The 144179-nt window shown below is 42.6% G+C and overlaps 1 protein-coding gene across 1 annotated transcript; it reads left to right on the top strand.

Moving 5' to 3' along the window:
- Window positions 1–134591: 134591 nt before the first annotated feature.
- On the top strand, window positions 134592–136263 carry LOC148684981 (endogenous retrovirus group 3 member 1 Env polyprotein-like). The gene has a single exon (XM_088673581.1). The coding sequence runs from the start codon at window positions 134592–134594 to the stop codon at window positions 135372–135374; it is 783 nt and encodes a 260-aa protein (XP_088529707.1). The 3' UTR covers window positions 135375–136263.
- The last annotated feature ends 7916 nt before the right edge of the window (window positions 136264–144179 follow it).

Below are 144179 nucleotides of genomic sequence, written 5' to 3'. Positions count from 1 at the left end.
CAGGTCTTTGAAACAGACCTAAGACAATGCTTTTCCATTATGAAAATGAAAAGCTTGGCTAATATCTGGCATCGGCTTCACTTCAATAAAAGCTGATAGAGTTTCCAATTTAAATATAAAAGGGAATTTAACAAAAAGGGCATGACTCAGATCATGCAGAAATAGATGGAAAGAGGCCCGTTCACTTTGGGAGACATTGGAATGGGCCTCGAGTGCACAGAATGATTTGTGCCTTCCTGGGGCCATATGGTAAAGCACGGCTAAATGACAGCAACAGATTTTTATGTGCACTATTACAGCAAATATTTGTCACTTAGCACCTCTGAGCAGTTCAGCACTTCCACGGCTTCATGTTTCTGTGCAATTAGACAAAATGGCTGTTTTGGAAAACTGACATAATTCATGAAGGGCTGAGTCTGCCAAGAATTTTTGAGTCCCTTAAAACAACAACAACACAACTATCTCTCAGACTCAGAAGACTTCTGATAGAAAAACAACACTGTCACCTATTTGGTTGAATTTTAGCAGGCTTCATACCTACTGGGTCTGCAAATGTAAACTAAGTCTGACAAAACGTAAAAAAAAAACACCATAGCCTTTTGTTGACTGTAGTCAATAGGAAGACACCCCAGATTTTAGATTTTCTAAACCAAGGCTAAGTGTCACACTTGAAACGAAACATGCAATGTGGAATGAAGTGAGTTACCGGTACTATCCAAGGAGTCAAAGTGAGTCCCAAAGTCCCCCTTTGTCTCTGTATTTTCTGTATTTCTGTATTTTCTGTATTTCTGATTACAGCAGAGGACACAAGTATGAACAAATCACTTCCATACTGGTCTTGTGGGTCGTTTCTTTTATGAGATCAAGCCAGTGTGGTGTAGTGGTTAAGAGCGGTAGATTCATAATCTGGGGAACTGGGTTCACATCTCCGCTCCTCCACATGCAGCTGCTGGGTGACCTTGGGCTAGTCACACTTCTTTGAAGTCTCTCAGCCCCACTCACCTCACAGAGTGTTTGTTGTGGGGGAGGAAGGGAAAGGAGAATGTTAGCCGCTCTGAGACTCTTTCGGGTAGTGATAAAGCGGGATATCAAATCCAAACTCTTCTTCTTCCACGCATTCTGCTATTTTTGGAATCTTACCATCGCAGAAGTGAGGTAAGAGCATGGCAAAATTTCTCAGATGTCCCCACAGTTGCCCTACTGTAATGCCCAATCACACCTCTCATGCGAGTCCAAATGATGTTAAGATTAGGGCTGTAAGACGTCAGCAGTTTCTGTTCAGCAGAGTTTCCATTTTGCAGTGGTTAGCTTTCTGTCAAACAGGTCGTTATTAATCTTGCTAGTCACTCTTTAATGTAAGTTTCCGGTTCATTCCTGACTAGACATAGAGGAGACTTGTGGCTATTATATCTCCTCCATATTTAATATTCAAATATTTAATATTCAAATATCTAAAGGGCTGTTGCATGGAAGATGGAGCAAAGCTTGCTTTCACCTTCTCCAGAAGGTAGGAACCGAATCTGTGGCATCGTTACAAGAAAGGAGATTCCGACTAAACATCAGGAAGGATTTTCTGACAGAAAGAGCTATTTGACAGGGGAATGATCTCCCTTGGAAGGTGATGAGCTCTCCTTGATTGGACGTTTTTTAAGCATTCCTGCATTACAGGGGGTTGGACTAGATGACTATAAGGGTTCCTTCCAACTTTACAATTCTATTATTCTACGAACAATGTGAATTGAAACTTCTTTTTCCATTTTTGTTGAAATTCTCTGACCCCTATGTGTGAGCTTGCCACAGGGAAGCCACAACTGTGTCACAAAGTTAAATTTGACTTCTCTCTAACTTTGGTGTTTTCCCCAAGCAAGCCAACAATAACATCCCATTTTGATAAGTAGTGACTAATTGGTCCTTATTTGCTTGGCAAGACTATTTTAGGACAATTAGGATGTTCTTAATTTCACAGGAAACCTGTGTGAGTAGAAAAGGCTCTCCACTGCAGAAGTTACACTAGAACAGGCATGTCAAACCTGTGGCCCTCCAAATGTTTTGGCCTACAACTCCCATGATCCCTAGCTAGCAGGACCAGTGGTTGGGGAAGATGGGGATTGTAGTCCAAAACATCTGGAGGGCCGCATGTTTGACATGCCTGCACTAGAACATGGAGATGCTGCCTTGTTTGGGTCTTGCAGAGGAGCCTATAAGCTATGACCAAGCAGATCACCATAGGGTGAGCAACGTGTTCCAACAAAGGCTAGCAGTAGACTGAGGCGTTCTGAGTCTCTGCCTTCAGCCCACATCTCCTAGGGCAGTAATGATGAACCTATGACACGTGTGTCAGATGTGACATGCAGAGCCCTCACTGCTATCACGCGCCCCACCGGCCCGTTCGCGCTGTTGTTGTTGTTTCCCCCCCCTTTATTCTCCCGCTCCTCCTCACACTACAACTTGTCTCCACTGTTAAAACCCGGATCCTTTTTTGTTGCTGTTGTTGCTGGTAGCCAGAGATTGTTTTTTTAACCCTTTCTGTGCTGTTTTTTTCTGGCACTTTGGCAGAAGATGATTGGGTGTAACAGTGTTCATTTTTTAACCTGTTCTGTGCTGGGTTTTTTGGTGCTTTGGCAGACTATGTCAGTGCTGCGTGTTAGTTCCAGTGAAGGTATTATTCATCATTCATTTCTGTTCTCTCCCCCCCCAAAGCACAGCAGCTTTGGGGCACCCCCCCAAAAAAAGCAAAGCAACTTTTACACCCCCCCCCCAAAAAACCTCTACAACTTTGGCCAGCAGCTCCCCCCAAAAAGCTCAACAACTCTGGGCACTTTGTGATAAATAAGATTTTTTTGGTTGGGTTGGGTTAAATAATTAGTTTTTGGTTTATTAAATACAGTTATATATTACAATTGTACATTTTTGTTATTTAAACTATAAATATCGCAAAATTATGTTTTTTTTTTCTCGAAGTGACACACCACCCGAGTTATGCTCGGTTTTTTGGCGAATTTTGACACACCAAGCTCAAAAGGTTGCCTATCACTGACCTAGGCTTACCCAAAGTGTAATCATTGGTTACAGCACCTTTCCAACTTATAAGTGTACTGCATTATCTCCTGCATACAGGATAAACAGAGTCAGGCCTCTTTTAGCATTCCTGTTGTAGGACCACATCCCAATGCTTCAGCCATTGAGCAATGAATGTAAATGGTGGAGTTTATGGGTGTTAAGTAATCAAGTGACAAGGAATCAAGTAGTATTTATGCAGATATAGATTAGCCCTTACATATTTATTCCTCAACTTTGCGTATCAAGAAAGAAAGGAAAGGCGCACTCCAAGGCAGCTGCAAGCGCCTTCTATTCAAGGGATAGCATTCCTCATTTCCTTTTTCCCACTGTTTGGCATTAAGGAGAATGAGCCACATTTGATTGTTATTAACTTCAGGACGGCCTGCAACACATAAGCATCAACTCCTAAAAATATACCACAACCTATTATTTGGTATTGGCAGTTCACAAATCTCACTATTAAACATAGCTGCCAAGTTATCCCTTTTTTTAAGGGATTTTCTTTTATGCTGAATAGGCTTCCTCGCGAGAAAAGTGAAAACTTGGCAGCTATGCTATTAAATATGCAGAAATGAATTAAATTAACATAGCAAAATATAATTAGCAAAACAGTTTGCCAGCATAATCATTGCCACAGGCCTTAATTAACATGAAAATTAATTTCAGAACCTGGTGTAAGAAACTATAATCATGTACATTACCATTGCATGAAAACTCCCAATGCCCTAGGACACAATTTCTTGAAGGGGATCTCAATGAATCTTTTAAGGTGTGTAGTGTGCTGTGTTTATATCTTATAAATATCAAAAGGCTACTTTAAGGTAAAAGGGACCCAGGTGGCGCTGTGGTTAAACCACTGAGCCTAGGGCTTGCTGATCAGAAGGTCGGCGGTTTGAATCCCTGTGACGGGGTGAGCTCCCGTTGCTTGGTCCCAGCTCCTGCCAACCTAGCAGTTCGAAGGCACGTCAAAATGCAAGTAGATAAATAGGAACCGCTACAGCGGGAAGGTAAACGGCGTTTCCATGTGCTGCTCTGGTTTGCCAGAAGCGGCTTTGTCATGCTGGCCACATGACCTGGAAGCTATACGCCAGCTCCCTCGGCCAATAATGCGAGATGAGCGCGCAACCCCAGAGTCGGTCACGACTGGACCTAATGGTCAGGGGTCCCTTTACCTTTACCTTTACTTTAAGGTGGATGACAAATACTTTGATAAGGAAGGAATGATTAGATTTTGTCCGCTAGCTTTGTAGTTGAAAGGAGAAACCAGAATGGAGGTGGTGATGTTTAGTGTAGATCCATTGTTATGTTCTAAATTCAATTCCATTCTTTATTTGGATTCAGCCATTAACAGTCCACCCATATCTCCGTGCCTTGCATGCCCAAGGTCCCAGGATCAACCCATGACATTTCCAAGTAGCGCTGGATATGTCCCCATTGTGAAACTGTTGAGAGCACTTGAACATAATAGCAATAATGATTAAGATCAATACATTTATAAAAGCAAGTGAATTACAGTCGCTAGAAGCTTTACAAGAATAAAAATACCTATTAAAAACGATATAACAATGTTTTTTTATTTTAAAAAAAGCCAAGAAGAATGGGGAAAGGAAATAATGGAGGAGGATATTGCAAAGCTGGTCATATCTGGTGATTTTATGATAATTTTATGACCAGCTTTTATGATAATTTTATGACCAGCTTTTTGATATCTGATAGGGTAACGCCAGCCTATCAAAAGGAAACTATAGAATGGTACTTTTTTCAATCTGTACACTTATTATGAAGATGTAGCAGCCCCCTGCCTGGAAAACGTCACAAACCAACAAAGGACCAAACTAGATGTGATGTTAAATGTTTTTTTCTAAACTTACACAATAATTTTGAGGTGGGGGGTTAATAGGTATCAAGATCACAGTGGGGGGGGGAGGGTCTTAACTGCTTTCCTCCATGCCCCAGCTCCCCCCCCCATTGCTCTTATTCCCCTGGAACAAATAGCAGATTTGGGTGGAGGAATTTCAGCGGACCCACAGTATGTATGCGGGAGCCTGGGAGAGATGGCATATTACAGCTGCTTGGAGTGGGATCTAAACTGGGACCCTCCCACATCCACTGGTCTAAATTCAGACAAACACACCCATGCAGCTGTTATTTTTATTTTTTCAAGCCTTGTTGAATGCATTCACACATCTTGTTTAGACTGGCGCTCTAAAGGTCCCGTATAAAACAAGAACTACATGATGCCTATTGGAAAGGCCTTGGGGACCCATAATTTTCTGTTGCTTCTCAGTGGCAAAGAGGATGATTACCTGCTGCTCCACTTCACTGACTGCCCCCGACTGGATGAGTTATCCGATATGTGAAGACCATACCTGCCAAGTTGCTGTCAGAGAAATAAGGGACCGGGCCCGAAATAGCAGGCCGGAAGTAATGCTGCCACCATTTTGGAACTGGGCGGAGCATGCTCAGAAGTGACTTTTGATGCTGCTTTGCCCAGTTCCAAAATGGCCGCCGCACCAGAAGTCGCACTGCAGCCATTTTTCCAGCTAGGAACAGCTGGAAAAACAGGGATTTCCCGGGGAAAACGGGAGACTTGGCAGCGATGGTGAAGACACCCTCCTTGTTGAAAAGCAACATCCTGGTGGCTTCAGGGAGAGTCATTTTAACACAGACATAAAAGGAGAGCACTTATTGCCCGATAAGCTAGACCACTTCTGCTCATTTAGAAACGGTTGTGGCAAATCCAAATTGCAAACAGCCATGCCAGCAGGTGGGCTTGCAGTGCCAAAGTAGCATCATTGCTTGTGATGCTACACAGGTGTAGCTGTCAGTACTGCTTAATTTAAAAACGCATGTGTTGCCACAATAAATGTTAAGGGGGGGGGGAACCCATAAACAGTCAAAATCTTATTTGACATGGTAGAGTACCTAGGATGTTTTAAGGCCTTTGCTCTGTGGGGTTAATGTTGGCTCCGTGGCCCTAGAATTCTATGCTTGTTTTTGACTACAGGCAGGGAAACTGCATTCCATCTTGCCATTTGGGTTCTTGGTCCCAGCAACTTTTACACCCCCCCCAAAAAAATCCTCAAAAACTTTGGTCAGCAGCTCCCCCAAAAAAGCTCAACAACTCTGGGCACTTTGTGATAAATAGGTTTTTTTTTGTTTGGTTAGGTTAAATAATTCGTTTTTGGTTTATTAAATACAGTTATATATTACAATTATACATTTTTGTTATTTAAACTATAAATATTGCAAAATTATGGTTTTTTTCTCGAAGTGACACACCACCTGAGTTATGCTCGGTTTTTTTGGCAAATTTTGACACACCAAGCTCAAAAGGTTGCCCATCACTGTCCTAGGGGGTCACTCCTTTTTGGAGAACTGCAGTTCATAAAGGACCAGAACTTTAGCCTACATATTAGGACTTTTTCTACATTCTCTGGCCTCCTGCCTGGGGTGGTCCCTGTGGGGTAAGTTAGGAGGCACTCAGTTCTTTGAGCTCAGGCAAAAGTGCTAGTGATGGTCACAGCTCTGGCTATATGAGGTGGGATTTAGTCCAGGGAACTCCTTCTCACCAGTCTAGGTATTTAGTGGTCTCCTGGTGACCAGCAGCAGGCTCCGAGTCAGGATCCTGGTCTGACTCCGCAGGCAGTGAACTATGGGGTCATGGCAAGAATTGGCATGAGCTCTGCAATGACTGAAGAGGGGCTAAAGGCAGCCCTCACCCCACAGCCCTTTTCTACTTTTGTTGCTCTTTTATGACAGTAATGATTGAAGAGCATTTCTGTTGAAGGTGTGGTGGCGGAAATGCATTCAGAACCCAGAAAGCAAGGGATCCCAGAAACTCACTTTATTTGCTGATCCCTCGTTGAATCCCTTCACTAAATTAGTTCCGTTAAGGAGCACTTTGAAAAACCCACAACAAAACAAGAAACACACCCAATAATTTCACAACGCAAAGCCTCTCTTGTTTGCAACCTTTGTCCTGATTTGCATGACCCTCTCCTCCTGAATAAAATGTTCAGATGTTCTGCCTTTTTTTACAAATGCACTATAAGTGCATCTAGTGAATGACAAACAAGGCCTTTTTCTCTGTGCTCCCTATTAACCTTCATTAATACAACAATCCACATATGTGGAACGTTTCTGAGTGAATGGCGATATTTATTCATGCTTTCTTGACAGAGTTCTTTAGCATCATGCCCCTTCTCTCATCATTTAAACTGACTGATAAAGAATATCTGGCAATGCCTTCCTTTATTTCACAACTAAGGGAGTAACAACATCAAGTTTTACTGCTGACAGCTTAATTACGGTTGCGCTGAATATTCGCCAGATCTGATTTTGTGTTCGTTTGAAACCAACAATGTGTGTGAGGTAGAAATTCCACATGTCCACCTAGTTATTGTGAAAATAGTTAACTTTTTCAATACTGTCTAGAATCATCATTTTATCTGGCTGATTGCATCTGATTGGGAGTCATATATTGAATGGGTGGCAACACTTTTCCTCAGGATATCCCTATTTTCATCAGAGAAATGTTGGATGGTATGGAAAAGTTATATGACATCTGTTGATCCCATGCTGTATGTTAGCCTTCCCTCACCAGATGTTTGGGACTCCCTCCAAACTTCCAGATGATTTGTGAGCTTCCAGATGTTTTGGTCTCCATCCTCATCATTCCTGACCATTCATTGTCCATGCTGGCTGATCAGAGGTGTGGTTCCCAGAGGAGGGAACCAGGTTAGGGAAGACTATTCTATACCATGCACAGAAGATGAGCAAAGGAAAATATCTCTTAAAATTTTATGGGATAGGGCCCATATTAAGTCGGAGTCATTCTCAGAGTTTGTTTTAAATATCTGAGCTTTCCAGCTCTCCATACTATTTTATTTAATTCATTATGGTCAATACAATTGATCAGATGGGTAGAATAAAAACTGCCTAAGAAATGACAAGGAAAAAACAAACAAACAGTAAATCATACACAAAGCTTTCATTAGCTGCTTTTTTTAAAAAAGTAGGTACTGCCATATTGATCGAAAATGTGATTGAAAATATAGCAGAAACCAAGAGAGCCTCTTGGAGCTGATGAAACAAGTTTATGAACCTTAACTGTGGTGACAAAGGAATGAAATATAAAAACATACCCGTGCTTTGAAAATAGCAGACTGTGGGAGATTAAAAAAATGTTTTCTTTTATGTCATGCATTTCAGTGTCTGCTAAAATAAATGCTTATTGATTTTGGCTCCGTAGTGGGACAGAGGAGGGAAAGAGGATTGCGAAGGTTTGAGGCAGGGGAGGAGGAGAAAGAAGCCGGATCATTCCCCAAGGGCTAGAAAGCTAGAGAGCTTTGACACTAAGAGTGCAATCCGCTCAGTGAAATCAATGAGTAACGCATTAGAGTATCACTTCATAAACAACACCAGACTGTATTAATGTAGAGTATGGGGTTTTTTTTAGAATAGCTTGAATAATTTCCAAATATATTATCCAATGTCTTTTTCAGTTTTAAGTAAATTCCCTTCCATGAGGAATGATCCAAGCATGTAGAGCAATCTTATGCAAGTTTGTTCTGAAGTACGTCCCATGTTTGCTTAAGTCCCATTGAATTCAACAGGGCTTATTTCCAGGAAACTGGATATCGGTCTACAGTCTTAATTTTCCAGATAAGTGTTACACATGTATCTGACCTTTGAAAGGTCTGTAAGTAAAAAATAATAATTTTTTTTTAAAAATTTACCAAACTGTGTGGTCTATTCTATGCTAAAGGGGAAGGAAGGGGAAGTTTTGAAAGTGACTTAAAAGGGATATTTTAAAGGTCTAACAGCCTGTATTTCTATGCTTTGCTTTGTTGCATGATTTTAAAGATCTCCTGAGGCTTCCTTACTAGAGAGTGCTTGCCCTACATCTGGATTTAGGCATCCAGGGAGAATTTTTTTCTTTTTTCTTTTTATTAAACCACTGAAGTTACCCACAAATACTTCAGTTTTGGCCCAGTTTAATTGAGTATCTAGGTAACCTGGGAGTTTCTTATATGTGGTCTAAATTTTGGGGACTGAAATTCCAGATTTAATAGGCACAGCAGTTATTTGTTTGCACAGAGAAAGATATAGACTTGTATTATGTATTTCTATTATTTTCTGTTGTGGGACAGTGTGGGGATATGTCAGCCATCCCCAAACTGCGGCCCTCCAGATGTTTTGGCCTACAACTCCCATGATCCCTAGCTAAGGGGAGCAGTGGTCAGGGATGATGGGAATTGTAGTCCAAAACATCTGGAGGGCCAAGTTTGGGGATGCCTGCCCTGGAGTCTTCATCCCAATACTGACGTCATTGACAATATCAGAGGTAAGAACGTTGACCATCAACCTAGTGTTTCATCTCACACGCCTTCAGTTCAGCAAATGGCAACAATCACATAACCTTGGGTTTGTGGACAGGACATTCTGCCCAACCTGGGCAATGTAGAATGTAGAAACCTTATCTGAGGGGTTGTCCAGGACAAAATAACTGTTTGTGAACTGATTGAATATTGCAGTGTGGAAGTGATATTACCCTTGTATCTATCAATATTTATCCCCATGTTTGTCCTCTCAAATCTGTTGTTGTTGTTGTTGTTTGAATCGTACTGTTGTTCCCAGCAATGTCTTCAGTATACCTTATATTTGGGGAAACACAAGACACATGCAACTTGGTAAATACAAAGGTAGAAGAAAATCACAAAATGAGCTAAGAAATTAGCTATATCTAAAATAAACATCTACCCAATCTACAACAGGGGGGGAAAGCCATGCTAAAAAGGAGCAATATTCAGTTCCCAGATGTTGGATTACAACTCCCACCATAGCAAGTCAGCATGGCTAATGGTTAGGGATGATGGGAATTGTCATTCAAGATCGAGCGATCCAAGGATGGGAAAGATTGTCCTAGAGTGTGTTCTTGGTATAATAGTTCTGAAGTGCAGGAAGAACAACTCTGTCAACTAAAATATTATTTCTAAATAGAGGAAACATCTTTAATGACAGTTTCATGACATTATGTTGTTGGGCAGACTTATCTTTGTTCTGCCCTTGATTTTAGTTAGCTTACATCAGTGTTGTCTACCTACCACTGCATAAAAGTAGCTGATATAAACATCCTTTAAATTAAATAATATTGAGAAGGGGGCAAAGAAGAATTAGCAGGCAAAGGTGAGTCTTATAATTTGTCCATTAGCAAAAAGAAAGGAGACCTTTGTACTTTGTTTTCTTTCATATATTCAGATATCAAGGTGATTGTGCGCAAATACAGTTAACCAGACAATCAATAATTTTTTGCCAAAGTTTGCAAAGACTTGTGAAATAAACAGTGATGCACAAATGTAATTTTATTGTGGCCAAAGCAGCTCATGGATTGCTTGAGCAATGTCTCCAAACAAAACTAAAGTTTGGTTTGGAGGGATTGCTCTAACCATGGATTTTTAGTGTTGATGTTATGGCAAATGGTGGTTTGACAAAACCAGAAAATATTCTCTTAACATGAACAAGAGCAGGGAATATGGAAGGTGAAAAGGAAGGAGGGTGATAGACCTCACAGCTCATTCCCAATTCTCAAATTGTGATTTGGAGGATTAGGAATATGGTGTTGGAATATTGATCAATTAGTGATGCAGGTAGAATGATTACCTCAACTACTTTTAACTTGCTGGGGCATTAAGCCACATAATTCAAAGAGAATAAAAACCCTCAGTTGATCATTTGGGACATTTTATCGTTTGTGTAAAACATTTAATTTTCTCAATGGCCCTTTATTTCATAACAAGCCAACACATCTGTTCAAAGAAGACCCAAGATTAGCGCAATATTGGTGATATACAGCATTTTAAAAATTTCCCCCACTATTTGTCTAATGGGCCATTGTGATTTCCTATTAAGGACAATCTAATTTATCAGTTGGCAGAGGAAGACCATTTTCTAAATGTTTTAACATTGTTCATGCCATCATTCATTGTCACCAGACTTCTCTTCAACCTAGCCCTGTCACACACCAATTTGCAATAACCCCAATAAGTAGATCGATAACAAAAAATGAATGACTTAATAAATTGTACAATTTCAGAGAATGCCAATTTTGTAGAGGGTAATAAAAAAGACAGTTATCTAACGAACACTCTTTGGTATCCAATTGCTGTCTTGTTACAATCCCATTTATCACCTGTGTTATTTCCCATTACCTATAATGGGACTTCTGAAAACTAATCAAAAGGAGAGTAGGCGTTGTTATTGTAGACAAGTCTTCACTTGCCTGATGGGTTTTCTGGGGTTCTTAGGGTCCCTTTAGATGTCCAACAAGTTGTGGGAAACAGGAAGAGCAAGAAGTTCCCCAAACAGACCAATGAGGAATGAGCATGTTCAGTGGCTAAAAAAAAGGTAACAAGATGTGTGGAGGGGGGTTGGGAAACTGGGAATGGGAATCAAATGGAGTAGACTGGAAGTGGGAATGGCTGGCTGGAATAATGAATAAGACAGGGGTCAGCAAACTTTTTCAGCAGGGGGCCGGTCCACTGTCTCTCAGACCTTGTGGGGGGCCGGACTATATTTTGAAAAAATTATATGAACGAATTCCTATGCCCCACGAATAACCCAGAGATGCATTTTAAATAAAAGGACACATTCTACTCATGTAAAAACACCAGGCAGGCCCCACAAATAACCCAGAGATGCATTTTAAATAAAAGAACACATTCTACTCATGTAAAAACGTGGTGATTCCCGGATCGTCCCCGGGCCGGATTGAGAAGACGATTGGGCCGCATCCGGCCCTGGGCCTTAGTTTGGGAACCCCTGGAATAAGAGCACTCTACATTGCCAGATTTTTTTTTGCATTGTTCACTCTTTCTCCTTCATGAAGGGTAAAATTTTGGCCTCTGCCCCATTAAAGACTCCTGTCTCCCAGATGTCTACCCACACATTAAGATCTTTGGGGTGGCACCTTACATGTTCCCCCAATATTTTAGGCCCTGTATACCCAGGTCAGAGCTTCTTCAAGAGTAGGATCCCGTTCATGAAATCCCATTGCCTAGATCAGGCACCCCCAAACTGCGGCCCTCCAGATGTTTTGGCCTACAACTCCCATGATCCCTAGCTAACAGGACCAGTGGTCGGGGAAGATGGGAATTGTAGTCCAAAACATCTGGAGGGCCAAAGTTTGGGGATGCCTTGCCTAGATGATTAGATCTGCTGGCTTTGCAGTATTTTATTCAAAAGAGGGAGGCATTTATATTAGTATTTGCTTCCCCTTGACATATCTTGCTCAGTTTCTGCTTCTTCTCCTGGCTATAGTTTGGCCAGTTATTTACTGTGGATTTTTTTTTAAAAAAAATCTGGTAGCTCCTTTATAGATGTTGTTTTCAATCGATAGATGGTATAAAAATATTGTAATATGAATGTTCACTGATCTGTGCCTTAGTGGTGTTCCTGGGTAGCTTTTTTCCATATAAGTGTGCTGTTGCTACCACCTTCACATGGCACACTGTTTCAGTAATGGCAGAAGTTGACTTCCCCACCCTTAACCATCCAGGTTCCATTGATGGGGATTCCCCAGTATACTGCATAATGTATCTCTCACACTCAGGCATTCTTGCACACTCATGCATTTTAAGCAAAAGAAGTATAAACCCAAAGAATGTGAGTCTCTTTGACACTGCTACTGTCCTCACTGACTGTTATGGAGGGGATTGCTGCCTCTCAAATTGCTTTTTTCACTGCACTACCATTCCTTCATTTGATTTTTTGTTTTTGACAACATACTCTAGAGTCACAGCATTAAAATAAAGGAAACCAATCTCTCATGCCCTCTATAGTACCGTTTGAAGACATTTATATCCTCTGGACACGGCAAATCAAATGACTCCTGCTGTCCTTTTGATAACATTTCTGAGCTGAACTTTTCCATCTGCGCCTGCCATCCTGCCTCCCTCTTAGCAAAGAAAACTGTCAGCTGGGGAAAGTCTCTCATCCTCCCAACTTTATCTGTTGTTGACTAAGGCTAAGTAGTAAGATGGTCATATGAAAACTGACACACACTTGACATCTTTGCACCGGCTGTTGAAATAGATTGGAATGATGGCATGAGGACTGAAAGATTAGAAGTTATTTATACATACCTATCTCTAAGTTAAAGACTTATTTGGATAGAACTATAGGAGATGTTCCAATCAATGTTAGGTGCTCCGCAGTCTCAAAAATTTAAATGGGTACAAGCTCAGAAATCACATGCTTGATTCTCTCATGAATTGTAATGGGAGATAAAAAGCTGGGCGCTCTCGCTCTCCTCACTAAATAATTACAGTGATTGCTCCTGCAGAAGAGAAATAGGTCTTGCTCACATGGGTATGCACTAGATCAAGACTTGCCCTTCCACAAACAGAAGGGGTCATTTTGTTCACCAAGGGAACCTTGACCCAATGGAGTAGGCATGGGGAACCTCAGTCCCAGGGATCAATTGTGGCCCTCCAGACCTCTCTCTCTGGCCCCGAAGACTCTCATCAGGTCACACACCTCCACAGTCAAACCCAATTTCCCCAGCCCACACACCCTTCTTGCCGGACTTCTGTTAATGCCTCTTGAATGAAAGATGGAGAGAGATGTGTGAGCATGTATGTATATATGGAAACTTGCCTACTGTATTTTTTGCATCCATTGCTTTGCTCACTTTTACCTCTGTCCCCACAGCCCCTGGAAGGTTGCTGAATGCAACCCCCAGACTGAAAAAAGCTCCACACCACTGCTCTAACTTGATCTGTCCTCCTCGCCTCCTGACACATGAATCAGTCTAGAACAAAATGTGCAAGAACCCTGGAAAATAGAATTTCTCCAACCTGTCCTTGGGTATAATACTTTCCTACTCAGTGTTGCATGTGCCATGGATAAGAGGGACAGCAAAAGCTGCAGACCAAGACCTCGCTCCTCTCCCAGAGTTGGAAGATAATTGGGTGGGTGGTGGAGGAGGAGAATGCAGAGCTCTATCAGGTTTACACTTATATTCTGAACCTGAAATTTACATATGTCATTAGCATTTCTAAAACTGGGCATTTCGCTTCTTGATTTATCAATGGTTTTTCCAAATTCTTACAGGTCTTAAGCACATACTAAGTAGATTTTTTGTTGACACTCTATAGATCATAAAGGTAAAGGTAAAGGGGCCCCTGACCATCAGGTCCAGTCGTGTCCGACTCTGGGGTTGTGGCACTCATTTCGCTCTATAGGCCGAGGGAGACGGCGTTTGTCCGCAGACAGCTTCTGGGTCATGTGACCAGCATGACAAAGCTGCTTCTGGCGAACCAGAGCAGCACACGGAAACGCCGTTTACCTTCCCGCCGGAGCGGTCCCTGTTTATATACTTGCACTTTGATGTGCTTTCGAACTGCTAGGTGGACAGGAGCTGGGACCGAGCAATGGGAGCTCACCCCGTCGCAGGGATTCGAACCGCCGACCTTCTGATCAGCAAGCCCTAGACTTTGTGGTTTAACCCACAGCGCCACCTGAGCCCCTATACAGGAAGCCAAATAGGGAATTATATTGTTGTAGCTGTTGGAATCTCTCTTCAACAGATTGAATAGCCATGCCTAAGACAACATACAGTAGTCGAATCCTACTTTAAATTCCCACTTTGGCTCTTGTGGTGCTTTTTAATTGGTTCTCATACTCATATTGTCTTTTCTTTCTCCTTTTTCTAACTTGTTCTGTCTCAAGGTTTGGTAATATTTCTAGCTCCTTTGAAATCTCAGTAGCATCTATCAAAACTTGTCGAAAACCTAAATCACACCTGCAGCTCACAAGATAATTATTGGTGACTTGCAATTCACTTACAGCTGAATTTAAATCAGCTTCCTTATTTTGTAATAGCTTGCTTGTAAGATTGATTTCAAAATGGATGTTGCACCAGAAACTTAAATCTTAGGGTCTTAGCTTCAATTCATCAAATATCTTTATTTAAGCATCATATAGATACTCCCAAGATGGTATCTCAGTAGTTCAAAAGTAGTTCCGTGTTGTTTTGCTCAACAGCATAACAAGTTATGCCTAAGTCTGATACATGGCTAGTTAGAATTTGCCAACACTGAGTCAATGCAGAGAAATAATTATAGATCTGTGGGACCAAACTAAAGAAAGTTTCATTGACTACCAGGTTTAAAGGGTGTAAATTCAGGTTGAATTCAGGATTATCCTTAATAAAATAATAATAATAATAATAATAATTTATTATTTCTACCCCAACCATCTGGCTGGGGGGGGCGCTTCCAACAGAAGGTTAAAAATAGAGACGTGAAGCTGTTTTTCTAACTTATGTCTTCACTTTGGGAGCATGTGAAACTGTTGTTCCCTCGACTCTTGTCCTGTTTCAGTTAAATGGCTTCAGTCCTTGTCCTTTGATGGCCAGATCTGATGTTTACTTGCACATAGTGCTCTTAGTATGTAATAAATCAGTCTATGCATTTAGTTACATCCTGAAACAAACAGCTCCAAATAGTACTTTCTAAACAGTTGTTATGGTCCGAGTTACAGGCAGTTGGAGTCCCAGCTTGGTACGTCGGGACCACCAGAGTAGAGGTCGGGAAGCAGGAATCAGCAGTCCAGGGGCCAAGAAGCCAAGAATCAGGAAGCCGAAGCACAACTAGGTGGGTAGCGTGCTGCTGTGGCAAAGAGCCAGAGGGAAATGCTGGTCTTATATACCCCACCCGGCCCTTGCTACCAGGTGCTACGAGTCTTCTGTCAAGCCTCACCTGTGCGGCCGCGCCTTGCGCTTCCAGGCCAAACTCAGGAAGGCCCCAGTCCTGCGAGGCCCTACCAGTCACAGGGCCCGGCTTCTGCACGCACTCCTGACAACAGTACTTTCTTAATGTTCTCTCTCCAGCCAGAACCAATTTTTCCCCTTTTTGTGTTTTAATTTTAACCTGTATAGATCTTCCTCCTTAACTCTATCCCCTTTAAGAAACAAACAAATCAGAGTGCAATTCCATAGCACAGTTTTCTAAGCAACTTACGACAATCTTTTGGGACATATCTGCAATGGGTAACATAGGATGTCATTCACCTACTTTACTGTTTGCAGTAGTGGCTAAAGCTGATTCCTTTGAACAGACTTCTGGGGATGTCAGGTTATTAAGAGTTCTGTAGGTCACAGCAGTCACCTTGAATTTTTGCCCAGAAGGTTGCTATGGAACATATTGATTAACCTGCTTTGTGCTTATGCCTGCACGGCTGATAAATTCATGATCCACACTAATATACCTGAACAAATCTCTAATGCTTTTACAAGAAAATTGGGATTTGTTTTCAGTTCTATGATTCCAGCTGGCAATCGTCTTACACCCTGAAGCACGGGATTGACTTAGTCTTATCATTATGTCGCTGGGTGTGTGTAGTACCCAGGAGAGACAGAAAAAATAAAAGCCACTAGAATGTTAAGGACTATGAATCTGTTACAATGGATAAATATAGCCCCTGTATCAGAATTGCCTGCTGGCCCAGATACTGTTTCAGGGAAACGAGGTGCATTTTAGAATCTACAAGAGAAGGGAAGCTGAAAAAGAAGGAAATCGGAATAAGAAAGGGGGGGGAAACTTGGTTAGAGGAAAAGGCAATGGGTAGTTGGGATCAAGATAGAGGTCTTCTCCAACCTTGAGCTGCTGATAAATTTGCCTGGAACCTTCTCTATATAAAGCATGAGTTCTAGCACTGAGCTGGAGCCTCTTCCTTCCCTTGTCACCACCTCACCTAAACCCAGATAGTACTGGCACTTAGAGAAGTGCCTGCCAGGCCATAACTCATTCTATTGTTATTGCTTGATCAGAAATCTTTTTTTCTTTTTTCCCTCTTTTTTATTATTGATTTACAGAATCAGATAAATACAAAGCGATATAATACATTAATAATACAATAAAAATAAAACAACAAACAAACAAACAAACAAAAGAAAAATAAAATACCAAGAATGGTCCCTCAGACCATGTGGTGGACCGGACTATATATTTTTTTGGGGGGTGGGGGTGGGGGTGGGGAATGAACAAATTCCTATGCCCCACAAATAACCCAGAGATGCATTTTAAACAAAAGCAGATATGCTGCTCATGTAAAAACACCAGGCAGGCACCACACAAATAACCCAGAGATGCATTTTAAATAAAAGGACACATTCTACTCATGTGAAAACATACTGATTCCCGGACCGTCCGTGGGCCGGATTGAGAAGGTGATTGAGCCGGCTCCGGCTCCCGGGCCTTAGGTTGCCTACACCTGTCTTAGACAGAGGCTCCTGCTATGGTGTATGTAAAGCAATAAAAATCTGATCATTAGAAAGCATTTAAAGTTCTATTACGCATCACTTACATGCTATTACATTTACTTTACATTTTGCATTTGTTTTGAATTCTGCAGTTAATATAAACGAAGCCACCCTCTCTTTCTGTGGATACAGGAATGGTGCTGGGTTGCACTTGCCTTAGCGAGAAGATGTACCGGTACTTACATGATTTGCAATGATAATTTCTGGCATCATCATAGGGTAAAAAGAATGTTTATGTACAGCATTTGGTTTCTTTGTGGGCCTTCCAACTTTAACTATCATAAATATGCATAATATAGGGAAGGGTGTAGGTAGCTCCTGTAACGAATTGACGTTGTTGTTGTTGTTGTTTAAAAAATTCAGCCTGGCTTTGCAAGGGTCAAACCCACATCCAGCCTGATTGACTGGACATTCAAATGGAGACAGGTCTGCTTGGAGCTTAAAAGGAGGGAGGAGCCGTTTTGTCCGTTGGAGAGCGCAAGGGAGTGGGAGCGTGGGTGGTTGCAGGGTCAGGGTAACGGAGGGTTTCGATGAGGAATAAGCAAGTTCCATATTACGTGTTTGACAGCAATAACTTATGACAGTAGCGAAGCTTGTACACACATGAATCTTTAAAGCAACCATTATGAATTTAAGTTAATAAACTTTCATCGTTTATGTGCCAAGGAGAAATTGTCTTTCTTATTTCCAGCACGGTATTGAAAACAGTATAGGTGGAGGCTCTTTAAAGGACAAAACTTTCCTCAAGAGTGGCGTCGATAGTTTGTGTCCTTGAGTAACACGGTATAGGCTGAAGGTGGACGACCCGGTGTGTCACTAAGTTGCCTAAGTGGATAGGCAAGCTTTTAGAGTGAAGGATTTCAAGCTGTGGGAATCTCTTCACTGGGGACAAAGGGGTTAGTCGCACAAACAGCCTCGGGGTTTCATAAGATACCTGGCCATGTGTGTTGGAAGCAAACTCCACTTATTAGTAAACCCAAGATTGAAGAGGGGTTTATAAATGATCTGTAGGGAAATAGGGAGGTGGATTTTGCCTCAGGATTCTCTAGGAGTTCCTTTAGTAAGTGGGAGAGAAGACAGGTTCCCCGGGTGCTCTTTTAATAATAGATAAATAAATAAAAATAATAAATTTATTATAAATAAATTTATTATAAATTTATTATAAATTTATTATAAATTTATTATAAATAAAAATTATTATTATTATAGAGTAAGAGGGGCAACCGTCACACCTTTTTAGCATTAGCTAGACGGGATCTGTTGCAGCTCCTTTCTTAAAAACAGAGTGGGGTTTTCCCTGGGTTGGGGCTCTTAAAATTGTGGATATCTTGCAGGCATGACCATTTCTGGGACACAAGCACCCTGACAGATCACTGCTTGAGCCTATTTTGAACCTCCCTGCTTACGTTGGTTGACAAGGGAATGTAGGAAGGGATTCAAAAGGTATAAAATGAAATACTGATATAGGTTTGCTTGTTGGTGAATTTCAAAGTCTCCCCACAGGGATTCCTTTCCTTATGCACTTCCACAATACCACCTGCAAGATATTGTTCAGAAATGATTTGAAGAGGGTTAAACGCTCTCCCAGGTTGAGCTCATCAAGCTGACATTTTTTTAAAAAAAATAAAATAAACAAATAATAAAAATGTATAAAAATCCTTGGGTGGCGTTGAGTCACATTATAACTTTTGCTACAATGATCCCTTTGCTGGTTCAGCTCTACCTGATGTGACCTATTGTACTGGCTTGAAAGGCAGAGTGGCATTTTCTAAAAGCCGGGAGAGGTTTATGATTAGGGGACAGAAGAAAGGTTGGGAAATAATAAAAGCAAAGAGAGAAAGAGTATGGCATTTACAGCGCCTGCAAACAATAGGGACAGAGTAACATTTCACTTGTACATTAGGCAACCTATGTTGCATCCCAAATATAACTCCAGGAGACAAGCTTGATTTGTTAAGAATAACTTCAGGCAGGTACCTGGGATCAGTAGGCGTGGAACATGCAGGCAAAGGTACGTGGCAGGCGGTTGTTAGAAGAGTCGCTTTTCATTGTGTTCCCAGCACTCGGCTCACCCCATAAAGTGCTCATTTATTATTAGACCCTGGCTTTTATGGGCCCTGGATTTTATGGGCACTGTGAGGGTGGGAAGCACTGTGCATTTCAGAGGAATGCGTGCAGGATACCAAAGAGCAAAGCAGGGAGGGGACAGACTGCAGAGACAGAAAGCAGGTTTTGCCTGCAGGAGTCTCTGGAGCGCTTCTCTAGCTTCCTGTTTTTGCACTTGTGGACAGGGATAATGTTTCATAGAATTGTAGAGTTCCTCCAAGGAAGGAGAGACCCAAGGGAGTCCATTACACTGTCAAACAGCTCTTCCTGCCAGAAAGTTCTTCCAGATGTTTAGTTGGAACCTCCTTTCTTGTAACTCAAAGCCATTGGTTCAAGTCCTACCCTCCAGAGCAGGAGAAAACAAGCCTGTTCCCTCTTCCATGAGACAGCCCTTGAGATATTGAAGATGGCTACATATGGTCCATGGAGTCATGAGTCGGACACGACTAAATGACTAAACAACAACAACATATCGCCTCTTTTCCAGACTAAACATACCCAGCTCCCTCAACAGCTCCTCATAAGGCTTTGTTTGACCCTTGATCAGGCATCCCCAAACTTTGGCCCTCCAGATGTTTTGGACTACAATTCCCATCAGCCCTGACCACTGGTCCTGTTAGCTAGGGATGATGGGAGTTGTAGGCCAAAACATCTGGAGGGCCAAAGTTTGGGGATGTCTGCCCTTGATCACCTTGGTTGTCCTCCTCTGCACACCTTCCAGCTTGTCAACATCCTTCATATATTGTGATGCCCAGAAACAGTATTCCAGGTGTGGTCTGACCAAGGGAGAGTGGAGTGGTATTATTACTTCCCTTGATTCTGTTGATGAAACCTAGAAAAGAGCATTTCTTAAAGACTGGTTTTCAGGATGTCTCTTAATTTGCACCAGAGATCTAAAAGTTGTGTAGCAATAACCCTCCTTCCCGTGAAATAAGACACAAGAGACAATGAATAGATTTTAAGTGGGCGAAAGGGCCACAACTTTATTGGTTACGGATATTGAGCGGTATTGGATTAGGCATTGGAACCTAACCAACTATATCTGACTGCAACCCATGTGTTACAGTCTGGGAGAAATTAACCACCAGAAAGGAGCCCAGTGATGTACATCTACCGGAACTCCTGGATCCGGTCGGGCTGAGGGGAAGCGGGTAAAGAGGCCGAGTTCCCGCCTCCGGTCTGTTTAAAAAGAGGGAAACCCCGCCTCCAAGGCGACCTTATTGGTCAGCCCGGGCATGACAGAGGCGGGAACTCCCTAATCGCGAGGGGGCTGCGCTCACAGCCCCCATCGCGAGAGTGCAGTTGGGCCCCGCCCACAACACCACCTCCGTGGTGATGCGGAAGTGGTTTTCTTGTATTCTTTGGAGGGTTTTATCTACCCCATGTTTTCCACGGTGGAGGATTATTATTATTATTATTATTATTATTATTATTATTATTATTATACCCCGCCCATCTGGCTGGGTTTCCCCCCGCCACTCTGGGCGGCTTCCAACAAGTACCAAAATACATGTTTTGGAGAAGCTCTCCATACGGCGCATTCTGTAGAGTCTTCTCTCCAACCCACTGCTAACCCTCAGCTGGGTGCATTGCTATCGTGCCTGACATTTTGCAATACAGTACACTCTAAGGCTGACTTTAACAAGCGACTCTTCCACACCGTACAGCTATCCAACAGCTTGCTCCTTGACTGTGCACCTGAGTGCAAATAATTATGCCTTAGGTGGGAGGATCCCGCATTCTGAGGTCCATAAAGCATATGATGGGAAAATGTGTAAAGCCACAGGGGTACACATTGGCATGACTATTGTATGTTTACAGACACATATCTTCATACCTGCCAAGTTGCTGTCGGAGAAATAAGGGACCGGGCGGAAGTAGCAGACCGGAAGTAGCGCTGCCGCCATTTTGGAACTGGGCAGAGCATGCTCAGAAGTGACTTTTGATGCTGCTTTGCCCAGTTCCAAAATGGCCGCCGCGCCAGAAGTCGCACTGCAGCAATTTTGGAACTGGGCAGAGCAGCATCAAAAGTCGCTTCTGAGCATGCTCCGCCCAGTTCCAAAATGGCCGCTGCACCAGAATAAACCGGGGGAAAACAAAAAAATCCATTTTTTCAGTTAGGAACAGCTGGAAAAACGGGGATTTCCTGGGGAATACGGGAGACTTGGCAGCTATGCATACCTTCCTCATATGCAAAATGGAGATATGCCTTCCTAACAAAGCGGGAGTTAGCCAGGATGAAATCAATGTATTGTGGTGTTGTTGTTTTCTTTAAACACCTTTATTGAAAGTTCAAAAAGTACACAACTATATGTGCACCAACATGGTGAGATGCAAACAAAAAAGAGAAAAAGAAAAAGAGACCCTGTGCAAAAAGGAAAACAAAGGGGGGCAGGGGCGTAGGAAGGGGGCGGGGGGTGGTCCACCCCGTGTGTCACCCCTGAGGGGGGTGACAAAATCCTCCCGGATGTGATCACCACAGTGCTGGATCACACTCCCCAGGCGTGATTGCCACCATGCCAATCACACACCCCAGGCAGATCGCCCCACCCCCCAGGCGGATTGCCCCACCCCCAGGTGCACGGCACCCCTCTGGGTGCCCAAGCGGCTAGCTCCGCCTCTGGAGGGGAAAAAAAGCCAAAACTATATATTTTACAAGGTTGTTATTGTACTTCACCAGATCTTAACCTATTACAGTATTTGTAAGAATGGATTCCAAATATCATTGAATTTGTCCATGGCAAGTCTGTGTTTACATGCAAGTTATTTATATGTTGTGAGTTTGTATAAGTCTTCAATCCAATCGTAGAAGGGAGCCATATTTTTATTTTTCCAATTCATCAGTATCAGTCTTCTGGCTGTGGTAAGGGCACAGAGAGTCCACTTTTGTAAGGCTCCATGTGGTGGGTATGTAGTTCAAGAGGATATTTTGCTCTGTAAATGTAAGGTTGTTCCGTACATTCAGTTGATGGTTTCAGTTACCTTCTGCCAAAAACAATGTATTGTAATTGGAGTCAGAAATTTGAATTTTTGGCATGTATAATAAATCATTAAATAGACTAATAATGCTCACATTCTTCTTCTTTTTTAAAGTAAGAGTTACAGTAGTAATAAATGAAGTTCAAAGAAACTGGAGCATTCGTTTCCAATAAGTGCAAACTATTTACTTCTTGCTTAGTCTATATCCTGAACTAACTTCCTATCTAATGTGTGTGTGTGATATACATAGATATGTGTGTACACACAGAGTGTGTTAAAGATTTCTGTCCACCATTTGATATAATGTCGAATTAGTAAGATGTGATTAAATCTATTCTCTCGGGTTCCTTATTTGTCCATATTGTGGCTACAAATTATTAAATAGCAATAAAAAATAACACAAATTTATTAAAGAAAGGCTTTTGCAAGTCTCTCAGTTGGATCCAGAAAATTAAAACAAAACTGTCTGATTTTGAGCATTATAATATTTGCAAAATAGAAATTGGCTGAGGAAAAGAGCAGCCTTGGGAACAACATGACTAACCATATCTGACAATCTTCTATGCATTTGGAATTTTAAGCAGAATGTGATCAGCTTCAGTGTAAATAATATTACAGAGAAAAGGGCGATTTCTGGAGATGGGCTATAGACTGAGATCCTAAAAAAGGAGTGAAAAGGAAAGGCACGAATTTACAAATGTCCCCTCTTCTATTGTACCCAAATGTCATGCTAGATGTAGTTGTCCGGGCAGGGGATCCACCCTGGATCGTGGCAATTACAAAAGAATCTTCTGTAGTGAATAGAGGATTGGCTTAGGATCTAGGCAGTGTAAGCAAGAGTACAGTATAGTAAGGCTCAACTCAGCATCTGGTGTCTGGCTTCTTGCGCAGTTAGAGATATGGCACAGGATATATCAAGCACATAGAAAGTTATGTGCATTTTTTTTCCTACTCTCCAGTCTTTGAAATCTGCTTCTCTTGCTCAATGTCATCTTGCCCACCCAGCGTTGATTTATCCGGATGCATGATCCTAATGAGTTTCCCTTTGAGAAGCTCATTACCAACTCTGAAAATTTACTGCTCTTAAATGATAATTGAGATTTCTGAGCGGACAGAAGAAATTCAAATTTATGCTGTTCAGGAGCAATGCTTTATGTATCCAATAAGGCTGGCAAGCCGCTTGTTAAAGTTTCTCTCAAATGTAGGGAAGGGACAGGTGAGAGGGTTTCAAAGGAAACCAAACAACTAGCGGAGGGGTTGCCATATTGGTCAAGGTATGTTTTAATTTAAAAGGGTGAAGTCAAGAGTGTGCCTTATGCAGGAAAGGAAGGGGACAAGGGGCCCAATGTTATCCTGTGCCCAAGCACCCCTAGAAACTTGGAGCTGGCCCTGGGAAATGACATTGCTGCATTTCAAGCTATTTAATGTATACAGTATCGCCTAAGAAACACAGAAATGGGTTGGCGGATGGTGACTTTTAATCTCTGCAGGTTCCAAGGCCTCTTCTTCTGTTCTTGTTCACAGAAGGTGCCTCTGCCTGATTTGAGAGACGTCCCCCTTCCCCACCACCACAGTTCACCCTACCCCAAGCAGGAGGGACCCTGAACCTTCTGTCAAGGCACAACTACCGTGTTTCTCATATTATAAGACATGTCTTATATTTATTTTTTCCTCAAAAAAACACACTATGGCTTATTTTCAAGGGATGTCTTATTTTTTTCCTCCTCCTCCTGCCGCGGCCGGCATTGCTGCTGCGCCTATCACTATGTCTTATTTTCGGGGTATGGCTTATATTCCTTGAATGGTTAAAAATCCTGCTATGGCTTATTTTATGGGTATGTCTTAAAATATGAGAAACAGGGTACGTCAATGTTATGTCCTGCTCAGGAGGACTTGAACCAATGGATTCAGCTTACAAGAAAGCAGATTCCATCTGAACATCAGGAAGAACTTTCTGACAGTGAGAGCTGTTCAACAGTGGAATGGTCTCCCTCAGGAGGTCGTGGGCGTGGGCTCTCCTTCCTTGGAGGTTTGGATGGCCATCTGTCATGGATGCTTTAGCTGAGATTCTTGCATTGCTGGGGAATAGACTAGATGACTCTTGATTTCCCTTTCAACTCTACGATTCTATGAAGGCTTATTGAGAGGCTTTGGGGTGTAGAAGAGGTTGGAAAGGCTCCTTCTACCAACTCCAATTCCATGAGTGCTTCTCAGGAGCCAAGCCTTTTTGTCCTTACATCCACCTGGACTCTGGCATACAAGGCTGGACCATCCAATATCAGGCTCAGGATTAACCCTTTCAGCATATCTCTCTTTCTCTTTCTCTCTCTCTCTCTCTCTCTCTCTCTCTCTCTCACACACACACACACACACACAGTGACTGGTAGCTGTTTAGTTATGTCAAAGGTGACTCTACTGTGGCTCTCCAGATATTTTTGGAGTCCAGATCCCTTCAGCCTTAGTCATCATGGCCAATCATCAGGGATGATGGGAGTTGTAGTTCTACAACATTTGAAGGGAGACAGGTTAGCCACCACCACCACCACTGACTTATATAGAGGAAAAACAAACTGTTGTTTGCACTCTGAGACACTATTAGGATGAAGGCCAAACTTTCAACCCTCCTCCAGAGTATCCCAGTGTCTGGCAAATGTCTTCTTGGTGCTTTTAAATGTATTCTGTTTAATGCCATCGTTATTTTCACTATACACTTTTGCTACAATTTCTAGCTTAAAAAAAACCAAACCCACAGAGTTAGAAAAGATCTATAATAAGCAGCTGTTGCCAGAATAATAAAATTTGGAAATTAAAGTGTATTGATTGAGAGGGAGCTGCAATTTCCCTGCCCCAATGTGTACTGTAATGCACTTTATTGATTGCCCAAGTGGATAAACATAATTTTCGATTACTTGTATCCCCCCACCCCAATTTAAAGAGAGGATTACTCAACAAAATGTTTGCAAGTAATTTTACACATCTTGACTAATAGTAGTCCAACTTATATGGAAAATTCTTCAAATTGTACTATTGTAACTCAAAGTCTAGAGTCTAAGCAAAGGTGTTTTTTATTAGTATTTTACCATTTCTAAGTGCATTTTCAAATCCCTTTAAAATAAGTGAGCTTTTAAGGAAATACTAGAAAAACTTAATAAGATTTTAGACTATCTTTGCTGTCAGCTCAATAACACTGTGTTTGCAGTGTTAAAGCTATGAAATCCCTCCCTCGTGAATATTTCTATTCGTGGGAATGTCAGGTGCCCAAGAAAGGCAAACCGGAAACTGTCTTATATCGAGTCAGACCATTGGTCCATCTAAGTAAGGATTATCTACTCTGATTGGCAATGACATTCCACAGGGGCCTCTCACAACTGTTGAGGATTAAACCTGGGACCTTCTGCCTGCAATGCAAATATTCTACTATTGAGCCACAGTTGTGATCTCCATCTATCCTGAGTTTTTGGAGTCAAGTCCCCTTGAAAATAGATGGCACATTAGCTTGATCCAAAGCAAGGAAGCAGATACGACAAAACACAACTCACGCAATGTGATGGCATTTGTCTCATTTCTCTTGGTTTCTCTCTTTTTGTTGTTGTTATAATTTTCATTAAATTTCTATTTTACATTTTAGAATATTCACTTAAACAACCTTAAAATATCAATGACTTTCCTTCCTCTCTTTCCCTGGTTCATTTTTTGCACAAGATAAATCCCTGCATATTTTATATAAACTGAACCATTCAGTATTCCATTATAACATCCATCAAAACTTATTTACACTGTTGAATTTATCTTAATGCTGCCCATGTTTTCAAGTGTACACAATTTCCCCCCACATATTCAATAAACATTTTGCAATCTTCTTTAAACGTATGCTCTTCTTGTTCTCTTATTCTATATGTTAGGTCCGCAAGCTGTGTATATTCCATCAGTTTAAGTTGCCATTCTTCTTTGGTTGGGACTTCGCTCACTTTCCATCTGGGGGCTAACAAAACACGGGCTGCAGTAGTGGCATACATAAATAGCCTTTTTCGACACCTATGAATTTCTGTCTACGTTATCCCAAACAAAAAGGACAGTTTTTTTTAAGTACTTTTAAACATTTTCCCCCAGTTCATTATAAATTATTTCCCAATACTCTTTTACCCTTTACAGGTCCACCACACATGATAGAACGTACCCTCAATATCATAACATCTCCGAAACTTATCTGAGTCAGACTTCTACATATTAGCAAGTCTATTCAGCGTTAGATGCCATCTGTAAATCATTTTCATGTAGTTCTCCTTCAAGGAATAACATGCTGTAATTTTCAGATCACTCTTCCAAAGTTTTTATTGTGTCTTTATTGTCTTTATTGTGTCCTATATCTATAGCCCAGCATAATTCTACTGGTTTCTCCACCCATGGCACTACATTCTACACTCAGTTCCAGAGGTTCCCCCAATTATTTAAGTCTTTTGTGCTACCAGTAGTGAGCAGGAAGGAGTAAGTTGCACTATGCCAAAAGCTAGTGATGTTGTTCTAATAGTAATTCATTCCTTTGGAGGTGGATTAAGGGCAGGTACAACCATTCCGCCATACTGGGTGCTGAGTCTAGGAGGCGCTGCAGAGTATGGCAACTATGACATAGTGACTTGTGTGGAATGGAAGGTGAGAGGTGGGAGCGCCAAATTCGGCCCTCACAAAGGGTGCCACTGAGTTTTTTAAAATGAAATTTTATTAAGAACTTTCATAATACAATAAAGAAGAAACTAGAGAAAAAGGAAAAAAAAGGAAAAAAAATGCAAAGTCCTCTCTCACAGGTATATCTTAACTTTTGTCCCAGACAGAAAAAGGTGAGCCCTCCAAGCTCTCAACTAGCAGATTCCATTTCTTCACCCAGTCTCCCACCTTGGGAGATTTCCCCTTCCCTGCCTCTCACACATCCCTTAATCTGTATGCAATTCAATCTTTAAATCAAAATAGAGGGCTACAAGAGCAGCAGCAACAGAAAACAAATCAAAACAGAAGCAAGAGCAGAGAGAGAGAGGGAGAGAGAGAGAGAAATTAGAAAAAAATAAAAATAAAATGGACTTCCACCTATCCATCTTTCAGTTGTAAATACAAGATTTCATCAAAGTATTTGAAATGGTATCCAGCTGTTTCTCCTTCTGCTAGGTAAAATTTTTCTAATCTTCAATTCCCAGCATCTCAGGTTTGTTGTCCTTCCACACAAAAAGTCTAAAAGAGGTAATTTGAATACTGTGATTGATAAAGGTCAACCATAGTTTTCCTCTAGTCCAACATAACAGTTTTGCCTCCAATATTGAGAAACATACATCCTCGATCTTTATTCCCTCAGGGGTCTATTTGCTGTAAACCATAATTATTTACTTATTGTTTACCTAATCAGACATGGAGAAGATTGACTAACTACTGCTAGCATGTCTTCTTCAGTCTAGCCCAGGGGTGGGGAACCTCTGGCCCATATGTCTATTTCAGTCTGCCTGGCCTCCCTATCTGTCAGTGAAGGTTGTTTCATCCAACTATGCCCTGCTCTGTGATGTCATATGTGACATCATATGTAAGGTAGCTAATGAATGAGCTGGCTCAGCTAAGGAGGGGGTTTGAAAGCACTGCCTATCAGCTGATCAGTGGTGCCTGCAAAAGCCCCCCCCCAAGTGCTTAGGAAACCTCCTAGAGGGCCAAATCTGATGCCATTGGTAATGTCATGTGATTGGCAGGTGGGCAGTCCCACCCACCCGTCAATGGGTGGGGTAGAGTCTCTACCGTAGAGACCCATTGGCCAAATTCAGCTCCCCACCCTTGATCGAGCTTGGCATCTTGTCTTGAGAGCCAGTGTGGTGTAGTGGTTAAGAGCGGTGGACTCGTAATCTGGTGAACCGGGTTCGCTTCCCTGCTCCTCCACATGCAGTTGCTGGGTGACCTTGGGCTAGTCACACTTCTCTGAAGTCTCACAGCCTCACTCACCTCACAGAGTGTTTGTTGTGGGGGAGGAAGGGAAAGGAGACTCCTTAGGGTAGCTTTGGGACTCCTTAGGGTAGTGATTAAGCGGGATATCAAATCCAAACTCCTCCTCCTCCTCCTCTTCTTCTTCAATGAAGAATACTGAGTTCTGCAGAAAAAATGGATTAAATGCACAGAAAAGCTATGTGGTTTTTTTCTCACCTGTGAAACGTCTATACTGGGCCCAGGGCTGAGTATTTGACCAACAGTAATGACTCCTTTGCCTTATTCTATACCATTTTCACACTTCCCATTCCTTCTTTGCTGCCTTCTTTCTGTGCTAAGAAGTCTCATGCATCTGTAGTAATCATTTCGGTTACCCTTCTATGCACATTTTCAATTTGTGATATCCTTCTTAAGAAGAGAAAAACAGATCTGCAAATTAGTATTCAAGATGGGCATTCCTCTTTGATTTATACCAGTGGCATTATGATATTTTCTGCATTATTTTTTTCCACTTCATTTGCAATACTTGAATTCAGCTCTCTCGCCTTTTAGATAGATGCAGCACATTGAACTGATGCTTCAAGGAGCTTTTCTCATGGTGACTTACACTGTAAATCTTTAAAATAAAACAAAAGCTGTTCAACAGGTAGGTTGCAATCCTGAAGACAGCTTCTCACTGCCACTGGAAGTCCCAATGATTTCAATGGGATTTAGGCTGCAATCCTATTTGCACTTACCTGGGAGTAACTCCCATTGAATCTAATGAGTCTTACTTCTGAGTAAACAAGTGTAGCGTTGTGGTTCTCTGCATAGGGTTGTTCTGAGTGCAGAATCAGGGTCCAGTTCAGAGCACTAGGCAGGCAGGCTCATATACAGGAATTCCAATTTGACCCAGAGAATAATACTGTAAGCAAATAACATCATTTTCCTGCAGCAATTCTAGAATTTATTGTCCGAATCCCATCCCTAACTGGAAAAGAGTCTGGGGATACCTTCTGCCATCTCCTGTTGCTACATTGGGAGAATGGAGGGAGGGGGTTGTGGTAGAAAATCTGTGAGTGGCTTCGAACCTTTTGAAACTATACGATTTGGGAGCTCACAAAAAGTTTAAGCTTTTGTGGAAGCAGTAAAAGGCAGGGGAAAGGGCGAGAGGATACAGTCCTCAGTTGTTAATTGTCATGGAATATGGATGTTTAAATTCACTCAATGAAGTGCTATTTCTTTCAAAGCTGTACTCGCATGATTACTAAGGGAGATCCTTTCTCTTCAGCCGAGTTGTTCCCCCCTCCCTTTTAAATCGAATCTCTTCCATGGAACTGTATAAATATTAATCTGGTGTTAAAAGAAGAAGCTGTCAGTGCTTATCAGCCCAATTTCTGCTTTCAGCTTGCCTGGTTATTATAATAGCGCTACTCTGTTTGAATTGTTACAATGAGAACATTTTCGCTTTTCATTTCCCAGTGTTGACTGTCTTGAAGTGAGTTTGATAAAGGTTCACATGGTAAAAATGTGAGACGAGAAGAGACTGCTTAGCAAAGCAACTGGCACGTACGTTTCATGTGAATATTCAAAACTGGTAGACCAGGCATCTCCAAACTGCGACGCTCCAGATGTTTTGGCCTACAATTCGCATGATCCCTAGCTAACAGAACTAGTGGTCGGGGAATCGTGGAAGATAATAATAATGATATTAATAATAATAATAATAATAATAATAATATATTTATACCCCGCCCATCTGGCTGGGTTTCCCCAGCCACTCTGGGCGGCTTCCAACAGAAAAACAAAACACAGTGATCTATTAAACATTAAAAGCCTCCCTAAACAGAGCTGCCTACAGATGTCTTCTAAAAGTCTGGTAGTTGTTTTTCTCTTTGAAATCTGATGGGAGGGCGTTCCACAGTGCGGGCGCCACTACTGAGAAGGCCCTCTGCCTAGTTCCCTGCCACTTGGCTTCTCGCAATGAGGGAACCGCCAGAAGGCCCTCGGTGCTGAACCTCAGTGTTCGGGCAGAACGATGGAGGTGGAGAGGCTCCTTCAGGTATACTGGACCGAGGCCATTTAGGGCTTTAAAGGTCAGCACCAACACTTTGAACTGTGCTCGGAAATGTACTGGGAGTCAATGTAGATCTTTCAAGACCGGTGTTATGTGGTCTCGGCGGCCACTCCCAGTCACCAGTCTAGCTGCCGCATTCTGGATTAGTTGTAGTTTCCAAGTCACCTTCAAAGGTAGCCCCACAAAGAGCGCATTGCAGTAGTCCAAGCGAGAGATAACTAGAGCATTCACCACTCTGGCGAGACAGTCTGCAGGCAGGTAGGGTCTCAGCCTGCGTACCAGATGGAGCTGATAGACAGCTGCCCTGGACACAGAATTGACCTGCGCCTCCATGGACAGCTGTGAGTCCAAAATGACTCCCAGGCTGCGCACCTGGTCCTTCAGGGGCACAGTTACCCCATTCAGGACCAGGGCGTCCTCCTCACCTGCCCGCCTCCTGTCCCCCACACACAGTACTTCTGTCTTGTCAGGATTCAACCTCAATCTGTTACAATTTGGGAATTGTAGTCCAAAACATCTGGAGGGCTGAAGTTTGGAGGTGCCTGTGGTAGACAGAATTCACACATAATTCTTTCACATTTTGTGAATGGCCACAAGCCTAAAGACACATCAGCAAATGCTGACCATCAGCTCAATGTGATTGTCAATGCACAGTACTGACCTGTTGGGTGGGGTGGGATGAAGCTCTGGAGCAGGTATCCCCAAACTCAGCCCTCCAGATGTTTTGGGACTACAACTCCCATAATCCCTAGCTAACAGGACCAGTGGTCAGGGATGATGGGAACTGTAGTCCCAAAACTGTTAGGTTTTTCCTTTAAGACTGATGTGGTCAATGGTGCTACACAGAGATGTGTGTTTGTAACCTTGTTCTGAATGATAGCACACCTGTGAGCTTTTGCTAATTTGAATAATTGAAGGTAGAGTTTGCTTACTATAATGTGATTGGGTAATTGACTATTTTGAATTCTGTATTTAAGCAAATGGTTCATGGGTGTGGTGGTGGTTGTGGTGATGTATTGTGGAATGAGAGGAAAGGAGTAGAGGAGTGTGGTGTATATAATTGTAAATAAAAGCAAGCAAAGATACTGAAGACGACTTTGTTATTTCGTCAACCCTGCCGCTGTTGCCACTCGGTTGGTGCATATTTTGCCCAACATCCGGTTATGGGCCCAGGAACTGCGCATGGGTGTTTGAACTGCTTGCTAAGAGGGCTGTGAAGCTGAGCTATCTGCCAGTCGAAAAGGAGCTGGAAGTATATCCAGGATGGATGACGGCGAAAAGATGGCGCTTACCTTTCCTCAACTAACTGATGGTAATTATAGTCTTTGGTCCTTTAGAATGAGAGGATTACCCGAATGTAAGGACCTGTTTAACTACACCGTGGACACCCCTCCTCAGATAATTACCCCTGAATGGATACGGGGGGATAACAAAGCCAAAGCTTTTATAAACTTAGCAGTGTCCAACCAGCAAGTTGTGTATATCAGAGATAAAACGTCGGCTAAAGAAATGTGGGAGAGTTTGGCTGCGGTCCATTTGAGAAAAGAGTCTGCGTCAGCCTTGGCGTTTTACCGCCAGCTTTATCAGGCAAAGCTGCAACCTGGCGGTGACTTGGCAGCTCACCTGAGACATTTACAGGAAATCAGGTTGGAGCTTTTGAGAAGAGACATTGTGGTTCCTGTTAATCAATTTTGTTTTATAATCCTCTGCTCATTAAACAAAGAGTATGATGCAGTCGCAAGCCAGCTCGCTTTGGTCCCTCCTGACCAGCTGAGTATTGAAGGCGTGACTGCAAAACTGATGGCGGAGCTGGACAGGCGAGACGCCTCTGTTATGCCGGTTCCCAAAGAGCAGAGTGTGCATTCAAAAGACAATTGGGATGTTGTAGCTTTAAGAGCCAACAAGAAATGCTCTGCCTGTGGCCTTTTGGGACATTTTGCTTCGGAATGCAGAGCAAAGAGTAAAAAGACTTCCTCTAGGTCGCAAAAGGGACACACAGCCACTCAGGCGTGGAAGCCGTCACAGCGACCGCAGCGAGGTAGTCGACCCGAGCCACAAGCATTCTTTGCAGAACCACAGCCTTGTGAGGTTAAAAGAGGTAACTGGGACTTTTTCATCATCGATAGTGGCGCATCGCAGCACTTGTGCAGCAATCGCAGTCTCTTCATAAATTACACACCAGAGACTGGAAATGTGCATTTAGCGAATGGAATAGTTTTGCCCTCACTTGGAAAGGGGACTATAAAACTGCATAGTTTGAATATTACTATATCAGATGTTGTTTATTGCCCTGAACTGTGTGGGAATTTATTATCGGTTTATCAGTTTGCACGTCAAGGTGTTAGAGCTAAATTTACTGAAAAAATGTGCCGGTTTTATCGGGCCAATAAGCAGGTTCTCTATGCAAAACAGACTCATGGGCTTTACAGGCTCAAGTTTCACTCCTCTTCAGGAGGAAGCGATAGCTGTTGTGGTGTAGCCAATAGGAGCAGGCAGGGGTTAGCAAATTGCCAGCCACATAAAAACTGCTTACATGAAGCTCACCGCAAGCTTTGTCATAAAAACTTTGCAGATGTTTTGAAAACACGGGATATAGTGCATGGTCTAGAAATTAAACCGTGTAAATTTTACATGAACTGCCTGTCATGCTGCAAACATAAAATTAAGGTGGCACGAAAGGGAAAAAGCACTATGAGAGAAGTAGCAGAGCCTTTTGAAAGGGTTCACTGTGATCTAGTAGGACCATTGCCAGAATCACTTGGAGGGTCCCGATTCTGGCTAACACTTGTGGACCAGAAAACCAGATATGTTTGGACATATGCAATTTCTAAGAAGTCTCAAGCACTAGAAATGTATAAAAAGTTTTGCAACTGGGTTAAGACTCATTTTGGCAAAAATATACAAAATCTGTACTCTGATCTTGGAGGTGAATTTATGTCACAGGATTTTGAAGAGTTCCTAAATGCGCAGGGGACAGTACACCAGGTGTCATCACCTAGGAGTCCCTGGCAGAATGGGATTGCTGAGGTTGTTAACAAAAACCTACAATCTGGGATAAAGACAATGCTCCATGACGCTCAACTTCCTGATAGCTTCTGGGCTGAATGTTTGAGCTGTTACACGCATACAAAGAATTGATCCTATCATTCTGCATTAACAGTAACACCTTATGAAATGCTTTTTGGAAAGCGTCCCAATCTAAAGTATTTGTGTGTTTGGGGCAGTGATGTTATGATGCACTACCCAGCTAAAGGGAAGCTGCAGGAAAGAGGTATCCCAGGTAAATTTATGGGATATCAGCAAGGGAATTGTCGCATTTATTTACCAGACACAAAAAAGTTTCACCTTACCCGTAGCATTATACCATCAGTACACTGGGATGGTGTAGCTGAGTTTCAAGATAGTGATGGTCTTAAAGAAATATCCCCAAAGAGTACAGCTGATGCTAACGAGCAGCCAGTTGATACCGATCCTGACAGTAATCAGTCAGAGATTGGAGAATGTGAGTTTAAAGGGGAACAAGAGGCAATGGACAACTCAGACCATACTTTAAGTCCAAAGCCCTCTACTAGCCGTATTTCTGAAGTTTTGGAAGGAAATTTAAAAGCTGACAGTGAAAGTTTACCAGAGCTTAGACGCTCCAGTAGAATAACTAGACAGCCACAGCGTTACATCAATGAACAACAGCTACAGAGGCAGAAACGACAGGAGCAGTTGTTTAAACGTAGAAATATTGCTACTGCTGATGAGGAAATAGAAGAAGTTGCAAACAATGTATATTGTAACCAAGTTAATTTTGAACCAAAAAGTTTTAAAGAGATACAAACCATGCCAAAGTTACAAGCTCAACAATGGAAAAAAGCAATAGACTCTGAGCTTGCATCTCTAAATCAAAATAACACCTGGACTTTTGTGAAGCAAACACCTGATATGCGAGTCATAGATTCAAGATGGGTGTTCAAAGTAAAACTTAATGATAAAAATAAAGTAATGAGATATAAAGCTAGGTTAGTAGCAAGAGGTTATCAACAATTGGAAGGCATTGATTATGAGAATGTGTTTTCTCCGAGTGTGAAGTTTGAAAGTATAAAGTTGATGATGCTAGACGCTGTTAAAAATGGGTGTGAATTGTACCATTGTGACATTTCCACAGCTTATCTTAATGCTGATTTGCATGAAAACATATACATGAAAGTTCCGGATGGTGTAGATGCTGCACCTGGAGTAGTTTGTAAATTAAACAAATCTCTGTATGGCCTACATCAAAGTGGCAGGAATTGGCATGAAACTTTAAAACAAACCTTGATTGAATTTGGGTTTGCGCAGGGGAAAGCTGATAACTGCATTTTTACCAAACAATGTGGTAATTCTGTTGTCAAATTGGCCGTTTATGTTGATGATTTATTATTTTCATGTAAACATTTAAAGGAATACCAGTTGTTTATTTCTCAACTTGGTAAACGTTTTGATGTAAAAGATTTGGGGAAAGTTAAGAATTACCTGTCCATGCAAATAGACAGGGCTGCAGATGGTTCTTTTGCTGTACACCAAACTGCAAAAATAAGAGATTTAATAGAAGTGCTAAATTTGGAGAATGCAAAAGGAAAAGAAACCCCATTAACATGTGGATTTACTTTTACTAAAGAGGATGCACCTTTTCATGACAAAACACTTTACAGGTCGATATTAGGAAAGCTGAACTTTATTCAGCGCGTGTCCAGACCAGACATATCTTTCAGTTTTAATTTTCTTTCCACATTTGTGGAGAATCCAACCAAGCAGTGTTTTCGAGCGCTAAAAAGAGTGGTGCTTTATCTTAAACACACACTGCATTACAGGTTACATTTTAAGACGCATAATGATACGGGGTTCGATATTTTTTGTGACGCATCTCATGCATCTGAACATTTCAAATATAAAGGTGTGTCCGGTTTTGTTTATAGATACAATGAATGTCCATTTGAATGGAGAACGCGCAGACAGCATATAATTTGTATGTCAGCCACAGAAAGTGAACTTTGTGCATGCTCTGAAGCCATCAGAGACATTGAATGGTTTTTGCAGTTGTTTGCAGACCTAAAAATAAAAGTAAAATTACCAATACCCGTGCACATTGATTCCCAAAGTGGAATAGCCATTTTGACATCAGAAGGCAATACCCAACGTACCAGAACGTTACGATTACGCTTGGAGTTTACAAAACAAATGATTAATGAAAAATTATTACTTTTGAATACGTAGCTGGACTAGGGCAAATAGCAGATATTTTCACAAAAGCTTTACCAACAGCTACGCATCTTAAACATACACAGAAAATGCTGAATGTTACTGCTACGCATCATTGACCAGCAGGGGGTTGTTAGGTTTTTCCTTTAAGACTGATGTGGTCAATGGTGCTACACAGAGATGTGTGTTTGTAACCTTGTTCTGAATGATAGCACACCTGTGAGCTTTTGCTAATTTGAATAATTGAAGGTAGAGTTTGCTTACTATAATGTGATTGGGTAATTGACTATTTTGAATTCTGTATTTAAGCAAATGGTTCATGGGTGTGGTGGTGGTTGTGGTGATGTATTGTGGAATGAGAGGAAAGGAGTAGAGGAGTGTGGTGTATATAATTGTAAATAAAAGCAAGCAAAGATACTGAAGACGACTTTGTTATTTCGTCAACCCTGCCGCTGTTGCCACTCGGTTGGTGCATATTTTGCCCAACAAAAACATCTGGAGGGCTGACTTTGGGGGTGCCTACCCTGGAGTCTTCATCCCAATACTGATGTCATTGCAGGTTACCTGGAATGGGCTGGTTAATTGTGAGGCTAGGGATGCACAGTCACACCAGCCAACACTTCCTATACCTGACCATTGCACTGCCACATCCCAGCCCTCTCCTGGAAACCAGGAATTACATCAGTACTGGACGGGTGACTGCTCCACCTTATGGGCCACATTGGGTTCATGTGTGCTGACCATCAGCTCAATGTGATTGTCAATGCACAATACTGACCTGTTGGGTGGGGTGGGATGAAGCTCTGGAGCAGGTATCCCCAAACTCAGCCCTCCAGATGTTTTGGGACTACAACTCCCATCATCCCTAGCTAACAGGACCAGTGGTCAGGGATGATGGGAATTGTAGTCCCAAACATCTGGAGGGGCGAGTTTGGGGATGCCTGCCCTGGAGTCTTCATCCCAATACTGACATCATTGCAGGTTACCTGGGCAGGGCTGGCTAATTGTGAGGCTAGGGATGCACAGGCACCATAGCTGCCAAGTTTTCCCTTTTCTCATGAGGAAGCCTATTCAGCATAATGGAATTTCCCTTAAAAAAAGGGAGAACTTGGCAGCTATGACAGGCACACCAGCCAACACTGCCTATACCTGACCATTGCACTGCCACATCCCAGCCCTCTCCTGGAAACCAGGAATTACATCCGTGCTGGACAGGTGACTCTGCTCCACCTCATGGGCCACATTGGGTTCATGTGTGCATTTTCCTTCCTGGAGCCATCACTTAGAACACAAGGTTGGAACAGGACCATTAGCTGTTGCTGAGTGGGAATGCTTCTGCTTTGCATGGTGAAGGTCCCAGATTTAAACCTTGGGATCTCCAGGTAGGCATGGAGTGATCCTAGTCTGAAATCCTGCAGAGCCGCTGCAAGCTACTGTAGACAATACTGAATTCAATCACCAATGTCTAGTTCAGTTTACAGCAGCTTCCAAGGGACCTTTTCATAGGATCATAGAATTGTAGAGTTGGAAGGGACCCTGAAAATCATCTAATCCAACCCCCTGCAATGCTGTAATATGCAGTTGTCCCATACCAGGCTCGAACCTGCAACCTTGGCATTATCAGCACCGTGCTAACCAGCTGAACTAAGGTAACTCACTTCTTCTTGAATGGAACAGCTCCTTCTCCTGGTATTGCAAGACAAACTGCTTTTGGAACTAAGCAGATTTTCAAAAGTGGTTTGTGAAAAAACAATGGGGACCATTAAAAATAATTATTATTTAGTTAGCACAAATCCCTTGCATGAACCTGCCCAGGCATCCTTTTGTATTTCTAATTGATGGGGTAAAAGGTAAAGGGACCCCTGACCATTAGGTCCAGTCGTGACCGACTCTGGGGTTGAGCGCTCATCTCGCATTATTGGCCAAGGAGCCGGCGTACAGCTTCCAGGTCATGTGGCCAGCATGACAAAGCCGCTTCTGGAAAACCAGAGCCGCACACGGAAACGCCGTTTACCTTCCCACTGTAGCGGTCCCTATTTATCTACTTGCACTTTGACGTGCTTTCGAACTGCTAGGTTGGCAGGAGCTGGGACCGAGCAACGGGAGCTCACCCCGTCGCAGGGATTCAAACCGCCGACCTTCTGATCGGCAAGCCCTAGGCTCTGTGGTTTAACCCACAGCTCTACAAATGGTCTGAACTAGCACCACCGTTGTCTTTTGGATTATTTTTTTTAAACTGATAGAGAAATATGAAATCAAGAGAGGGGATGCGGAGAGGCAGAAGTTGCACAGGTCCCCCCCCCCATCCAACTCCCCCAACAACATTATAATGGTCCCCGAGTTAAAGGTGGGCCTGAGTTTTAAAAGAAACCAGGCACGTAGTTGGGAGAGAGCCCTTTCCCCATTAAAGGTATGCCCCCCCCCCCGGATAGCATGGATGTCTGAGGGAGGGAAACCATCGTGCCTAGATCTCTACAATCTACATGTGGACATGCAAGGCTCCAGGACTTGAGGATGGCTACATGCAGAGATGCCTAGGCAGCAAAGGCTTCCAATCTCAGACATCTACCAGTACACAAAAATGTGGAAAGCAAGTGAGCGGTTGTGAGGTCTCATGAATCACCAGGAGCAGAGGCAAAGGTGTGCCCCCACAGCCTCATCCTAAATCAGGCATCCCCAAACTGCAGCCCTCCAGATGTTTTGGCCTACAACTCCCATGATCCCTAGCTAACAGGACCAGTGGTCAGGGATGATGGGAATTGTAGTCCAAAACATCTGGAGGGCCGAAGTTTGGGGATGCCTGTCCTAAATGCTTCCCCCCTTCATGTTATTAACCAGATGAGTAATTGTGTTTGTGTGTGTACATGCAGCATAATCAAGGGTGAATTTCTGCACAAGGTGTGCCCTAAATATTTTGGGAGGAGGGTGCTTTATCTACCATATTAAATACTGCAAATGTGAACATTTGCAAAATGATCCTCATGCAGAATATAAAGAAAAAGGAGAAGCTATATTACGCAAAGGTATTTTTTAAAGAAATATGAGAAGGAAATCTAAGCTCCTCAAAGGCATTTGTTTAATGAGATGACTCTTCAATTCAGCGAGGGATCTGGATTCAAGTCATTAGAAACGGCTAACTGTGACACATATGGGTTTCCCTGGGCCTATCTGGTTCAGCTCTGCTTGAAACCAAATGAACAGAAAGCATCCCCTGACACACCAAAAGTAATTTAAGCATGTGTTTTTAACTTTGAGCTGCACTCGAGTGAATAAGGCTATTAATGCACTTGCCGGAATTGTCTGAGGGTACATTATGCAGAGAGGGCCACTCTGGGTTTCAGTTATGCAAGCACATAAATAATCAAGCCCCTTGGGATATTTTAGCAGCGAGGATGTAAATTAGATATTACACTGACAGATTTGCCCTTACTCATATTGCATTACTGGTATCCCAGTATTATGCCCTGAGTTGCCCTACCCATCAATGTATTTCATCCGTATTTCATCTTAACAACTCTGCACCTCTTTAAGTCCAGGGATATTGCATGCTTTGTGCTATTATGCAAAATGAAACTTTTATTAAAAGCTTATTAACAAAAGTTGTGTGGTAGTGCAGTCCCTAGCTCTGTCCAAGCATCCACATCAATCTGTTAAAATAAAGATTCAAAATCTCAGTACGCTGCATACTTAAGAGAAAGGATAGGATTTCTGTCTTACTTTCCATGCAAACGCCTATATCTCATTGTCAGGGCATATCAGCTACTAACTTTGAAGAAATCTATCTTATTTATTGCAATCCTAAACTCCCCAGTTCCAAGAGTATAGTCATTTTTTAAAAAAGAAGCAACATCAGGGAAATGACAAGATTGTGCTCCCTTGAAAATGTCCTTTTATAAAACAATAACTTGAAAAAAACAGAAAAAATCTGCTAGCTATTGATAGCATCATTTTATATGATTGTATTTAAGTTTTATCATGTGAGCATGTGGAAGGGACACCTTTATAGGAGTAAATGAAGAAGAACGCTTTTCAGCTCAGGAAAAGTATGGACAGTCAGGACAGGTATGGCTACCCAGGTGAGCATCCTTAGGCACCTTTGGGATGATGGGAAATTCCCGGGGCTTGCTGTCCAGGGCTCTGGTACCCATTGGAAGGATTCATGTCACTTTGTGGGTTAACCTGCTTCACCTGCCTGGAGTTTGTGGGCCAGAGAGGGCCTAGTTTCCAACCTTTAGAACTGAGAACTGCAACTACTTCTCCTTCCCAGGGGTATGTTCACTTGAAGGGAATTAAAGGTAAAGGACCCCTGACAGTTAAGTCCAGTCGCAGAAGACTCTGCGGTTGCGGCGCTCATCTTGCTTTTCAGGTCAAGGGAGCGGGCATTTGTCCACAGACAGTTTTACTGGGTCATGTGGCCAGCATGACTAAGCCGCTTCTGGCGCAACAGGACACCGAAACCAGAGCAGCGCATGGAAACGGCTTTTACCTTCCCACCGGAGCGGTGCCTATTTATCTACTTGTACTTTTTGGCGTGCTTTCGAACTGCTAGTTTGGCTGGAGCTGGGACCAAGCAACGGGAGCTCACCCCGTCGTGGGGATTCGAACCGCTGACCTTCTGATCGGCAGCCCAAGAGGCTCAGTGGTTTAGGCCACAGCGCCACCAGCGTCCCTAAGGGAATTACACATTGGTAAAGTTAAGTGCCAAGTTAAATGTTTCCGCACTGTCTGATTCCCCCCCTGTAAATACATTTGTTTGTTTGTTTTCCTGCCCTTCCTCCCAAAGTAGTCCAGGGTGGCAAATGCACAAATGATGAAAGAATTAAAAGGTATCCTAAACCATCTAGAAACCTCTAAAACCAACTCCAATATAGATGCTGGGGAACATCTTCAAGTAAGCACTAAAAAGACAGCAGAGAGCCTTTCTAATATTTAATGGGAGGGAATTTCATTACGGTAGGTGCCAGTAAACCCAAGGATTGATTTCTATATTGTATAACACAGACTTTGTTTATAAGACAGCATCTGCTAGAGACCCTCACCTGCAGAGAGCAGCGATCAGTTCGGATTATAAGGGGAGAGTTGATCTTTCAGGTATCACAGGTAAATTAAATAAGTGCCCCCCAGTTCAACCCAGACACATTCTCTTTCGTTCTGAGTCCTTCTTTAGGTTACAAATGGTTAAGCAGTCCTAAACCAGTATCTGCTGTAATCAAATTCACATTTGTATTTTCCTAAATGTGGGGAGGGAGCTGGGAGATTGATCATCAATCTTACGATGTCACATGGAGTCTGCCCCTTAGCTGTACTAAGGCATAACCAACTCAGTCTCAGTGAAAAGCATGCTTCAGGAGGGTGAAAAGATTTCCAATGCCCTCTGAACCAAAAGAGCAGCAGACTTTGCTGGATTCTTGCCCCAAAACATAAATGTTTAAGAAGCTGCAATACCAAACCTTGTATTTTATACATTTATGTATTAGAGGCTCCCTTTGAAATTATCTAAGGAGAACATATACTCTTGCTCAACCCTGGATGTAGTGTATCTGTGGCCTTCACTTGAGGTTATGGCAAATGCCAAAGGCAATTGAAAATTATCATGAATTGATATACGTACAATACACAAAAGTTTCTGTGGTTTGTTTCCAACGATTTGTGACACAGCCACTATCATAGTCTAGATCTCAAGCAGAGACAAGAATATCTCCTACACAACAGGAATGATAAAATAGCTGCCCTTTCTATTTAAAAAGAAAAAACTAAAAACAACCTGCATGTTCCTAAGTGGCTTTGCACTGAAAGGAAAGTACTTCAGCTAGTAAACTACTTGTGCTTCTCGAATTGGTGTTATTTTTCTCCACACTTAAAGAAGCCTAAAAAGTCCAGATGTCAGTGGAGTTGATGTTTTCCTAGCTGAGATTTGCTTAATCTTCTTTAACCTTCAATTCGCTCTGTTTCAAAGTTCTCCAGGCAATTCACAACTTAATTGACCATGATCAATAGGGAAAAGTGAATGAGTGCCGTGAAGAAGAGCTAGGATCATGGGTCGGAACAAAAAAATATCGCACAGGAAAACACTTACAGCTATTCTAGTCTATTTTCTTCTAATTTTCTTCTAGCACTAGACATTTGCTCTAAATCAGCAGCATACTTGGATTCCCTGCTAACACTTGCGTCACTTTGAGGAGAGTAACACTGCCATACATCAATGTGCTTGTATCAAAGAGCTACCACAGATTAAGGATCACACATGCAATCATCTCGCTTTAGTGACCGAGGGAGCTGGCGTTTGTCCACAGACAGTTTTTCCAGGTCATGTGTCCAGCATGACTAAGCCACTTCTGGCGAAACCAGAGCAGTGCATGCAGCGGCGAACGGTGCCGCTTGGCTGTCCGGGGCGGCACCCCCTGGAGGCGGGTCGTCGCTCCACAGCGTGCATGCATCCTGCATCCTGACGCATGCATTGTGACGTCACGATGCATGCGCCGGGATGAGCCCGGATGGCACAGTCCGTCTGGGTTGGCGCTGCTGCGCTACAAAGCGGGTAGCAGGGTGGCGCTGGCAAATGGCTTGCTCACGGTTTGCTGGCACCGGCGGCGGCCCGGCAACCCGCTCCGTAGCGCCCTCTGCTCGGGCGGAGGAGGCAAGGGGCAGGCCAGGGGCTGGGGGTGCTGCCCCCCCAGAGTAGAGCTAGGGGCGGCACACCCACTATGCCCCTCCCTTGCTACGTGCCTAAGCACATGGAAACACCGTTTACCTTTCCGCCGGAGCAGTACCTATTTATCTACTTGCACTTTGACGTGCTTTCGAACTGCTGGGTGGGCAGGAGCAGGGACCGAGCAATGGGAGCTTACCTCATCACGAGGATTCGAACCGCTGACCTTCTGATTGGCAAGTCCTAGGCTCTGTGGTTTAGACCACAGTGCCACTTGCGTCCCTGATGCAACAGGTACTGCAGCGTAAAAGGAATTTAGGAATCAGGATGCAAGTCCTATTGATATAACCTGGGAAACAAATGTCATCAACTGCAGGTCTAAATGCAGCCATACACAAATCTCTTGTTGCCTCTGGGAGGAAGAATTATATTGTTCAAATACAGTTTTAAACTTGGCCAAAAACAGACACACCGCAAAACAATGAAAATATATGCTTCATCCACTTCTACACATGCATAGAAAGTGGGCAGTTCTGACACAACAAAATGACACTCCATGGATCCAAAATGTTTCATCTATAGATGGCGTGTAGTACATTCTTTAAAGCCTTTAGCATGTTGTCAATGTTACCTGTCAGATTAACGGTAGTAAAACAGAACTGTAGGCTCACTGGCAGCAAACACTGTGCGGAATCGAAAACGGATTATTAGTTAAGTTGCAATGATTCCCACCCACCCCTTTTCATCAATTTCCAGCTTAGCTTGATATTTCGATTCCCATGTAGATGAACTCATGGTACCTGGGACTTTATGCGGAAGTTGTGGTTCCCTGCAGCCCCTCATTTTTCTTTTGCCTGCCAAATCAGGAAAGGATTTTTCCTCCCCTCAGTACGAGTCTTTTACTTGTAACAAGCCAGCCAAACAACAACCCTGAAGTGATTGATAGCTTTGGACTTTGAGAACTGTTGGGATGCATGTCTAAATGTTATACCTGACTTAGGGGCAATTGTTTTGTTTATGTGTTATATATATAATGTATGTTTATATATTTCTTGGCAGTGGGCAGCAGAAAGAATGATATCCTGTTCCAGGTGCAAAAAAAAAACCTCAGTAGCGTTTCCTTAGTTTTGTGATTTAAAAGGACAGCTGAATTTCACATAGAAACAAATTTCAAAAGGCTAGTTAATTAGTTTATTTAGGATATAATGTTGCATGCATGTCCTTCGTATGAAGCTCTATTGAGCTCAATGGGATTCAGTGGAGTGTAAACATGCATAGGATTCCACTGTAAATACCAATCATGAAAACACATTCCAGCAAGGCATTAGATTGGGATGAGGAAAGCTTTTCACCCTAAGGGCCACCTTCCCTTCTGAGCAACCTTCTAAAAGCAGGCATGCCCAAACTGCAGCCCTCCAGATGTTTTGGCCTACAACTCCCATGATCCCTAGCTAACAGGACCAGTGGTTGGGGAAGATGGGAATTGTAGTGCAAAACATCTGGATGGCCGAAGTTTGAGGATGGCTGTTCTAAAGGGTGCATGAGAACAGTAGGCAGGTCCAGAGGCAGAAGTGGGCAAAGCGATTGATGTAAAACTTACATTTGTAGAATAGGCTAGTTTTTACACACACACACACACACACACACACACACACACACACACACTTCTCTCTCTATCCTCTAACCAGGCAACCAAGAGGCACCATCAGAGTTCAATGACACATTACAGTGAAACCTCGGTTTACGAAGGCAATCCATTCCACGAAGGCGTTCGTAAACGGAGGCATTCGCTCCCCGAAGGCATGCTTTTGCGCACGTGTGAAGCGCTGATAGAGCACTTCTGCGTGCGTGCTGTGCAGATTGCTTCTGCACATGCGTGAGCTGCACAGAAGCGATCTGCGCATCCGATGGCGCGGAACCCAGATGTAAACACTTCCGGGTCAATGGCGTTCATAAACAGAGGTAGTTGTAAACCGAGGTTCCACCGTACAGTCAGGCAAAAATACAATGTGCAAAGCAGGGCCTGTGTTGGGTGTGGGCTGGGAAGAAGGGGCTATTTCTAGGAGCCAGATAGAGAAGCCTAGTGGGTTGAAGTTGGCCCCCAGGCCTTAAGCTCCACAACCCTGTATTAGGTGCATGAGATAGTTTACAATGCAGCTGACTTGAGTCGTATTAAGATCTTACGAATATTAAATCTTGCCAGGGATTTCCTCTTGGTTTTCTGAGGATTGTTGTCTGTTCTAATTCAGCAGTACACAGTGGGTTTCCCCTGGGGAAACCCAGTAGTTCCTTAAGCTTTTTGAAATCAGTCACCTTAAAGTCAAGAGTGCATGCCCGACTATCCTCGACTTTTCCTTGCCTCTGTATCATAAATCCCAATGGGACATGACCACTTCATTCCAAGTTTCCCAGTATTTCTATTTCATCGCTCAGTTCCTCGCTGTTGGTGAGGACCAGATCCAAGATAGATTAGCCCCCCCGGTTGCTTCTTCTACCTTCTGGGAAATGAAATTGTCAGCGAGGCAATTGAGGAATTTGTTGAACCTTACATTTGTGGCCCAGAATCGGTGAGGTCATGAAATGAATTTTGTGGCTCCAGTGACATAGCATGTTTCCTGGAAGTCCTGTTTCTCTGTGTTGTGTTCCTCCAGAGGTGCATCTCCTGCAATGGGATATCTTCCTCCTCCCTTGAGGCACCCTGCCTGCATCACTGTTCCAGGATAGAGCACCCATATATCCAACTAAACCTGTCCGTAGAATGAAGAACGCAAACCTACATCTCCTAGAGCAGGCATCCCCAAACTTCGACCCTCCAGATGTTTGGACTACAATTCCCATCATCCCTGACCACTGGGCCTGTTAGCTAGGGATCATGGGAGTTGTAGGCCAAAACATCTGGAGGGCCACAGTTTGGGGATGCTTGTCCTAGAGCCACGAGAAAGTGGTGACATTAATGCCAAGCCAGGAAGTAAAGGGAAAGAGGAGTCCCAGAAATGCCTTTCAATCAGGGAGAGGGACTTGGATTGACATTGCTAAATTAAGGCTTATTTCCTTTCTGCTATGTTTAGGCATGGAAATACAGAGAAGGAAATTGCCTCGGTTGTATAACAGAATTGCTGGAGACCCTTCTGCAGGCAAAGTTAATCATGTAGGCCCATCATAAGTAGGAAATATATGAGCAGACAATATATACCTGATTCTGGAAATGGCTCTCACATTTTCAGTTAAGCCCGTTCCTTTTGGAAATTACCCAGTTTAAAATGAAAGCTAACATTTAATATACATAGGGGTAGACAAAATAGTTCCCTCCAGATGTTCTGGGCATACAAATTTCACCAGCATGACCCATGGTGAGAGGATGCTGAAAGGCAGAGTCCAACAAAATTCAGGGAGTACAATTTTGTCTGCCCCTGCTTTAACCTATCTGCATTCAATTCTACTATTCTACTCCATATTTCTGGTAAATTGCATCTTACCTTCCAAGTCCTGGACTGCAGAATCTGGGACCGGCAGCCGTGTGACACTGGAAGTTGCGTCGACGTAACTTCCGGTGTTGCTTTTCCCTTCTATGGGCACCAAAAATGGCCACCGCCGGCTTCAAAAGTAGCTTCTACGCATGACCGGAAGTGCGTCGACGCAACTTCCGGTGTTGCCCCGCCCATCTATGGGCACCAAAATGGCCGCCACCGACACCGGAAGTCGCAGCTACGCACTTCTGGTCATGCATAGATGCGACTTTTGAAGCCAGCGGCGGCCATTTTTTTGTATCCATAGAAGGGCAAATCAGAAAGAAAAAAATGGCCGCCAGCAGGAGAAAATAATGGAGAAAAACGGGAGACGAAGTGATACGGGGGACCACTGGGAAAAGGTAAGTAAAAACAGGGGTTTCCCGGGGAAAATGGGAGACTTGGCAGCTATGAAGTTGCATGTGCATAGAAGTGCTCTCCTGACCACATAGCTCATAGCTGCCAAGTTATCCCTTTTTTAAAGGGATTTTCCCTTATGCTGAATAGGCTTCCTTGCGAGAAAAGGAAAAACTTGGCAGCTATGACATAGCTACATGTTGCAGATTGATTGTGCTTCACTTGTCTCATGATTCCTGATACAAGATGGTCAATAGTGACCAGGTCAAAGCATGCTATCAGAAACTGCCCACAGGCTTTTTCAGGCCTCATTTGTGTTGAAGAAAGTGAAAAGGGGGTTAATTCCAGAAGAGCTGGCAGAAATGTTTGACCCCTGTCCAATGCAGCTGCAAGCATTTTGTCTTAGATAGACTTGCTGGGCAAACTAGCACATAGCACTGGGTATGAAAAGAGCTCTGGTTACAACATTTCTTTTTTGGTGAGAGCTGGAAACTTGTGAGGACTGTTGGAGAAATCTGTGGAACTGTGGAAGCATGGAGGACTTTGAGAAAAGCTTGTCTGAGGCAAGTTGGAAATTTTGCAAGATTTCTGGGCATAGAGAACTCTGACAGTTGCAGGACTTTGAAAGCAACTGAAAGTACTTGCCTTGTGGACTTTGGCACAGCAAGGTCTTTGAAAGCAAAGAACCCTCTCTGGGCTCAGAGAGCAAGGACGTCTTGTAGCAATGGTTAACAGTGTAGTATGTAATGTAAGGTTAGCAGATTTTTTTCAATGAATCCTGGGACACAATCAATCAATCAATCAATAGAGTGTGTGTGTCAATTTATTTTAAAAAATTAAGAAGTAATATCTTCTCTTCTGTGGTCTCCTCTGTGTCCTGGCCTGCTTTCTTGGAGCACTAGCCGTGCTTCCACACCCTCCCTCTCCCTCCTTGCACTGCTATCCCCTACAGGCTTACTCAGGAGTAAGCGTTAGCAGAAACCCCTTCCTCTTGCTGCTGCCCTGCCCGCTTGTGGGCGTCTCCTGCACAGGCATCAGCGGAGTTTGAGAATACGACTGTGGGATGATCACAGAATCACAGATTTGGAAAAGACTTCTGAGGGGCATCTTTTCACCTTTTCGCATGTCCACCACATATTAGACTGCAGTCTTAAACACACTTACCTGGGAGTAAGCTTCATTGAATCCAATAGGACTTTCCCCCCCCCCCCGAGAAGTCATAGTTAGGATTGCAGCCTTTTTCATATAAAAGATCAGCAATCCTATACATTTCTACTGAGAAATGAGTCCCATAGAGCTTGATGGATCTCTCTCCCAGGTGTGTATGAGACTGTAGCCTAAGACAGGCCTTCATAGTTGTGACTCAAGCGAAATGCAGACCACCAGCAAGTATATACTGCATAGCACTATACCTTAACTGGTATCCTCTGACCACTGGCTATGCTGCTGGGGCTGCTGGGAGTTGTGCTCCAAAGCTTCTGGAAGGTACCAGATTGAGGGAGGTTGGTGTATAGAATTTCAGCTAAAAGTAGGCCTGTATAGCTAATGACCTATCAAATCAAAGGCAGTCTATCACCCATTCACTGTTTCCCAACAGGTACTTGACCTGATTTTGCAGTCACAGGCTTCATGCACCCTATGGTAGGATTACAGCCCGTGTCTCCAAATTCCAGAGTGTTTATGAGAGCGTGCCTATTTCAGCTAGCCTGAACTTAAGAGAAAACTGTTATAAGAAAAGGCTACATGGTGGCATTTCACTCCCTTGAAGACAGCAAAAATTTATAGAGCAGCAAAGGGTAGCTGCTGGTTTTGTGATGAAAAGAGAGCTGGCTTTTCCCACATGTAGTGGTATTGTAGGAAAAAAACCATAACTTTGAGGAAATGGTAGCGCACACTATTACTGATATGCTAAAAAATTCAGTCCCATTGGATCCATTATTCTGTTTCCTCAGTTCTATACAACATGCAGTAAAACTGGACAAAGTAGAACTAAACTTACTAGTTATGAAGGGATTTGTCGAAGGTAGGCAATGGGAAACATGCACCTTCCTACTCAAAAGCAGAAATAGTTACAAAACGTGTGGAATATGCCTCCTCTCTTCCTGAGTCCATTATGAGTTGTCTCCATTGTCATACTCAGCATAGATACGTTAGCCACAGCCATTGATTTTAATGTACCCTGAGTTTGACTTACTTGGATTCAACTCTATGATTCATTCATTTCCATCTCATACCGGTAAGTTCAAATACTTGAGTCTATGACATCATGTATGTTTTTAGAAGTTTTTTGTAGATGTTTTGCAACTTTCTTCTATGTATGCTGTGGATTTGTATTGCTCCTGGAATTTAAATACGTACTTGTGTATCATAAAAAGTAAACAAATGATGGGAGCATTGTCACGATCAGTTCACCACGCTGCTGGAGGCAGCAAGTAGCAGCCTAATGACTAGAGCTGAAGCCACATACTAACCCAGGCTTCCTCAGCCTCGGCCCTCCAGATGTTTTGAGACTACAATTCCCATCATCCCTGACAGCTAGTGATAGTGGGAGTTGTAGACCAAAAACATCTGGAGGGCTGAGGTTGAGGAAGCCTGTACTAGCCAATCATATATTTCAGTAGTGAGATTAAGGTCTATGTACCCCAACTTCAGGAATTACATTAGAAGCCAGAATTCAGAAGTTAATAGAATTACATCTTCTGAAACCCCCACCCCATTGTGGCATTGGAGGCTCTGTTCACATTATCATGTACCCCAGCTCCAGTGCATTCACATCTTTTAAGATGTACACAGGACACCAGCCACAATTCAATGTAGTTTGTTGAGAAATACTTATGTTTGATGCATTCCCCATCAAATCAGCTTCCATCTGATTTGCAAAAGTAAGCTGCGGTTAAGCTGAGGTGTGTACATTGCAGGCATTCATTGCACATGTGCAGATGGTGGCTTCATTGAATAGATGTTTCGGTGGGGGTTGCAGCATGGGGAAACAAATCAGGTAATGTGCATCAGGTGAAAATATCCCCACCTTCCATCTGGTGTGCCTTCTTCTTTGGCAATCAGTCGTAGCCGAGTAAGTTGTCTTCCATAAACACAGTTTTAACAGTGAGTCCGTAAGTGACTGTGAAGGCCAATTCTGGATCCACATGTCCTTCTGCAGTGGGGAGATAGGTTTCCAGGTGGGAGTTGATCACCGTGAGGGTTTGCCAAGCATGCCTTCCTCTTAGCACGTTTCTCCCTTTCGTCCTGAGTTTGAGTGTCTTCAAAGCCCATGACACTGTTGTAAAGGGTGTTCTCCAATTGGAGCGCTCACAGGCCACTTGTTGGTGTTTATACTACATTTTTAAAGATTTCCCTTGAGAGGGTCTTTAAGCCCCCTTTTTTTGACCACCATCATTAAGCTTTCCATTTTTAAGTTCGGAATAGAGTAGTTGCTTTGGAAGACGATAATCTGGCACCCGCACAACGTGATCAGTCCAATGCGGTTGCTGTTGAAGAATCATTGCTTTGACACTGGTGATCTTTGCTCCTTCCAATACACTGGCTTTAGTTCGGCTGTCTTCCCAAGTGATGTGTAACATTTTTCAGAGACACCGTTGATGGAATCTATCGAGGAGTTGGAGATGGCGTTTATAAATGGTCCATGTATGCTTGTGAAACATGGAGCGCAATCTGGTGTGTACAGCAATGAAAATGTGATGTGAAGCACAGCAGGAGAAAATGACCTCACTATGTTTTAAGCCGCCAATGTGCACATAGCCTTAATCAGCCTCCCAAATGGTTGTGGTGTTCTGCCCATACTTTATTTACCAGTTCTTTTGTCAATGGGCAAATGGAACTGCGAGCCAAAACAAAAACTGAAACCCCACACACACCCCTTCCACCTTTGCTGAGTGTTGTTTCCAAGAGCTGCGTTGAAAAGAGTGTTGGAAGCTCTATTGACTTAGTAGGTTTTCAGCTCTCCTACTCCTTATAATTACTTATTGGGCTTTGGCTCAGAGGTTAATGGAAAGCAGCATGATGTCAGGGTAATAGATCTAGAGCCAGTCAAACAACTAATATTAGCTATTCCCTAAAGAGCTCTAACAATGTTTAGAGCTTCTATCAAACTCAGAACAGAAGAATTTCAAGGAGGCACTGAATTTTTCAAATGGTCACAGGAAATGAGTTAGAGGGCTGACTTCCAGCCTGAAGCAAACAACCAGAGGGAATATATATATATACCCACCCGCAAAACAAAATTATGTATCCGAGTCTGTGCACAATAGCATCCAATAATCAAATCCTGCAATACAAATCTCTCTCTGAGCAACTACACTGCAACACTTCATTATCAATATTTTGCCGCTAGAGCCTTTGTGACCCCAATTACAAAAGGTAGGCAGCTGCAACAAGCTGAATGGTTCTGCTGTGTACCTGGATCAAAACGGGAGAAGCAAAGTTCTGATGCAGAGCTTGCTACAATATGTGGTGGGTGTGCACTGTGTCTTCTACACAACGGTGCCCATCACTTCTGAAGGGGCATATCCCTTTTCTTGACCCTACGTATTCTAAGTAGGCTCTGCTCCAGTCAGGTCAAGTTGCGCTGGTGTCTTTCAGTGCATGTGTTGCTGCGTGGTCAGAGATTCTGCTGGCCAGAAGTGTGCCTAGGGTGATGATACCTAAAACATTTCCCCAATAGTTTCCTTTTGCTGTAGTAGACAGTTAGCCATATCCTCAGGCTTATGGTAAGACGAGACACTGGTTCTCACTACTAGAATGTAACTGCTTGTTTTTGTGTGTGTGTGCGTGGTTGTTGTTTTTTTAAGAACACAGTTGAGGCTCAGGGCCTCAAATGTCCACCATGGTTTCTTCTTCCCATGCTGCCTCTGGGAGGCACATGGCTCCTCCTACCATTATTAACCCTTCACTCTCCCAGTACTATTGCATGCACTTCTTCACATCCTTGTGAAGGATGTGAAGTACGTTTCCGAGCACAGTTCAAAGTGTTGGTGCTGACCTTTAAAGCCCTAAATGGCCTCGGTCCAGTATACCTGAAGGAGCGTCTCCACCCCCATCATTCTTCCCAGCCACTGAGGTCCAGTACTGAGGGCCTTCTGGCTGTTCCTTCGTTGCGAGAAGCCAAGTTGCAGGGAACCCGGCCAGCAAAGGAGGACTGCAAATAAGCTAGGAAAAGCCATGTTGCTCAACCCATTGAAGTGATACCCTCATCCGAGAAACAATTCAAAGGATTCAGGACAGTGAAGAAATGTGTGTCTATTTTTTTGTAAATGTGTGATTTTGTTTGTCCTTTTGTTTTTGTTCTTTTTAAAAGTTTGGTTATTGGTTGTTATGATTTGGACAATTTTTGGGGGTGTGATTGTGAATGTATTTTTAATGTATAATTCAATAAAGTTTAATTTTATAAAAAAAGAGAAAAAAGAAATGTGTGTCATAGCTAATAACCACTCACCTCTCCCTGCCTTCTCTTAGGTATGCTCACTGCACCATAGAGGATGGTATGTGTTTTCACAATTCAAAGAAATGATCACTGACCCAGAATCCATGTTTGCCCCAGCACTGATGAGTTGGACCAGAATTTAAATGACTCTGAGATTCTGCTGTTTCTGTGTGCACAGTGATGATAACATTATAAAGAGACAGGATTATTAGAGAAGACTCTTAATAACTGAGTAGAATTCTTTGTTGGTAGGACAAAGGGAAAAGCTACAAGATTTTTGGGAGGAGGAACTGCCATTCAGGCCAGGACAACAATAGTGTGTTTTATGTTGCCACCCAAGTCATACCTTTTGTAGTGACACCAAAATGAAGATCAATTTTCATGATGGTTTATTATTATTATTATTATTATTACTAATTTCTGAATATCTTCAGCTAGTAAACTTATTGTTACATTTGCCAATCTATCCTTTTTGTGCTGTTCCTGGAGTTTGCTTCTGGCCTGCCTTGGTTTATTGCCTCCCATAAATCATCCTAGGAAATGACATTTCAACTTTAAATGCTTGTCACTGATAATTCATATTATTCAGCTTGCCAACTGAAAATTTGAATTCAGAGATGCTGGCCATGCTTGTTCTTCCCTTTTTTTTGGGGGGGAGGGTCATAGCTCAACCATAGATCATATACTTTGCATGCTTCTTATGCAATGTGTGAAGACCCAAAACCACATGGGTGCACTTGGGCCAGGCTCACAATTGCGTTGATGCCAGGATCAGCTATTGCAGGATCTGTTTAAGCAAGCTCCATTTTTTCCCAAGCTCTCCTTAAACAATACCAAAAAAGGCAGATAGAAAAAACCAATCTCTTGGCAGATATATAAAAGGCACATGAAACTTTAAAAAGGGGGGGGGAGGTTATTAAAGGAATAAGGCATATGTAAATAAGGATAAAGAACAAGCGTAGACCAGAGTACAGGGTGATTGGAAGTCAACTCTTTTAGAAGGGAGGGGTGGGGGGAATAGAGGGCGCAGGATCTCTTATTGTTTGTATAATGATTTAAGATTTTTATAAGTTTAATGATTGGGATTCTTTTCTTTTCTCTTTTTTGTTCTTTTTTTGTTTGATGTTGTAAAATTTTGGTTTATATATGATTTAAATATTATTTAATTTTATTTATATGATTTAATGTAGTTATGATTTGAGTATGATGTTATTTTGATTTAGTATGTTTATGTGTATTTTTATTTTTGTGTTCTGTTTTCTTTTGTATGTTTATGTGTGTCTTTTTTAAACGAAATAAAGCTTTTTTCATAATAATAATTAATTGCAGGATCTGGAGCAGGAAGTGCCACATTATGAACTTCTTCTATGTGACCTGGAGTTTCTGAAGTTCATGGAACAGAAACACACATGCTGCAGTTTCTCCCACATCACTATGGAAACATAGGAGGCAGCCTTGACAACCACTGCTGTACAAATCACATCTACAATGGGGGTGGGCAGCCTGTGGCCATAGAGCTAGATGTGGATCTCGTCTTAATTTCAAGGGCTCTCTGCAATGTATCAGTTCAGACCTTTGGCATGAGTGACCTGTTCTTCCTCTGGCAGTCTAGCGGGTAGCAGGGTAGGGGAGATCGTAGAATCAATTGTAGAGTTGGAAGATACCATGAGGGTCATCTAATCCAATGCCTGCAATGCAATAATCTTTTGCCCAATATGGGGCTGGATCCCATGGCCCATGCTCTACAGTGCTATCCAGAGAAGTAAGATAAGGGGGTGAAACAAAGAGTGAGAGTGATGGAAGCAGGAAGATCTACCAACAAAAAAAGAGTGGCAGATGAAACTGACGGACTATGCCGAGTTGGCGAAATTAACTAGGAAAATTCAGAACCCGCAAGACCAGACTTTCCTGAAAGACTGGAAGAAATTTATGATATATTTGAAAGGCAATGGTAATCAATTGACAATGTAGGGTTGCAAGAGGTTTTGTAAGGCGAACCATATGAATTATTGTGAAAGAGGACTAAGGAGGAGTTTATTTCGGATATGGATTTTATAGCAATAACTATGAAAATAAAATGCAAAATCAGAAAGAAAGTTAGAAAACCATTAGTCAAGGTTGATGGAAGTCTCAGGCTGTGATAGCCAAAGGTTTGTTATGTTGTATAGGATGGGATGTTATTTTTGGAAAATATGTGCAAAAACCAATCAATATATATTTATATATAAAGAAAAAAAAGAAACACAGAGTGAGAGAGAAAATGCAGTGGCAGAAAAATAGAAAGAGAGGGTGGGAGAAAAAGAGTGAGAAAAGGGGGTGTCCACTACCCCAGCAGTGTGATCCTGAACAGATAATCCCTCAGTAGAACTCAGCCATCAACAGGAAAACGTTTCCCACCCTGATCCACAGAATGAATGCAGGTGCGATCTTTTATTGGCTCTTTTCCATTCAACAGTTGCTCCACAAGCTATAATTTTTGTAGCCGAAGTGACAGAAATTACATACATTGTACGGTTATTTGAAGAAAGGCATTTTTCAATGTTAAAAAAAAAGTGTTGCAGTTACATTTTCTGTCCTGTTACGAAAGGTTGACGTTGTAGCTCTGCCAAAAGAAGTCCCAATTACAGCAAAGCATATGCTGATGTTGCCACACAATTATAACCAGTAAACTGTGTCATGCTTCAGAGGCAAGAGGCATGTCTCGTCCCCTTGTTGCTCGGTGAGGAATCCACTGCACGCCATTCCTAGCTCAGATGCAAATTGCATTGCCTACTGTGTGAATGGAAGTCTGCCAGGGCTAGATGAGATATCAAGTGGGGAGCCAGAGTGAAAGCAAGAGGGGTGTCTTGCTTATTGTGGTCTTCTGTCTAAGCAACATAATGGACCCTATAACCTCTTACTTTCAGCTTCTCTCAGATACCAGGCAAACATACTTGGTACCTATTCAAAAATATGAAGTCAGCCTAATTAACATCTGATTGTTTCTGTGCCCAAATAACTTACAAACACCCAACTGCTTCTGCAGCCAAATATACTAAGCAGGCTATCTGTTAGATATTTGAGCTAATGTGTAACACACACACACACACACACACACACACACACACACACACACACACACACAAAACCACACTGCACAATCCAGAAAAAGAATTTCATGAAGACCAGGGCCACATTTACACCTTACATTTAAAGCACTATGATACCACTGTAAACAGCATAGCTTCCCCCAAAACTTCCTGGGAACTGTAGTTTGTTAAGGATGCTAGAGTAATAATAGAACAAGGCAGATGTTCATGGTAGGTTCCGGCACCAATTTTTCTAGAAAAATAGCCCTGGTTAGGGGATGCTACTCTGCTCTCAGGGTTACAGTTCCCGGAGTTCCCTGGGAAGAGGGATTGATTGTTAAACCACTCTGGAAATAGCAAATTCTCCCATCTCATTTTCTGTAACGTGACTGAAGTCCCATTATTCCCCTTCATTTGAACATGTGTAGGCTCCACTGAAAAGAGGGACGCGGGTGGTACTGTGGGTTAAACCACTGAGCCTAGGCGTGCTGATCAGAAGGTCGGCGGTTTGAATCACCGCGACGGGGTGAGCTCCCGTTGCTCGGTCCCCGCTCCTGCCAACCTAGCAGTTTGAAAGCACCTCAAAGTGCAAGTAGATGAATAGGTACCGCTACAGCGGGAAGGTAAACGGCGTTTCCGTGTGCTGCTCTGGTTTGCCAGAAGCGGCTTTGTCATGCTGGCCACATGACCTGGAAGCTGTATGCCAGCTCCCTCGGCCAATAACACAAGATGAGCTGGCCCAGAGTCGGTCACGACTGGACCTAATGGCCAGGGGTCCCTTTACCTTTACCTAGGCTCCACTGAAAGTATGGAAGTCAAAAAGGTATAACCAGTGGGAACACAATCCTGAGTCGATCAGGCATGGTCATAATCCCCACCCAGGATTAATAGTTTTACAAACTAGCAGTAACAATTTTATTTGTATCCATGAGATAAAAAGAAACAAGCAACTGTCAAGCTAAGCTTCTTGATGGGTGCAGTGTTACTTACAATAGGCAATTTGTTTCTCTTCCTTTTACACAGTATATTTCGAAACAGGACTTCTCAGACCCATTAGTACATACTCCATCCACCCTGCCCCATTGATCCCAGACCCATCAAGTGCTTTAACTGACAGTCCTAACTGCTCACTCTCCAACATTCGGCATTCTGGGGGACTCTAACTCCCTTAACATTCCACCCTACAAGCAACTCTCCACTCCTTACAGTTGCCTGGGGCAGAGTCACCTTGAGGCATGTAATCGTTTGTTACATCTACTGAACTTGTGTACCAAGACCCCATGATCCCGCAATTCCCTAAGGGTGAAGACACAAGACAACAGCATATGGTTTTAGGGGATCGAATAACTTTTATTAGTTACAGATGGTTTGGCATAGGCACTGGGTGAAGCCAGATTATATCAGGTTATATCATGGTCGCCTGTCTGCTGGGACAGCATCTAAGGGTAAACCACCATTAGGGGAAGCGCTGTGACCTACATCAAATAAGAGTACCTCCCCCCGTTGGAGGAGTGCTATGGCCCAAGCCCCTGTCTAGCTGTCGGACAGAAGCCAGTCTCTCTCCCCCCCCCATTTGTTCTCCCGCTACTCCTAAAGCTTCTCTCCGCTAGAGTTTGTCTCTGCTACAGCTTGTCTCCGCTGTTAAAACCCGGATCCTTTTTTGTTATTGTTGTTGCTGGTAGTCAGAGATTGGGTTTTTAACCCTTTCTGTACTGTTTTTTTCTGGCGCTTTGGCAGACTATGATTGGGTGTAACAGCGTTAGTTTTTTAACCTGTTCTGTGTTGGTTTTGTTGGCGCTTTGGCAGACTATGTCGGTGCTGCGTGTTAGTTCCAGTGAAGGTATTATTTGTCATTTATTTCTGTTCTCTTCCCCCCCAAAAAAGCACAGCAGCTTTGGGGCATCCCCCCCAAAAGCAAAGCAACTTTTACACACACACCCAAAAAAACCTCTAAAACTTTGGCCAGCAGCTCCCCCCAAAAAGCTCAACAACTCTGGGCACTTTGTGATAAATAAGGGTTTTTTGGTTGGGTTGGGTTAAATAATTAGTTTTTGGTTTATTAAATACAGTTACATATTACAATTATACATTTTTGTTATTTAAACTACAAATATTGCGAAATTATGGTTTTTTTCTCGAGGTGACACACCACCTAAGTTATGCTCAGTTTTTTGGTGAATTTTGACACACCAAGCTCAAAAGGTTGCCCATCACTGACCTAGGCTTACCCAAAGTGTAACCATTGGTTACAGCACCTTCCCAACTTATAAGTGTACTGCATTATCTCCTGCATACAAGATAAACAGAGTCAGGCCTCTTTTAGCATTCCTGTTGTAGGACCACATCCCAATGCTTCAGTCACTGAGCAATGAATGTAAATGGTGGAGTTTATGGGTGTTAAGTAATCAAGTGACAAGGAATCAAGTAGTATTTATGCAGATATAGATTAGCCCTTACATATTTATTCCTCAACTTTGCGTATCAAGAAAGAAAGGAAAGGTGCACTCCAAGGCAGCTGCAAGCGCCTTCTATTCAAGGGATAGCATCCCTCATTTCCCTTTTCCTACTGTTTGGCATTAAGGAGAATGAGCCACATTTGATTGTTATTAACTTCAGGACGGCCTGCAACACATAAGCATCAACTCCTAAAAATATACCACAACCTATTATTTGGTATTGGCAGTTCACAAATCTCACTATTAAACATAGCTGCCAAGTTATCCCTTTTTTAAAGGGATTTTCTTTTATGCTGAATAGGCTTCCTTGCGAGAAAAGGGAAAACTTGGCAGCTATGCTATTAAATATGCAGAAATGAATTAAATTAACATAGCAAAATATAATTAGCAAAACAGTTTGCCAGCATAATCATTGCCACAGGCCTTAATTAACATGAAAATTTCAGAACCTGGTGTAAGAAACTATAATCATGTACATTACCATTGCATGAAAACTCTCAATTTCTTGAAGGGGATCTCAATGAATCTTTTAAGGTGTGTGCTGTGCTGTGTTTATATCTTATAAATATCAAAAGGCTACTTTAAGGTAAAAGGGACCCAGGTGGCACTGTGGTTAAACCACTGAGCCTAGGGCTTGCTGATCAGAAGGTCGGCGGTTTGAATCCCTGCGACGGGGTGAGCTCCCGTTGCTTGGTCCCAGCTCCTGCCAACCTAGCAGTTCGAAAGCACGTCAAAATGCAAGTAGATAAATAGGAACCGCTACAGCGGGAAGGTAAACGGCGTTTCCATGTGCTGCTCTGGTTTGCCAGAAGCGGCTTTGTCATGCTGGCCACATGACCTGGAAGCTATACGCCGGCTCCCTCGGCCAATAATGCGAGATGAGCGCACAACCCCAGAGTCGGTCACGACTGGACCTAATGGTCAGGGGTCCCTTTACCTTTACCTTTACTTTAAGGTGGATGACAAATACTTTGATAAGGAAGGAATGATTAGATTTTGTCCGCTAGCTTTGTAGTTGAAAGGAGAAACCAGAATGGAGGTGGTGATGTTTAGTGTAGATCCATTGTTCCATTGTTATGTTCTAAAAAAAGCGAGGAGGAATTAAAGAACCTTTTAATGAGGGTGAAAGAGGAGAGCGCAAATTATGGTCTGAAGCTCAACATCAAAAAAACCAAGATCATGGCCACTGGTCCCATCACCTCCTGGCAAATAGAAGGGGAAGAAATGGAGGCAGTGAGAGATTTTACCTTCTTGGGCTCCTTGATCACTGCAGATGGTGACAGCAGTCACGAAATTAAAAGACGCCTGCTTCTTGGGAGAAAAGCAATGACAAACCTAGACAGCATCATAAAAAGCAGAGACATCACCTTGCCGACAAAGGTCCGTATAGTTAAAGCTATGGTTTTCCCAGTAGTGATGTATGGAAGTGAGAGCTGGACCATAAAGAAGGCTGATCGCCGAAGAATGGATGCTTTTGAATTATGGTGCTGGAGGAGACTCTTGAGAGTCCCATGGACTGCTAGAAGATCAAACCTATCCATTCTTAAGGAAATCAGCCCTGAGTGCTCCCTGGAAGGACAGATCGTGAAGCTGAGGCTCCAATACTTTGGCCACCTCATGAGAAGAGAAGAATCCTTGGAAAAGACCCTGATGTTGGGAAAGATTGAGGGCACTAGGAGAAGGGGACGTCAGAGGACAAGATGGTTGGACAGTGTTCTCGAAGCTACCAACATGAGTTTGACCAAACTGCGGGAGGCAGTGGAAGACAGGAGTGCCTGGCGTGCTATGGTCCATGGGGTCACGAAGAGTCGGACACGACTAAACGACTAAACAACAACAACAACAAAATACAATTCCATTCTTTATTTGGATTCAGCCATTAACAGTCCACCCATATCTCCATGCCTTGCATGCCCAAGGTCCCAGGATCAACCCATGACATTTCCAAGTAGGGCTGGATATGTCCCCATTGTGAAACTGTTGAGAGCACTTGAACATAATAGCAATAATGATTAAGATCAATACATTTATAAAAGCAAGTGAATTACAGTCGCTAGAAGCTTTACAAGAATAAAAATACCTATTAAAAACGTTATAACAATGATTTTCTTTTTTTTAAATAAAGCCAAGAAGAATGGGGAAAGGAAATAATGGAGGAGGATATTGCAAAGCTGGTCTTATCTGGTGATTTTATGATAATTTTATGACCAGCTTTTATGATAATTTTATGACCAGCTTTTTGATATCTGATAGGGTAACGCCAACCAATCAAAAGGAAACTATAGAATGGCACTTTTTTCAATCTGTACACTTATTATGAAGATGTAGCAGCCCCCTGCCTGGAAGACGTCACAAACCAACAAAGGACCAAACTAGATGTGATGTTAAATGTTTTTTTCTAAACTTACACAATAATTTTGAGGTGGGGGGTTAATAGGTATCAAGATCACAGTGGGGGGGGTCTTAACTGCTTTCCTCCATGCCCCAGCTCCCCCCCCCTCCAATAGCTCTTATTCCCCTGGAACAAATAGCAGATTTGGGTGGAGGAATTTCAGCGGACCCACAGTATGTATGCAGGAGCCTGGGAGAGATGGCATATTACAGCTGCTTGGAGTGGGGTCTAAACTGGGACCCTCCCACATCCACTGGTCTAACTTCAGACAAACACACCCATGCAGCTGTTATTTTTATTTTTTCAAGCCTTGTTGAATGCATTCACACATCTTGTTTAGACTGGCGCTCTAAAGGTCCCGTATAAAACAAGAACTACATGATGCCTATTGGAAAGGCCTTGGGGACCCATAATTTTCTGTTGCTTCTCAGTGGCAAAGAGGATGATTACCTGCTGCTCCACTTCACTGACTGCCCCCGACTGGATGAGTTATCCAATATGTGAAGACCATACCTGCCAAGTTGCTGTCAGAGAAATAAGGGACCGGGCCCGAAATAGCAGACCGGAAGTAATGCTGCCACCATTTTGGAACTGGGCAGAGCATGCTCAGAAGTGACTTTTGATGCTGCTTTGCCCAGTTCCAAAATGGCCGCCGCACCAGAAGTCACACTGCAGCCATTTTTCCAGCTAGGAACAGCTGGAAAAACGGGGATTTCCAGGGGAAAACGGGAGACTTGGCAGCTATGGTGAAGACACCCTCCTTGTTGAAAAGCAACATCCTGGTGGCTTCAGGGAGAGTCATTTTAACCCAGACATAAAAGGAGAGCACTTATTGCCTGGTAAGCTAGACCACTTCTGCTCATTGTGGCAAATCTAAATTGCAAAAAGCCATGCCAGCAGGTGGGCTTGCAGTGCCAAAGTAGCATCATTGCTTGTGATGCTACACAGGTGTAGCTGTCAGTACTGCTTAATTTAAAAACGCATGTGTTGCCACAATAAATGTTAAGGGGGGGGGGAACCCATAAACAGTCAAAATCTTATTTGACATGGTAGAGTACCTAGGATGTTTTAAGGCCTTTGCTCTGTGGGGTTAATGTTGGCTCCGTGCCCCTAGAATTCTATGCTTGTTTTTGACTACAGGCATGGAAACTGCATTCCACCTTGCCATTTGGGTTCTTGGTCCCAGTCTATATTGTTGGAGCTACATTGGTGTGGTCTGCATCCAGAAATCCTACTTAGGTGTTTGCCTCAATGCATGTTGGATATAAATAGGGACACGGGTGGCACTGTGGTCTAAACCACGGAGCCTAGGGCTTGCCAATTGGAAGGTCGGCGGTTCGAATCCCCGTGACGGGGGTGAGCTCCCATTGTTCGGTCCCTGCTCCTGCCAACCTAGCAGTTTGAAAGCATGTCAAAGTGCAAGTAGGTAAGGTAAACGGCAAGTAGGTAAGGTAAAAGTGCAAGTAGGTAAGGTAAAACGGCAGGAAGGTAAACGGTGTTTCCATGCACTGCTCTGGTTTCGCCAGAAGCGGCTTAGTCATGGTGGCCACATGACCCAGAAAAACTGTCTGTGGAGAAACGCCAGCTCTCTCAGCCAGTAAAGCGAGATGAGCGCTGCAACCCCAGAGTTGTTCGCGACTGGACTTAACTGTCAGGGGTCCTTTACCTTTACCTTTTTATGTTGGATATAAAGGCAGGGAGAGGGTGGGGTGCAGGTGCACACCTGGCACACCTAGTTTCACTCTCCACCTTGCCCATATGTGATGACTCTACTTCAGACCTTCTTGTGTTGAGAGAGGAGGTCTGAAGGAAGTCTGTTCTAGCTCAATGTGCTTAGAACCTACTTTGCGATCAGGAACTCTGCTGTATTATGGTTCCTGATCATGAAGAAAATTCTAAGTCAATTCACTTAAGAGTTTCCATCCAGACTTTATTTCACTGTACTCTTTTAGATGCCCACATAAAACATTTTTGTTTAGGGAAGCCTATCTAGGCATGTAGATGCCGACATGTTTAAACTTCATTTACTATTAATTTGAATTGTTTTAAACTGTTTTAGCTGTTTCTATTGATTATTTTAATATTTATTGTAAGCAACTTTTACTGCACTCAAGCAATATATAGGTTTTGCGAAATTAAATTCAAATTAAATATCAGTGACCTCAGAATGCAGCACTAAAGAAAGCATAGATAGCCAATCTCTATTCTGAATTCCTGGTAATTATTAAGTTTTCCATTGTTGGGCAATGTTATTTAAATATCTATCTAGGAGATGTAATTGTGTATAATACAGAGGTTAAGGGGTTTGTTTTTGTTTATTTCTTAGAAGGAACAATGTTACAAACAGCAATTCTAATTCTGGCACTGAATGCACAAATCGCTGTTAGCAAGCTGCTCTTCAAACAAACTGTTATTTACAATATATTTTGGAGATGGAAAGTTCAGATGCACATCATCATCAGATAGAACACACAGTCACTGCTATGTGATTCATTCTTTCCTATTACTAACTAGCAGAGGTCAGGTTAAATGTAACTGCTTTCCTAACAATGTATTAATTGAAGGCCTTTTTGGAAACTCCACGGCATTTGTCAAAACTAAATTTATTAAAATTTTATATATTCCTCTTCATAATGCATCAACAAAAGTCAAAACATAATTATAGCAAATACCAACAGGAGAGACAGCTATTAGCTACAGTCCCATGGAAAGCCAGCTGAAAGTGTGTGGATAAGGTCCTTATATCGTTAAGTCACTAGGTGGCACTGGATTTAATTGTATTCCTATTGCTCTTCTGTTGTTGGGAAAGACTGAGGGCACTAGGAGAAGGGGACAACAGAGGACAAGATGGTTGGACAGTGTTCTCGAAGCTACGAACATGAGTTTGACCAAACTGCGGGAGGCAGTGCAAGACAGGAGTGCCTGGCGTGCTATGGTCCATGGGGTCACGAAGAGTCGGACACGACTAAACGACTAAACAACAACAACAAATTGCTCTTCTGTTCTTGTTTAAGGAGGACAATAAAGTTATTTCCTAGCTTCTTGACTGGTATGTCCTGAACTCCCAATGGCTGAGTAGCTGTAGATTACTGGGAAGGAAAGGCAGACTGGTGAGATAGTTGCAAGGTTGTACATGTTTTTTTTTTGGGGGGGGAGAGAATGAGGCAGGAAAAAAGAAGTCTCTTTCACACTGAAATGAAACTTTCAAGAAACTGGAGGACAGAATTTGATACCTGCTTTGAAGGTGACCCGGAAACTGCAACTAATCCAGAATGTGGCAGCTAGACTGGTGACTGGGAGCAGCCACCGAGACCATATAACACCGGTCTTGAAAAACCTACATTGGCTCCCAGTATGTTTCCAAGCACAATTCAAAGTGTTGGTGCTGACCTTTAAAGCCCTAAATGGCCTTGGCCCAGTATACCTGAAGGAGCATCTCCACCCCCATCGTTCAGCCTGGACACTGAGGTCCAGCTCTGAGGGCAGTTCCCTCACTGTGAGAAGTGAGGTTACAGGGAACCAGGCAGAGGGCCTTCTTGGTAGTGGCGCCCGCCCTGTGAAATGCTCTCCCATCTGATCTCAAAGAAATAAACAGCTATCCGACTTTTAGAAGATATCTGTTTAGGGAAGTTTTAATGTTTAAAGCTTTATTCTGTTTTTAATGTTTGGTTGAAAGCCGCCTAGAGTGGCAGGGTAGAAATAAATTCTTCTTCTTCTTCTTCTTCTTCTTCTTCTTCTTCTTCTTCTTCTTCTTCTTCTTCTTCTTCTTCTTCTTCTTCTTCTTCTTCTCCTCCTCCTCCTCCTCCTCCTCCTCCTCCTCCTCCTCCTCCTCCTCCTCCTCACTAATTCAATCACTTGGGAATATCCATATAGCCATATGGAATCTTGTTTTTGTACATGAGAACATCCAGACATACATTTGTCCATCTACACAGTCTGATGTAGCACAGCATAACAAATCTGTTTTATGATTGTATCTTTTAAGAATCTTAGAGCAGCCCAGCTTGATCAAGCCATAGCCCATAATGTCCAGCATTCTGTTCTCACAATGACCAATCAGTTGCCGATAAGAAGCCCACAAGCAAGGAGGTTTATTGATCAAAGAGAGAAGGTTAAGCCCTTGTTCTTCTACAATGGCATAGTGTGATGGAGGTCCAGAAGATGAATCTCTATGAGGGTTCTGTACCAGAAATTTATTTGCCCGTGGAGCCTGCATTATGCATCCTACCACCCCTTGTCTCCACAACTGGAAAGAATGCCCTTTGCAAAGGGCAGGTTCAGCAGAGACAACCGGATAGTGCTTCCAGAGCCCCCCATCCTCATGCGTTGGTACTGATGAGAATGAATGAGCATCTGTTGAGAATTTTTATGGCTGACAACCTCCAGACTGGTGCTGAAGGGGACGTTGCACTTTGTAGTGACAGCAGCGGTCTCGCTCTTTGCATGGTTCAGCAAACACATATTTTTCTTGATATCGGCACTCAAATGCCATCATTTAGAGCGGAGTCACAGGTTGGAAACCACATCCCAAAATGATGATACCATCCTGGAAATATCGAGGGAAATATGAGTTGCATCTAAATTCTGTTTTTCATCTCTCTCTATACCCAGGGCAGATAATAAATTCTTTTTTTCTGTGACGGCAAATGTGGTCTTTGGGTTTGTGTGCTTGTTTGTCCCTCAGGTGACCATCCAGGCCGTCAGACACTTTCAAAGTCTACTTTCCCTTCAGTATTTTATTACTGTCCTGTTCTTGAAAGTATGTTCTTGAATAACCTCATCCAACAATTGGTTCATATTTGATATTGTTTCCAAAAGGACCATAATTCATCAGTCTTCAAGGGCAATTCAATTGATAATACACACACTGTGTCCCCCCCCCAAAAAAAAATAACAAAGGGGTTTTAGCTAACATTAGACATACTGAGACTAGAACTGTACATTTGGAAGGGTCCCAAAGGGTCATTTAGTCCAACCCTCTGCAATGCAGGAATTACAACTAAAGAATCCCTGACAGATGGCCAGTCATCCTCTTTTAAAAAACCTCCAGTGAAGGAGAGTAAATAGTAATAGATACACTGAAATCAATAGATGTGACTAACTTAAGTTTATGAATTTGAAGGTGACCCGGAAACTACAGCTAACCCAGAATGCGGCAGCTAGACTGGTGACTGGGAGCGGCCGCCGAGACCACATAACACCGGTCCTGAAAGACCTACATTGGCTCCCAGTACGTTTCCGAGCACAATTCAAAGTGTTGGTGCTGACCTTTAAAGCCCTAAACGGCCTCGGTCCAGTATACCTGAAGGAGCGTCTCCACCCCCATCATTCTGCCCGGACACTGAGGTCCAGCGCCGAGGCCCTTCTGGCGGTTCCCTCGCTACGAGAAGCTAAGTTACAGGGAACCAGGCAGAGGGCCTTCTCAGTAGTGGCACCCACCCTGTGGAATGCCCTCCCACCAGAGGTCAAAGAGAACAACAATTACCAGACCTTTAGAAGGCATCTTAAGGCAGCCCTGTTTAGGGAAGCTTTTAATGTTTGATGGATTTCTGTATTTTTATGTTTTGTTGGAAGCCGCCCAGAGTGGCTGGGGGAACCCGGCCAGATGGGTGGGGTATAAATAATAAATTATTATTATTATTATAATTGCAGTGTGGAGAACTAAGATACAATCAAGAATGCATAACTTTTATTTCTTGTAGGATATATACTGTATGTGTTGCTGCTTGATCTTGCTGCTAAAACAAAAAGAAAAGAGTAATAACTATAGCTGAGCAAAAATGGCACCCCACAATTATCTATGATATTTTGGGGTGGCAAAATGTATTGGGGCGGGGGGGGGTGTATTTTCTGAAAATCTATGGGGAAGGGAATGAAATCTTCTTTAAAAATTCTTGTAATATGATCTTATGAGAATTTTTTTAAATTGCTTAGTATTTGGGGAAAGCCATCATTTGTTAATTCATATTGGTGGGTGTATGACTTAGAAACAAGAATGTGGAAGAGGAGGGGGTCAAGGCCCCTGCTTCCTCCACTGACATTTGAATAATATCAAACAATATGAAAACTGGATCCATTGTTGCACCCAGAATTCACGAACGGCAAAACTGGGGAGACCTGTTTTGCTGAATTTTCTCCAGGGCGCGAGTGAAATTCTCCAGCAGTTCAGGGGGAATTTCAAAAATCTGCAACTATTTCAAATTTCAATTTCAAATAATCTGCAATTGTTTACTTTTAAGTAAGCTTAACGCGGGTGGTGCTGTGGTCTAAACCACAGAGCCTAGGGCTTGCTGATCGGAAGGTCGGCAGTTCGAATCCCCACGATGGGGTGAGCTCCCGTTGCTCGGTCCCAGCTCCTGCCAACCTAGTGGTTCAAAAGCACATCAAAGTGCAAGTAGATAAATAGGTACTGCTCCGGTGGGAAGGTAAACGGCATTTCTGTGCCACTGCTCTGGTTCACTAGAAGCGGCTTAGTCATGCTGGCCACATGACCTGGAAGCTGTTTGTGGACAAACGGCGGCTCCCTCAGCCTATAGAGCGAGATGAGCGTGCAACCTCAGAGTCGTCGCTGACTAAGCTTCGAAAACTTTTCCAATTTAGTTTTGTATTTTATTATTTTATCTTAGACAGCAGAGCCAATTATGTCACTAAGTTAATAATCCCAGCCCAACGTAGGGCTTTTATGCTGGCCCGTTTGAATGTTTTTCCCTCGGCATTTGTCAGGGGAAGATATCAAAACATTCCTAGAAACAAGAGATTCTGCAGATGTTCTATGAATGTCCCGGACACTGTAGAGCATATTCTCTTTCATTGCCCATTGTACAGTACGCTCCGTCAACATGTGCTGTTCCCTCTTTTGGGTGGTCTGGAACCCCAGCAAGGTGAAAGTGTGGGATTCTGCCTATCTGACGTTGACCAAAGGGTAACGGCGGGGGTAGCCGAGTTTTTGGTAGCAGTCCTCCAAGGAGCAGGTTAACAAGGAAAACCACAGATTCTACATATATATATATGTAGTTTGTTTGATGCCAATATATATGTAGTTTGTTTGATGCCAATAAAGGTTGTACTTACTTACTATATATGTATGTATGTAGCCAACTGCTGCCTTTTTAATATATATTTCAAGGCTTTTATATGTTATTTTCTCTTTTATGGTTTTATTTGCAAAATGCCTAATAAAGATTTGATAAGTAAGTACTGTACTGCTTTAGTTCTCTCTCTCTCTCTCTCTCTCTCTCTCTCTCTCTCTCTCTCTCTCTCTGTGTGTGTGTGTGTGTGTGTGTGTGTCTGTTCTCTCTCTCTATGTGTATTTTAAAACACAAAAATGTATAGTGTTTTCAGAGGCTAGCCATAGCTTGAAGGCTAGAAGTGACGAGAGGTAACAACAGTGTGGGATGCTGTCATCTTCCTTGGCTTCCTACTGTAAAGAGAAATGGAGGGAGGGAGAAAAAGAGAGACGTTGTGGAAGGGAGAGCACTTTCAGCAGTGTACTGTATAATTGAAAAGGAAAAGACACTTACAATATGAAGCATGGCCTCAGCATGGGAGACGCAGCGGGAACCAACAGGGATGTGTTTCTGGGTGACAACACAGTGGTGAGCCAGGAAAGCAAACTCCTTATAGAAGCAGGTATTCAGGGAGGAGGGAAGGGAGAAAGAAATGGCACAGTACCCGAGGGAGAGTTCAGTGATGAGAAGATTCCCAATCTGTCTGTGGTATAGAAGCAAAGGACAGGACAATTTAAGATATCTCTGAACAAAGGATGAGGTTTCGCAACTTCAAGGGAACTCATAAACGGGTTGCTTATCCACTTATAAACTGACTGTTCTACTGGGGTTTGTCAATCCAGTATAAGAATAATAAAACAAAGTGTTTTATAAGCCATGTTTGGGGGAGGGGGAAAGTGTGCCATGAAAAGTAGGGTGCAAATGTATTGATCAATAAAATTCAGGATGCATCAAAATCTCTAATTTGTAAAACATAGTAATATATGCTAACCATACATTGTCTTAATCCTTCCAGTAGCGCTTTAGAGATGGTATCTGAAGAAGTAGCAAATTTGACTGGAAAAATCCAAGAACAGGGTGACGAAACATTCCAAAGAGATTGGATGCATCCGATTCAGGTATCTGAAGAAGTGTGCATGCACACAAAAGCTCATACCTATGACAAACTTAGTTGGTCTCTAAGGTGCTACTGGAAGGATTTTTTTATTTTGTTTTTGACTGCGTCAGACCAAAACGGCTACCTACCTATAACTCATACATTGTCTTACTAGGGATGGGATAGAGCTGTGTTGAATACACACACACTTAGTTTTCCACATATTTAGAGTAATATTCTAATAAAATATTTATTGTTGCTATTGATGGTGCTATCTTGGCAGCTGCAAAATTTCACTGTTCATCAGTAACAGTAATTTCTCTGAAATGTGGCCATTCTGACAAGCTCAGGGAGTGCTCTGGGAGCAGAGCTTTGGGTCTAGGACTTGGACAAAATAGATACAAAGAGAAATGGGGTGTGTTGTATGCTCTGTTCTGTGAACTTTTATTTCTTGTTAAATTCGGAGATTTTGAGATAAAACTGAAACTTCAAAAATAAATAAAATGAATAAATAAATAACTCAGCTCCAAAATAATTTGCTTTGCTACAACTGCCTCATCAACCCGGGGGTTCAGACAACTGCCCTCACACATTAAGAAGCAAATGAATATTATCGAATAAAAATAACATTAATAATTTTCTAGATGTAAAATGCACATATCAATTTGATAAATATTTGGGGACTGCTTGGAGAATACATGGAGCTGTGTTCCTGCTCACTCCATTTACCACTACCCCACCCACTCCGTGAAACTGCAGAACTGCCTTTTTAACTTTCCCAATTCAAAATTTTTTTTGAAGGTGCCCTTTATTTGAAGGGCTGGTCAGTTCAAGTCTGCTTTAAAGACAGAGAGCCCCAGGAAGGAAGATGAGGTGCCTGCAATTTGACCACCAATGGTCTGAACTTGGACAGTTGCATGGGCAGCTTGCTCCTAGTCCCACTATGTTGGGATGTACTGTTTTTTAAATAATAATAATAATAATAATAATAATAATAATAATAATAATAATATAGCAATTATTTCTAAGATTTGCATCTCTCTCTCTCCCCCCCAGTGGTACCTTGGTTCTCAAACTTAATCCGTACTGGAAGTCCATTCCAAAACCAAAGCGTTCCAGAACCAAGGCGCGCTTTCCCATAGAAAGTAATGCAAAATGGATTAATCTGTTCCAGACTTTTTAAAACAACCCCTAAAACAGCAAAATAACATGATTTTTACTATCTAGCGAGACCATTGATCCATAAAATGAAAGCAATAAACAATGTACTGCAGTCACACAGTCTTTATTTATTATTCAACATAAAATCAACATAAATCAACACACCACACAAAATACACCAAAAATACCCAAATTACACAAATTTAAACTTATACAAACTTATACAAAATAGAAAAAAAGAAGAAAAGAAGAAAACATAAAAGATCAGAAAAGAACAATAAACAAAAAAACTAATAAATAAATAAATAATAAAAACAACAACATAGAACACAAAGTCACACAGTCAATCGGTAGCTGAACTGGGTTCCACGCAGTCACAAAAACAAAACAAGAAAAAAACCACAAAAACAAAAACACAAAATAAATAGCAAAAACAGACACTCAAATCGGAAGTGTGGCACTCAAAACGGAACATGTTTGACTTCCGGAAAAAGTTTGTGAACCGGAACACTTACTTCCGGGTTTGCAGTGTTTGGGTTCAAAGTTGCTTGAGTGCCAAGGTGTTTGACAACCAAGGTACCTCTCTCTCTCTCTCCCTCTCCCTCTCCCTCTCCCCGCCCCTCTCTCTCTGTGTGTGTGTCAAACATTATGCAAATCTGCATCTTAAAAATCTTTTCTCTTCTGCCTTCTTGCTGTTCTCTTCTTTGGGAATGCATAAATGATCATTCTATCCCCATTGCTGCCAACAAATTTTTTAGCTGAGGAGAACTTGCAGAGGGCAACAAGTCGATAAATTATATTGCTCCCTATGCACAAGAAATACTACTGCTTCCTTTAGCATACCACAATGTACCAGCCTGAGAGCACTAAATCCAGTTTTAATAATTCAGCTCAGCAATTATCTACTTGAAGTAAAGAAGCTGTATAAGAAAATATCCCCAATGGGAGGTGATTTCTTCATCCATATGTTTATGCACCAGCCTCTTTACATACGAACAGATGTCTGCTTTGATGGAGGAGTTCTCCCATTTTCATTGAACCACACATGTCATAACCCACTTGTGCTGATCGATGGGATGGATTGCATTAATGCTGAGTTGAAATTAATAATGGCCAAACTGACTCCATAATTTGTTTAAGATTTCGGATTATGTGAGATATAAATATTTTGCAAAAAAAATTACTTGACTACTGTTTCTTCAAAAGTGGTCCTGACATAGGAGACAACTGCAAGGGGCTGAGGTCCCTTCATCCCCCCAGTAAAATATTTGAGGGGGCCAAGCCCCCTAAAGTTGATGGGCTTTGCCCTTTAAATCACAGAATCATAGAGTTGGAAGAGACCACAAGGGCCATCCAGCCCAACCCCCTGCCAAGCAGGAAACACCATCAAAGCATTCTTGACAGATGGCTGTCAAGCCTCTGCTTAAAGACCTCCAAAGAAGGAGACTCAACCACACTCCTTGGCAGTAAATTCCACTGCCGAACAGCTCTTACTGTCAGGAAGTTCTTCCTAATGTTTAGGTGGAATCTTCTTTCTTGCAGCTTGAATCCATTGCTCCGTGTCCGCTTCTCTGGAGCAGCAGAAAACAACCTTTCACCCTCTTCGATATATATTTGAACATGGCTATCATATCACCCCTTAACTTTCTCTTCTCCAGGCTAAACATACCCAGCTCCCTAAGCCGTTTCTCATAAGGCATCGTTTCCAGGCCTTTGACCATTTTGGTTGCCCTCTTCTGGACACGTTCCAGCTTGTCAGTATCCTTCTTGAACTGTGGTGCCCAGAACTGGACACAGTATTCCAGGTGAGGTCTGACCAGAGCGGAATACAGTGGTACTATTGCTTTCCATGATGTGTACCACATCATGTGATCAATTATGTGGAGCAGGGCTTGTTGTTTAGTCGTTTAGTCGTGTCCGACTCCTCGTGACCCCATGGACCAGAGCACGCCAGGCACTCCTGTCTTACTTAGCCCCAACCCATATTTTATTCAAGATGGCCCCCCTGGGTCCTGGTACGCTGTCCCCTTTTAAACCCTAGTTTATATATTTTGACTTTTCAAGGACAATTTGCCATTCAGGTTGTTGTACATCTGATCTAAATGAATACAAGGAACATTTTCGAGAGCTACCAAACTGCCATTTTGCAGATGTTCTCCGATGAAGAGCTGTGCTTGAAAGAGGCACAGCTGAACGAGTTGCATTTCTCCGGTACCCACATCACTGCCACATTGAGATGTGCCCTAAATTGAACCTAAAGAAATCACAAATGGGCTTTGCGGTGAAGAGAGCATGGAATAATGAGATGACTTAATATACCGAGCAACAGCTCTTCTGTTGTTGTTGTTTTAATGGGTATATTGTGGCAGAGCAAAAAGGAAAACAGACAGCATAGCAATGAATGTCACCAGAGGCAGGGAAGTCAAAGGAAGTTTTGAGGGAAGGTTTTAATGGCCTTGAGTACATTGAAGAGGCTGACAGCACCACGACAAATAAAAATGTGGTGTTGTTGCTTTTAAAAAATGAAAGTCATTGTCATCTTGACCTGGCAAGATCTTACAGATTTTAAATCTATGTGAGACTTGCCATAAAGTTTCTGTAAGTACTTTTGTGCTTGTTCTGTTCACCCAAAAGTGAAATTAACCTCTCTTTTTCCCTGTTCATGAATTAACATGTACTTGAAGATTATTCGAAGCTGCATACATCACAGGTGAAATTAGCTAGCAGGTCTTTATTTAGCACAAACACACACAAAAATTGGACTTCTGGTGTTACACAACAGCCCAATTCAGATACAATCCGTGTGAGAAATACGCTTTGTGTGGTGCAACAAATATATGTTCCGTAACGTGTGTAGCCATCTTCTGAGATATCAGTAAGCTTCTGCAGCACTAACCCTTAGATTTCAGTTCAGTGTTGGAAGGGCAGAGTTAAATGATTGAATTTGTTCCCACAGGAGGTAGTTATGGACATCAATTTGGGTGGCTTTAAAAGAGGATCAGGCAAATTTATGGAGCATAATATTGATGGCTACCTGTTGGAGATTCATTCCCAGTGTCTGCTGTCATGGGTTTGCTGTCTATCACATGACTGTATATGTGTTTACTTTCCACAGGAATGGGAAGTGACATAGACAGGATGTTTGTCTTACTGTGTGTTCATGAAGCGGGACTATTGTCCTTTGTTCTTTCGCTTTGCTGCCTGATGCTAGAGAGAGAGGGAGCCATGTTGCAGTGCTCCGTGTGTGTTTATATGTAAATAAAGTAGATTAGCCAAATGCTGTGCTACTGAGTTCTGTTACGCAACTGCGCAAACCTCTGCGGATCCCGTTAGTGTGCTGGTGCCTCCAAGGCATCAGTAGCTGTGATGTTTTGGCTGGAGATAGCTTGTGAAGCTCCCGAACGATCTACCAGGAGGGAGAGAACATGTCACCCGGGCAGGTGTCTCTTTTTAAAAATAAAATTTTTTATTATTATTATTTTTCACAAAACTCTTTACATCAGCATATAGATTTCATCCTTGTACATTGTCCAGCTCTATCAAGCTCTGACTTCCCTCCACCCTTAAGTAGGTAGTATAGTTCACTTTACTCGCGCATTTTAGAATTTTATAATTTCCCCAAAATAAATGTTAGCTCTCTAACAAAGATTATGTCTATAATACATCAACCTTGTAGGGTCTAGTTTATACCCGCCAGAGTCTTTAAATTCTTATAGTTCTCCTTTGCATAGTCCAAAAATTTACTCCATTCTTCTTTGAATTTCGTGTCCTCCTGGTCCCGGATTCTGCAAGTCAGGTTCACCAACTCTAGGTATTCCAACATCTTCACTCGCCATTCCGCAAAGCAGGTTCTCCCCTTAAGGAGAGCATGGGTTGCGGAACGGTTAACAAGACAAGACATTCCCTGGGCAGTAGGCGCGGGTCAGTTTAGATGGCCACTGAGGGTTTGTTGCTGAGGAGAATGTTATGTTGCTAATTTTGATTGACAGCCACAGCCTATATATGGGTGCAAGCAGCTTTCGCTTTCGCTTTTGGGTGGTTGCAACGGATCTCCTTCCCTCCCTCCCTATATTTAGGGTTGTTGTTTTTCACTGCGCTTGACGTTGCTGTGCCTGTCATGGGGTCGTCCGTATTGCTGCGGGGGCCTAGTAGAAATTTTGCCATCTGGCTGTTTGGCTGGTGCCAGGTGGTTTTTGCCTACTGCATAGCAAACTGTCACAACTTGTAAGGTTGGCGGTTAGGCATTGGTTCAAATTGGATGGTGGAGGAGTAAGGATTTGGCTGGGCCTGCCCCTCAAAATTGCTGCTGCCTTTAGGGGTATTCCATTAAAGGAATACTTGGTTGGCCACCATGAGAACAGGATGCCGGAATATCCTTTGGCCAGATGCAGTAGAGTTATTCACAGAACCATAGAACTGCAGAGTTGGATGGGACCATGAGGCTCATCTAGTTCAACCCCCTGCAATGCAGGAATCTTTTGCCCAATGTGGGGCTTGAACCCATAAACCTGAGATTAAGAGTCTCGTGATCTACCAACTGAGCTATCCCACTGATATGTTCTTGACTCAGTGTGGATGCCTGCATTGGGGCCTTTCTGGCTGAAGGGCTTGCAAGGTTGTGTTAATGATATCATAGTCCAAGTTAAAACTATTTCAGTTCAATTAAATCATTTGTATTTTAACCAATTAGTTGATAAAATGGTAATAAATTTGCATATTACCAATACGCAATAACTTTGGGGGCATTGAATACCCTTTCTAACCCAAGGAAACTGAAGTCTACACTGAGCTTGTTTTCAAAGGCCAAGTCTACTTTATAGAGACCTTTTAGTGACTGCTGTTAGATAAGTGTTTATTTTAAAGCGGGTGCCTTTTATTGGTTTTTCATAAACAGCTTTGTATATACTTGTGTAGAAAAGCAATTTGCCCGATTATGTGCAAATGTACTCAAAAGTAAGTTTATTGGGGCATACTTCCAACTAAGTGGGCATGGGAGTGCTAAGAAAAGTGTAAGTAAATTAAAGAAAACTATAAACCAAACAGTGAGAGATTTTACTTTCTTGGGCTCCTTGATCACTGCAGATGGTGACAGCAGTCATGAAATTAAAAGACGCCTGCTTCTTGGGAGAAAAGCAATGACAAACCTAGACAGCATCTTTAAAAGCAGAGACATCACCTTGCCGACAAAGGTCCGTATAGTTAAAGCTATGGTTTTCCCAGTAGTGATGTATGGAAGTGAGAGCTGGACCATAAAGAAGGCTGATCGCCGAAGAATTGATGCTTTTGAATTATGGTGCTGGAGGAGACTCTTGAGAGTCCCGTGGACTGCAAGAAGATCAAACCTATCCATTCTTAAGGAAATCAGCCCTGAGTGCTCCCTGGAAGGACAGATCGTGAAGCTGAGGCTCCAATACTTTGGCCACCTCATGAGAAGAGAAGACTCCCTGGAAAAGACCTTGATGTTGGGAAAGATTGAGGGCACTAGGAGAAGGGGACGACAGAGGACAAGATGGTTGGACAGTGTTCTTGAAGCTACGAACATGAGTCTAACCAAACTGCGGGAGGCAGTGGAAGACAGGAGTGCCTGGCATGCTCTGGTCCATGGGGTCACGAAGAGTCGGACATGACTAAACGACTAAACAACAACAAAATAAACCAAATAGGTATAACATAAATACTCAATATACTCCCCAACCATTAAAAATGTGGATTAAAATGGCATCTTAATACATTTGCTTATTGTATTCAGCAAGGAATACTATTTGAACAAATGCAATATTAAAATATCTGCCCTGGTGGTCTTGGCTTCAGAGTTTCGTGTAAACAAGTATAGAATTTGCAGTCAAGGAAACATCCCCAAGTTTCCTAAACCATGTGATTTATACTGATAAATTCACAAACGTAGGCAGCAAGGCAAAGACACAGAGAAGCCGCTGAGTCAATTTTGTCTTGCTTACGCCTGCCTGCTATTGATTGTTACTCTAGGCGATAGCTCCTAAACAGCACCTTGTAGAAGTCCCTCAGCCCACACCACCTTTCATATTGTGTCTGTCTTTTGCGATATACGTGAAGGCATTTCCCAAAGCCGACTTTGAATTAGGCACCACTTCCTGCAGCTAAACTACCCATCAGAGTTTGCTCACGGATATACATTAAATATGAAGAGGAAAAAGAAGAGAGAGGAAAAACTGCAGCAGAGGGAATATCCATAGGCAAAAAAACAAAAACAAAAAAACCTTGAAAACTGTTTCTAGGATGCTAAAGGCACTGACTGGACCCTAAAAATGCCTCCAGCATATCTCAGCATTAAAGAGTTCCCCAGAATGAAACATATACATGCTGCTGTTGCAACTCGGGATAATCTGGAAAATAGTAGTCCCTCAGCTTAAAAGCGTTCTGGTTTTCATTTACCTTTCTGTGGTGGAGAAAAGGGAGCATTCTTGGAAGTACAGTGGTAATTCTACTTACGAATTTAATGTGTTCCAAACGCACATTTGTAAGTAGAAAAAAATTGTAAGTCGAATCCCATAGGAATGCATTGGGAGAAAAAATTCGTAAGTGGAAAAAATCCTATCTAAAAATTCGTAAGTAGAAAAAAATCCTATCTAAACTGCATCCAAGATGGCCGACGGAGCTCCATTCGTAAGTAGAAACATTCGTAAGTAGAGTTCTTCGTAAGTAGAGGTACCACTGTATTCAGATAGGAAGAGTTCGTCAGATACAGTTGCAAGATACTCCCACCCACCATGTTTTGCTTTTCATTATCTTCACAGAAATATAAAAAGGTAAAAGTAAAGGACCCCTGACAGTTAAGTCCAGTCACAGATGACTCTGGGGTTGCGGCGCTCATCTCGCTTTACAGGCCGAGGGTGCCGGTGTTTGTCGCCAGACAGTTATTCCGGGTCATGTGGCCAGCATGACTAAGCCGCTTCTGGCGAAACCAGAGCAGTGCACGGAAACACACTTTACCTTCCCACTGGAGTGGTACCTATTTATCTACTTGCATTTTGATGTGCTTTCGAACTGCTAGGTTGGCAGGAGCAGGGACCAAGCAATGGGAGCTCACCCCATCGTGGGGATTCGAACTGCCGACCTTCTGATTGGCAAGCCCAGGAGGCTCAGTGCTTTAGACCACAGCGCCAGCCGCGTCCCTCCCACGGAAATATAGGGAGTAATAAATTTCCCCCAACATTTAAGCAGAATGCTTCATAACTAGCTAACCAAGGACCATGCTTTTCTAGTCTGGTGTGGTGTACAGTCGTACCTTGGAATTCGAATGGAATCTGTTCCGGAAGTCCGTTCGACTCAGAAACCAAAGCTCGGCTTCTGATTGGCTGCAAGAAGTTCCATCAGACATTCAGCTTCCAAAAATAGTTCGCAAACTGGAACAGTCACTTCTGGGTTTGTGGCGTTTGAGAGCCAAAACGTTTGGGAACTAAGCTGTTTGAAAACCAAGGTACGACTGTATTTTTTCTACTAGTGGTGTGTCAAAACCTGAGCTCTTTTGGACCTATTGTTTGAGGAGGGGCTTAGGATCTATCATTTCCTCTGGAAGTTTCTTTTTTTTGTACTTTGAAAAACTTTTTTGTGCTTCTAAAACATACAAGAAACCTCTACATGTATGGGAAGCTCCTCACTTCACAATCTCACCCTCCAATTCATGGCGGTGGCAGGAGGGTGACATTAGCGCATGCAAGGCAATACATTAATATTGAAAGTAGAGCTGAATAACACAAACCACTCTTACACAGCCTATACACTGTGGCCATCTGTCTTAGGGAACTTTGACTTAACCACACAGTACACTCTCCCAGATGGCTGATTGCCCTTTTAATCCTTAGGAAGCTCCATACCTTCTCCCCATTGCTCCTGCCTGAATGAATGCCTAACATATGAATATGAAACTACACAAACAATGTTCATTTTCCAGCCAGATGAGGCTCATGCATAGACCAATTATGTGTAATCAAATCATAAATGGACAAACTACTCTAAACAGTGTGTTGGGCCATATGGCAGATGGAGGGGGGGGGAGCCATCCAAATAGATAGCACAAATTAATTTAATTTTTGTTACACATACCACCAGAATCAAATAACAGGGCTTGCATGCTTTCCTGTCTTCTATCATTCTTGCATTTTGCACCAACTGTTTTTTCATTCTTTACCTACGCTGTTATTTCTTCTCGAATGAATGGTGGACTCTGAGTAACTGAGATTTGCAAAGAAGGAGAGAGGAGAGAAGGAAGAGAAGAAACACTATTTGATTTGTTTCTGCAAACACACCAGCAATTCAAAGTGCCACAGGTATCACCATGTTTAAGATCAAGCGCTGTTAATGAGTGTGCTGCACAGCAAGGAGGAAACTCGGAACGAAGTCTCATTTTCTTCTATTCCTAACTATGACAAATGATGATTAGTGTAGGAAAATAGGAAGCGTTCTTATACGCAGTCCATTGGTCCATCAGTACCATATACGTGGGATGTGATCCATGAGAGGTGGTCAAGTACAACATCCCTTGGAATACTAGAGAAGACATGCGAGGGAATGTTCGGTCCAGCCAGTCGAAACTTCCTGTTCCTCCTGGCTGGAGCATCCTTCCTTTTTGCATGTGATAGAAGGTGGGTGTGGCCTAAGCTGTCCAGGTAACAAAAGGACGAGTCACGCAGCACACTTCCTTCTTTTTGATTTCCTTCTTCGTTTGATCAGCTTTTAGCTAGGACTGCTCTGCTAGCTCTCAGCTAGCAGAAGCGCTGGGGTCATCCCCCCATTTGGGGTAGATCCACATGTACATATTTGTAACTAAGTCTGCCTTCAGGAATCCAACTGTGAACTGACGTAAATTTCTTTTATTGACTTTGAATAAGATTGTCGCGTCTTTATTCTTTTAAGAGGGATTCAAGGGAACTTACCAGGAACATACAATTCAATCTGAGACAGACTGAATTGTATAATAGTGAGAGGCTCAGACGAGCCTGCAACCAGCTATCTGCTGTGCATGTAAAAAGGGACGGAAATGTAACTCTGCTACATGAGTGTGTTAGCGCTAGTTAGGAAGGATGTTAGTAAACAATATATTCTCTCCTGCCACCCTGAACATTCACACAATCACTCACTGATATGGTAGGGTTCTCTCACAGTCTAACCAGGTGAATGTGGCAATTTAGTCTGGGGTCTTCTGCATGCCAAGCAGATGCTCTACCACAGAGCAATGGCCCTTCCCCTAACATAGTGTGTCACAGGCTCCTTGGCCTACAGTCAATTCCACTTGCCTGCTCAACTCACCTTGTCACCGGGGAGAGATGCTTTGTTAGCTGGGGCTCTCTTCAGCTCATGGAGCTCCCCCTCTCCCTAGACCAGGCATCCCCAACCTTTGGCCCTCCAGATGTTTTGGACTACAATTCCCATCATCCCTGACCACTGGTCCTGTTAGCTAGGGATCATGGGAGTTGTAGGCCAAAACATCTGGAGGGCCGCAGTTTGAGGATGCCTGCCCTAGACTGTTCTAAACTTATATGCCTGGCTAGTTCCTCCCAGTTGCTACTAACCAATGAGATCAGGGTATGTGGCTCACATTCCCATGAATCTGGTCAGATAATCCCCTGGGAATGGGGAGGAAACAATGAGTGTTGATAAACTGGGCAATGGGTGCTGAGTTGACTAGGGATTAACTCAGCGAGGAAGTTTCTTTTCTGATAAAACTTTTAATAAACTAATGAGCTGCTATCTGATTTTTCATTTCTTTTTCATTTACTGTATATTGGACAGTTACAGGTGGGTAGCCGTGTTGGTCTGAGTCGAAGCAAAATAAAAAAATTCCTTCAGTAGCACCTTAAAGACAAACTAAGTTTATATTTTGGTATGAGCTTTCGTGTGCATGCACACTTCTTCAGATACTGTGTATCTGAAGAAGTGTGCATGCACACGAAAGCTCATACCAAAATATAAACTTAGTTGGTCTTTAAGGTGCTACTTAAGGAATTTTTTTATTTTGTATATTGGACAGAATGCACTTTTTAAATTGCAAGTTTAAACACAAGCATTGCATTCTTGATTACAAAATACAGAAGTTAGTCTTGAACATGTGGTCTGAGTCTGGAGCCCCAGTCTCAGATGCCTGCTCAGTAATATGGGTCAAATGAGGGCGGCGGCGGGGGGGGGGCAGGAAACAACCCTTGCTTCCTCCCTCCCCAAAGGTGAGAAGTTATGGCCTACTCTAGTCTTCTCTAGAAATAAACAGCTCTGTGGCTCTTAAGCCCTTCATTTACTACGTAGCATTGATATGTGTTGCTAGGTTTGACTGCAAAATCCCCCACAATTTACTTCTGTTAAAGTTGTTCTATCCCACTCTTGGATTATCCTTCTAGGCAGCTTGCTACTTTATTTGCTGCTTTGTTTATCTGCTGGCAAAGATCACATCTACGGTCAAAACACTTTCAGTTTCAAAACTGAAGTAACAGCATGATTGAAATTGCCAGCACAATTCACATCACCCAGAAACATCTGGAGCTGTCCTCAAGCAACTTGCTGAGTGACAAGTGGCAATTGTCTGACTGTAGGCTCCAATGAAGAATTTCACCTCTCAGCCACCTGTTTCAAGAAATCTGGAACCACCCTATATTACAGCAAAGATATGCATGTCCTGTTCACCCGAGGGTTTGTTGATTTGGTTTTATATCATTTTTAAAAATACTGTGAATGGCCTTGATCATGGATAATATGCCTCTCCTTTGACTATTTATTTATGAGTTAACTAGTAAGAACAAAGGGACCCAGGTGGCGTTGTGGGTTAAACCACAAAGTCTAGGGCTTGCTGATCAGAAGGTCGGCGGTTTGAATCCCTGCAACGGGGTGAGCTCCCGTTGCTTGGTCCCAGCTCCTGCCCACCTAGCAGTTCGAAAGCACATCAAAGTGCAAGTAGATAAATAGGAACCGCTACAGCGGGAAGGTAAACGGCATTTCCATGTGCTGCTCTGGTTTGCCAGAAGCGGCTTTGTCATGCTGGCCACATGACCTGGAAGCTGTACGCCAGCTCCCTCGGCCAATAATGAGATGAGCGCGCAACCCCAGAGTCGGTCACGACTGGACCTGATGGTCAGGGGGCCCTTTACCTTTACCTAGTAAGAACAATAAACTCTCAATTGTGAGGTGAAATGAATCTGTCTGCCAAATCTCTCCTCAAGAGTTTTTTCCCCTGGGAATTTTGATAACAAATAGTTTCTAAATAGTTTCCATTTGTGGTGCATATCCTGTTTGTGGAACACTTTTTGATCCAGCAGAAGTATCTGGTAATGCGTTGTGGGGAGATGATGATTTGCTCTTATTATCTCTGCAGTCTCCCATGATGGCACACCTTCCAGACAGTTCTGGGTTCCCCCCAATCTGCTAGACAGACTTTGGAAGAGGACAGGGGCCAGAATAGGCAAGAGGGACAAAATTAAAACCACCTTCCCTTCTTATACAGCAACAGATGCATCTGACAGATCAATAGCCATGTCACGAGTGGACATGGTGCTGGATTTTACTCCTAGTGAATACATGATGCTCAATATCAACATTTCACACCCAATGATTTTGCAGTAGTACTGTAGTACTCAGTATTTAACAACATTTGACATGTACAACTCAGCATTACCTATCCATTCACATGCAACAATAGTCAACATTTGACTGTATTATATGCAGCAGTGCACATCTGACAGCTGTCTGCATTTACAATAAAAATTTAGCCCTGTCTGACATGCAGCTGTCAAATTTTGATGCTATCTGACATGTAATAATGAGTATTTGACAGTATCTGACAGCTGACATGCAATGCTAGGCAATATTGGACAGTATCTGGTATGTAGCAGACATACAACAATCAATATATGATGGTATATGGTAACAGAACTGAACCAGCAAAACCTTTGGTCTCTTTCTAAGCTAAGGTCTCAGCTGTACAGCAGCAAATAAAACATTTTAAGTGCGTTGTAAAGTGCAATATACAACCGAGACACTAGATGGTGATGGTGAGCTATGGCAAATTCAATATATTTTTCAAAACTTTTTTTTAAAAAAAACCAATTTTCACAGCGTTTTTTTAAAAATATGTGTGTAGATTCCACCCAATTGAAATAGGAAACTTTGGAAGCAACATAGAAAGGGATGTTTTAAAGGTCTAACAGCCCATATTTTCATGCATTACTTTGTTGCATGCTTTGTGGTTTTAAATCTCTGCTGGGGTTCTCTCACCGTAGCTCCTAGGCAAACAGGGAATTTTCTTTTTATTATATCCAGTATTTTTCGTGTAACCAAACCAATATACAAAAACTAACCAAAAAAACCCCCACCCTTTCCCAAGGGGTCAATTTGGTGCTCATTAAGGTGATGACTTTTTCATTTATTTTCTCAAAAATTATTTCCTGTAGCACAAATGGATGAACTTTTGCCTATTAATGACTAAAATGAGGTATATTCCATTGAAATATTTAAAAAGGTTACGCACAAACCATTTTTATTTTTTTTGTATGCCGTTTTACCATTTCATAAAACCATTTTTATTTTTTTGTATGCTGTTTTACCATTTCATAAAATCAAATTTGGACACAACACCACATTCCACAATGGGGAGTGTTCTTAGCAACATAGAGTATACAAATGTCACACCTCCACAAGGTAAAAGCCCCTTTTTGGGACCTCAAAACTCAGCCAGCAGACCCTGCCGGACATGCTGGGAAAAGAACCTACAGGAGATGTAGCAAAACATCGTCCTCTAGCAGTGTCTATACTGTTACTGCAGCTAAAAAAAGCTTCCTTGTGTGTTTGATGATCCTATATAATGTTGTATATATGTGACTCTAAAGCTTGGGTTCAATTTTATATCTGCTTACAGTGACTTCAAAAATGGTCAAAAAACTGATAAATAAAAATTTCAAAATCATTTTGTGCGTGAGGTTTTTTTTATCAAATCTCTTTGAAAGTAAGATTTTATCTAATCTTTAATGAAAGCGCATCGAATTGTGATACAGGGAAATGAGATTGTAAAAAAGTCATCACCCTAGTGCTCATACTTGTGTGCTCACACACCACTGAACTTCTTACTGCCTCATCCCTCCTTTTCCTCCTGGTTGTTGTTGTTGTTTAGTCGTTTAGTCGTGTCCGACTCCTGTCTTGCACTGCCTCCCGCAGTTTGGTCAAACTCATGTTCGTAGCTTCGAGAACACTGTCCAACCATCTCATCCTCTGTCGTCCCCTTCTCCTAGTGCCCTCAATCTTTCCCAACATCAGGGTCTTTTCCAAGGATTCTTCTCTTCTCATGAGGTGGCCAAAGTATTGGAGCCTCAGCTTCATGATTTGTCAGCAGTAACTCCAATGATGGGAGTTTGGCAGCTCTCCTCCTCACTGGCCACTACTGCAATCACATATAGACCGTAACTGCACAAAATTGCAGTGAGGGATGTGTCATCTACTGCTTATACAATTGATCACTGCAGTTTCCCCCACCTCCATGCACACCCATACCCCAGTCTCTGTAAAGTCCACAGAAACAGAATTCATAGGACCCTTTTTACATATGGAAACATCATTTACTTCTAAGCCAAATTTCCCTTTGCTTGAAAATGTAATGCATGACTTTCCCGTACCTAATTAGCTGAGCACTTGATTGCTTCCATTTGAAAAGGAAGGAAACAGGCTATTTATAATAGGCCGAGCCCCCAAACTGATAGGGACATCAATATTTGGACGGCAATTTTCACAATAAATCCAAGCCCATAAAGCCTTATGCACGCATTTCAGAGGTGGGATACGTTTTATATCCATTTACATGGAGACAACACATTGATTGCCTGCTATGACATTATTAAAATGAACCGACAAGGCGGCTCAGATGGGAGGGGGGGGGGAATACATGAAATAGTAATCCACCCCAATTGATCTCTATACTTTATGAATTTTAGATCTAAACTATTGACGTGGGTAGTTCATATTCTGATATTGATCTTAAAGACATAATGAAAGAGGAATTCTGTAATTGACAAGAGAAGTTCTTTAATCATTTGCACGTACAGCAATTTCAACAATGTCAATAAATATTGGCATTGCAGGTAACTACCATCATACTTGACGCGGGTGGCGCTGTGGGTTAAACCACAGAGCCTAGGGCTTGCCAATCAGAAAGCCGGCGGTTTGAATCCCCACGACAGGGTGAGCTCCCGTTGCTCGGTCCCTGCTCCTGCCAACCTAGCAGTTTGAAAGCACATCTAAGTGCAAGTAGATAAATAGATACCGCTCCAGCGGGAAGGTAAGCAGCGTTTCCATGTGCTGCTCTGGTTCACCAGAAGCGGCTTAGTCATGCTGGCCACATGACCTGGAAGCTGTACATCAGCTCCCTCGGCCAGTAAAACGAGATGAGCGTCGCAACCCCAGAGTCGTCCGCGACTGGACCTAACGGTCAGGGGTCCCTTTACCTTTATCATCATATTATTATTATTATTATTATTATTATTATTATTATTATTATTTATACCCCGCCCATCTGGCTGGGTTTCCCCCACCACTCTGGGCAGCTTCCAGCAAATACCAAAATACATTAAAATATCACAGATTAAAAACTTCCCTAAACAGGGCTGCCTTTAGGTGTTTTCTAAATGTCAGGTAGTTTTTATCTCCTTGACCTCCGATGGGAGGGTGTTCCACAGGGCGGGCGCCACTACCGAAAAGGCCCTCTCACAATAGGTGGAAGAAGCAATGTCAAAGAATCTAGTCCGGATTCCTGCATCATGATAAAGATTGTGCAGAGTGAGGCTTCAGCCAAATGAAGGCTTTTCCTCATTTTTTGAGAGCTGGGCTGCACTATTGTATTGGGCTACTTTTAAAATTGACCACCTTTCAAAATATGGTGCCCATCCCTCGTTGTGCTTAGGTGCAGTCCATCTCCATTAAAGCCAATTGGAACATTAATGATGATTGAAATGGGAGATACATAACACCACAGAATAGAGCACCACAGAATAAGACGCAGAGATGATCATTTCTTTTACTGACTCAGGTTTAGGAGGGTTCCTCGTGCATTTTCACACAGCTGCCTTGTGAAAGGAAAGGCTTTTCAGAGCCCTAATAATTTTTTAATGACCAGACCTGAGTCCTTGACACAGTACAGAAAAGAAATAATTCAAAATGCATATCTTATATAGCAGTAGGGATGGGCAGAAGCTATCTATTTCTGGTCCATGTCACTTTCATGTGTCTGCATTCATAAATCTGTTCTGTCCCATTTCTGCCTTAATCTGCTACTTTCATTTTTTTAAAAAAAAGCCTGCATGAAGATTTGCATTTAATACAGTTTGAAATATGTATTATTGTCACTTACTAGGAGAGGAAGAGGTGAGGCAGTGACAAGTTTAAGGCTGAGTGGGGACCCTGGCGGGGCACTGAATTGGCTCCATTGGTGTGCTCACCTACCATAGGGCAAGACCTACTCAGTGTTAAAAAATTAACTTCACAGACAACTGGCTCTGCTTCTTCAGCATCATTCTTCAACATCAACTTCATTGGACTGGTCATGATGTGTGGATGCCTGATTATCATCTTCCAAAGCAACTACTGTACTCCAGGGCCGTCTTACCCATAGTCGCTAGGGATGCAGGGCACCTGGGCGCTGGCTCTCAGGGGCGCCAGGCTGAGAGTCTGGGGCCCAAGAGTTAAGTCCGGGAAAGAGCCTGCCCATCGGTCGGAGCACCGCTGCAGACAGCTCTGCGCCATAAGTTCAGGGGTGACTGAGCCAGAGAGAAGCTGAGGCGGCCGGCTGGCTCAGCCCTCCTGCGCACCTGGGACTGGGCAACCTGGTGGATCTTTGCACCCCGGCATTGCATATACTTAAGACAGCCCTGCTGTACTCAATTCCCAACTTAAAAATGGAAAGCATAATGCTTGTGGTCAACAAAAGAGGTTTAAAGACTCTTTCAAGGCATTTTTTATTATTAAAAAAGTAGTATAAACACCAACAACTGGGAAATACTGGCCTGTGAGAGTGCTCCAGTTGGAAAACAGCCTTTACCAAAGGTGTCATGTACTTTGAAGATCCTCGAATTCAGGACGAGAAGGAGAAACGTGCTTAGAGGAAGGCACGCTTGGCAAATACACACCGTGATCAACTCCCGCCTGGAAACCTATGTCCCCACTGTGGAAGAACATGTGGATCCAGAATTGAGCTCCACAGTCACGTACGGATTCACTTATGGAAACCATGCTTAGGGAAGACAATCTTACTCAGCTACGAGAGGAGGAGGAGGAGGAGGAGGAGGAGGAGGAGGAGGAGGAGGAGGAGGAGGAGGAGGAGGAAGAAGAAGAAGAAGAAGAAGAAGAAGAAGAAGAAGAAGAAGAAGAAGAAGAAGAAGAAGAAGAAGAAGAAGAAGAAGAAGCTGACCTGCATCTGACTCCAGTCCTGACACCTGGTCACGTGTGAATGTATTCACAAGGACCTCTATTCAGGCTAAACATTCTGCATGTACTGGAGTCTGCATAGCAGGATGCATTTCAGACTGGGCCTAGCATGCATTAGGTCCACAGCTGTGGGTTAGGCTCAGAGAAGAGCTCTCTGTCTACTAGGATGGCACATATGTGGTGCAGGCAGTGTGTATGTGATGGGATTGCCAATTGTTTCATTTATATGCAAGGCCCAAACTGTTCAGGGCTTTAAAGGTCAAAACCAACATCCTAAATTATTCCGGAAAGCTATAGGAAGACGGTGCAGTAGAGCGTTGAGCTCTAATGTAATATGTTCCTGTAATGGGGAATGGGCACTCGGTTAAGTACCAACCCATTCACCCATGTTCATTGACAGCTTAATTTCACAAAGTAGTAAATACAGCTCACACCTTCAGGCAGATGTTCCATAGTCTATTTTGTCTACAACAGTCAATTATCCAAAGGTCGTTAGGAGAGGATCCCCAAATCACTGTAAAGACAACTGTTTTATGATCAGGAGATAAGGAATTCATGTGCAAAGAGCAAACACTAGTGGACTGATAAATTGCCATTGGCGCGCATGTTGATAAAGAAGGAAAATAAATAGCCATTTGCCTGGGCAACACGTTCTTACACTGCAATACCACCCCACCCCCCCAACACACACAATTGGCTGTTTAAGCTTCATTGACTTCAATGGGATTTCATGTGCCAGCCTGCAGGACTGCGAACATGCAGTCTGAGCTTAAGCATGTTACAAATAAAACACATTGATTTCAATGGGATTTCTTCCTGAGTTACTTTGCCTGGGCTGTAATATCTAATTTTCAGAATAAATGGATTACCTGAAATCAGCTGGATAAATCCCCCCCCAAAAAAGAATAATTCAATAGCTACTATTTAGATTTAAGATTTGGGGTAATTTTCCTGCTATTTATAGCTATGTATTCCATAGTAGCACCTGTGTCTTTGATGGCCTCAGCAAGCCTTATTATTTCTAATTTCCTTCTTATTGAATGTCAGATTTAATAACTACCTAATGGGTTTCTGTAAGTACCTTCAATAAAGGGGAATTTTGAAAACAAAAATGGGAGGGGAAATATTGTGTGCTTAAGAGCAGCAGAAAATATGCCCAGACTTAAAAAATAGCTTGGATCACATAGCTCCCTATAACTGAGGTTGTATTGTATTGTTAGTGAAATTTGTTTACAAATTTTCAGATTCTACTAAGTAATCAATTGTTTTCAACACAAAACATATATTTCCAAGGTTGCCAACAAATAAGACCAAGCAACCTGCAAATCAGTATAGATAACACAGATTCATAGAGCTGTAGAGGTGGAAGTGATCCCCAAGGGTCATCTAGTCTAACCCCCTACAATGCAGGAATTGTTGCTATCAACGTGGTCTGGATCCATTCATTTTTTTCGTGTTTTTAACTGAGCAAGAGCTTGAGTTCTGCATCTCCAGATGGAATTCAAGCTGTGCCTACACAGGAAGATTGCTCTTTTGCATTCCCAACTTGAACTCATGGCAGACAGCAAATGATTTTTTTTTAAGAGTGCATACCTGATTAGTCCCTTTGCAAGGGCGTAGGCAGGGGGGGCAGGAGGGGGCAGCTGCCCCGCCCCCCTAGAAGCAAAAAAATTAATGTATTTTACAGACCATAACCAGCACTTTCCCCCTCCAAAAACTGAAGTGGAAAGGGCTTTGCTTTAGCAAGAGCAGCTAAGTCTCCGCTTGCTGGGGGGGGGGGGACACAGCAGTAACAAAAACACATCAAATAAATAAAACAAAGTGGCTACCAGTAGTTAAGCAGTTAAGACAATGGAGCATATATCCCCAGGCAAGATTCGATAGCTGACCATTTCACCCTATTGTTCTTAAGTGGGAGTTGTTAATGAGCATTCAGGAGCATTAAGAGTTCTATTGGCGATTTAATGAGGGTGCAGACTCAGAGGATTCAATTTGACTAAGGTGGCTCTGCAAGGCTAAAAAGAAGTGAATAAGAAAGGGGGGAGGCTGTAGCTTTGACAGACACAGTGATGTTTATAAAAAGCATTGGTGTTCCAGTCTGCCCCTCCTCCTGCATCTGTATACTGTAAATCAGGGGTGGCCACCTCCCAAGAGACACTGATCTACTCAGAGTTTAAAACTGGGGGTGATCTACCCCCTTTTGGGGGGTTCAGGTCAAAGCTGTTGAGTTTTTTTTAAAGGAAGGGAAGCTTCTTTTAGGAGGGAGGGAGGCCCATTTTTGTTTAGGGCTTCAGGTCATAGTTCAACTTTTTTGAGGGAGGAGGAAAATTTTGGGTGAGCTTTTTTTAGGGGTGCCAGTGACCTACCAGTGATCTACCACAGACATCCAGTGATCTACTGGTAGATCACAGTCTACCTGTTGGACGTGCCTGCTGTAAATCAAGCAGAGAGAAAGCTGCTTACAAGGCTCCTGTACATGCAGAGTTCCAGCATCACAGCGTCACCCAGAGGCACCCACAAATATGAGTTATCCCTCTCTCTATTTCTTCCTTCCTTCCCTCCCTCTTCCATCCTTAATAAAATACGGGGGGAGGCAGATAAGCCCCACATAGAAAGCCCATCAACATGGGGGGATGACTCTTTCAAATACGGTATTTACCAGTAATGGGGGGGGGGGAGAGGCACCTAGGCCTCTAGGAGTTGGCTGCTATGCCTAGGAGTAGGACAATTCAAGAAAGCAGAACGATGCATATGGTATGGTAATATATCAATAGAATCGTAGAATTGTAGTCGGAAGGGACCACAAGGGTCATCTAGTCCAGCCCGCTGCAATGCAGGATTTTTTTCCTAAGGTGGGGCTTGAACCATGGTTGAAATATTATGCTGATATGCAGCAACGCCTCGGAGCCGTCGTGGCTGCGGCCATGCCTTGCCCCGCCCTCGTCCGCCCTTCCACCCCCTCTCGCCTGCCCGACCCTCCTGTCCTCTTGCTGCAGAGTTCCAGCATCACAGCGTCATCCAGAGACACCCACAAATATGAGTTATCTCTCTCTCTATTTCTTCCTTCCTTCCCTCCCTCTTCCATCCTTAATAAAATACGGGGGGGGGGCAGATAAGCCCCACATAGAAAGCCCATCAACATGGGGGGGGTGACTCTTTCAAATACGGTATTTACCAGTAATTGGGGTGGGGGGCACCTAGGCCTCTAGGAGTTGGATGCTATGCCTAGGAGTAGGACAATTCAAGAAAGCAGAATGATGCATATGCTATGGTAATATATCAATAGAATCATAGAATTGTAGTCGGAAGGGACCACAAGGGTCATCTAGTCCAACCCCCTGCAATGCAGGATTTTTTTCCTAAGGTGGGGCTTGAACCATGGTTGAAATATTATGCTGATATGCAGCAACGCCTCGAGCCGTCGTGGCTGCGGCCGTGTCTTGCCTCGCCCTCGCCCGCCCTGCCACCCCCTCTCGCCTGCCCGACCCTCCCGTCCTCTCCAGCCAAGCAGGGTAGCCGCCAACGCTACCAGCCCCAGAAGCACAAGGTGGCCACTGCTGCCGCCGCCACAATGTCATCAGGCCCGCTGGCCCTTTAGCCCCGCCCACTTCGTGGCCCCTCCCCTTCCGTGCCTTGCCCCCCCCCCTGAACGACCATGGCTTGCCCCCCCCTAGTTTTGATCCTGGCTACGCCCCTGTCCCTTTGAAGTAAGATCCTGTTCACCACCTCTATACTCTATAAAAGGAATACAGAATCTCAAACCAATGGCTAAGCTATTTAACACAACCATTAGAAATTAGGAGGTATGGTGTGTATAAGTTGCTAAAGCTGAAATCCATGCAGTTAATTTATGTGGGTGGGGGGATTGACAAGAAATTGCATATTTTTATACCATGATTGCATGTAATCATTTCCAACTCTTAATGCTCCCATGAAATAAGGCAAAAATGCATGCAGAGATAATAATATAGATGTGTTTCTCCCACTTTTCTACCACAAGAATATTTAAGACAGCTCTTGGAATAAATACGGTAACTAGCAATAGAATATCTCCCCCCCCCCCCATCAAAGCACAATAACATCACAATACGACACATGTAAATTAGGTCCTGTGGAGTTCAGTGGCTTTACTCTGCTGAAACTTAAAAAAGACCCCTATCCATTGTATTAAGCCATATTGATACTCTGGTCTGATTTTTATTTTTTTATTTTTTTATTTAGGCTTAGGGGAATGAGATTTCACTATATCAACACACAGCCCTACCTTATTCCTTCACTTGGAGAGGGTTTTGTTGTCTTTTGGAGTTTATTTATACAGTATATATTTATTTATTTTACTACTGTATATTTATACACTTGTTAAGCAGGTTCAATAAGAGATGCAAAGCAGCATTTCCTAGGATGTACCTGAATTTTAATGCTTTATACACCTCATTATCTAGACAACATGCAGAAAGTGAAAAGCCTTCAGGCACTCCAGTTGTTAAAATGATGATTTCATTTCCAATTAGACTTCACATTTAGTTCAGCTAAAAGTTCAGCCTGAGTTCAGACTTCAAGTTTTCCACTCAGGTAATCCTGTAGTGTCAGCTTTGATGGCACACCTATGGCCTGCAGCTTAGCATGTCTGGCTACCATTAAATCCTGTCAGTTTCATCACATACCTGTGACAAACAGGGAGTGTCACATTTTCCCTGTATCCAAAGGGCAGAACATAACACCATCGAGATAGCAGCCAAACCAATGTCAGAAAATGTTAGGGGAAGGTTGTAGCTCAGTGGCAGAGAATTTGCCTAGCATGCAGAAAGTTTCAAGTTCAATCCCTAGCATCTCCAGGTACCTACCAAAGCCCTAAGGCCCGGGGGCCGGATGCAGCCCAATCGCCTTCTCAATCTGGCCAGTGGACAGTCCGGGAATCATCACATTTTTACATGAGTAGAATGTGTCCTTTTATTTAAAATGCATCTCTGGGTTATTTGTGGGGCATAGGAATGTGTTCATTCCCCCCCCCCCAAAAAAAAGTCTGGCCCACCACATGGTCTAAGGGATGGTGGACCGGCCCAAGGCTGAAAAAGGGTTCCTGAACCCTGAGAGGGCCACTCTCAGTGAGATGAAACAGTGGTCTGACTCACTGTAAGGTGGAATTTCAATGTCTTTACGTAAAGTGCACAAAACCTTCTCATCTTGAACTTCTTTCTCAATTAATCACTTGCTTTAAAAGCCACATCTGAGGCTGCTGTTTGTGTGTTATGTACAGTTGGTGGGGGATGTGTGTGGCGCTGTGGTCTAAACCACTGATCCTCTTGGGCTTGCCAATCAGAAAGTCGGCGGTTCGAATCCTCGCCACGGGGTGAGCTCGCGTTGCTCTGTCCCAGCTCCTGCCAACCTAGCAGTTTGAAAGCATGCCAGTGCAAGTAGATAAATAGGTACTGCTGTGACAGGAAGGTAAACAGCGTTTCCATGCGCTCTGGTTTCCATATCACAATGTCCCGTTGCATCAGAAGCAGTTTATTTTTTTAAAAAATAATTTTATTGATTTTACAGAATAACACATAAAATACATATATCAAATTCATCCCGCCCTCTTCCACCACCCCCCACGAGAAGATCCCGTGCCGGGCAGATAGTTGAAGGTGGTCCATTTTCTAATTGGGTTTATCCCCCTCCCCCTTCTCCCTCCCCCAGAGCCCTCTTCTGCCACCAGTGGGCCCCGGGGTACGAGGCAAGAGAGAGAAGAGTGTCCACCCTACCTCTATCCATACATATAAGAAAAGCAACAGGAAAAAAAATCCCCCCTATCCCTCCCCTCCCCCCAAAAATAAAAATAAAAATAATCCCCTCCCCCCCAAAAAAGCTTTAAAAAAAAACGGGAGAAGGAAAAAAAAAAGGAAAAAGAAAGAAAAAGAAAAAGAGGAACAAAAAAAGACCAAAAAAAAAAAATCCTTAGTTCATATCATTATTTAAAACAATTTGGACTTTCCCGACTCCCCCCGCTCTGTGTTCTTTGTTAATTATCCATTTGGCAGTTTCCACAATAGTAATAATATAATCCTTTTTTATACTCAAAATTACATCAGAAGCAGTTTAGTCCTGCTGCCACATGACCCGGAAAGCTGTCTGTGGACAAATGCCAGCTCCCTCAGCATGAAAGCGAGATAAGCACCACAACCCCATAGTCGCCTTTGACTGGACTTAACCATTCAGGGCTCCTTTACATTTCTTTTTCTTTTCTTTTTTACAGTTGTACAAAACTTGATCTAGCCTCAATGTGTCTCAGTACTGAACTAGTAAATAATCTGTATTTGTTTTGTTTTTTAATCAATGCTAAAATGAATGTTTAAAAAGAACTCCATTTATTATTGAATAACTATAAATGTCTACCAGCACTGGAAAATACCCTCAAACTAAATATTAATATATGCATAAAACTTAGAACCATTATGAATTTTCCTAAATACCATGCACAACAAACACACACACACTATACAGAATTATAAGGGGATTTCAAAGACTTCAAAGCTTGTTTCCCAGAAACATCTCAAAAGGTCAAATTCATACTATAGTTATTGTCTGTAAAACCAAATGATATCTTCCTTTTCCTGTAATAACATTTAAAAATAGATTGGGGGTGATGTTTGATGAGTTTTATATGACTGGCCCTGAAGACAGCAGCATCCAGGAAACATCTCAGTTTTTGGTTTTTTTATCAACTGGACTTTGTCAAGGGTAAGATGACAATTCACACCCCCATCACTTCCTTTATGGGCATAACAAACTAAAATGAATTTCACTCTCTTGGATTTATCACTAGTGTTACCGAGACTTTTGAGGATTCCTTCAAAGTCCTATAGCAGACATGTCCAACTGGTCAAACGCGATCAACAGGTAGATCCCCTTGTGATCGTGGTTGATTGCGGGATCCTTATCGATCACAGGAATATAGAAATTGGGGGGTGAATGTCTCCGTCCCTCCCCCCTCTCTCTGTTTGGCATTTTCACTGTGTGCGTTTGTTTGTGTTTTTTCGGTGAGCGATGTGTGGTATTTCCCCTTTTTTTTAAAAAAAAAAGTGCAACAACTCTGTTAAATCCTCCCTCAAAACAGCTCAACAACTCTGGTCTGTTATCCCCCCCCCAAAAAAAACCTCAACAATTCTGGTCAGACAATTCCAAGCACGCTCCTCCTCCCTCCATTGACAATGGGTGGATCACTGCCAGTTTTTTTAAAACTGGGAGTAGATCGCAGTCTCCTTGGAGTTGGATATACCTGTCCTATAGCAATTCTGAAGGAAGGCACCCCATCCCCCACATGGCAAATTTGGGTGGCAATTTCAAACTTGTTTCATCAGCCGTTGTACCGACAAACATATCTACATGCTTCTAGCTACCATCCCAAACATACCAAACAATCCATCGTATACAGCCAGGCCTTACATTACAACCGCATCTGTTCCAACTCTACAGACAGAGAATCTCACCTAAGAGATCTACAGCAAACCTTTTTAGAACTAAAATATCCACCTGATGAAGTTAAACAACAGATCAACAGAGCCAGACAGATACCTAGAGAGAACCTGCTGCAAGACAGACCCAAAAAAGAAAATAACAGAACACCACTAGTCATCACATACAGCTCCCAAGCTAAAACAGTACAACGCATCATCAGAGATCTACAGCCTCTCCTGGACAATGACAGCTCCCTTTCTCAAGCTCTGGGAGGAAGACCTTTCATTGCCTACAGACAGCCACCCAATCTTAAACAACTCCTCACCCACAATAATACAACCACCAGACTTAACATGGACACTGGTACCAGAGCCTGCAATAAACCCAGATGCCAACTTTGCTGCCACATACACCCAGACAACACCATTACTGGCCCCAACAACATCCAACATACCATCTCAGGACTATTTAATTGCTCATCCTCTAACATTGTGTATGCCATCAAATGCCAACAGTGCCCTTCAGCTCTCTATATTGGACAAACAGGCCAAACCCTACGCCAAAGGATAAATGGACATAAATCTGACATCAGGAACCAGAAGACAGAAAAACCAGTAGGAGAACACTTCAATCTCCCAGGACATTCTATACAAGATCTCAAAGTAGCTGTCTTACTACAAAAGAATTTCAGAAATAGACTGGAAAGAGAAGTTGCTGAATTGCAACTTATCACCAAGCTCAAAACCATGGAGGGACCTGGTTTGAACAGAGATATCGGATTTTTATCTCATTATACATGATAAGCGATCTTCAGCCATCTCAACCCTTGCTTTTTCATGCAAAACCATTTGCAGTCGTTTGCAGTCATCAACAGCTATCAGTCAGTCAATCACCCATTTCCACCACCCTTCTGAGTGATGCCCCCTCCCCATCCCCACCCCTCCCCACCCCTTCTCTACATAAGTGCCTGGAAACTTCCATTTCACTGTATCTGAAGAAGTGTGCATGCACACGAAAGCTCATACCAAAATAAAAACTTAGTTGGTCTTTAAGGTGCTACTGAAGGAATTTTTTTTATTTTACTTCGATCCAGACCAACACGGCTACCTACCTGTAACCAGTTTCAGCACCATCCTTGATGCACACTGATCTCCACAGGTTCACATGAATGGATCCAAAACATACGCAACATTTCTTTCACATCTTTTCACTAAGGCACTAGCCTTTACAGAAAAATCCATGCCAGATTCTCCTCTCTCATGATCACTTTTTATTTACTTGCAAATTTTGCCAGTTGGTTTTTCCTGCTCATGGAAACCCGAAACAACAGAAAGAAAGTAAATCCTATGACAAACTTAGTTGGTCTCTAAGGTGCTACTGGAAGGATTTTTTATTTTTATTTTAAATCCCACTTAGATACGTTAAAAGCAAGAGGAAATAGAAATGCATTAAAAACATCCCACCCACTTCTAAAAGGCCACTAATATTTGACAACAATATCAATAATATAATTATTTGTGCCCTGCTCATCTGACTGGGTACATCAAAGGCCTGGTTATAGAGGAAAGTTTTTGCCTGGCTCCTAAATACATACCGTCATGGTGCCAGGCAAGTCTCATCTGGAGAACATTCCACAAATGGGGAGCCACTACTTTATTTATGTCTCATTCCCCCCGACAGGGACGCAAGGCAGCTTACAGGTAAAATAAGAAGAGCTAATATAGCAATAGGCAAACTAATGCCAGTGTACTAGAAGAAGCAAAGGTCACCAATGTCAAAACAATGATTCTTCAACATCAACTTCATTGGACTGCTCATGTTATGCAGATACCTGATTATTGTCTTCCAAAGCAACTACTCTATTCCAAACTGGAAAATGGTAAGCGTAATGCTGGTGGTCAACAAAAGAGGTTCAAAGACTCTCTCAAGGCAAATCTTTTTTTAAAAAATGTAGCATAAACACCGACAACTGGGAAACACTGGCCTGCGAGTGCTCCAATTGGAGAAAGTCTTTACCCAAGGTGCAATGGGCTTTGAAGACGCTCAAACTCAAGACGAAAGGGAGAAATGCACTAAGAGGAAGGCACGCTTGGCAAACCCTCACCATGATCAATCCCTCCTGGAAACAAATGTCCCCACTGTGGAAGGATGTGTGGATCCAGAATTGGCCTCCACAGTCACTTACGGACTCACTTTTAAACTGTGTTTATGGAAGACAATCTTACTTGGCTACAAATGATCGCCAAAGAAGAAGGGTTTTCCCCACCCTACTTAGGATTTACCACTCCATTTCTGACCTCTTTGTACAGAGAGAACACGGATACAGTATGCCACTTTTATGGAGACTAATGCTACCCATTCCTATTAGCCTTGCCAGCTATGTTCTTCACAGACAGAGGCAATATTTTTCCTGAATGCCAGTTGCTGTAACCATAAGAATGGACATAAGCATTTGGTTGTGAGAACAGCACGCCAGACTAGATGGGCCTTTGGCCTAATCCAGCAGAGCTCTTCTCATATTCTCTTCATTGCATTTCACCATAGTTTCCTGTGAAGGGCAGTGGAAGGTCATTTAAAATGGAACCAAGGAACTATTACGTACTATTAACAGTATCTATCAGGTAAAAGGAGCAGGGAGAAGTTGGCTTGATCTGGAAGCTTCACACCACCCTGAGTGTTATGCCTGCTTGCTTGGAAGAGCGCCTGCAGCTTTTGCCAGCTCGCTTTCACCTCCAAGTTGACATTCATTCATGCAGCTTCCTGAAGCAGTGCCCTGGAGAGAGACAGCTTCCATTAAGCACCTGCATTAATAACAGATGACGATGTAAAGTAATGTTGAATGATGAAGTGGTTAAATAAGCTCCTAGAGTCATTTTATTAACGACTTTTCCATCCATGATCTGAAAAACAACAACCCACCAACACCAACAGGGGAGGGAAATAAAAAAAACCTTCAGTTGTTTCTCAAGAGAACACACATTTTGTTTTTCTGTTCTGTGAAATTATATTTTAAAAATACACCGTCTGACCCAACATTATAACATGCGTTGCTGTGTTTTAGGAATGTGTGAGTCCATCTGTACAATAAATTGAAAGCAGTATCATACCATCTTATACAATCATGGCTTCTCTCAAAGAATTTTGGGAAATGTAGTCTCTTAAGGGACCCAGGTGGCGCTGTGGGTTAAATCACAGAGTCTAGGGCTTGCTGATCAGAAGGTTGGCGGTTCGAATCCCTGCAACGGGGTGAGCTCCTGTTGCTCGGTCCCAGCTCCTGCCCACCTAGCAGTTCGAAAGCACATCAAAGTGCAAGTAGATAAATAGGGACCGCTCCAGTGGGAAGGTAAACGGCGTTTCCGTGCGCTGCTCTGGTTCGCCAGAAAGCAGCTTTGTCATGCTGGCCACATGACCCGGAAGCTGTCTGCGGACAAACGCCGGCTCCCTTGGCCTATAGAGCGAGATGAGCGCCGCAACCCCAGAGTCGGACACGACTGGACCTGATGGTCAGGGGCCCCTTTACCTTTACCTTTAGTCTCTTAAGGATGCTGATAATTGCTAGTAGTTCTCTATTCCTTAAGCCACAATTCCCAGAGTTCCATTGGCTGCTAAACCACATTAAGAATTTGTAGCTCTGTACAGAGTCTACTAACACCCTGAGGTCTCATCCTGTTTGGATTCCAGTCATGGGGTCATCCTGACAGTAGTGTTAGATGGGAAACAGTTCCATATAAGCTTTCTTAAACATCCTCTCCTCCTAGCTTTCCACTCTTCATTGCTGCCACTCATGACAATTTCTAAAATAAAAAAATGCACACAACTCTATACAATACATAAAGTCAAATTTGACAGGAAGGGTTGATATTCACATGGGGTTTTTATTATGTAATGTATAGTTTTAATGTTCCTATGCCGTAAGCCATCTAATTTATTTTTGTTTCAGTTCAGCTTGCTCTGAGCTGTACTTTGAATTGAGTGAAATAAAAAGAGTGGGGTTTTTTTCTGCCCACAAAAAAAGTTGTCCTACAAAATGAATGAAGTGCAACACAACGCTGAATTTGGACTGAAGTGAGGAATTAAAAATCAATGGTGAAATACAGCCTCTCCACCGGTTTTCAGCAAAACCATGGGAAGCTTGCCTGAAGTGACTTTTTATGAAGTCTGCCAATTGATTTCACATGGATTACTTCAGAGTAAGTGCTTGAGGAGCAGGGGCTAAAGAATGCCCTTCATCTCCAGGCATTCCAAAGAACCGGCAGGATAAGTCTGACTTAAATATGAAACTCTTCACATTTGCTGGTATGTGACAGGCCATTAAATTTTAAATGTTTTATGGTGTGACTTTCTATAATAGATTTGTGGAAGAGTCGAGGAATGCTAAAGCGGGTTCCTTTATTTCAAGAACACAAATGAACAAAGATGTGAATGCAAGATGTGAATAGATACACATGGTATCAGAAGAGTGATATAACTAGCAACATTGTCTCTTGCTGACACAACATTGGTACTTTTGTCTGTGTGTGTTCTCAGAACTGTGGACTCACTACTTGTGCCCAGGTAGAAATTTGCAAGATCAAAGACAGAACCTGCCACAATTTGAATAGAAGCAATTCACAGCTGCATAGCAAATATGAATCCATTAATATGGCTCTTTAATAATGCTTCTTCTTCTTTTTTATTAAATGAAGTTTAGGGTTGCGGAGAATATCTGTGATTTTTCATTTCTTTTTATAAAGAAAAGTATATTCGCTGTTGTAGATGTGTTTCCTGAACAGGCAGCAAGCAGGTTTGAAATTCTGATTGCCAGATATGTAAAAAAAGAAGAAGTCGGATTTCTTTTTTTCTTTTTATAAGTTTAATAATTAAGATGAATAAGAGGATGTGGAATTAATCGAATTGTGCATGTGGTACAAAATGATCACTCAACACATATGCAACAGAAAACCACAATTTGAAGTTGTGGGAATGAGCCTGTGCTCATTTGGTGGCTTCATTGGTGACTTCATAGAATCATAGAATCATAGAGTTGGAAGAGACCACAAGGGCCATCCAGTCCAACCCCATGCCAAGCTGGAAACACCATCAAAGCATTCCTGGCATATGCCTGTCAAGCCTCTGCTTAAAGACCTCCAAAGAAGGAGACTCCACCACACTCCTTGGCAGCAAATTCCACTGCCGAACAGCTCTTACTGTCAGGAAGTTCTTCCTAATTTTTAGGTGGAATCTTCTTTCTTGTAGCTTGAATCCATTGCTCCGTGTCCGCTTCTCTGGAGCAGCAGAAAACAACCTTTCTCCCTCCTCTATGTGACATATTTTTATATATTTGAACATGGCTATCATATCACCCCTTAACCTTCTCTTCTCCAGGCTAAACATACCCAGCTCCCTAAGCCATTCCTCATAAGGCATCGTTTCCAGGCCTTTGACCATTTTGGTTGCCCTCTTCTGGACACGTTCCAGCTTGTCAGTATCCTTCTTGAACTGTGGTGCCCAGAACTGGACACAGTACTCCAGGTGAGGTCTGACCAGAGCAGAATACAGTGGTACTATTACTTCCCTTGATCTAGATGCTATACTCCTATTGATGCAGCCCAGAATTGCATTGGCTTTTTTAGCTGCTGCATCACACTGTTGACTCATGTCAAGTTTGTGGTCTACCCAGACTCCTAGATCCTTTTCACATGCACTGCTCTCAAGCCAGGTGTCTCCCATCCTGTATTTGTGCCTTTTATTTTTTTAATTTTTTTTTTTTGCCCAAGTGTAGTACTTTACATTTCTCCTTGTTAAAATTCATCTTGCTTGCTTTGGCCCAGTTGTCTAATCTGTTAAGGTCATTTTGAAGTGTCATCCTGCCTCATGGTTTGTGGCAAGCCATAGGTTGGCCCTACCTGCATTGCATACAACAGTTTGGAGGTGGTTTACAATCCTGATTTGGAGGGCAAGCACAAATCATGATTTATGTGCCCAGGTGTACTGGCAAACGTTGGTAGCGTTCCACTAACCCGTCCCATCAGTGCAAGGATTTTCCCTTGTGAAATGGGACTTTCCCTCCTCTCCTTGTTCCCATGCACCCTGTATACTCGCCAGATCTGCTCTGGGGGGTTAGGGGAACCCATAAAACAGATTTAAAAGCTATGCAGGGAAATGAAAGGGGGGCATGTTCTGTTCTGCTAAGGAACTATTCCTTAACGCTGTGCTGGATTCCACCTTATGATTTGTTGCAAGCCAGGAAGTACACCCTTGTGCAAATTAATTGAAACAAAGCAGGTTTTCTATGCCACATCGATCAGTCTGTCAACACCCACAAAAGAAGATGTTTGGGGGATGCTTCAGTTATTATGGTGTCAGAAGCCTGTAGCCAATTGAAGGAATGATGTGCTTGCCACAATATATTGAGGTTCTATGAAAGAGAGCTTTTCCAGAGCTGGAAAAGAGGTATCCTGACAGTACTGGGATATTGCAGCAGGACCTAGCCCCTGTCACACATTGAAAGTGGTGAAGAAATTCATGACAGAGCAGCAAATACAGGTGCTTGATTGGCCAGGGAATTCCCCGGACGTAAATCCCATTGAGAATTCATGGGCTATATGCAAAAGTCACCTCCATGCTGTAGACTGTACGGCAGTGGAGAAGCTCATTCAGACACTGATTCAAGTGTGGTACAGGGATCCGAAAATCAACAGTGACTGCTCGAAACTAGTACAGGTATTTGTTGTTGTTTAGTCGTTTAGTCGTGTCCGACTCTTCGTGACCCCATGGACCATAGCACGCCAGGCACTCCTGTCTTCCGCTGCCTCCCGCAGTTTGGTCAAACTCATGTTCGTAGCTGCGAGAACACTGTCCAACCATCTCGTCCTCTGTCATCCCCTTCTCCTAGTGCCCTCAATCTTTCCCAACATCAGGGTCTTTTCCAAGGATTCTTCTCTTCTCATGAGGTGGCCAAAGTTTTGGAGCCTCAGCTTCACGATCTGTCCTTCCAGTGAGCACTCAAGGCTGATTTCCTTAAGAATGGATAGGTTTGATCTTCTTGCAGTCCATGGGACTCTCAAGAGTCTCCTCCAGCACCATAATTCAAAAGCATCAATTCTTTGGCGATCAGCCTTCTTTATGGTCCAGCTCTCACTTCCATACATCACTACTGGGAAAACAGGTATACTCCATGCCAAACCATGTTCAAATGCTGCTTAAAAATAGCAGAGGCCATATCCGTTACTAATGTACGTATATGTGAGTTTTATACATGTATATGTGAGTTTTGTACAATAAACTACTGTACTAAATTCATTGTTTCAATTAATTTGCACAAGGGTATAACTCATTAAGTGAATGTGGGACCTCAACAAGGTTCTAGCTTCAAGCCATTGTTCTTTGGACCTGGATAATGTTAATGTTGAGGGACTTGTCTGTGCGAGGCATGTTTCTCCAGTCATACATCTGCACCATGATGACCAGGGCTTCTTGCAAGGTGCAAGTAAATTAACTTCTGAGAAGCAGGAGTCAGGCCAAGCCTGACATGTTTTTAAATGAGGTAGAAAATGTAGCTTCTGTCTGTGCTGCATCATATTGTTAAGCCTATAGGAGTGACCTTTAAATGTTGTACTGAAATGCATTCTTGATTACTTTCATTTAAAGATAAGGTATCTGCAAATCAAACCAATGGCTTGTTATGCAAAACCTGAATTTTGAAATGTACTGTGTATGTCTATCATCCATTACAATCATTCTGTTCATGATCTGAGGGAATGAACCACCAGGGGGTTCCATTCTTTTCATTTGATCAACAGCAAAGAAAATATACAGATTGAAAGCACCTCCACAAATATTTTGGTTATCTGAAATGCTGTAGTTACCAAAAGCAAAATAAATGAAAACAAAACAGGGACTTGTTTACTTGACACTCCCGCATACATAAATATCTCAATTATGAACAAATAAGAATGAGATATTTACTCATGTAGCATGTGTCTGATGCAAAACTGATTTTTCATTTTATCCTTCTGGATTGCAGCAATGCTTTCCCCCAGAGGAACGTGAAAATATTGAGGGGGGGGAGGGGGAGAACATGAGCAGTTTTGATCCAAATTATGCTTACAATGCACTTTGTCAGCTGCCATTAGGGATTAATTTAATTATGGAACTTCTTCCAGATGAAACACACAGAAAACTTGGCATTCTCTTAAGTATTTATGAGAAAGCAGTGAATAAACCAGGTTATTTTTTAGAAAGCCTTGTTGTCATCTTTGATGAGTAAGAGTTGTCTCCAGTTGACTAAGAAGTGATAGTGTACAACATGTTTAGATCACAGAATAGTGGATATGGGACACATCTGGGCAGCCATGCTTCTAAAGTATACTCCACTTGTGGGGTGGCCATGGAGAAACAGCACAGTAAGCTTGCAAACACAGTGCGTAGCCCCAGCTTGTTCCAGGTGGACTTGGTCTGCAGTGATCTGAGACAAATCCTATATCAGCCGCAAATGACCCTGTTTGGTTTGGGATCCAGGATTAATCCAAACTGAATGAACAGCCCTACAATATTGCCCAACTAAGACTCTACTCATTCTCTCTTCTGGGAATTTTTGCTGTCTAGGACAGCCTTCCTCATCCTCGAGTCCTCGGGAGTTGTTGAACTACCATCATCCATGACCACTGGGCTTGCCAGCTGGGAATGATGGGGGTTGTCGTCACCAAATCTGGTAACCCAAAGTTGGAAAAGGCTGGGATATACTCCCTAGGGACTTGCAGCTCTAGTGGCTCATGACACAGAGCACCCGTCCAAATTGCTGGGGTTGCTTCTGGTTCTAATCCTGTTTGGTCTGAATGTAGTGCTGACAAGCAACAAAACAGTTTAAGCACTACTGAAATTATATGGGGCGGACCCCAAAACCAAACCCTGAAAACCTTAGCTCCATACTTCCTTAAAATCAGCCAAGGGAGTGATCAAGAGTCAAATGTGTCATGCCTATTCTATTGAAATCAATACATATTTTGTGTGTGCTTCATGGATGCTGAAGTGTAGATGATATTCTTTGAATGCTCTAAATTCTTTTGGCGTGAATGAATCAGTCTATTTCAGCTTTATGACAGTTTTCAATGTGTTATGTTCCATTCCATTTTTACAATAATCTGGAATATATATATTGCACAGTGTATGGTGCTGTGAAACCACTGGGGCTCTTGGGCTTGCCAATCGGAAGGTTGGCGGTTAGAATCCCCACATCAGAGTGAGCTCCCGTTGCTCTGTCCCAGCTCTTGCCAACCTAGCAGTTCGAAAGCATGCCAGTGCAAGTAGATAAATAGGTACTGCTGTGGCGGGAAGGCAAACAGTGTTTCCATGTGCTCTGGTTTCCATCACGGTGTCCCGTTGTGCCAGAAGCGGTTTATTCATGCTTGCCACATTACCTGGAAAGCTGCCTGTGAACAAATGCCCACTCCCTCGGCCTGAAAGCGAAATGAGAGCCTCAACCCCATAGTCGCCATTGACTGAACTTAAGCATCAAGAGGTCCTTTACCTTTACCTTTTTAAATATTGCATGCAATATATACATTAAATGGTCAAAAAATCACATTTCAATATGTATTTAATGTTGATGGTTTCAACTGAATCATACTCAGAGCAGACACACTGAAAGCAATTTGGCATAAGTCCATTGGTTGCAATGGGTCTTCTCTGAATATGGCTGCCATTGAATTTCACCCTCTATTTCCTTTCAGCACATACATTGCTGAACATCTTTTTCTCTCTCAAACACGTTTCTAAACGCATTGTGATACTATGAGTCAAAACTGAGACAGAAATTTGAGAAATGTGACTGCTGGTGAATCATGGGAATTTTTTATTGGGGGGTGGGAAGCAAAACACTGAAATGAAGAGGGTAGTTTCTCACAATAGAAGCAGAAGAATGGTTTCTGTAAATTTTGCTTCATATTTCTATGAATGCCAGAAACTTAATATTTAGAAAAATGAAATGAAAGCTGGGGATCTGGAGATTACCGTAGATCTGGGGAGGGGGGGGTGCCTCTCTTACATGGCTGTCCATGTAGTAAAAAACTAACATTAGTACTGCACATTAGTCTTGGAGATATGGATTAGGGCCATTTGTATCAGAATTTGTAAAGCTGCAATTGTTTACATCCCCTCAGTTCTTAAAAGATGACACAATAATTGTGATGATAAATTTGTATAAGGGTGAAATTGCTTGAACACTCACTGACAGCTCAATAGTTGCTTGTCTTCAGCTAAGTATACTGGACAGCAACACTGAAAAGCTGAAACTTACCATATTTTACAAAAGCTGCTTCTTCTTTTTTCACCCAAGAAATATATTTCTTATTTTTGAGAGTTGATGCATGCCAAATAGACCCCTCCCACCTTTTCCCGTCACATTGGAAAAAAAAGCTTTGAAATATTTCTTTTGCACATTTCTTTCAGATGGCTCTGTAAAGAGACTGTCATCTTCTCTAGAAACTGCTTTCATTTGAGAAGAAAGCGCAAAGAAAAGATGGGGTGGGAAAACAAGTTCCTGGACCTTATGGTTGTGTAGGAAAGCTTAAAGATGACAGTATGAAATAACAATGGATGTGGCTACATCTCGAGACACACTGGGATAAGCAAAGTTCATCTGCACCCGACCTGTCAGATGACTGATACATATGCAGGTACATCACCTGCTTGCAAAAATCAGGGCCAAGTTGTTGACAAGGCTAAGTAGATAAGCAAGATGTAGTTTTCTGAAACTGCCCCAATCAACTCCTCTGATGTTGCACAAGCAAGTGTACATCTGTTATCACAGGGTGACCAGCAAGGTGAAATGAAGGATAGCATGCCTCATATATCACAATGTTCTCTGCTTGACATGAATAGCTCTAATATTTTGATACTAATCCCTGGTAAATCACTTCCATTTCATCTTTTGCAGAGATGTTACATCCAGGGCTGGATTTAGGTTTGATGAGACCCTAAACTACTGAAGGTAATGGGGCACTTCATATGTCCAGCTGTCCTTTGTCAACAACCAATTGTCGCTTTTTTGTGTTTAATAATAATAATAATAATACCCCACCCATTTGGCTGGGTTTCCCCAGCCACTCTGGGCGGCTTCCAACCGAATATTAAAAACAGTACAGCATCAAACATTAAAAACTTCCCTAAACAGGACTGCCTTCAGTTGTCTTCTAAAAGTAAAATAATTGCTTATTGCCTTGACATCTGCTGGGAGGGCGTTCCACAGGGCGGGTGCCACTACCGAGAAGGCCCTCTGTCTGGTTCCCTGCAACCTCACCTCTCGCAATGAGGGAACCACCAGAAGGCCCTCGGTGCTGGATCTCAGTGTCCGGGCTGAATGATGGGGGTGGAGACTTTCCTTCAGGTATACAGGACCGAGGTCATTTAGGGCTTTAAAGGTCAGTACCAACACTTTGAACTGTGCTCGGAAATATATGCTATATGATAATTTATGGACCTACTAGATATCTAAAGCCATTTGCACATGTTGCCATGCAACCACTCCATGCAGAATGTAGGCACCCTATATATATAGAAATGAGCAAACCAGTGATATTTTAGGGAGCAGACTAGCAGGCGGGGCCCATTACTTACATCATAGGAGCCACAACACAAAACACTATTGCTGTATGTATGTTTTATTTTATTTGTTTTTTTATCTTATATTTTGGAAATGTACATCCAGGGTTTTTTCTTTTAGTTTTTTTTGGGGGGCCCCAAGAGAGTGGGATCTCTGAGGGATAAGCCACAATTCCCATGACTCTTTGGGCATAGCAGGGGTGCCCAAACCTTTTTGAAAGAGGGACAAATTTGATGAAGTGAACATGCGCGAGGGCCGACCAAAGTTGTTGAGCTTTTTTAAGGATTGAAGATGTTGAGGATTTTTTTACCCACAGGGGCTGGATTCAACCGGCTGGCGGGCCAGGTAAGCCCCCCCCCCAAATGGACTTTGGACATGCCTGGGGTAGAGCCATGACAAAGAGGTATAAATGTGTGTTAAGTGTATGGTACAAATGTTGCCTTTGTATATTTTGTCCCAATAATGACAGATTTCCCATTCTATCCTCTCAGGGAAGTTAACCACACAGTGCTATGCATGTTTACTTAGAAATACTGTAAGTACACTGAGTTCAGTGGGTTTTTTTCAATGAATCCAGGGACACTTTAAATACATACATACATACATACATACATACATACATACATACCGCACGTTCGGGACGTTGATGCAGTGGCAGTGGACGTTGATGCAGCAATGGCAGTGGTAGAGAGGCGGCCGCCGCCTTGACCTCAGCCGCCACATTTCCCCTTCCTCTGAGGCTTCTATCTCCTTTCTCCATGAGCCTGGGCAGCCCCTGAGTTGTTGGTTCTTTGGTGGTGGTGGTGGGGAAGCGGCGCGCAGTGGGTCAGGCATGGAAGGCAGAGAAGGAGGGCTGAGAGCGGTGGTGGTGGTGAGGATCGGGCAGCGCAATGCCTCCCTTCCCATTGGAGCAGCCCCAATCCCGTTCCTACTTGCGTGCAAGCAGGAGGGGGTGGGGATCCCTCAGCTGGGAGCCCCGCTCCTGCTTGCACAGAAGTAGGAGTTGGGAGGCTGCCCTGATAGACAGCATGAAGCCTCCCTTCACAGCTTAGTTGCTTGGTCAGGGAAGGTGGAGGCAGCCCGGAAGCTGCATCTTAGAGCCCCTGCACCATAATCATATGGGGCTTTCCAAGCAGCTAGCTCCTGAAGCCAGCCAGCGCTCTGGGTTGCTGAGACTGCCGCTGCTGCGTTTCCTGGGGACATTAGATGAAATCTGGGGATGAAATTTGTCCGGGGACTTATTTGCAAATCCAGGGACTGTCCCCGGGAAACAGGGATGTCCGGGAACCCTAGGTAAGTAGGTGTAGGATTGTAGCCTAACCCTTCAATCCTATTGTCCCTGGGAGGGGAAACCTGGCGCCATTGGATATTTGAGAGTCCCTTCCCTGAGGCCTCCCAAGTATTGTCAGATAATGTAGAAGGTGATTTGAAAAGAAAGACACACACTTGGAGAGAAAGAGTGTGTGGAAGGGCAGGAGTTCCAAAAGTGTGCTCCACGAACCAGTTTGGCCAAATGTACATCTACCCACCTGTACCCACCTGCTGAATTACATGTTGGCACAATTGCCAAACGTTTTCAAGCAAAACAAGGAAATACAGCCATGTAATTCAGCAGCAAATTGATTCAAAGGATTCAGGTCAGGATTTGAAGGGCAAATGTGCAGCAAAGGATTAGAAAGGTAAGAGCGAGAAGAGGGAAGAAGAGGATCATTGGGGAAATATATGTCATTTCCTGGCCTTTAGATGGCTGGTTGTTTTAGTCTCACAGTATACTTAAAATATCCTAGAAGGTGACTGTCATCAACGTATGTGTGGGTAGAAAAGAACAGAGCTTTAAAGGCTCTTATTTCAGCACAGTGAATTTGTATTTGATAATCTGCATGGAATTATGTCTGATACTTAAGTGTAAAGTCGAGAGGACGCCTGAGGTAAGGGAAGTGCTGCTGTAGGCAATCTTTCCTCCCAATGTGTCTGGACATAGTTTCTTGTATCAGCCTCTATTTTACTTTAATTGTGATTGCCATCCTCCTGGAACCGATTCAATTGCATTTGTCGGGACAAATAGACATCCTTCTTTTGCCAAAAGGCAGGCTTAAAACTGCAATGAATATCTCTCTTCCAGGCCTGCAACAAAAGGCGCCAGAGTCGGCAGGGTTTAATTATGGATCCTTCTTCCATTATTACCACTTCATTTGAAAGAATGCAGCACAGCACCAAGAAGCCGGCAGTGCTTGATTATAGCACAACCCAGTTGCTCTGTGTTTTCCCCTCAATTTAGTAGAACCCAGCTATCCTGTACTGAGATATGTCCTTTGCCTTTACATGCAGCCCACTTCCGTGAATCCAACAATGTATGTGCTTATCCAAAAGCCAAACCTTTATACAGTGGTACCTCGACTTACGGAGATGATCCGTTCCGCGGCCGTCTTTGCAAGTCGAGCTTTTCGGATGTCGCTATGGTGCATGCATGAAGTGCGATCTCGCGCTTCTGCGCATGCACCGAACGCGTGCGGCGCGTGACGAAAGGACTTCCGGGGGTTATGTGTACATTTGGCCCAACCTAAAATTGTGTACATTTGGCCAAACTGGTTTGTGGAGCACACTTTTGGAACTCCTGTCCTACCACAAAACCATTGCTACTTAAGTGGTAGCAATTCTTTCTAGTTTTGTTGTGCAAGACCTGCAGTAGGAGGGAAATCTCTGGTCTTCTTTCAGGGTAGCAAACCATGAGCATGCTACTATTAAAGTCATTAGTACTTATTTCTGTGGAGACATGTATAGGATTGCATGTGCATACTGCACTTGTTTAACGTTGGCTGGATCAAGCCCATTTTTTGCCATGACCTTATGATCAAGACTAGAGATAGCAGCCTGTTTTGACCCTGCACTGGGCCCATGTTCCAAGCTTTGTTGAGAACAGCAACAAAAATTTCTGTCGACCTTAGAAATTTTGTTTCAGAAGGTGACTAGCTTTTCTGTAAACAAGTGCTTACAAACTAATCCCCGACAAAACTTCAATTTATGGCCTCTTGTTTATAAGTTACTGCCCTATTGATTTTAGCATTTATTTGTCCTTGAAAGGCGTGCTTGTCTCCTTTAAAATGAATAATCATAATAAAGAAATATATATATTTCTATAGTGTGCCTGAATGACTCATTTGCACTATGGAGCCATGGTTATTGCATTTTAAAAGGCAGTTGAAAAATGTGAGCAAAGAGACAGGGAAATAATACAAAGGTATTATGTATTATAAGGTAGACCTTTCAGCTAATCTGCTTACAGTGCAAGCCAACCCAGGTCTGCTATGTCCCATTGTTTTAATTTGGCAGCCTAAAATGCCTACAGTAATATCTGCCTTCATAACAAATAGGTTCGATCTGAAATCAACATTTCAAAACCATAATAATATGAGTAACATCCAGAAGTGTAGATGTGATCAAAAATAAGGTGAGTTTCAGGCAAATCAAACCATTGTAGGTCAAAGGAACATAGGAAGATGCCTAGCCAACTCAGTATCGTCTACCTCCTGGGTTCCAGGCAAGACTTTCTCCCAGCCTTACCTGCAGGTGCTATGGATTGAACATGAGATTTTTCTGCATGCCAAGCAGAAGTTCTACCAGAAGTTTCCGATCTAAATTGGTTTGGTTAAAATCCACACAAGCAAAGATGCTAGGAGTAGTAATCAAGACACTGCCAACAAGTTGAGCTCTAAGATTGCCGTACCAGTACAAACATTTATCACAAGGATGGGCCTACTGGGGAGTAATTGTGCACCATGGGCAGAAATGTCTGCATGGTGAGGTCGATTCATTGTGGGGTATAGTAATAGTTGGATATTTTGGGATATGTTGGGTAAGACTCAACATTGGAACAGCAGATATGATAGGACTTCCTCTTCCTCTCCTTTATAGTCCCTGCCCACAATCTGCTCAAGAGGGTCTCTCAACCTTCCAGATCAGATTTTGGTAACATGCAGGGGATTATAGCATAGAAGAGTGGAAGGTGGAATTTTGTTTGCACATGTTACAAAACATGTGCATTTATTAATTTTCTTATCTATTGTATTTTATGTGAACACTGAGAGCTTTAAATCTGAAAAGCTATGATCAAGCTTGACAGTCAAAACCAATGGTGTTTTAAAGAAACCTTCAGATCAGTACATGATATCTCATGTAATATTTTTGCAGACAATCTTTTAAAGAAAAGTAATCAATAAAAGCTCACTATGCAGACGGGGGCGGGGGGGGGGGAAAGAGATTTTGGCCACAGAAATATAAGGACGTCCCCACTCCAATGATGAAACATTTTGTTTCTCTTAAAACACCTTAAATACTTTGACTCAAAGGAATATTTCCCTAAGAGTCTCAACATTTTGGTGGAAACCTTTTTTAATTAAGCATCTATTTAAAAGCAAGCTATTTAAAAGTGCTTAAGTTTTGATAGATAATGCCCTCAGGCTATGCACAGGAATGTGTGTCTAAATTCACAAACAATTAAACAAACAGTGAAGATCATTATTGTTGGAACAGATTGGATTTTTCATCACTTGCACTGTTGAGGGGCAAACATGACCACTAAACTGATATTTGATAGTTACAGGTAGGTAGCCGTGTTGGTCTGAGTCAAAGCAAAATAAAAAAAATTCCTTCAGTAGCACCTTAAAGACCAACTAAGTTTATATTTTGGTATGAGCTTTCGTGTGCATGCACACTTCTTCAGATACACCTTCAGATACAGGTGTATCTGAAGAAGTGTGCATGCACACGAAAGCTCATACCAAAATATAAACTTAGTTGGTCTTTAAGGTGCTACTGAAGGAATTTTTTTATTTTGATAGTAGATAGTAAAGGCAGTTCAGGGAAGTTTTAAATGTGTTACATTTTAATGTATTTTTTAAAAAAAATCTGGAAATTTAAATTTATTTATTTTTTAAATTTTAAATTTAAATTTTTATTGGAAGCCACCCAGAGTGGCTGGGGAATCAATTAATTAATTAATTAATTAATTAATAATAATAATATAATTATATAAACTTCACCTTGGATCTAGATATGTATTGAACGAGCACAACATGAGTCTTTGCACCTTTCTGTTAAGCACAGATGGGAGTTTGTGCATTAAATGTCCTGACAACCAATGAAATGTGGGCATGTTTATTAGTGTGTTTTCAGTATAGCTAAACTAGCACTCAAAAGTAGCATATAGATGGATGGTCATCCTTAGATCAAAAGAGTTCTCCTCTGATGGATAAATGACCAACTAGAACGGCTTTTTTATGCATATGTAATTTTATTTATTTTCGTCTTTTCTGAGTTTTTAAACTTTGTATTTGTTGATTTTACCCTTGACCACAATAACATGACTCACTTACAATACAGGCAAGACTGAGGCAGTGCAAACACAACCTCAGCAGGAAGAGTGTACAGGCACTGTGGATTTTTAAGTGAATATTTTCTGAGACCAATTTTATATTGGATCCATTTGGTTGGTTAAGCCCATTTGCTTTATTCGTGGAAACCAAAATAAAATATCAGAAACCAAAGCTCACCCTCGCAGCCGCTGATATTACAGTGAAATGCTGCCTTCTGTATCATCCAAGTTTCCAAATATTCATGGTAGCGGTGGCAAATATCAAGTGACCTAGCTATCTTAGATCAAACACCACAAACAGGCTTTTCATGCTGTTTGATGGAAAGAGTTCAATCTCTTGCATGGAGTGCATGAAACACTGAGTAACCAACTGATGTACATGCATGAGTGAACCAGCCACCCCCCACTGTTCTGAAAAAAAGTACTCCTAGTATTAACAGTGTGAGCATCTGCTACAAAAAGAAGCACAACAGATTCCAGCATTTTGTTGCTGGAAATCACTTTTGTGTAGTTGGGGGCACCTCATGGCTATGGTGGTGGTTCTAGGTCACCTGGTTTAAATGGCAAGTTCCTGAACTTTCCTGGGGGCTGGTGACACTGGGGGCATACCAGTTGATGGTTTGGGACCCACTACTTGCCAACTGACAGCTCAACCCAAGGTGACTGGAACAGCAGTACTATCACCATAGAGATATATGGTAAAGAAAGAACTTGGTCCTCAAATGCATGGTTGGGCTAAAGGAAGGTCCTCACTATGAAAAGGTTGAAGGCTAGCTGATTTCCAAGGGAAGTCAATTCCATCGATTCTTTCAGATGCCCTGCCCATTTAGAAACAGCCTGCAGGGGCAATTGTGTGCTGTAGCACCATTTCAATCAACTCCATGCTGGAATGGGAAAGCCATTTGTTTGTCTCAAATTTTAATTAAACATACCAAATTTGTACTTGTCAAACTAATATGCAAACCGAAATGCATCTCTCATTTGATGATGAGGATGATGATTAAAATGTGTGTGCAAATGTATATGGGAATGAGGAGAACTGAAGACTGGAAAGATGAGAAACTATTAACAACAACAACAACAATAACAATAATAATCATCATCATCTTTATTGCGGTCCAACGACCCATAACATGGATACAGAATAAAATACAGATTCATACGACAACCCCCCAGGGAAGGGAGACCAAAGCATTATTTGTTTAGTCATGGGTATGTTGATCTTTGATTCATATGACTACTGAAAAAAACTTTGAGAGCCAGTGTGGTGTAGTGGTTAAGAGCGGTAGACTCATAATCTGGGGAACTGTGTTCACATCTCCGCTCCTCCACATGCAGTTGCTGGGTGACCTTGGGCTAGTCACACTTCTTCGAAGTCTATCAGCCCCACTCACCTCACAGAGTGTTTGTTGTGGAGGAGGAAGGGAAAGGAGAAGTTAGCCGCTTTGATACTCCTTCAGGTAGTGATAAAGTGGGATATCAAATCCAAACCCCTCCTCCTCCTCCTCTTCTTCTTTGCCACGGCCACTGTGATATCATTGAACTTGTCATCCAGAAGAAATTTGATATAGTAGGCTTCAGATTGACATGGACAATTTGCCAATAGTGGTTTAATCAATAGTTCCCTAGCTTGATCATATTGTCTGCACTGCAATATGCGATGTCCTGAGAGCATACACAGATCCTATTTTGATAACGGATACCTCTCAGTCTGCCATTTAACACTTCTGATGGGAATACATTTAATCTGGCTTTGGTGAAAAGACACCGATATGTTGGTACAGACAAATTTCTAAGATATGCAGGTGTCTGAAAATCGAACCCATAGTGAATTCCTACTGCTAATGGGCCACAGATAACATGAGATGGAGATCGAAGATCATTATGTGATATGTCGCAGAGCCTTTGCCTCAGAGATTCAAGGGCGGTATCACAGCCCAGATGGTACAGGAAAGAAGGTGGCATACCAATCGAAGTGACTTTTCTAACCATAATTTTCATCCATGAGCTGGTAAACTCCTTGTTGTTTAGGTATGGAAGTAACCCCTTCCCTAGGCCAAAGACTGAGATCTTGAGCCAGTATCTCAGAGCAGCCCGCCATGCTTTAGTTGATAGAGGACATTCACCTGTTTCTAAAAATAGAATTGCATTTGGAACACAATTTGGAACTTGTAGGAGGGAGCGGAGAAACTTTGCCTGGAAGCCATCAAACCTGGAGAATGACCCATTGAACCAGATGTTTGAGGCGTAGAGGAGTTGAGAAATGAAGAGAAACCAAAATTGACTGATTCATTTATCCCTGGTCCCAGAACAAATGAGTATAAAAACAAAGAGACCCTTATTTACTGGGTAAAATTCCATGTATGACAGACCCTCTATCTCCCACCACCACCCCATGAATCTATGTTTCATTCCTACAGGAATAGGCAAGGTAAATATTTCACCTGGTAAGCTAAATACTTAAGAGAAGCTCTGGAGTGATGCTCACACAGATGAGAAAGGATCAAAATCCAACTTAGAAGAGCTTAAAGCAGGGGCTAAGGGACAACAGGTGTGAAGTGCGCAAAGCAACAGTGGTCAGCCGATAACAGACTTAATGTGCCATCTGCTAAGCCATCATCGCCTTTATACAATAAGAAGGCAAACATTAAAGGAATACTGATCCATAACATTCAAAGCTTGACTAAAGCCCAGCACCTTTGTTGCAAGAAGACTCACATTAGCATAGACTGCGGGCAAGGAACAAACAGATGGGGTGGGGATAGGGAAGGAAAGTCCCAGGCAGAAAATATTCAAAAACAATCCAAACACCTGGAACCAACTGAACACAATACATCCTGTTAGGATCTCCTACACACGAGTAGGACCTTGGTAAAGACACATGCCCGACTGGCATGTTCTCTCCCTCCTGGTTGATCGTTCAGGAGCTTCAAAAGCTTTTGTCAGCCCAAACTTCACAGTGACTAATGCCAAGAAGCATTATCACACTTAGGAATCCACAGAATTTGCGCAGTTGTGTAACAGACCTCAGCAACTCAGCGTTTTGGCTAATCTACATTTATTTACATATAATATACTCAGAGCACTGCAACATGATTCCCCCTCTCTCTAGCATCAGACAGCAAAGAGAAAGAAGAAAGGACAATAGTCCCACTTCAGGGAACACAGTAACAAACATCCTGTCTTCGTCACTTCCCACTGTGGAATGAAAAACATATACCGTCATGTGATAGACAACAATCCCATGACAGCAGACACGGGGAATGAATCTCCAACACATCCTTCATAGTGGACTGCTAAGAAGCACAGGGTATTATAACTGGCCAGCATTCTTATGCAAGAAATTGGCCTGGTTAGCTTGCTGAACAGCAAAGAAGGTATGCACTCAAAAGTGAAAAAGACAATAAGTGAATGTGTAAAGTAATGCTCTTCGCCTGGTAAGTTATGGACTGATCTAAGGTGGGTCACGAGAGCAGCAGTATCACCACACAAATATATGGTGAAAATAAATGAATTACAAAGTGGGTCTCCAGACACCTGTATGGAAAGTTTTGTTTGAAAAACAAAAAGGGTCTCTGAATGCATGTTTGAGTTAAAACTAGGTCTGAGTCTTGAAGACTTATAATAATAATTTATTACAGTGGTACCTTGGGTTACAAGCGCTTTGGGTTACAAACGCTTCAGGTTACAGACTCCGCTAACCCAGACGTAGTACCTCAGGTTAAGAACTTTGCTTCAGGATGAGAACAGAAATTGTGTGGCGGCAGCGGGAGGCCCCATTAGCTAAAGTGGTACCTCAGGTTAAGAACAGTTTCAGGTTAAGAACGGACCTCCGGAATGAATTATGTTCTTAACCAGAGATACCACTTTATTTGTACCTTGCACATGTGACTGGGTTGCCCCAGCCACTCAGGGTGGCTTCCAGCATATATAAAAACATAAAACCTTAAAATTTTCCCTATACAGGGCTGCCTTCAGATGCTGCCTAAATGTTATATAATTATTCATCTCCTTAACATCTGATGGGAGGACATTCCACAGGGTGGGTGCCACTACTGAGAAGGCCCTTTGCCCTCTGCCCTCTGCCTTGAAGGCTGAAGACTAGTGGTTTAGCAGAAACTTGAAACTGAGCTGAATCGCTCCCCCATCCCTAGCCTGCAGCATGGAGTGCTGCAGGTTTTCCCTCCTCAGCAAGAACTAGGCTGACACATTTCCCAGGCACAGATGTATCAGTTAAGATGGGGAGGCTGCCACGTACTAGGAATGTTTCTGTGAAATGAAATCATTGTGAAGAACAGCGGACAGATTTGAATGCTGCAGCACTTGGGGGGAATGGTCATTAATATGCATCGACGAGTGTGCCCTTAGGCACTGAGAAAATTCAAAGAACAACTCAATCTGCAACATTTCCAACTGCTTATGCCGTTGGTTCATTACCTTATTTTACTGGAAATTCATTGGGCATTTTAAATAGCCTACTTTATAATAGTTTGAAAATGTCATTTTGATGGTGGTGACTTCTTCTTCTTTTTTAAAAAAGTGTTTGGATTTTTGTCTTGGGTGCTTTGGCACGATTTTGGGAAATGCTTTGTATGATTAACAGTAGCCTGAAAAAAAAAGCAAATAGCTGATTGTTATTAAATTTGAGTTTTTATCAATCAAACGTTGGGTTGATAAACGCAAGTAAATGCCCCATCATCACAGCTGCTACTGTGCCCCCTAACATTTGACATATTTCCCTGCTGCCATGAGCAGAGAGTGAATTCCTGATTCTAATTTCTCTTAACTGCAGCTTGGAGTTTAAAACTGTGCCTTGAATTTTCTCACACCTGAAAGTGTGGGATGTGATTCCTAGGAAAGGTATGTATGGTGGGTCAAGGTCTATTTAGTCCTATTTAGGCTCACAGGCCAGATGTTCTCCATCACTGGCCTAGACCAGGAAAGAGCTACCCATGGAACATTCATAGTCCTGATTTCGTACATAGTGGACACTACTGCTGAGTCTACCAGAAATTTCAGAAACAGGACCAAGTGACTGTGCTCATTCCTAATCAACTGAAGGACTTCATGACTCACTTAGCACATGCCCAGATAATACTACCATAAGGCATAGCTGCCAAGTTTTCCCTTTTCTCGCGAGGAAGCCTATTCATCATAAGGGAAAATCCCTTTAAAAAAGGGATAACTTGGCAGCTATGCCATAAGGAAGTGCTGTAACTTTTTTTTATTAGTTGTGTTGACTTGGTTGATTTAACAAAAAGGAACATAGCAAGTTTTTACTGTGTTACTTATTACAGCGGTACCTCTACTTACAAACAACTCTACTTACGAATGTTTCTACTCCGTCTGCCATCTTGAATGCGGTTTAGATAGGATTTTTTCTACTTACGAATGTTTAGATAGGGTTGCTTCGACTTACGAATTCCCCCCCAATGCATTCCTATGGGATTCGACTTACAAATCTTTTCGACTTACGAATGTGCGTTCGGAACGCATTAAATTCGTAAGTAGAGGTACCACTGTAGTTTGATAGGTTTGTTGTTTTTAAAAAAAGAAAAGAAAAGGTCTATCTGAAGGGCAAATGCTACTTTATCTCAGTATATTCAGAGGCTCAAGCTTGACTGTCAACTTTACTTAAGCCTGTATTTTATCAATGGTTTAATAATTACGGTGACACGGAATTGAATGTAAAGGCCGAGGTCAGTTACTTCAGTGAAAGCAACCCGTGACAGAGTACCTAATGACAGTGCCACACATTGCTCAAAAATTGCAAGCAACATAATGACATGCATTGCCACAACAAGTTGAAGGCTAGCGTTGGATGCAATAAATCACTATCTGTGATGATGAAGATAATTGTATATTTATTTAGTGACCCCTTCCGCCACAGGGTTAATAGAACTGTATGCAGAATTTGCTAAACAATGGATCAATTTATATAGTTGTGTGGTGATTCCCATTAGCTCCACAGAAAACACTTTGCATTGCAGCCGGAATTGTGTGTAGATATCATCTGGCTCATTGATGTATTGCAGAACAATTTAAGCAAAGATGCCCAATTCTGTGCAACTGAGGAGTTTCGTCAATCAAGGACAGCGCTTGCAGGAAACAAGTGGGACCTGCAGCAACATGTTGCTATTCGGAAAGGTTCCATCCAGTCACACTTTCTTCCAAGATGCTCCATTACATTCCCCCATTGTATCCGCAATGGAAAAACCAACATTTTGTGGCCACTGTGCATGTGCATGGGTCTCGCCTTCCATTCTAAAGCATAGTTGTCCCCCCCCCCCCCAATATGCAGAGCAACTGAACCAGTCACACTCTTGTGAGGAGAGAGACTCTATCAGGCAAGGCTTCTTTCCACTTGCCTTGTGCCACCCTCCAGTCTCTGCTTCTCATTTTGTGTTGTATTATATTGTGCTCTTTGGTTTGCTGTTGTTTTATTGATCGGCGTTTAGAAATTACTTATTGTAACTGTTAAGAGTGGATTTCTGTTTAATTTTGAAAAGATGATACAGTATTTAATATTATTCTATATCATTTAATGAATGTTGAATGTTATTTTATTTGCATATTGTATATTGCATTATGCATATTGTCTTATTTATATGATGTTAGCCGCTCTGAGCTTTGGCCAGGGAGGGCGGGATACAAATAAAATGTATTAAAATTTATTATTATTATTAAATCTGCCTCTCTGTGTTGGTAGGCTTCTTCCCAAGTCTCTCCTCCCCGCCCCATACAGGGTTTTTCTTTTCTTTTAGTCATTTATGTGAGCCATCGTACTGGTACCACTTCTTTATGCCCTTCCTGACTGGCCTTTGATTAGGGTGTGTGTGTGTGTGTGTGTGTGTGTGTGTGTGTGTGTGTGTGTGTGTGTGTGTTTTGCCTCCCTGGAGTTGGTATTCATTCATTAATTGGATTAGTGTCTCATTCGGCTGAATTCAGCCATATTGTTACTTACATGCTCATAGCTTTGCAGATTGATCAGTGGGAAGCACAGCTGCCAAGTTTTCCCTTTTCTCGCGAGGAAGCCTATTCAGCATAAGGGAAAATCCCTTTTAAAAAGGGATAACTTGGCAGCTATGGTGGGAAGGAGGACAAGTTTTAATGCAGGCCCTCCAGATGTTTTGGACTACAATTCCCATCTTCCCCGACCTCTGGTCCTGTTAGCTAGGGATCATGGGAGTTGTAGGCCAAAACATCTGGAGGGCCGCAGTTTGGGGGTGCCTGTTTTAATGCTTGGGGAGATTTGGAAAGTGCTCTGAAGTTTCATCAGAGATAAAACTTTTTATATTGAATTATTTTCCTGTGAACCACCCTGAGATCTTCAGGTGAAGTGTGGTATACAAATTTAATAATAATAATAATAATAATAATAATAATAATAATAATAATAATAATAGGATTACAGCCCAAATAGCAGGGAAGTACCTGGCACTAAGCTATAGGCATCTATGAGATGATTGAATGAAACGGCCCTGCATTTGGGTTTTTCTTGACTTTACATTGATGTGACCTCCTAAGTGAGATTAAAATGTAGTCTGTCTTTATTCTAAATAAGGACCCCTTTCAATTAATTTGAAGCTCTTGCAAAGGTGAGAAAATCCATTACTGGAAAACACTTATACCACTTCTAAAGTAATTTCATTCTGCTGCTCCCCTGTTTCTTAATCTGATTCCCGCCCCCGCCCCCTGCCCCCTTACTATTCTCTTGGCCCATAAATGCTTAACAATATACATCACCGAAGAACGCTTCTGCTGATGAGAAGAGCTGAGGCTCTTAGCAGATTTTATTCTCTTGGAAGACCTTGACGATGTGCATGTTTATTGATTCTCAAATACATTAGGGGGAAAGAGGGCCAAACAGCTGTACCTAGTCATACCACAGAGACTTCTTTATGTTGGATTGCAAGCTCTTAGACTGACCTCTTGATAATGTCATGGGTGCACCAGCTTAGATGTGGAGTATTACACATATAGAGAAACAAACACAGCAAGGCAAGCTGATGGTAGGTGAGTGCTCCATGCAAGACACAAATGTTACTTAACAGAAATTCACCAGCACAAGATGCCACGAAGGCCTTGGATACCTTTCAAATGGGATTAGACAGACCCAGGGACAATACACCTATCAATGGCTATTAGCTGTGATTGCTACATGGAATTTCAATGTCGAACTGCCGTTTATCTTTGCATCCAATATTCTGTCCCAATTAGGGGACGACGACAAATCTGTCAATTTCACTTTACTGTTTTCCCAGTTCTCTTTGCCACATTTCTGCAACTGTTTCAGATTAATTTTTTTCAAGTTGATAATTCATCAGCATTTTTAGCCACATTTGTCCTTATATACACATATAATACATTTCCACCTGTTCTTTTTACTTGCATATAATTTTTTCTCTCTCCATACTCCATTCATATATATTGTATACAGTATTGTATTGTATTTGGGGGCAGCAATTGAAGATTGATAATAATAATAATAATAATAATAATAATAATAATAATAATAATAATAATAATAATAATTTATTATTATTATTATTATTATTATTATTATTATTATTATTATTTATACCCCACCCATCTGGCTGGGTTTCCCCAGCCACTCTGGGCGGCTTCCAACAGAAAAAATGAAATAAAAAAATCTATTAAACATTAAAAGCCTCCCTAAACAGGGTGGCCTTCAGGTGTCTTCTAAAAATCTGGTAGCTGTTTTTCTCTTTGACGTCTGATGGGAGGGCATTCCACAGGGTGGGCGCCACTACTGAGAAGGCCCTCTGCCTGGTTCCCTGCAACTTGGCTTCTCACAACGAGGGAACAGCCAGAAGGCCCTCGGTACTGGACCTCAGTGTGGAGGTGGTGGAGACGCTCCTTCAGGTATACTGGGCCGAGGCCATTTAGGGCTTTAAAGGTCAGCACCAACACTTTGAACTGTGCTCGGAAACATACTGGGAGCCAATGTAGATCTTTCAAGACTGGTGTTATGTGGTCTCGGTGGCCGCTCCCAGTCACCAGTCTAGCTGCCGCATTCTGGATTAGTTGTAGTTTCCAAGTCACCTTCAAAGGTAGCCCCACGTAGAGCGCATTGCAGTAGTCCAAGCGAGAGATTCACCACTCTGGCGAGACAGTCCGCAGGCAGGTAAGGGTCTCAGCCTGTGTATCAGATGGAGCTGAGAGACAGCTGCCCTGGACACAGAATTGACCTGCTCCTCCAGCTGTGAGTCCAAAATGATTCCCAGGCTGCGCACCTGGTCCTTCAGGGGCACAGTTACCCCATTCAGGACCAGGGAGTCCTCCACACCTGCCTGCCTCCTGTCCCCCACAAACAGTAGTTCTGTCTTGTCAGAATTCAACTGGATCCATTTGGCTAAGCCTTTGGGAGTGGCTGCTGGCCAGCTGAGTTCTGTTCCTTATGAAGATTTAATTACTTACTGTTTAGTCTTATTATTCTGTTGTTTTATTATGCATTATTGTTTTCATTCATATAAAATCTTCGGTAGTTGCTTTTACTGATGGAGTGTGGATCAGAAATACAGTGGAGCCCTGGTTTTCAAATGTAATCCGTTCTGGAAGACCATTCAACTTCCGAAATGTTCGAAAACTGGGGGTCAATGGGCTGGCTGCAAAGTCAGTGGGGGGGGGGAATGAAAAACACGCATTGGAAGCCATTTGACTTCCGAGGCCCATTTGAAAATGGAAGCAATTACTTCTCGGTTTTCGGTGTTTAGGTTCTGAATTGTTCGGCTTCCGAGACGCTCAAAAACCAAGGTTCCACTGTATGTTAAGCAAATAACTAAAATGAATGCTTTGATATTCTACCTCATCAAAGGTCCAAGGGATAGAAATGATACGCAGTGTGTTGTTTTTCTTTCGTGAACTGGTTTAGAAGTGCAAAAGAAGGGTATAAGGGTTTTGTTCGTCATTTCCCCCCTTTGCCTGCCAGTACAGGAATTGAATGGCACAAACAGCCCTACTAAAAGGAAGTGAAAATGTTTCATGGTATTCCAGGGAATACAAAGCTGAGCCAAAATTTTCTCAGAAAACAATTTCCTGACAAATGTTAGAAAGTTTTGTTGGGATTCTGGTGAACACAGAGTTGAAACACTCTGGAGGCGTTCTGATTCTCTGGGTGTCTGCCCACAAGTGATACATGCAATTTCCTTTGTTCTGAGTTTTGCTTTGGTTTTGAGTCTGAGAGTCTGAGTCTGAGTCTCTGCCGGAGAGGAGTGTGTAGGAGAGAGGGCTAGAGATAAGAGCTGCAAACATGCAGCTAGCTTCTGTTGGTTTTGCTGTTTCTTTTATGCTTCTGTAATAAAGTTGAGTTAGATTAGAAGCAACGGAGTTGAGTCTGTCTTATTGAAGACACAGACTGCCATCGTTTCAGCTGTGCTGTAACTCTGCTGGGTCCGAACAAGAAGAAGCTTTGCAGAGCGAGCTGGGGAGCGTGCTGGGCAGCCATTGAAGATTGGCTGCGTCGGTCTAAGTATTTACGACCCACTAATGAACTTTACAACACTATATTTACCACAACAAGTTTTTTTGTTTCGAGCTCTGCTTGAACATCCCCCTGGAGAATAATTGGCAATGTGACCTGACCCACGTTCTGCCTTCCATGAATTTGAAGCTGAGCAGGCCTGGTTCTAGGGTATGTGCTTGGATTGGAGAACACTTGGGAGCCTGCGTCTTCGCATGTCTGTTGTACCTAGAGCTCCTCAGGGGGGAAGCATATGAATACAAATATATAAATGTATTTTTTTAAAAAATACTGTAAAATATTTATATTCTGTATCTGCAGGAGCAAAGCAAGCCCATGTTTATAGCAAAGAAAGTGTAGTAGAACTACCTGTTCTGGCACTGGAATATGCTTTGGGCAGTTCTATGCATATAAACTAAAGAAATAATGTTATTAATAAGTAATTGATCAAGGGATGCACATACTTCGGTATACAGTTTATGGCTTCAATCTTTTAAAATAAATCGGTGTGCATACCAGTTCTCTGTGTGATACCAGGAAATGAATTTTTCATCTCTCTTCTGTTTGAGAACTGGGGTGCCACATTCCCCCTCCTTCCACTGCATAAGCCTCCTTAACTTGACCCAAGTAAAGATACATCTTGCCCATGATCTGTTTGCAGCCCTCTTACGTATGCTGCTGTTCTTCCCTCTAATGTGCTATGCAGAACAGGGCTTCTGCTATTTGCTCATGCTTATTTGCGGATATTACTGTATTAAAGTCTGAGCCGCAAAGGTAATCATTTTCCCCAGGCCACTTTGTGTGGGATTCATAAGGAATTCCATGCTCTTGAACACAGATTGGCAAAGATGTAGAGGGATATTGGGGAACAGAGGGGTGTTGGTGGAAATATGTCTTGTTTCCAGTCACTGCCTTACTTGAGGTCAATGTTAAATACCGAATATTAAAAACACTATATGGGTGGGGTGGGTAGCTGGAAAATATACTACACCATTACAGTGGAACCTCGGTTTATGAACACCTCGGTTTACGAATTTTCGGTTTACGAACGCCGCGGACCCATCTGGAATGGATTAATTCACTTTCCATTACTTTCTATGGGAAAGTTCGTTTCAGTTTATGAACGCTTCAGTTTATGAACAGACTTCCGGAACCAATTACACCCATGCTTCAGGTTAAGTACGCTTCAGGTTGAGTACTCCGCGGACCTGTCTGGAACGGATTAATCCACTTTCCATTACTTTCAATGGGAAAGTTTGCTTCAGTTTATGAACGCGTCAGTTTATGAACGGACGTCTGGAACCAATTGTGTTCATAAACCAAGGTACCACTGTACTATTATTATTATTATTATTATTATTATTATTATTATTATTATTATTTGTATACCATCCTAGACCCACAGGTCTCAGGGCAGTTTCAACATAAAATCACAATATAAAAACATAAAATACATAATAAAATAAAAATAAAAATGAACAACCCAATAAAGCCCTTCTCCAAAACATTTTAACAGGGCATTCAGTGTTACTAAGTCCAAGGCCTGGTTAAAGAGGAACATTTTTTCCTGGCACTTAAAGATAATTTAAGTGCTGGCCGGATCTCCCTGGGATGAGCATTCCACAAACGGGGAGCCACTACCGAAAATGCTCATTCTCGTGTTGCCACCCTCCAGACTTCTCATGGAGGAGGCACATGAAGAAGGGCCTCAGAAAATGATCACAGAGTCTGGGTAGGTTGATATGGAAAGAGGCGGTCCTTGAGGTATTGCAGTCCTAAGCTGTTTAGGGAATTATAGGTCAAAATCAACACTTTGAATTGGGCCCAGAAACTGATTGGTAGCCAGTGCATTCAGACCAAGATCAGTGTTATATGCTCAAACTGTCTTGCCCCAGTGAGCAACCTGCCACTGAATTCTGCAGCAGCTAAAGTTTCCAACTGTCTTCAGGGGCAGCCCTATGTATAACGTGTTGAAGTAATCTAATCTAGAAGTTACCAAAGCATAGACAACAGAAGTTAGACTATCCCTGTCTGAAGCTGATGGAAGGCACTACACACAACAGAGGCCACCTGAGCCTCAAGCAAAAGCAAAGGATACGGAAGTAACCCCAAGCTACGTACCCACTTACCTTGAATTAAGTCCCATTGAAATCAATCAGACTTGCTTTTGAGAAGACCCATATAAACACCAACCGTAAACACCAACACCAAATCTAGCAACAATGAAGACTCCAGTGGTGTCCAAACTTTTTTCAAAGAGGGTCAGATTTGATGAAGTGAAGGGCCATGAGGGCCAATCAAAAAAGGGGCAACCTTTTTTTAGGATTGAAGTTGGACATGCCTGGACTACACTATATCAATATGATATGATCATTGTCATTGTATAGAGGATGTTCCCTGCAAGATTTATAGAAGGGGTGTGTGGATGAAGGATGGTGGAGACTTTATTCTCTTAACGATATGTGGTTTATTTACACATAAACCAACCAGAGTCTAGGATGGAGAGGCTCATAGCATTAACACCCCAAGAGAGTCTTGCTTCTCTCATAACCAAAGCCTTGGATTCCAGCAGAAATCTATATCTATCTATCTATCTATCTATCATCTATCTATCTATCTATCTATATTTCTATCTATCTATCTATCTATCTATCTATCTATCTATCTATCTATCTATCATCTGTGTCATGGTGCATTTGATCCCACCCGTTAAAGGATGGTTACAATGGTTTTAAGTTTATAGCAAATGTAGGATCCTTGCTTGAAATTAGAATCATATAACAATTTTATTTTATTTACTATATTGACGGACAAAAGAACTTTCAGAAAACCTTTAAAATCTGCCCTGGTACTGAAATTCAGCTATACAAATATAGCTCTAAATTTATTGTTGGAACAAAACTTTCCAAGCCAATGTAACCTAACTTTTTAAATTTTGTAACTTTCAAGCTTTTGTTTTGAAGGTGCAAGTATGAGGAGCTCTGGGTGCTTGGTTCAGCATTTCCATGTCAGAACCTATCCCATAAATTTAGATCTCTCTTAAGATTACCTCTACTCTTTTGGTAACAGATGATACTTGCTGTGTATGCAGTAGTATAAGAAGGCAATAAAACATCATGTCAAAATGACCTAGCCGTGTAGAAGACATCCTTTTGGTGCTGTACACTGCGCACAAACTGTCAACTAGCAGATGGCTTGAAAAGGTAAAGAGATTGCTAATAGGTCTCAAGGTACTGCATAGCAATTAAAATGAGTGACCAAGGTTAAACAGCCATTGTTAAATCCCTTTGACATTGTTGATGCCAGGACATGAAGAAGTACTTCTCTAAGTGATAAACCTATGGGGTAAACACTGGGAGAAGGTTAAAAAGTTTGCAGACAAGGTGCAATAATGCAGAAGGTTGCCCTCTTTAAAACACACAGAAGCAAACTGTGCCACATCCTATCCAAGTTTATGCCAATCCTGCTTAGAAGTAAAAGTTCTTCCAAAAGTAGACACAAGAATCTCCCTACACACACTCCCTACATTCATCGTTTAAGTCAATTCTGCAGCATTTTGTTTATACGCCAAATGAAGACCCAATCTTGCATCACCACCCAACTTTCATCTGCAGACATGAGGTGGGTTATATGCCTCATAACATGATCTTATTAACTCTACTAACCAAATAGCATTTTCAAAAGCAGAGACATCATCTTGCCAACAAAGGTCCGTATAGTTAAAGCTATGGTTTCCCCAATAGTGATGTATGGAAATGAGAGCTGGACCATAAAGAAGGCTGATCACCAAAGAATTGATGCCTTTGAATTATGGTGCTGGAGGAGACTCATGAGAGTCCCACAGACTGCAAGAAGATCAAACCTATCCATTCTGAAGGAAATCACCCCTCAGTGCTCACTGGAAGGACAGATCCTGAAGTTGAGGCTCCAATATTTTGGCCACCTCATGAGAAGAGAAGACTCCCTGGAAAAGACCCTGATGTTGGGAAAGATTGAGGGCACAAGGAGAAGGGGACGACAGAGGGCGAGGTGGCTGGGCAGGGTTCTTGAGGATACTAACATGAGTCTGACCAAACTGCGGGAGGCAGTGGAAGACGGGAGTGCCTGGCGTGCTCTGGTCCATGGGGTCATGAAGAGTCAGACACAACTAAACGACCAAACAACAAACCAAACAGCATGGATATTTAATCATTATTTTTTCCTACCGAGATGTTCCGGACTAGGGTGGTCCAACTTTTCATACTAAGTGGGCCGCAAGAGTACTTTAACATAGAACCCAAAGAGCCACACACTGAATTAAATTTCTATATTGTAAATTATAGTGTTCACAATATATTATTTGATATTATTTAATATACACTCTACACACACACACACAATTAATAGATTTAATATATTCAATTATTAAACAAATTTAATACACAAACAGATGTACATGCTTTCGTTAGCAGCACATGACACAAAAATAAATGTTTAAGCCTTTAAGACATTTTGTTTCCTTGAATGTTACTGAGGGCCACAAAAAAATAGACCTTGTGGGAGCCATAGGTTGGACCTCCCTGTTCTGGACTATTGTTATAGCCCAATTAAACACATTTAAAAATTTCATCCATTTAACAAATTGTAAAAGGAACCCCCTAAACAGCTTACAAAAATATAATATTATTTCATGTTCACTTGGAAGCAAGTGCTAGAGCAGGCATCCCCAACCTGCGGCCCTGCAGATGTTTTGGCCTACAACTCCCATGATCCCTAGCTAACAGGACCAGTGGTCAGGGATGATGGGAATTGTAGTCCAAAACATCTGGAGGGCCGAAGTTTGGGGATGCCTGTGCTAGAGTTTTCAATGAGCCTTCCTTTTGAATAAGTGTGCATGGAGTTGAAGCCTTCATCTTCTTTCTTTTCTTTTTTTAAAAAATCATTTTTATTAATTTCCCAATAAAAACAGCAAATCAACATATAATCATAATACAATTAAAAGCCTTCATCTTCAAGTTGAGATGGGTGGATCTGTCAATTTTGGTTTCTCCTTTTTCCGATCTTAAATTCAGTTCTTCACATTGCCTCATGAACTGCGTTTCTTTTCATAAGTCCTCAATAAAATTCATCAGTATTTTAGTGTTAATTTCTCCTGATACACAGTTTTGTGGAAAACAATTTTCCATAAGACAATGTGTTTGTGCACGTTCCTGTCCCCGTCCCCCCATAGATTTTATTATTATTATTATTATTATTACCCCGCCCATCTGGCTGGGTTCCCCCCCACCCACCCTGGGTGGCTTCCAAACAAATAGCAAAATACATTAAAATATCACAGATTAAAACCTTCCCTAAATAGGGCTGCCTTTATATATAGAAAGTTTTAATGCACACTTTGCCCCATTTTTGTGTACATTACTTGGATGGAAAAAAAGTGCATTACAAGATTGGGAGAAGTATGAGTTTTGAGAGAGATCTTTGTTTCGGATCACATAATGTTCGGCAAAGTGCACATTTAGGTCGGTATCCCTTCAAATGAGAGTTGAATAAAACTTTTCCCCATCTTCACTTTCAAGGAAGTAATCTGGTTTGGCTGTCTATCTCAGGGCTGGGGAAACTGGATCCAATCCATTCATTTCATAATCAGAAACTGAATTTAAATCAATGGCAAAACTGATGTTTCCTGTTTTAAAAAATCAGCCCACCATCATTGTCAGCCCTCGAGAACCACCAAAAAAGGCAAACAATTCACTTTGCCAAATGGCAGAGACATCCTTCAAAAATGCAGCAAGGTTTCCTGGGTTAATGCCATTGTTGCCTGCATCATTAAATTCACCATGAGCTTGCCGTAAATCTCAAATTTTGCTGCCATTTTCTTTACCGTTCCCCTCTCTGAATTCTTTACCAACACCTGCAGTATATATTTATGTGGCGGAAGCTGTTCTGAGAGATGTACCAGCAGATGACACGATGTTTATTGCTTTGCTTTCAAATGCCCTCTCCCCGGTTCCCCTCTGCGCCCGAGAGGCTTCTACATTCGAAACAAAAAAAATGCATCAAAGATTGCTCCCAATGCATATTCATTTCCCTGTCATTCCTTTCACTTATTCTAATTTCTGCAGACAGTTTAACAGCCATGTCACTTGCAACCATTATAGGGGCAATATCTCTGTTTTCTTTAGCCAAATGACTTTCGTCTTCTTCCTCTCCTTTGCCTTGTTTCACAGTAAATAAGACAGGGCAATGTAAACAGTTCTGTCTCTATATGACAGTTCTGTAGATGTAAATCACTTTAACAGTCAAAGTTAAATCCGGTTAAAACCTTTTGCACTTGAATGTTCTCTCGCAAATAGCCACGAAGATGTGGAGCTGCTGCATGCAGAGTCAGGCCATTGTTCTGTGGAGATCGGTGCTGTCTACTCTGGCCGGCAGATGCTCCCTTGAGCCTCAGGAAGAGTTTCTTTTTTTCTTTTTTAATGATTTTCATTGGGGTTTTTAAAAACATATAACAACAAAACCGACCCCCAGCACTACCTAAAAAAGAAAAAAGAAAAAAACAAGAAACACATAAAACAAGAAACACAAATAAAAAAATTAAACATAATAATAATAATAAAAAAACAGAAACTTACATATATAGTTCAAAAACCATTCATCTTTTCTGACATTGTAAGTTGACCTCAGCCCCCCTTCCTGTGGTTCATCTTATACCCTCTTTGGCAATTTCATACTCTTCATCTTAACATTATTTCTTTCTATCTTAAACATGTTTATACATTTTAAATTTTACACCAAAATTCTATAATTATCCTTTTCATTATAGTTTACATATTTATCATCTATGACAACATCATACTCCTCTTTCCTTACATATTATATTTCTACCTTAAACATACTTATTCATTTAATTCATATTATAAAATTCTTAATCTACTTTTACACAATACTAAACTAAAAAATTCTCTTCCTTGTACCCACGCCTCTCTTCTAAGAACTCCTCATCTCAGTCAAAACCATATTTCTATTGTTAACCCTTCTAATCACAAGGCCCCCTTTACGGTCAGCAAGTCTATATAAACAGTTCTATTTTGATCCGGGTTACCCTATTACAAACCACTTATAAACTATTTCTCCCACCCCCTTCCTCACCTTTCTTTCTACCCTCATTCCTTTAACCTTCCCCTGCTGCCCTGTGACTTTCTTCAGTCCTGTAATTCTATACACCCCTTTTCTATTTCCTGTGATCATCTTGACTTCCTGGTCCGATGTCTTCATCTGTCGAGAGGAGATATTTTCCGATCCATACTGATTTTTCTCAACTAGTTTTTCGTGCACAGACACTCCTTCTGTACCACTCAATTTCTTCTATATGGACTGGGGTGCTCTCACCCTTCCTCAGTCCTTCTTGTTGGGTTTTCTTCTCCACTTCCGACTGGACAGTTGGACTCTCACTCCTGCTGTTCAGTTCTTTCTGATCATCGCAACCTTTGAATTTTCTAATATCCAAATTGCATTATACCAAGTCATGTTTTGGAAGAGTTTCTACCTGAAACCTTTCTAGCTGGAGATTTGTTGTTGTTGTTTAGTCATTTAGTCGTGTCCGACTCTTCGTGACCCCATGGACCATAGCACGCCAGGCACTCCTGTCTTCCACTGCCTCCCGCAGTTTGGTCAAACTCATGTTCGTAGCTTCGAGAACACTGTCCAACCATCTCGTCCTCTGTTGTCCCCTTCTCCTAGTGCCCTCAATCTTTCCCAACATCAGGGTCTTTTCCAAGGATTCTTCTCTTCTCATGAGGTGGCCAAAGTATTGGAGCCTCAGCTTCACGATCTGTCCTTCCAGGGAGCACTCAGGGCTGATTTCCTTCAGAATGGATAGGTTTGATCTTCTTGCAGTCCATGGGACTCTCAAGAGTCTCCTCCAGCACCATAACTCAAAAGCATCAATTCTTCGGTGATCAGCCTTCTTTATGGTCCAGCTCTCACTTCCATACATCACCACTGGGAAAACCATAGCTTTAACTATACGGACCTTTTTCGGCAAGGTGATGTCTCTGCTTTTTAAGATGCTGTCTAGGTTTGTCATTGCTTTTCTCCCAAGATGCTGGGTACCAATTCTGGGAGTTTGTGTGTGCCTTTCTAGCCCATTGTGCTCTGAGACTTCACAGATATTTTCCCCAGCCTTCTTATCTGAGACTCTTTAAACACAAACACACATGCTGAGGCTCAACGTGAGACCTTCTGCGTGCCAAGTGTGTGATCTATTGACCACGCTCCCTTTCTCAAGAAACCTTCTAAACTGAGATACCAAAGGAGCAGAAACGATTATTCATGTATGCAGTGACAACAGTGTGGATACTACTGGCCCAGAGATGGGAAGACGATAAAGTCCTGACCAGAGACGAATGGTTGATGAAGATGATTGACTATGCCGAAATGGCAAAAATGACTGAGAAAATCAGAAACCAGGAAGGTAGAAACTTTAATAAGGAATAGGAAAAAAATATAAATAATTGCTTAAGAAAACACTGTAAACAACTAAAAACTTTGGAAGGATTTGAGTAACACCTGTAATGTATTGAAAACTAAGGTAAAAATGGATTTTTTAAAAAAAAGAAAAGTGGAGAAATTATATGATGCAGTAGAAAAAGTTTGACAATGGAAACCATGGAGGGAAGTTTAAGGATTCTGGGAGTCCTAAATGCTGATGATTATGATTCATGTTTGAATTCAAATGTATAGTGTAAAACTGAATAAAAACATTAAAGAAAGAAACCTTTTAAATTAGTTTTCTTTAATCCCAAACTGTATTTATATTAGACTTTGATGCATATTTTTTATTATTGATATTTTTAATTGTGAAATTGATTTGAGACGTTTTATGAGAAATGTTTCATTAATTAAATTCAACAAATAAATACCAGAGTCATGTCCTCTTTCTCCTATCAACACCTTGGATTGGATCCAGACTTTACCATACTTACAGTTGAATTCCCATTGGATAGGAATGAGGCACTGAGTCTGGAACCGAGCCATTGTTTGTGTGCTTTATTCTGCAGATACATCGACCTAATCCATAGTCTCACGTTGCCTGTCATGAGTGCATTGCCAAAGTGTGTTCAGTGGGTCTTCAGGGACAATGTAGCATTAAATAACATTTTAATAATTAATAATTAATAATAATAATAATAATAATAATTTTTTACTTATACCCCACCCTTCCTGATTTAAAAACCGGGCTCAGGACAGCTAATAGCAAAGATAAAACATTGATTAAAATGCAACTTAAAAACACATAAAAACAGCATAATACAACATAAATGCAGCATCAATGTCAATAAAATTCTAAAATTCAGGGGTCATGGGGGGGGGGGAACCCCAGTCAGTAGACATCGAATGATCAACCAGGGCTAACTGGCCAAGTTAGTCCTACTAGGGGCAGCAAGGAGACTAGGGTAGAGTTTAAATGTGAAGTCCCATAAGGGTTTCTTCATAGAAAAGGAAAGGGAAAAGGGAATAGAGGATCAGGCTAATTCAAATTGAAGGCCAGGCGGAATAGCTCTGTCTTACAAGCCCTGTGGAAGGAGTTCAAGTCCTGCAGGGACCTAGTCTCGTGGGACAGAACATTCCACCAGGTCGGAGCCGTCACTGAAAAAGCCCTGGCCCTGGTGGAGGGCAGTCTGGCTTCTTTAGGGCTCGGGACCCTTAAGCTGTTATTATTCGTGGACCTTAGGGTCCTCTGCAGGACATACCAGGAGAAGCAGTCCCATAAGTATGAGGGTCCTAGCAGCTGGAGCTGACAATGAGCACCATGTAATGATCAAGTTTGATTGAAATCCTCTTGTGGCGAAAAGCACGGGAAGCTTGGGTTACTGGTACACCGCCAAGTTGTTAAGCAGATAATTAGAAAGATTAGTGCAACCTTGCGCTTCATGAACAGCCTTCTCACCACGTGAACTGCTGTACCTACCGCAGATCCTACCAGCCAGCTGCTGATGAGCAACTGTTTATGATTATGTTGGGCATGCCTCATCAACCCAACCACTAGAGCTGAGAAACCTATCCCAGCAAGATACAGATCCCTTCTCCATACACACCTCAACCGATGATGGATGTTTCCCTTGTTTCTCCAGCAAGGAGACCATTTCTGAGAGTTGCAATGAAGACCAGGAATAAGACAGAGAAATGATGGCTTGGGCTTTACTGTCCTTGCCAAGGGCATGTCCGTGTGTGTTACGGGTTGCTGCTAGCACCTCATATTCTACTGCAGTTGTATTCTGTTCTCTGTTTTTGGCAACTGTCCCCGAACTTTAATTCATTCAACTTGACCATAACATCAAACCGACTGACGGATTCCTCTACTTAGTAATTAAATTGTTGCCACATAGCTTTGGGCTTTTTAGAAGGGACCCAGGATGTGCCATTACTTTAATAAGATCTCTGCTTGCTTCACCGAAGAAGAAGAAATCAATATATATTTTCAAATATGTTCAGAGCTTGGATGCCCTGGTGTATTAGGTTTTAAGGTGCAGTCTGTCCCCTGGTGGTCAGCAACAGAGCTTTCCAGTGTGTTGAAGTTGCCACCACACCGAGAGTCCCATTGCTTGCTTGAGGTAGCAAAATGGAAGGTATGGAGTGGGGAGGGGGAATCCAGCAATTTTTCACTGCACCAGTCTGATGCATCAGCGTGGCCTAGATCAGGCCCATTGCTGCAACTTGCTGGTAGCTGGTCTGGCTCACTATATCGCCTTTCTGGGAAGACTTGCAACTCCTGACATTGTCAATGCTACAGGTGGCGCATGCTTTAGGTGGGCACAATCAAAACCTCCCCCTACTTATGAAACCCAGTGCAGCTAAGCAGAGATGCATGGAGGGACACATCCAAAACTCTGGAAGCATGGCAGTTGGGGGGGGGGTTGGATTGCTGTGTCTGGATGCGTGGAATATAGTCTTACCTTCCAAGTCCCGGACTGCAGAATCCGGGACCGGCAGCCGTGTGACACCTGAAGTTGCGTCGACGTAACTTCCGTTGTCGCTTTGCCCTTCTATGGGCACCAAAAATGGCCGCCGCCGGCTTCGAAAGTCGCTTGTACGCATGTCAGGAGGTGCGTTGACGCAACTTTCGGTGTCGCTCCGCCCATCTATGGGCACCAAAAATGGCCGCCACCGGCACCAGAAGTCGCGTCTATGCACTTCCGGACATGCGTAGATACGACTTTTGAAGCCACCGGTGGCCATTTTGGGTGCCCATAGAAGGGCAAATCGGAAAAAAAATGGCTGTCGACAGGAGAAAATAACGGAGAAAAACGGGAGACCAAGTGATACGGGGGACCACCGGGAAAAGGTTTTCCCGGAGAAAACGGGGTACTTGGCAGCTATGTATAGTTGCTTCTAGCTTTCTGAGACATTAGACTGCACCAGGATCTTTGATTCCACTCGTATCCAACAGAAGTGGGCCGAGGAAGGTAAGGGAGCTGACAATCACATTCAAAGGCCACCTGTCACGCTGATCTTCTGTTTGTTGCCTCTTCTACTATTATTGAGACTATTCAGGTTCAAGGTGTGTGTGTGGGGGGGGGGGAGTGATAAATGCTTCCCAGTTCAAAATAGCCCAGGAAGCATTTATTACAGCCTTTACAGACCTAAAATATCCACGTTTTTTCTCTGTCATTCCCAAATGCATTTCAGGACCCCAGTTACACAAAAATCCAGCAATGTGTAAAATGGGGGGGGGGTGTATGTGTTTACATGAAGAGAAAAAAAAATATGACATTAATTAGTTTCTTGGAGAGAATAAACCCATTGTCAAAAGAGGCAGTGCTGATCCCCGAGAAGCATATTGATCCAGCACTATCCTTTTAAACATTAATAGAATGCTATGCTTGCTTTAGTTCTGCAGTCTAGAAAGCTTTCTTAGAAATGAGCTGAATACTCATCCACTGTAAATGAATAGTTGTAAAACTGTAGAGTTCAAAGGGACTCCAAGGGTCGTCCACTGCAATGCAGGAATCTCAACACACGCCCCCCCCATCCAATTTGAAACCATGCCGTACCCAGTTAACATTGCAAATGTGCTAGCAGTTTGATTGCTGCACCGCTAGGAGCTGTGTTGTCATACAGAAAAGGAGAATCCAGTGATTAAACAGCTAAACAAATGGGAAGGTGAGAATAATGGCTAAAAGGTGGTCAGATGGCATGGAATGGTTGGTGTCACTGCTTGAATTGATTTGGATATGGAATACAATGTTTATAAAATGTCACTATGGCTGGGACCTTTCATTCAAGCATGGGATGATGACCCAGAGCTCAACCCCGCTGTCATTTTAAATATGACATTGATTCCAGAAATCTCTTTTTTTTTTCTGGGAAGGTGAACTAAACCGATGCTTAGAGTATCAGGAAAAGAACAAGAAGAACCTTTTAACACCCACATCAGGAGTGTGTAGTATATAACATGGAGGTGTCCTCCTCTCTACCTGGTTCCTAATACAATCAAGCCATCCCATACAGCTCCATGCACCTCTTAAAATGTTTCAAAGCCCAGCCTGGGGCAGCAGCATGTCTGAATAACTGCATCCACTGGTAAACACACTAGCACCCATTAATATCCATCAAGGTAGAGACCTTCACCCAAATTCCGCCCACGGAAAACACACATGTTTTCATTCACCTTCTGTGGTGGGACCGTACTGTCCTGAATACCTTTCCCCTTCCTTGAGCTAGGAAAACTCCTTCATTATGTACCCAAACTTTTAAGAAAAGATCTAAGTTTCAGGACAGTGGTCAGAGTACCTAGTTCTGCTCATCCTCCTACCCCTTTGCATCAGTTTTTCTTCCCCACCTTTTCTGTTATTATTTTGGGCTCTGTATCAGTAAGGAGAGGGACGTGGGTGGCGCTGTGGTGTAAACCACTAAGTCTTGGGCTTGCTGATGGGAAGGTTGGCGGTTCGAATCCCCACAATGGGGTGAGCTCCTATTGTTCGGTCCCAGCTCCTGCCAACCTAGCAGTTTGAAAGCACGTCAAAGTGCAAGTAGATAAATAGGTACCACTCCGGCAGGAAGGTAAACGGCGTTTCCATGCACTGCTCTGGTTTCGCCAGAAGTGACTTAGTCATGGTGGCCACATGACCCAGAAAAACTGTCTCCGGACAAACGTCAGCTCCCTCGGCCAGTAAAGCGAGATGAGCGCTGCAACCCCAGAGTTGTTTGTGACTGGACTTAACTGTCAGGGGTCCTTTACCTTTATCAGTAAGAAGACTCCTCTGCCAAGCCTTTATCCCTAATGCCACACAACCTAGGTTGCTGGGCCTCCTTGCATCCAACTGAAATTGAGGGCACACATAATTTTATTTCTGTGCCACATTTATTTGGTTCAAACCATGCCCAGAGTGGCCTACAGCATCTCATTGTAGAGCTCTAGAACTTCTTCCACAAATTTAGAACAAAAACAAAAAGAAAAGATGTCCTCTTCTGAAGCAGTTAAAAAGTAGAAACAATTACGAATAGTAATTTTTCCTCCCTGCTCCATGCCGCTATGCCGCCATGACACTTATTCCCCATTTAGTCCTGGCTCTGCAATATTGTGAAGCATGAATGTGTCAGTTCAGCTTCAAAATAGGCCACATTTACCATCTCAAGAATAAATGAAGTTGTGTCACTCTGTCCCTGCAGAGACTATGTCATGACTTAATAATGCCAAATTATGATGGCAAGACAAATTTATACAAGCCCTGTGAGGCTATCTTTCCTTTCCTCAGTATGAGGAGGTCACATTACTCATACGAAAACTGCTGAAATATGCCCCGTTGTACGGACACCCGTCATCTCTTGTCAAAACGTAAAGCTGAAAGCCACGCAGTTTCAAGCACAAGGATGATATTGTGATGGGACAAAGTCACCTGCAGACATACAGCGGTGACACACAGCATGAGCTCTCATACTGGTTTTACAGGCATCTTTTACCAAATTACATGCCCTTGCTTAAGGAAGCATTATGGAAGGAAGGAAGGAAGGAAGGAAGGAAGGAAGGAAGGAAGGAAGGAAGGAAGGAAGGAAGGAAAGAAGGAAGGAAGGAAGGAAGGAAAAGGAAGGAAGAAAAGAAAAGAAAAGAAAAGAAAAGCCCCAGAAGCATTTGTCAAGAATGACTGTGGAGATGCAGCAAGGAGCAATAGCTAACACAGCCATCCAGTGCCAAGTCATCACATGATATCTGTTTTACTGTTATTTTTTTCTGGATTGTTGCTTCCAGCAGATGGGCAGTATCTGGTTTTCAACTTTGTGATATATTCCCAAATATATCTGCTATATCACAATGTCTGAAATAAGGATGGAGCTATGTAGAGCAGACACCCCCCAAACTTCAGCCCTCCAGATGTTTTGGACTACAATTCCCATCTTCCCTGACCACTGGTCCTGCTAGCTAGGGATCATGGGAGTTGTAGGCCAAAACATCTGGAGGGCCGCAGTTTGGGGATGTATTGCCACTGTGGCTCCCCCGAGGCCTGGGTCCCTTGTGCTGGCTCCACCCGCTGCAACGGCTGGCAGTGTGTCTGTGATTATACGGGGGGTGGCTACACTGGCTGCCCCTATGTTACTTCCTTTCGCCGGGACCGCACCAATATTGTCTCCCTGACTTTCAGCCGCAACCATCCAGCAGTTGCCAGCTATGGGTTCGGTATCGATGGCCCCGGCTCCGACCCCATCACATACATCACTGTCACGGTCTCCAAACTGTTTGAAGGCTCCCAGCGCTCATCTCACTGGTCCGTTTATGACTCTGTGGAACAATTGTCCTCCAACCCATTGCAGCTTAGCCAAAAGGCTACTAATTTGTTTTTGAAACTGGCGGAGGACATTGCAAAAGAACTCAGCATTAAAAGTTGTTTTGTATGTGGGGGGACCAACATGGGTGAGCAGTGGCCATGGGAGGCTCTTGAAGCCTCCCCAGAGACCTTCAACAATATGTCCATAGCGGGTAACATTACAGCCAGCACATCCAATCAGGACTTGATTTGGTCCCTCACCACAAATCTGGTCGGTCATAATTGCTTCACCCGCAATGGCTCAACCCCTGTTGGTGACCTCATTTGTTTAGGCCTATGGGACGATACCTATACCTCATGGGCCTCCCCCGGTAATTTGAGTGCCCCTCCCCATTACAATGTGTCCCTTCTCCCCTTCCTAAATTCGTTTGCCTCCATCCCCTGGAAAATTCAATCTTACCAACTGTTGTCTCCAAATCAATCCGGTTGGTAAGGTGGTACAAACACTCATTACAGAACTTTGCCAACTGACACACAACCCAGACCAAGTTTGGAAAGGGTTTAGTTTGCATGATGTTTTCGGATCCTGGTTCCCAAAGCTCCCAGGTTTATAGGCCATTGTGGCCCTCATTGGTTTTATAGCCATTGGATGTATTTTGCTTCCCTGTGTGTTACCTATTCTAATGAGAACCATTACCAATAGCCTGTCAGTAATTGCAGAATGCAAAGCAGCTGCCCAAGTTATGCTTCTCCTTGCCCAGCAACACATTACCCCCATCGCTCCACCTCCCTCCCCAGTGGGGGACCTTCTGGCTCTCGATCCATGGGAAGGTACCTCTCAGACCAGTTCTCTTAGCCTTGAAAAAACAAAAACGGTGGACATGTGGGAATAATGCAGCCACATCCTAAAGCCATGAAATGGTGCTTCTGCGCTCCACTCTCCAAGTGGTATGCAGGCACCATGGCAAGATCGGCTAGGCATAACGAGCCGGATGTAGAGTCTGTACTTCTCCCCATACCACAAGATAGATGGTCCTAGGAAGCCAAGCCAGCCATGAGGAACATCTCACATACATCACATACATCACAATGGATAACTATCCATTCCTCAGGTCATGCCAGTCCTGGGGAACGTTTTCATCCATCTTTAATTATTCATTCCCCAGGAGCTCAAACTTCCCATGGGAAACATGCATACTATGGAGAACAATAGGGTCTGAGCATAGATGGGCATAAGTGTATTCTGCTGATATTATTGGATAATGCTAGATAGGTGTGCTGTAATGATTGGTTTATGGCTATTGCATATGCATTTACTATACCTAATAAATATGTGGTCACGAGAGAGCTCGGGGCTCTCGTCCCACGGTTGGTTGATTCTATCAGTTGTCTGTCTTCCTTCACGAGAGCCCACCACTTGTAATAAGCCTCGGTGCTAGACCCTTCGCTGCTACATCTGGCTGTTAGCAGCTGGCTGTTACTTTGTAACAAGCCTTGCTGCTACACTCCAAGCTGCTAGGACCCCTGGCTGTTACATCGATGCCTGATGTAGAGGCATTGTCTGGCTTCACAGTTTTTCTCACATTGTGATTTCTCTCTCTCTCTCTCTCTCTCTCTCTCTCTCTCTCTCTCTCTCTCTCACACACACACACACACACACACACACACACACACACACCGATTCACAATATATTGCCAGGTCAAGAATTATGAAACCCATTTCATAATTCACAACCAATTTCATGGTATGGACTTTTGGATGATATATCGATATACAGCCGTACCTCGGCTCCTGAATAACTTAGGAGTCTAACGTTCTAGCTTCTGAAGTACGAAGACTGGAAATGAGAGTTCTGGTTTTCAAACTTTCTTTTGGAAGCCAAATGTCCACGGTTTCTGATTGGCCGCAGGAGCTTCAAAAACCGTGCTTTGGTTTCCAAACGTTTCAGAAGTCAAACAGACTTCTGGAATGGATTCCGTTCAACTTCCAAGGTACAACTGTGTTGCCCAGGCCTAGGCATACATCTACCATTTCCCACATGAACCAAAGTGATGAGGGCACTGAGGAAAATGCAAATGATAGCCATCCCTACTCCCAGTGCTGCTGGGAACATTACTGCTGCCCTCCACCACTGCCAGATAAGCCCACCAGCAGGAGGAGGGGCCATACTTGCCAAGTTCCAGCCTGAGAAATAAGGGACTGGACCGGAAGTAGCAGACTGGAAGTAGCGCTGCCGCCATTTTGGAACTGGGCGGAGCATGCTCAGAAGCGACTTTTGATGCTGCTTTGCCCTTTTCCAAAATGGCCGCCACACCAGAAGTCACGCTGCAGTCATTTTGGAACTGGGCAAAGCAGCATCAAAAGTCGCTTCTGAGCATGCTCTGCCCAGTTCCAAAATGGCCGCCGTGCCAGAATAAACGGGGGAAAACAAAAAAAAATCAGTTTTTTCGGCTGGGGACAGCCGGGAAAACTGGGGTTTCCCAGGGAATACGGGAGACTTGGCAGCTATGGGAGGGGCTGGCCAGAGAGCGCTTTCCACAGGACAAAGTGAGAGCCAGCTGATTATTTGGTTGCCTTTCGTGTGTGTGGTGGGCCTGACTGCGGGTGGAACACCTGACCGTTCTGAGTTACACTATCAACATTTATATGTAATCGAAAATATACATTTTAAATAATTGAGAGAGAATGCCTTGACCTATCTTACACATACCAAAAAACAAAACAAACAAAAAACCAACCCCACCGCCGTGAGATCTAATTTAGAGGCCCTATTACAGCAGAGAAGATAATGAGCCGTCAGAGACAGAGTGCACCCTCTTGGCCTTTTTAAAATAGCTGTTTATTTGTTTCTGTTTAAAATCGTGTAGCTCTTTAAAGGTTGACTTCTGCTTTCATTTTTTAGAATGGGTTCACTAATGTTTAGGTCAAAAACAGCATCTATATTGTAATAATAATAACAACAGGAGTAATGACAGGAGATATGATGGTCATCTTCACATATCGAAAGGGCTATCACATGGAAGACGGAGCAAGCTTGTTTTCTTCTGCACCAGAGGGTGGGACCCACACCAATGGATTCAAGTTACAAGAAAGGAGGTTCCGATTAAGCATCAGGAATAACTATCTGACGACAAGAGCTGTTTGACAGTGGAATGGACTCCCTTGGAAGGTGGTGGACTTCCTTGGAGGTTTTTAAGCAGAGATTGGTTGGCCATCTGCCATGGATGCTTTAGCTAAGATTCCTGCATTGCAGGGAATTGGACTAGACAACCTCCAATGTCTCTTCCAACTCCTCACTTCTATTATTACATGATGCTGATGTTGAAGCATCAACATAAGCCTTCACCTCAGGAATCTTAATGCTGAGGTTCATGGCATTATCTCAAGAGTCAACCACATAAATTTTTGTTTGTGAAGTCTCACCAAAGTGATATTTGGGTCCACCATCTTAATTCAAAATGGCGGCCAATGCCCAAACAGTGATGAAGACTGCTGCCAGACCTCAAGAACCCTCGTAACAGATTTGGGGATGATAACTTGAGAGGAGTTTGATTGTATAGAAAACAATCCATCAGACAAACCACTTTCCAAAGCATATAGTAGATAAGGCTGCAATCAGTCACTGTATTTTTCCATCTATAAGACGCCCCCATATATAAGACGTCCCTTATTTTTGGGGACTCAGATTTATGAAAAGGGGGGAAGATGTATCCATGTATAAGACACCCCCTAATTTTTGACACTATTTTTAAGGGGAAAAAACCTAGTCTTATACACGGAAAAATATGGTATATTCTCCTGGCTCCATTAATTTTTGTGAGACTTAGGATGCAATCCTAACCTCACTTACTTGGGAGTCTTCCATTAAATTCCATGTGACTTCTGGGTAGAGGTGGGTAGGATTGTGCTGCAAAAAGCATTTGCACAGCTGAAGATTTGCATTAATCTTCATTGTCACTCATAGTCGGTCATAGTCGGTCTTGAGTGTTCAATTAACATGTGTGCATAACAAACCTTACAAGTGGTGTTGGTTTTTATTTGATAAGGCGGTCATCTAATGTCAATGCAAAATAGATGAATCAGTATTTGGAGCTACAATCTGTGCTCCACTGTTTTATAATTAGAATTATGGGGAGGGGGAGAACTGGGAAATTCATGAGAGCTTGGAGTGATTGTAAATAAGCTCCCGGTATCAATTTTACACCTACCTCCCCTGCACACCAGCAGCGATTTTCAGAGCAGAAATTAGGAAATTACCTCTGACTTCAAAGGCACTTCAGTAAGCCCTTCTGTATTGCCTTAACATTTGATACATGGAGGCTGACAGATTGCCTTGCTTCTGCTTTCAGGAGCAGATGGTTAAGAAGGATATATGAAAGGACTCCTGTCCATTAATAATTAGTACATTTATTTTGATTCATGGGCTTTCCCAAGTGCAACTAGGGCCTTATTCACTGCTAAAATCAGGATTAAAAGTAAAATCAAAGATAGAGTGGCTCCCTAGGATTTGGTCCCATTTGCCCCCACAGTCCAGGAAGAAAGACACAAGCTCAGGAATGGGGGAAAGAGTCAGCTATAATCCACAACTCAGGAAAGCAGTATGAACTGGGGCAAGCTGACGGGAGCCACCAAATCAGATGTTGTTGGACTCCAAAAAGAGAGGTATTATTACTCTCAAAATAGCAAGTGCTCGGGTACTGCCACTGATGACACAGAAATGATAGCACAAGAGCAAGCTTGGGAATAGCCACTAGCCTATTCATTTATGGCAAATAAAAATTCCATCTCAGTGCTACCAGCCAAGAGCTGCTTCTCCTCCCTTCCCTTCTGCAGCAGCAGCAGGAGGAGGAGCTGGCCACTGAAGACATTTTGCACTTGGGCTCTGCACTTGGCCCTGATTTTTTTTTTAACATTGGGGGGCAGCCCCCTAAATATTGGGCCCCCCAAAAATGGTTGGTCCCCCAGGAGTTGAGCATTAATTTGCAAAGCTACACAAGAGACTAATCAACAACGCAGCAAGTTATTTGATTTATTAGAATATAACCTTATGCATAGTTTTCCTCAGATTACCCCTCATGTTGGAAACATGCAGCATTAAATAAAAATAAGCAAACTGTTAAGAAAGTCATATGCAAACATAATTTGCTGTGGTGCATTGGTTGCAGGCATTCAACACTCACTTGTTTCACATCTCCTATACATTTTATTCCCTACTCACTGCAACCTATATGCCATAAGCAAGTTGCTAGCCATCATACTAGATACAGCAGGGCGGGTGGGAGTGGAAATAGCTTCTCCATTGATTACAGTTCAAGGACAGCTTCAGTCAGATGGAATATTGCATTATTATAATTGGTAACTATTTCATTATGTTCCTCCATATACTTATTGAAAGGAAAGCGCAGAAGACACAAGGATCAAGGGCATTCTTATTTTCTTTTGAACAATATGAATTCACATCCAAGGCTGAGTGCTTGGAAAATGCAAAACTCATATATTTGGTTCTTAGCAAAGTTTCGTTCTCCATAAATCACCCATTGTGAAAGGTAGTTCCTGTAAGGAGCAATTACCGATAACTCAGAAAATAAATGATACATAAACAGATAGTACATTTTGTAATAAACATAATGGCTTAAATTGAGTCAAAGTAATATAGCATACTGTCTGATACCCTTTGCCGCCTTGACTCTGGAAAACAATCTTGATTTGCTCTTTTTTGCAAGGTGGGGGACAGTAGACAGAAACATTCAACATATGCTTTAAGCCTCTAGATTTTTAAAAAGTTGAAGATCTTAACTGTCATGAAGCGCTAACTTATTTACAACTGTGATGTAAATGATGATCATTTACAGCTTGAACTCTGGAAAGAATCCATCTGCTCACCCCACTCCTTTATAGTACTAAACGGCCTCGGTCCTGTATACCTGAAGGAGCATCTCCACCCCCATCATTCACCCCGGACACTGAGATGACAGCAACGAGGGCCTTCTGGCAGTTCCTTCATTGCGAGAGGTGAGGTTGCAGGGAACCAGACAGAGGGCCTTCTTGGTAGTGGCACCCGCCCTGTGGAACGCCCTCCCAGCAGATGTCAAGGCAATAAGCAATTATTTTACTTTTAGAAGACAACTGAAGGCGGCCCTGTTTAGGGAAGTTTTTAATGTTTGATGCTGTACTGTTTTTAATATTTGGTTGGAAGCCGCCCAGAGTGGCTGGGGAAACCCAGCCAGATGGGCGGCGTATAAATAATATATTATTATTATTATTATTATTATTATTATTATTATTATTATTATTATTACATATGCTGTGTTTTCTGTGCTCAAAGTAAGGATGCAGTGCAGTCATTCAAAGTGCCTCCTAAGTCCATCAACAATCACCAGATGGATTCACCATAAATTCCACTACATGACACTGAGCAATTTTTTAAAAGAAGATTTTTTAAAAGAAGAACCAGGGTTACCAGCTAAACATTCATTTGCCTACCTGGCCAGAAGTCCAGTCTCCTAGCTACCGGTAGTTAGCAGAATAGGAAGAAATAAAGGCAGTCACCATTTCATTATTTCATTTCATTGTATCCCTACTTTCTGTGGGTGGTAGGTGTGAAAGAGAAAATTGATACAGTATGCATTTAAAGCCAAATTCGCCAAGTTTTCACTTTCTGAAATGGTACACAAAGTGTAACACAAATGTCCTTTGAGATCTGCACATCCAAATTTTGTCGTGCGGTTCTCTAAGCAATGTTTACCCAGATGCATATACTAGTGGGAGGTGTGTGTGAAAAATGAAGATGTTAGTGAAAACGGTGCACAAAATGTTATATTAGGGAATAACGTTAGGGGAAATTGCTTGCACAAACCTGTACATTTTGTCAAAACTGCGGATAAAAATTAGGAGAGGCTTGCACTACAATTCTGTTAATTAATGTGTGTGTTTTTAATGAAAATTGCTGCAAAATGTGGAGAACTTAATTGAAAACTGGAATGATGAAAAAACTGGGGAAACAGCACTGAGAGATCCTTCCAACCCCTACTCTTATGGTCCCCCCATGTAAATATGGGGGGGGGGGTCCTCTGCTAAAATCCCAAGGGGGATTTTCTCCCAATGCAAATAGCACTTTCAGAGGCGTTTTCTTCGGGTGGTGTCCCCTGGTTGGGCGAACCCAGCCAGATGAGCGGGCTACAAATACATAATTAAATCATCATCATGACCCTGTCCAGAAGTGGTGGCAGTAGCAGCTTCCAGTGAAAGTTTTCAAGAGCTCCACATGACCTGGACACAAGAAAGGCTTAAATTGCCTCTCAATGCTTACTGTGATAATTCCAGAATCATCAGCTGATCTATCTGTCTACATATCAGAAACAACGATTGTTCTTCTAGTGAGTATACATGGTGCAGAAAGGTAAAAGGATGCAGCGCACGGGGGCCATATGTATGCAATGCTGGAGAAAGAGAGGTTGCTTTCCATCCTCTACAGCAGGCTAGGCACTAGGATCAATATTTTAAGCAGTGTAGGTGAACCAATTGCAAGGAATATTTCACCCCTGTAAATATTGAAGAATTCCATAAGACAGAGACACACCCATTCCTCTATGTGCCAGTCATACCAAGTTAGCTTATTTATGAGAAAACCTACTTAATTCTTTGTCACCACCACATCCAGCATGCTAATAAAAAAGTCTGTGCAAAATATATTGGTTTTTCACAGCCGTTGCCTTATTATCTCTGTTCATAGGTGAAGATGCACAAAGGAGAGTCTCGGCGTCTCTGGATTCATTATTGCCGCTCATTCTCATACCATATCATCACTATGGAGAAATAAGAGAATGCATTATTTTCTTTCCAAATAAGTTCATTATAACTTAGGTTACGCCTTTGTTGCGGTTCTAACTAATTTCATGGGCATGTGAAATCTCATCACTGCTTAAAGTCCCATGACGTTCAGACTTCTTTTCCCAATCAATCCGCATGAAATATGCACATTTTGCTACAATTTCCCATCAAATTGCAGAGATTAGTTACTTTATCTCTATGGGCTCCCCCCCCCCCAAGTTAGTTTTATTGGTTTTCCTTTCCTCTCCTTGGCCAGAACATGTGTTTTCTTATTGTACTGTGCCGGACTAAGCAGATGCAATTTCTTCAGCAGAAATAAAACCTAGCATTGAGATGGCAGGTCTCTATGGGTCTCAGAATCCCAATGCCCACATTTAGGCAAGAAGTGGGATTTGATCTTTTCTGGATAAAAGGGCTACGGAAGCTGAATATTCTGCGCCAGTTGGTTTTGCTTTAAACTGGCCCTTTCATGGACTGAAGAATGAGTACAAAACAGGAACAGCGTGAATGCAATCAGCAGCTTTGCATCCTTTGTGGCTGCTAGGGACATGTACGTGTGAGCAGGGGCAGGGGATGGGCATGGAGGGTAAATAAAACCAACTGCACCAGTCCAATGCTTGCCACTGCCAGGCAGGTATGGGGCATGGAAGGCACACTGGGCCATGCTGTGTTGCCTGCCTGTCCACCCACCTGCGCAGGAGGAAGCCCAGCCAGCTGCTATAGCCCTTGGTGGGTGCATCCCCCCGATACTGGTTGGATGGCCATTCAGTGAGGGGGCCGGAGGCATGGTGGCAAGGCCAGACTGGACTCATGCAATGGGCATATTTGCGCAATTGGCGGGCAGTGCTGGCACCCCTCGGAGGATCGGCGCACCGTGGACGATCGCGCCAATCACAAAAATCCACCTGCCAGGGGTTCGAGCACCACCACACCGATCCGCCTAGGGGGATTTTGTCACCCCCCCCCCCAGGCATGACAGCTGGGGTGGACCGTACACCCGCACCCCCTTGCGATGCCCCTGGCTGAAAATACAGTGATTAGAAGAGGAGAAGATGTCAACATTGGGGATGTTAGCAGCCCTGATCTTGTGTGTGTGTTTTAATGTAAGCAGACCTAACACCTGCATATGGCTTACATTTTTAAGATATGTCTCCAGGCAAAAAGAAATAAGCAACGCATTGCGCTGTATTGGACTGTGATGAAACTGAATATGACATTATTTTGGATGAGGCAATGGTGCTATTGCACAGGATGTCACATGGTGATCCAGTATCTGTGGCTGGAATTTGGATCAGAGCTCCAAAGTCAACGATAAATTAAACCCAAGTATGCTTGCCATATTCTTGCTCCCCAGACTTCTCAAGGCAGATGGTTGGACGAGTCAGCTCCCAGAGCTTTCCTTTGCAATGGAGAGAATATCAGGCTTGGACTCTGCATTAAAAGGCAAGGCAGAGAGACATTTATGAC

The sequence above is a fragment of the Zootoca vivipara genome, chromosome 7 (assembly GCF_965207765.1).
Source record: "Zootoca vivipara chromosome 7, rZooViv2.hap1.1, whole genome shotgun sequence".
Classification (NCBI taxonomy): Eukaryota; Metazoa; Chordata; class Lepidosauria; order Squamata; family Lacertidae; genus Zootoca; species Zootoca vivipara.
The sequence above is the reverse complement of the archived record's forward strand: the minus strand, read 5'-3'. Positions and strand labels throughout refer to the sequence as shown.

Excerpts from the sequence above, each read along its gene's own strand:
- LOC148684981 (XM_088673581.1), top strand. The coding sequence starts at position 134,592 with ATGTATTGCCACTGTGGCTCCCCCGAGGCCTGGGTCCCTTGTGCTGGC.